Here is a 129162-nt window from a genome sequence, read left to right as displayed (position 1 = left end):
CTAGGCGCTGGGGTACTCTGTGATAGGCTAAGTACAGGTCTAGACTCTGGGTGGTTTACCGCTAGGCGCTGGGGCACTCTGTGATAGGCTAATTAGAGGTCTAGACTCTGGGTGGTTTACCGCTAGGCGCTGGGTCACTCTGTGGTAGTCTAATTACAGGTCTAGACTCTGGGTGGTTTACCACTAGGCGCTGGGTCACTCTGTGGTAGGCTAAGTACAGGTCTAGACTCTGGGTGGTTTACCGCTAGGCGCTGTCTCACTCTGTGGTAGGCTAAGTACAGGTCTAGACTCTGGGTGGTTTACCGCTAGGCACTGGGTCACTCTGTGATAGGCTAAGTACATGTCTAGACTCTGGGTGGTTTACCGCTAGGCGCTGGGGCACTCTGTGATAGGCTAAGTACAGGTCTAGACTCTGGGTGGTTTACCGCTAGGCGCTGGGTCACTCTGTGATAGGCTAAGTACAGGTCTAGACTCTGGGTGGTTTACCGCTAGGCGCTGGGTCACTCTGTGGTAGGCTAAGTACAGGTCTAGACTCTGGGTGGTTTACCGCTAGGCGCTGGGTCACTCTGTGGTAGGCTAAGTACAAGTCTAGACTCTGGGTGGTTTACCGCTAGGCGCTGTGTCACTCTGTGATAGGCTAAGTACAGGTCTAGACTCTGGGTGGTTTACCGCTAGGCGCTGGGTCACTCTGTGGTAGGCTAAGTACAGGTCTAGACTCTGGGTGGTTTACCGCTAGGCACTGTGTCACTCTGTGATAGGCTAAGTACAGGTCTAGACTCTGGGTGGTTTACCGCTAGGCGCTGGGTCACTCCGTGATAGGCTAAGTACAGGTCTAGACTCTGGGTGGTTTACCGCTAGGCGCTGGGTCACTCTGTGGTAGGCTAAGTACAGGTCTAGACTCTGAGTGGTTTACCGCTAGGCGCTGTGTCACTCTGTGATAGGCTAAGTACAGGTCTAGACTCTGAGTGGTTTACCGCTAGGCACTGTGTCACTCTGTGGTAGGCTAAGTACAGGTCTAGACTCTGAGTGGTTTACCGCTAGGCGCTGGGTCACTCTGTGGTAGGCTAAGTACAGGTCTAGACTCTGAGTGGTTTTCCGCTAGGCGCTGTGTCACTCTGTGATAGGCTAAGTACAGATCTAGACTCTGGGTGGTTTACCGCTAGGCGCTGGGTCACTCTGTGGTAGGCTAAGTACAGGTCTAGACTCTGGGTGGTTTACCGCTAGGCACTGTGTCACTCTGTGATAGGCTAAGTACAGGTCTAGACTCTGGGTGGTTTACCGCTAGGCGCTGGGTCACTCCGTGATAGGCTAAGTACAGGTCTAGACTCTGGGTGGTTTACCGCTAGGCGCTGGGTCACTCTGTGGTAGGCTAAGTACAGGTCTAGACTCTGGGTGGTTTACCGCTAGGCGCTGTGTCACTCTGTGATAGGCTAAGTACAGGTCTAGACTCTGGGTGGTTTACCGCTAGGCGCTGGGTCACTCTGTGGTAGGCTAAGTACAGGTCTAGACTCTGAGTGGTTTACCGCTAGGCGCTGGGTCACTCTGTGGTAGGCTAAGTACAGGTCTAGACTCTGAGTGGTTTTCCGCTAGGCGCTGTGTCACTCTGTGATAGGCTAAGTACAGATCTAGACTCTGGGTGGTTTACCGCTAGGCGCTGGGTCACTCTGTGGTAGGCTAAGTACAGGTCTAGACTCTGGGTGGTTTACCGCTAGGCGCTGGGTCACATGATGATAGGCTAAGTACAGGTCTAGACTCTGGGTGGTTTACCGCTAGGCGCTGGGGTACTCTGTGATAGGCTAAGTACAGGTCTAGACTCTGGGTGGTTTACCGCTAGGCGCTGGGGCACTCTGTGATAGGCTAATTAGAGGTCTAGACTCTGGGTGGTTTACCGCTAGGCGCTGGGTCACTCTGTGGTAGTCTAATTACAGGTCTAGACTCTGGGTGGTTTACCGCTAGGCGCTGGGTCACTCTGTGGTAGGCTAAGTACAGGTCTAGACTCTGGGTGGTTTACCGCTAGGCGCTGTCTCACTCTGTGGTAGGCTAAGTACAGGTCTAGACTCTGGGTGGTTTACCGCTAGGCACTGGGTCACTCTGTGATAGGCTAAGTACATGTCTAGACTCTGGGTGGTTTACCGCTAGGCGCTGGGGCACTCTGTGATAGGCTAAGTACAGGTCTAGACTCTGGGTGGTTTACCGCTAGGCGCTGGGTCACTCTGTGATAGGCTAAGTACAGGTCTAGACTCTGGGTGGTTTACCGTTAGGCGCTGGGTCACTCTGTGGTAGGCTAAGTACAGGTCTAGACTCTGGATGGTTTACCGCTAGGCACTGTGTCACTCTGTGGTAGGCTAAGTACAGGTCTAGACTCTGGGTGGTTTACCGCTAGGCGCTGGGTCACTCTGTGGTAGGCTAAGTACAAGTCTAGACTCTGGGTGGTTTACCGCTAGGCGCTGTGTCACTCTGTGATAGGCTAAGTACAGGTCTAGACTCTGGGTGGTTTACCGCTAGGCGCTGGGTCACTCTGTGGTAGGCTAAGTACAGGTCTAGACTCTGGGTGGTTTACCGCTAGGCACTGTGTCACTCTGTGATAGGCTAAGTACAGGTCTAGACTCTGGGTGGTTTACCGCTAGGCGCTGGGTCACTCCGTGATAGGCTAAGTACAGGTCTAGACTCTGGGTGGTTTACCGCTAGGCGCTGGGTCACTCTGTGGTAGGCTAAGTACAGGTCTAGACTCTGAGTGGTTTACCGCTAGGCGCTGTGTCACTCTGTGATAGGCTAAGTACAGGTCTAGACTCTGAGTGGTTTACCGCTAGGCACTGTGTCACTCTGTGGTAGGCTAAGTACAGGTCTAGACTCTGAGTGGTTTACCGCTAGGCGCTGGGTCACTCTGTGGTAGGCTAAGTACAGGTCTAGACTCTGAGTGGTTTTCCGCTAGGCGCTGTGTCACTCTGTGATAGGCTAAGTACAGATCTAGACTCTGGGTGGTTTACCGCTAGGCGCTGGGTCACTCTGTGGTAGGCTAAGTACAGGTCTAGACTCTGGGTGGTTTACCGCTAGGCACTGTGTCACTCTGTGATAGGCTAAGTACAGGTCTAGACTCTGGGTGGTTTACCGCTAGGCGCTGGGTCACTCCGTGATAGGCTAAGTACAGGTCTAGACTCTGGGTGGTTTACCGCTAGGCGCTGGGTCACTCTGTGGTAGGCTAAGTACAGGTCTAGACTCTGGGTGGTTTACCGCTAGGCGCTGTGTCACTCTGTGATAGGCTAAGTACAGGTCTAGACTCTGGGTGGTTTACCGCTAGGCGCTGGGTCACTCTGTGGTAGGCTAAGTACAGGTCTAGACTCTGAGTGGTTTACCGCTAGGCGCTGGGTCACTCTGTGGTAGGCTAAGTACAGGTCTAGACTCTGAGTGGTTTTCCGCTAGGCGCTGTGTCACTCTGTGATAGGCTAAGTACAGATCTAGACTCTGGGTGGTTTACCGCTAGGCGCTGGGTCACTCTGTGGTAGGCTAAGTACAGGTCTAGACTCTGGGTGGTTTACCGCTAGGCGCTGGGTCACATGATGATAGGCTAAGTACAGGTCTAGACTCTGGGTGGTTTACCGCTAGGCGCTGGGGTACTCTGTGATAGGCTAAGTACAGGTCTAGACTCTGGGTGGTTTACCGCTAGGCGCTGGGGCACTCTGTGATAGGCTAATTAGAGGTCTAGACTCTGGGTGGTTTACCGCTAGGCGCTGGGTCACTCTGTGGTAGTCTAATTACAGGTCTAGACTCTGGGTGGTTTACCGCTAGGCGCTGGGTCACTCTGTGGTAGGCTAAGTACAGGTCTAGACTCTGGGTGGTTTACCGCTAGGCGCTGTCTCACTCTGTGGTAGGCTAAGTACAGGTCTAGACTCTGGGTGGTTTACCGCTAGGCACTGGGTCACTCTGTGATAGGCTAAGTACATGTCTAGACTCTGGGTGGTTTACCGCTAGGCGCTGGGGCACTCTGTGATAGGCTAAGTACAGGTCTAGACTCTGGGTGGTTTACCGCTAGGCGCTGTGTCACTCTGTGATAGGCTAAGTACAGGTCTAGACTCTGGGTGGTTTACCGCTAGGCGCTGGGTCACTCTGTGGTAGGCTAAGTACAGGTCTAGACTCTGGGTGGTTTACCGCTAGGCGCTGGGTCACATGATGATAGGCTAAGTACAGGTCTAGACTCTGGGTGGTTTACCGCTAGGCGCTGGGGTACTCTGTGATAGGCTAAGTACAGGTCTAGACTCTGGGTGGTTTACCGCTAGGCGCTGGGGCACTCTGTGATATGCTAAGTACAGGTCTAGACTCTGGGTGGTTTACCGCTAGGCGCTGTCTCACTCTGTGATAGGCTAAGTACAGGTCTAGACTCTGGGTGGTTTACCGCTAGGCGCTGGGTCACTCTGTGGTAGGCTAAGTACAGGTCTAGACTCTGGGTGGTTTACCGCTAGGCGCTGTCTCACTCTGTGGTAGGCTAAGTACAGGTCTAGACTCTGGGTGGTTTACCGCTAGGCACTGGGTCACTCTGTGATAGGCTAAGTACATGTCTAGACTCTGGGTGGTTTACCGCTAGGCGCTGGGGCACTCTGTGATAGGCTAAGTACAGGTCTAGACTCTGGGTGGTTTACCGCTAGGCGCTGTGTCACTCTGTGATAGGCTAAGTACAGGTCTAGACTCTGGGTGGTTTACCGCTAGGCGCTGGGTCACTCTGTAGTAGGCTAAGTACAGGTCTAGACTCTGGGTGGTTTACCGCTAGGCGCTGGGTCACATGATGATAGGCTAAGTACAGGTCTAGACTCTGGGTGGTTTACCGCTAGGCGCTGGGGTACTCTGTGATAGGCTAAGTACAGGTCTAGACTCTGGGTGGTTTACCGCTAGGCGCTGGGGCACTCTGTGATATGCTAAGTACAGGTCTAGACTCTGGGTGGTTTACCGCTAGGCGCTGTCTCACTCTGTGATAGGCTAAGTACAGGTCTAGACTCTGGGTGGTTTACCGCTAGGCGCTGGGTCACTCTGTGGTAGGCTAAGTACAGGTCTAGACTCTGGGTGGTTTACCGCTAGGCGCTGGGTCACTCTGTGATAGGCTAAGTACATGTCTAGACTCTGGGTGGTTTACCGCTAGGCGCTGGGTCACTCTGTGGTAGGCTAAGTACAGGTCTAGACTCTGGGTGGTTTACTGCTAGGCGCTGGGTCACTCTGTGATAGGCTAAGTACAGGTCTAGACTCTGGGTGGTTTACCGCTAGGCGCTGTGTCACTCTATGATAGGCTAATTAGAGGTCTAGACTCTGGGTGGTTTACTGCTAGGCGCTGGGTCACTCTGTGGTAGGCTAAGTACAGGTCTAGACTCTGGGTGGTTTACCGCTAGGCGCTGGGTCACTCTGATAGGCTAAGTACAGGTCTAGACTCTGAGTGGTTTACCGCTAGGCGCTGTGTCACTTTGTGATAGGCTAAGTACAGGTCTAGACTCTGGGTGGTTTTCCGCTAGGCGCTGTGTCACTCTGTGATAGGCTAAGTACAGGTCTAGACTCTGGGTGGTTTACCGCTAGGCGCTGGGTCACTCTGTGATAGGCTAAGTACAGGTCTAGACTCTGGGTGGTTTACCGCTAGGCGCTGGGTAACTCGGTGATCCTTACCTGGTAAAACAAAAAATGAGTTGAGTAGTTTAGTTTAGATAGACGCGAACACACCTATTTTTTTTTTCCACTGGCTACATCCGTGCCAGCACGGTGCCCTCACGGCACGGGGCGAGTTTTTGTTGTCATTGCTCCACTGGGGGTGTCAGCCGTGCCTGGAACCGGAACCGAACCGTGAGACGTTGCCGGTCACGCAGGCTCGCAGCCCCACCCGCGTCACCATGACGACGCCGGGGCGGTGGCTCTGTGACGTCACGCGGCTCTCCCGGGGGGTTTCCCCGTGAGCCGGGCTCGGCTCGGCACGGCACGGCACGGGATCCCCCGGGGCACGGTTCGGTTTGCGCAGTGGGAATTTAAAAAAAAAGAGGGAGCTGCAGGTGTCCTTAGTGATGGGCGAATGGGGCAGCGTGCATGGCTGTTTAGACACGCCTGACGAATCGTCGGGCAGTGAAGTGACTTAAGTACTCGACACTGAGCTGCGTGGGACTCGACACGGAGTTGAAAGCCTGTTAGATGCAGCGTGAGGTAGCAATAGCCATGGTCACACAGTGCTCAGCGTATGGCGGTGAGTTTAACACGTAGCAGGCTTTGGCGACCAATATCATCCATAATAGAGGTGTTTTTTTTGTGGGGGGTTAGGTTGCGTAAATATATAAATGTTGTGTCGTTAACCTACCGAACACCCGACGCAGCCGATTCGTAAGGTTTGTCACGTAAACAGAACATGCCAATTCGTTACTAGTACAGCAGCACCGGTGTGTTGCAGAACATTGAGTACAACGTTTCGTCGTACTCAGATTTGGTCTGGCTGCCGCCTGATGATGCCGGGTGTAATCACTGGCGAAACGTGCAGGACATTACCAGACATTGGGTGACTTAACGCTAGACATGGGGTGACTTAGTGCTAGACATTTGGCATGGTGTTACAGTGCTGAGCATGGGGTGGGATAGCTTTGGCAATGTTTTTAGGTTTAGGGTCAGGTCAACCACTTTGCGTGTGTGTGTGTGCGGGTCTATCCCACTGTGTGTGTGTGTGTGTAGGTCTATCCCATTGTGTGTGTGTGTGGGTCTGTCCCACTGTGTGTGTGCGGGTCTATCCCACTGTGTGTGTGTGTGTCTATCCCACTGTGTGTGTGTGTGGGTCTGTCCCACTGTGTGTGTGTGTGGGTCTGTCCGACTGTGTGTGTGCGGGTCTATCCCACTGTGTGTGGGTCTATCCCACTGTGTGTGTGTGTGGGTCTGTCCCACTGTGTGTGTGTGTGGGTCTGTCCCACTGTGTGTGGGAGTCTATCCCACTGTGTGTGTGTGTGGGTCTGTCACACTGTGTGTGTGTGTGGGTCTGTCCGACTGTGTGTGTGGGTCTGTCCCACTGTGTGTGTGTGTGGGTCTATCCCACTGTGTGTTTGTGTGTGGGTCTGTCCCACTGTGTGTGTGTGTGGGTCTGTCCCACTGTGTGTTTGTGTGTGGGTCTGTCCCACTGTGTGTGTGTGGGTGTCTGTCCCACTGTGTGTGTGTGTGTGTGGGTCTATCCCACTGTGTGTGTGTGTGGGTCTGTCCCACTGTGTGTGTGTGGGGGTCTGTCCCATTGTGTGTGGGAGTCTATCCCACTGTGTGTGTGTGGGTCTATCCCACTGTGTGTGTGTGTGGGTCTGTCCCACTGTGTGTGTGTGGGGGTCTGTCCCATTGTGTGTGGGAGTCTATCCCACTGTGTGTGTGTGGGTCTATCCCACTGTGTGTGTGTGTGTGTGGGTCTGTCCCACTGTGTGTGTGTGTGGGTCTGTCTCACTGTGTGTGGGAGTCTATCCCACTGTGTGTGTGTGTGGGTCTATTCCACTGTGTGTGTGTGTGGGTCTGTCCCACTGTGTGTGTGTGTGGGTCTGTCCGACTGTGTGTGTGGGTCTGTCCCACTGTGTGTGTGTGTGGATCTGTCCCACTGTGTGTGTGTGTGGGTCTGTCCCACGGTGTGTGTGTGTGGGTCTGTCCCACTCTGTGTGTGGGAGTCTATCCCACTGTGTGTGTGTGGGTCTATCCCACTGTGTGTGTGTGTGGGTCTGTCCCACTGTGTGTGTGCGGGTCTGTCCGACTGTGTGTGTGGGTCTGTCCCACTGTGTGTGTGTGTGTGGGTCTGTCCCACTGTGTGTGTGTGTGGGTCTGTCCCACTCTGTGTGTGTGTGTGGGTCTGTCCCACTGTGTGTGTGTGTGGGTCTGTCCCACTGTGTGTGTGTGTGGGTCTGTCCCACTGTGTGTGTGTGTGGGTCTGTCCCACTGTGTGTGTGTGGGTCTGTCCCACTGTGTGTGTATGTGTGGGTCTATCCCACTGTGTGTGTGTGTGTGGGTCTGTCCCACTGTGTGTGTGTGTGGGTCTGTCCCACTGTATGTGTGTGTGTGGGTCTGTCCCACTGTGTGTGTGTGGGGGTCTGTCCCACTGTGTGTGTGTGGGTCTGTCCCACTGTGTGTGTGTGTGGGTCTATCCCACTCTTGTGTGTGTGTGGGTCTATCCCACTGTGTGTGTATGTGTGTGGGTCTGTCCCACTGTGTGTGTGTGCGTGGGTCTGTCCCACTGTGTGTGTGTGGGGGTCTGTCCCACTGTGTGTGGGAGTCTATCCCACTGTGTGTGTGTGTGGGTCTGTCCCACTGTGTGTGTGTGGGTCTATTCCACTGTGTGTGTGTGGGTCTGTCCCACTGTGTGTGTGTGTGGGTCTATCCCACTGTGTGTGTGTGGGTCTGTCCCACTGTGTGTGTCGGTGTCTGTCCCGTGACAAGCGAACCTTCACGACACTTCACGTGGCCCTCTCGAAGTGCACCTAGCCTGGCACAAGCGCCGTAGTGACGCCACCGCCACTCAGTGGTGAACTCCGTCTGTTGTGGCAAGAGGGCAGTTTGAATATCACGTGCAAGCAAAATTAACGTGTTGTACTGTATTTGTATGCTACTACGTCCATGCTCCCCACGACCACCAACCCTGCGCTGATCATTGCGATGAGATCTGGTCGAATAACCCCCCACGGTGACCTGAATACCGCGGAAATCGGCCGTCATCCAAGCATTGGCAGTGACAAGAGAGTTGCGCGCACGTGGATTGTACTAACCTTGCTTCATCTTTGTTGTCAAAACACAGTGGGGTCTCTCTCCCTCTCTGCTTAGCAGCTGAGATTACAATAATTAGACCGTATTCTGGATTATAAGACGCACAATCCCCCCACCACTCACACCACCGCGTATTTTAAAATGTGAAAGTCGAGGGTGCAGTGGTTCGTATAATGCGCAGAATACGGTAAACGTTTGCGAAACAAAATTACCGAGCCAAAACAACACAACGACGTCTCATTAACTCAAAGCACTGATTAGACTAATGGACGAGTTGTGGTCTTAATTGCATTGCATATTCATTTAGCGGTAATCAGCCACCGGGTTTGATAATTAAACAAAAAACTGCTATTGGAGGTAATGAATGGCATCGGTGCGCTGAGTCACTGGGGCATTTTGTGATGAACGAGTGAATGGAAATCAGTCGGTCACGTCTCAGAGGCCGAGCGGGGATGAGTCTGGACAATTCTTGGATGGGGTAACGACATCAACAACAGCAACTTCCAGGTCGCGATAGGTGGCTACGGGTCTGTGGTGCGTTGCGGAACATTCACGGGGCGGATAGAGATTGGGGGGGGGGGGGGGGTGTTTAATAATTATTATTTTCAACCCCTTTTAAATATTATATTTGGTATAAAACTAACTCTGCGTCGCTTCTGTTCGTATGTGTGTTTGTACGTGTATGTGTGTGTTTGTACGTGTGTGTGTGTGTTTGTACGTGTGTGTGTGTATTTGTACGTGTGCGTGTGTATTTGTACGTGTGCACAGAGTAGCGACGCTCACAACAATGAGCGGAGCGCCGGGTGGCTAAAACACAGCAAGTAGGCACAGTCGGGGGCACAGGTGGTGCATCGGCCAGTCATCTCAGTCAGTCCACCCATGGCACCTGGGTCCGTCCCGTGACCTCTTGCCAGCGGGCGGTCGACACTTCACGTGGCATTAACGTGCACATAGCCTGGCACAAGCGTCGTGGTGACGTCACCGCCACTTAGTGGCGAATGGCGGTTGTTGTTAGTGGGGGGTGGGGTAGTGCAACGGTTAGCGCGCTGCGCTACGAACCCAGTGAGTTCGATTCCCGCTCACGGCCAACACCAGTGACGATTATCTGAACTGGTCCTGGGCCTCCCTTAGGTCGACTCAGCCTCAAATGAGTATCTGGTGCGATGTGTAAACATCGCCACTGGGGAGACAAAGGCGGCCGGGCGTGGTGTGGGCCACCCACCCCCTCGTGTGCCGTGGCGGCCTTCAAAGGTGCTCGCTAACAGCACTTACCCCAAGAGTCTGTTAAGGCTATACGGGGGATCTTTGTCTTTGCTTTTTGTATATATCACAGCTGCAGTGATTAATACATTAGCTGTCGGGTTGTTAAAGTCTCACATTGCCATATTACACTCATACAAACGGGTTCGTGTTCATAATAATAACATAATAATAATGATCATAAGACAAGGCGAGATGGATGACATTCAGCACTGGTTAGATTCCTGCCGAGCAGTTCTAGGTTGCTGCTATTGTGGCTTTGCTTCTGCTGCTATTGTCTTTTCCACTGGCACATCCGAGCTGAGCCGGCGTGGGGCCATCACGGCACGGGTGTTGTTTTTTTTCTTCTTCTATTGGGGCTGTTTGCCGAGCCGGAGACATCTCATGCTGGCTCGGGGCCAAATCAGGGCCAGGGGATGACTCGTCCAGTTGCTTAATTTAATATGGAATAGTCCGGATCACTGTTCCCAGAAAGTTATTATTATTTTTACTGCCACACCACATCCATCCACGCCACATCAAATGTTATCAACATGAGTCTGTTTATCGGTCACAGTAATATAGGAGTATTATTCATAAGAATACTAGCGTGCTTTTTAGTGGTAGTGCCTTAACCCAATAATTCCTACTTCAAGCGCAGACATGCTAAAAGGCAGCGTTCCAGAGGTGGGGGTTAGGGGGGTGGGTGAAATCTTGAGCAAGAAATTACGCTCCGGTCACGATCGCTTCGCGAAGCAATATTTTTTTGGTTAAACATCGTGCTATATACAGCGGCGACTAGTGGCCGAGTCACACGCGGGTTTAATGACATCATCCGGTCGGATGAGCGGGGCCTAAGTTCGCTTGGGCAGGACACGTGGCTGGAAAGGACGATGGATAACAACAACAACAACAATAATCAACAACAATAATAACAACGGGGTGACAGCCAAGGGATGGAACGCATCGTGGGAGGACGTCCCAGCGCGGAGGAGATGGAGCGATGGAATCGGCTCGTTGTCCAGCCGCTGGATGGATCGTCGTATCGCAAGAGGATCGTGCGACGTGGCGGCGATGGCGGCGGCGGCGGCGGCTTGGGGTTGGCCATCATCCAGCAGTAGATTGACCATGGCTGATGACGATACATGAGTGATGAATAGGTAAAACAAAACAAAAAACACCTTGTGATGTTTACTGACCCATGAGCTTAAAAAAAATCGATTGTAATCGACGTCAACCGATGCGTCGTTACAATCCCTCGTTGTGAAGTCGCCTCCACACATCACCCACCGAGGTGAGAGACCAACTCGATCGCCTGCAGCAAAAAAACAACAACAAAAAACCACGGCTTTTTGGTCATCCCCCGAGCGAGTAGTCGTGCAGCAAATGCAAATTGCACAGCGGGCATTCCGGGGGGTCGTGATGGCCAATCGCAGTTCGATTGCGTGCAACCGTGTTGTGCGACTGTTCGCAAGCAGTTGCAGAGGCGCCCGCGTATGAGAGATTCATTTGCATGCAACCGGGTTGAATGCAACCGATTGCATGCAACCAGTCGCACAGAGGCGTCCACACGTAAGCAGTGCAATTGCATGCAACCGTGTTGCGCGACTGAATGCTCGGCAGGGCGCGGACGCGGCTTGCGTGGATTAATCGATTGGCTATCATTGCGCTGTCCGCCACGATGTGAACGACACGATAATGAATACATCGTTGCTAGGCCGGTGTGTGGGTGGCATGTGAGAGGTGATAATGAATACATCGTTGCTAGGCCGGTGTGTGGGTGGCATGTGAGAGGTATACTCGATGTGGTGTGTCGGATGTGGGAAAAACAAAACATTGTTTCGGGAGGTCGCCGACTCGCCTACTCACGGGACGGACAGCCGTGGCTGGCATTAAGCCCTGGCATCGTGGGAGGGAGCTAAACAAAATTTTGTATTTTAAAGTTCGCGATCAATAGGGTTCAGAGCAATGGACAGCCGCCAGTTGAATCCCAGGCGTGTCACGCACGGGCGCCTATTTGTGGCGTTCCCGCAGCGGTGTTGCGCCGGACTCGCTTCAATCAGTGATCATGGGCACGGCAGGAACATTGTCGTCGTCTCTCCCACTGCCGCGAGTGTTCGCGAGGGGCAATGGCTCCGGTTTGCATCCCGCCCGACGCCGAACTCTCATTTCACGAGATTGGCCGGACTTTCTCTCCGCCGCAAACAAATCTCGAGACTCGGCCACGTCTTTTGCTCGGAGAGAGATAGAGGCGCTGCCCTGCAATTTCTCGCTCACGCCATCGCTGGTGGCAAGGGGCCTCCACCATAGCGAACCCAAGTATGGTGGGGTGGGGGGCGAGGTGGGGTGGGGTGGGGGGGTGGAATTTGGTCTACCAGACAGGTTGCAAGAGGTGAGGAGTTCCCACTCTCTACCCAACCACATACGCGACCTGCCAATCGACTGTGATGTTACCCACCTGACACTGCTGGGTGGGCAGAGGTGGCGGTGCTGGGTGGGCGGATGAGCGGGCGGGCACGGTTGAGAAATTGACGTGATTGTTTCAACTGCAGCGCACGGGAGATTGCATCGAACCGGCGACCTCTGGATTTCAAATCCACAACACCCTGGCAGGATCCGCCGCTACATACTCAGGGCACGTTGAGGACAACACTTTGCTGGCAATTGCCACTGGCTACACTCTTTTTGTTTTTTTTTACTACGAGGCAACTGTTGCTGAGCAACCCACACGCGGGTCCTTCAGTGGACCACGGAGCGATGGAGTCACGTCCGGCGTCACCGAACCCGCACCGACCAGTTTGGTGAAGTATGGTCAAACAGCCCCCCCCCCTCCCGCCTCCGCCACCCCTGCGGTGTGCTAACCGTTACGCGGCGGGGAAAACGATCCCCGGGCAAAATTATTTGACGGTGAAATTGGCGTGGAGGGTGTGCGAAAGATGCACCGTGGGGGAGGGGCAGGGCCGGATCAAGATTTTGTAGGCCCCTGGGCTACAGGTACTGTGAGGCCCCCAGTAGTATTTTCAAAAGGAAAACAAAGTTAAAGAAAAATAAAATTGTATTTTTACACGACTAACAACAAATAAAATTCAGCATTCACGAGTGAAATAACTTTCCACTTAATCTCTGGAGGCCCTCCAGCCGGCGGAGGCCCCCTGGGCTGCAGCCCCTAAAGCCCCCGTGCCTTAATCCGGCCATGGGGAGGAGAGAAGATGTGGAACCGGGTTCAGAGGAACCGCTGGGACTGGAGTTGAGTTGGAGCCGAGAGGTCCGGGATTTGGATTTCTGTGGTGTTTGGGGTGGCGGGAATTAATTTCTACCGAGATCTGGCAGCGGCGCCGTGTCGAACTTGTCTGCGGTACACTGGGGCGGATTTGATGATCGACATCGGGCTGACTGAGAAATATTGTCCGGGTTTGGACTGTGGGAAAAGGTGGAATTCTTGCCACTCACCCACACATGAGAATAGGGTTTCCTCTTTTTTCTGGCAACAAAACAGGTGTTAAGATGTTAAAACCCCAAACTGAAACCTTTCACATGGAATCATGTCTGCATTAACCACAATACTTGTGGTCAGAATGCAAACAAAAAAATACTCTGATAGCATTTGCATTGTCTTTGAAACTGATTGGTCCACACCAGAAACAGCTTTGTTTCGAGCCTCGTCTCAAACGGTGTTAGACCAGAAGACGCCAAAACCTATTATCATATTTTGGTACTGGCAAAGGCGATCCCATGATGTAGCTACTCACCCACCCACTTACTCATTCACTCACTCACTTACCCACTCAGCCATTCGCTCACCCACTCAGCCCTTCACTCACCCACTCATTCACTCACCCACCCACTCATCCACTCACTCACTTACCCACTCAGCCATTCACTCACCCATCATTCACTCAACCACTCTTTCACTCACCCACTCATTCACTCACCCACCCACTCACTCACTTACCCACTCAGCCATTCACTCACCCATTATTCACTCACCCACCCATTCACTCACCCACTCATTCACTCATCCACCCACCCACTCACTTACCCACTCGCCAACTCACTCACCCACCCACCTAATAGGGTTACCACCCGTCCACGAATTGGCATCAGCGTTCGGATGCCAATAATTGATGTTGTTTTGCATTTCGTTGAACTTGATAACGGACCAAGGTGGGTGTTGACTGTGGAATAGGTGGAGCGAAAACCTCCCGATATAAGATGTGGGGCCATGTTGGCAGCTATACCTTCACTGTTTGTCACGATGGGTTAGTTAGTTGTATTCGTTTAACGTACGCATACATATAAACAAATGAGCTGTATTTCTCTAGCTATATTTAATTGTTGGGGTTTTTTATATTCAAATATATAAATGAGAAGAAAAAAACGTTCAAATGTGAATGAATGGAGAGGCTAGCTTATATAACTTGCAGTATCAATATTTATGTGTACACAGTCGTTTTAAAAATTAAAGCAAAAGTTAGCGTTTGCTATATTAAGTCGGTACGCACCGTGTTTTAATAAAGTAGCTTAATCGATTTCCGACTTTACCCGCGAGTTCATTATTAACTGGAATGAAAACGTCAATAGGTTTTGAAGTAAAAAAAAAATAATCGATCTTATCATCGTCGTCGAGTTATGAGTTGTCCTCTTTGGTATTTTTAGTTTGTCGTTGCTCTGTCTGACTGCCCCGGTGAATGTGCGACGTTCGGGCGACGTTGGGTCAACGGTTCCGACCGTGTTTACTGGGAGTGCGATATTACAATTGCTGCTGCTCTATCCTTTGGGTAATGAGACGTGCCGGAAAGTAAGACGCACCTCCCCCCCCCCCCCCCCAATAAACAACGCGTGTCCGGTGTCAATCAAGTTACATGCAAACCTGGTCAAAAAGACAAAGGTCCCCCGTATAGCCTTAACAGACTGCTGGGGCAAGTGCTGTAAGCGAGAAACCTATGGAGGCCGGCACCGTGGCACGCACGGAAGGGGTGGGTGGCCAGCATTACGCCCGGCCGCCTTTGTCTCCCCGGTGGCGATGTTCACACAATGCACGAGGTAATAATTTGAGGCCGAATCGACCTAGGGGAGGCCCAGGACCGTTTCAGATAATCGTCGTTGGCGGTGGCCGTGAGCGCACTAACCGCTAAACCCACCGCTCCCCCTGATAAACTCGTGTCACGCAGATGTGGGTTTGATGCGTATTGACACGTGGTGAGTGAGTGGTTGAGTGAGTTGAGTCACGTTTACTTTGTTGAACCAGGTGAGAACTCACGATACCGGGATGCAGTCTCATTTGAAAGTGTGAGAGAATGAGGAAGAGTGAATGAATGAGTGGGAGGGGGGGATTGAGATAGCTATCGAGATTGTGAGTGAGTGAATGAAGTCAAGTTAATGTTGTTGAAACAGGTGGGAACGCGAGAGACCAAGATAATCTCCCTTGCAAGAGTGAGTAAGTGTGAGTGAATGAGTCGGGGGAAGTGAGATGGTCATCGAGATTGTGAGTGAGTGAATGAAGTCAAGTTCATGTTGTTGAAACAGGTGGGAACGCGAGAGACCAAGATAATCTCCCTTGCAAGAGTGAGTAAGTGAATGAGTCGGGGGAAGTGAGATGGTCATCGAGATTGTGAGTGAGTGAATGAAGTCAAGTTAATGTTGTTGAAACAGGTGGGAACGCGAGAGACCAAGATAATCTCATTTGCAAGAGTATGAGTGAGTAAATGAGTGGGGAGAGTGAGTGAGATGGCGATCGTGATCATCAGTGAGTTGGTCAAGTCAGGTGTAATTTGTTGAACCAGGTGGGAACTCTAGATGGCGCGGAGATTACTGACGCATATAATCCCAACCGAGCAACCTGCGGGAGATTATGAAATTGCATGAGCAATTATTTATTTAAATAACTACCCTGACGCCTGCTGCTGTATATTTTGAGTTTGCATGTCTCTCTCTCCCCGTGGTCGCGTGGATTTTTCTCCTCGTCCTCCGAGGCTTTTCCCTCCATTCTTTGAATCAACGACATCGCGCGTTTAGAGTATTTGGCTGCTATGAATGTCCACGTGATGATAAAAAAGCCACTTCGTTGGGCGTTCATTTGCGATGGCCAGGTCGCTTTTGGGAAAGGAGCTCTACAGGTCAGTGGGCCTTACCTGGTGAAATAAAAACTAAATAGTTCATAGTTTCGCCGCGGTCACGGCTAATCAGAATTTATATTTAGACGGAGAAAGTTACAACAAACGACACCAAACAAGACGATAGGAGTACAAAGTGCAGTCACTAAATATAAATCAATAAAGTCTACGAGTACAAATTAACGGAGCGGCAGCCGAGGAATGGAGCGCGTCCGATTGTACGTCCAGCCGAGGAGATGGAGTCACGAAAGGAGACTCTGTGTGTGGGTGGATTACCACCATCGCAGGATCGTGAGAGGTGGCGGTGGTCGGCGGCTTGGAGAACCCTTCGTTCAGCAGTGGATTGATCATGGCTGATTCGGCCTTCGTTTGGGTAATAAATACTGGTTCGTCAACCGTTGTAACCTGTGTACCCCTCACCATGCCCTTACTTATTACAGACCAATTCAGACCTTATTGGTCACCCCGTGGCCCTTATAAATCTCAACGTGCATCCTGCAAAGTCCCCATCGCAAGTGAGAAGAAACACAAACACAGATAGACAAAACAAATTTGCCCGCGTTGAAAACGGCCGTACGCCGTATGGACTTGAAAACTCAATTTCCCTGTACCTACGTGACTTTACCGAAAGAACCAAACAGTATGGATTCCTGCAGGTCACGAAAGCTTCAAATCAAGAATACGGGGTTATAAACCGTGTGGGTTTGACGGCTCTGTGTACGGTGCTGTTTCGGCTATGCATGCGCGCCCTCTGTTGTTGACTGAGTCATGTGGCCCTCGCACGCCCAAGCAGCTTAAACGGGCGGCGGGCACTGGCGGGACGGGAGGCACAGGAGGTGGAGGATGTGGAGGAGCTGGGTAGACTTGCCCCATGGATGGTTATGACCGGCGGCGTCAATATAATCGGCCTCTCTCTGTTGGGGGAGGAGGGGAGGAGGCTCGTAAAGGACGCTGATACTCGGAGGTTGGAGGCAGTCGCCCTCCGGCAACGACGGAGGACGGAGAAGCGACGCTCACAACAAATGTGCGGAGCGCCGGGCGGATAAAATAGTGAGTTGGCACAGTTGGGGGGAGGGGGGCATCGGTGGTGCAGTCAACCCATGGCACCACCTGGGTATGCCCCGTGACCTCCTGCTGCACATAGCCTGGCACAGTAGTCAACCAATGGCACCACCTGGAGTCTGTCCCGTGACCTCCTGCTGCATATAGCCTGGCACAGCAGTCAACCAATGGCACCACCTGGGTCTGCCCCGTGACCTCCTCCTCCTGCACCTAGCCTGGCACAGCAGTCAACCCATGGCACCACCTGGGTATGCCCCGTGACCTCCTCCTGCACCTAGCCTGGCACAGCAGTCAACCCATGGCACCACCTGGGGTCTGTCCCGTGACCTCCTGCTGCACCTAGCCTGGCACAGCAGTCAACCAATGGCACCACCTGGGTCTGCCCCGTGACCTCCTCCTCCTGCACCTAGCCTGGCACAGCAGTCAACCCATGGCACTACCTGGGTATGCCCCGTGACCTCCTCCTCCTGCACCTAGCCTGGCACAGCAGTCAACCCATGGCACCACCTGGGGTCTGTCCCGTGACCTCCTGCTGCACCTAGCCTGGCACAGCAGTCAACCAATGGCACCACCTGGGTCTGCCCCGTGACCTCCTCCTCCTCCTGCACCTAGCCTGGCACAGCAGTCAACCCATGGCACCACCTGGGTATGCCCCGTGACCTCCTCCTCCTGCACCTAGCCTGGCACAGCAGTCAACCCATGGCACCACCTGGGGTCTGTCCCGTGACCTCCTGCTGCACCTAGCCTGGCACAGCAGTCAACCAATGCACCACCTGGGTCTGCCCCGTGACCTCCTCCTCCTGCACCTAGCCTGGCACAGCAGTCAACCCATGGCACCACCTGGGTATGCCCCGTGACCTCCTCCTCCTGCACCTAGCCTGGCACAGCAGTCAACCCATGGCACCACCTGGGGTCTGTCCCGTGACCTCCTGCTGCACCTAGCCTGGCACAGCAGTCAACCAATGGCACCACCTGGGTCTGCCCCGTGACCTCCTCCTCCTGCACCTAGCCTGGCACAGCAGTCAACCCATGGCACCACCTGGGTATGCCCCGTGACCTCCTCCTCCTGCACCTAGCCTGGCACAGCAGTCAACCCATGGCACCACCTGGGTATGCCCCGTGACCTCCTCCTCCTGCACCTAGCCTGGCACAGCAGTCAACCCATGGCACCACCTGGAGTCTGTCCCGTGACCTCCTGCTGCAACTAGCCTGGCACAGCAGTTAACCAATGGCACCACCTGGGTCTGCCCCGTGACCTCCTCCTCCTGCACCTAGCCTGGCACAGCAGTCAACCCATGGCACCACCTGGGGTCTGTCCAGTAACCTCCTCCTCCTGCACCTAGCCTGGCACAGCAGTGAACCCATGGCACCACCTGGGTATGCCCCGTGACCTCCTCCTCCTGCACCTAGCCTGGCACAGCAGTCAACCCATGGCACCACCTGGGGTCTGTCCCGTGACCTCCTGCTGCACATAGCCTGGCACAGCAGTTAACCCATGGCACCACCTGGGGTCTGTCCAGTGACCTCCTCCTCCTGCACCTAGCCTGGCACAGCAGTCAACCAATGGCACCACCTGGGTCTGCCCCGTGACCTCCTCCTCCTGCACATAGCCTGGCACAGCAGTCAACCCATGGCACCACCTGGGTATGCCCCGTGACCTCCTCCTCCTGCACCTAGCCTGGCACAGCAGTCAACCCATGGCACCACCTGGGGTCTGTCCCGTGACCTCCTGCTGCACCTAGCCTGGCACAGCAGTTAACCCATGGCACCACCTGGAGTCTGTCCAGTGACCTCCTCCTCCTGCACCTAGCCTGGCACAGCAGTCAACCAATGGCACCACCTGGGTCTGCCCCGTGACCTCCTCCTCCTGCACCTAGCCTGGCACAGCAGTCAACCCATGGCACCACCTGGGGTCTGTCCAGTGACCTCCTCCTCCTGCACCTAGCCTGGCACAGCAGTCAACCCATGGCACCACCTGGGTCTGCGCCGTGACCTTCTACCAGCAGCGCGTCTTCGACACTTCACGTGACGGCCTCAAAGTGAACCTAGCCTGGCACAAGCGCCGTGATCACCATCACTTAGCGGCGAATGTGGCCTTAAGCGAGCAGTGTAGTATATGGTGCATGAGTGTGTAAACATCAGCACCGGGGAGACAAAGGTAGCTACCCAGTAAACACCGAACGTTGATTCAACGTTGGCCGAGGCGGGGTGCTCCAGGGGTAGGGGGAGGTGGGGGTGAGGGAGGCGTCGCTAAGCAACGGGTCCTTCCACTCCTAGTAAACTAATTATTCGATGCTGCTGCTGCTGCAACGTTGCCATTGGTGCACAGAAGCAATAATATATAACAACAAACTCTACACACCCGTCAGACACGCTGCGTGACCTTAAACAATAAATGAATATGAAAGGCAACTTTTCTTGTGATTTCCCTTGTTAAACAGAACGTAAACATTTAACGTGCTCGCGTCCGTGCTGTTATTTAAAAACAAAAACATCCTTTGAAGGCCACGGTGCTGTTATCGAGGAACAGAGTTAGGGGCCGTCCATAAATGACGTCACAAAGCTCTGCCCCCCCCCCCAAAAAAATGCTTAAAGTCGCTTTAAACTATTGTCATTGTAGTGCGTATTTAATGTGGCGCTGCACTCTGATGTTGTAGGAGAAAACATTTATTAAAAAGTCTATTTAATTAAGTTAGAACGTGTTGTCTGTATTTATTAAAAGTTGCGCATTTTGATGTGACGTCACATTTCTCAAACCCCCCCTCCCTCTCCTCGTCACACATCGTCACAAATGTCTGACCCCCCCCACCCAGGTGCGTGACGTCATTTATGGACGGCCCCTTATCGATGAACAGAGTTGGCCACTTGTTGATTGTGCTTCTGCATGGCTGCCCAAACACAGCCCCCGCCCTCTCACAACTTAACCCCGCCTACTTTCTATTTAGCTCCGCCCTTTAATCGCTTAGCCCCGCCTATTCTGCCCTTAACCCCGTCCTCTCGCGCATAACCCCGCCTACTCTGCCATTAGCTCCGCCCTATAATCGGTCCGCCCCGCTTCCCCTCCCCATAGCCCCGCCCTCTCACGTGTAGCCCCGCCTACTCTCCCCTTAGTTCCGCCCTCTAATCGATTATACTGTGTAACAAAAAAATATAAAATAAATTCCTGGGTAGTAAGTGTTATTTCCTAATTGCTAATGCCTCTAAAGTATTAGAAAATGGCTATTATTGCCCACAAACGTTGCTTTTGTGACCAGGACAGTGATAGTTTAACACGTAGGCTTTCGCGACCAATATTATTCATAATAAAGGTTTTTGGGTTGGATCGCGTTTATTTATAAATGTGTCGTAACCCTCCACCACCCGACACGGCCAATCAGCAAAAAAAGTGTCACGTTGACAAAAAGACAAATAGTTCACTACTTTAGCCCACCGGTGTGTTGAAGAGTGAATCCACATTTACAGTTTGAGTACGACGTTTCGCTGGTAAATACATCCAGCATCATCGGGCAATTCGCCAGAATGGTAAAGCCCTCACAGCAGCAGGGTGACGTCATCACTTAACTCATATCAGGTGCAGTGATTAGAGGCGGAGGGGGGGGTATTGTAATTATATAATCGATTAGTAATCAGTCATTGGTTATGATTAGTAATGAGTTGTAGATTAGTAATTCTTTAAATCAAAATGTAATGTGTATTATTTAATAATACTGGCAAAGACTAATTAGAGAATCCATTGAAATTGAGAGGAACAAGAATAACTTTAATCGCTCTGACAGCTACAGGCTTAGTGCGGCCTGGAAGCGTCATGATTTTTTGTTATTTTATTTTCACCTACGTGACTTTACCCAATAGAATTAAATAAAAAATAGTTTACATTTTGATTTAAAGCTTTCGTGACTGCAGTAATTCATATTCTTAGCTCTTTCGGTAAAGTCACGTTGAAGGGAAACAATAAAATAATAAACTATAAAAGGGAAACAATAAAATAATACAATATATGTTATATTTCTTATATATTTTATAACTTTATTATTTTATTATTTTATTGTTTCCCTTCAACGTGACTTTATTGTTTCCCTTCAACGTGACTTTACCGAAAGAACTAAGGATGCAATGACAATAGTTTAAAGCCATTTGAAGCATGTAAAAAAAAATTGGGGGGGGGGGGGCAGAGCTTTGTGACGTCATATTTGAGGGGGGTCTGAGTTTTTGTGACGCCGTGTGACGAAAGGGGGGGGTCAAAAAATCGTCCAAAATCGCGTGACATCATTTATGGACGGCCCCTTACGTGGACGCTTGTGTCGAGGTTGCTTCTGAAAAAAATAAAGTTAATACCTCGGTGGGCTTTGTCTGCGTTAGGATGGCGATGGTTCAGTTTCATTTGTATGTTTGTTGTTGTAACGTTCTTACCCGCCCCGACTGGACGTCTGTGAAAAAGAGCTTCATAGCTCATCGGATTCCTCCAGCAGTAAAACATTTAACGATGAAATCTACATTTAATTATTCTGGTTCTAAATAGGCTCGTAGCCCCCGCCCCCCTCTCGTCACTTAACCCCGCCTTATCTACGTTAACCGCGCCCTCTTTCACTAGCCCCGCCCTTTATTATAATGTAGCCCCGCCCACCGGCCCTCTTCGAACGTCCCCCAGCTTGGCCGCGCCTCGGCCCCCGACCGCTCCCCGAGTCTCCCCAAGGCCGCGCGGTTTGCGGCTCCCTCGGCTCCCTCCGCTTCCACCACCACCACCACCCCAGCCCGCCCGGGGTCTCCCGCAACCACCACCCCCCCCAGCCTCCACCGCCCTCAGTGCGGGTGCCAGATGCGAAGAGGCGGCGGCGGAGGAGGAGGAGGCGGCTCTCGAGTCCTCGGGAGAAGCAGCGCGGCGGCCAGGTGAGCGCCCACACCGGGATGCGGATGAGGAGCGAGGCCTCCTTCCCCGCAGGGCTCGGCCTGACGAGGTGGAGACTCCACTCTCAGTCTTCACTCCTCGATTCACCTCATCTCCTTGTACTTCTCCACCCGTGAGCTGGGCGCTCACGACGACGACTACTAACTACTACTGTGTTACTTACTGTACTTGCCCTCCACCAACCACGCTCGCTTTACCTCGCCGCAAGCTCCTCCGTGCCGCGTGTTTTATCGATCCTTACGAGGTGAGGAGAATCTTCCCTCCCCCCTCCCTCCCTTCTTCGTCTTCCTCTCATACCTCCACTCTTCTCTCCACCTCTTTCACGACCTCTCCCGTCAGGGGCTGCTCGGCCTGACGAGGTCGTGGGTCCCCCAACTCTCCCCGCACGCTTTTCCGCGTGAGCTGGGGGCACTCGCGAGGCGGGAGGCTGCGATCTCTCCTCCTCTTTACCTCTCTTCAAACCCTCCTCATTCGTCATCTCCACCCGCTCTCCTCACGTGAATCTCGTCTGACGATGTGTCCCTGACGAGGTTAAAGTTATCCACGCTCCTTCCTATATCTTCCCCCCTCCTGGCCACCGTTCTCCGCCCTCCTATTCCACGTGGACCGTACCCTGACGACGTGAAGTCTACAACACCTCACCTCGTCTCCCCTCACCTCCCCTCACCTCGTTTTCCCTCACCTCGCCTCCCCTCGTCTTCCCCTCACCTCGCCTTCCCTCACCTCCCCTCACCTCGCCTTCCCTCACCTCCCCTCACCTCGCCTCCCCTCACCTCGCCTTCCCTCACCTCGTCTTCCATCACCTCGCCTTCCCTCGTCTTCCCTCACCTCGCCTCCCCTCACCTCGTCTTCCCCTCACCTCGCCTTCCCTCACCTCCCCTCACCTCGTTTTCCCTCACCTCGCCTTCCCTCACCTCCCCTTCCCTCACCTCCCCTCACCTCGTCTTCCCCTCACCTCGCCTTCCCTCACCTCCCCTCACCTCGTTTTCCCTCACCTCGCCTTCCCTCGCCTCGCCTTCCCTCACCTCGCCTTCCCTCGCCTCCCCTCACCTCGTCTTCCCTCACCTCGCCTTCCCTCACCTCGCCTTCCCTCGCCTCGTCTTCCCTCACCTCGTCTTCTCCCGTTACCCCTGTAACCTCATCCCTAGTTCTGACTGGAGCTACTACTACAAGCGAGGGTGTTCGAGGCGGTGTTTGCGTGGTGTTGGCCACCCACCCCCTCGTGTGCCACAGTGCCGGTAGCCTTCATAGGTGCTACTCGCAAACAGCACTTGCCCCAACAGTCTGTTACAGGCTACACGGGGGATCTTTATCTTTGGTGCAGTGTGGGCGGTTGTGATGTAGTGGAGGTGGTTGTGGTGTTATAGTGGAGGTGGTTGTGGTGTTGTAGTGGAGGTGGTTGTGGTGTTGTAGTGGAGGTGGTTGTGGAGGTGGTTGTGGAGGTGGTTGTGGAGGTGGTTGTGGAGGTGGTTGTGGTGTTATAGTGGAGGTGGTGTTGTAGTGGAGGTGGTTGTGGTGTTGTGGTGGAGGTGGTTGTGGAGGTGGTTGTGGTGTTATAGTGGAGGTGGTTGTGGTGTTGTAGTGGAGGTGGTTGTGGAGGTGGTTGTGGTGTAGTGGAGGTGGTTGTGGTGTAGTGGATGTGGTTGTACTGTGTAGTGTATAGTCGATGATGGTGGTGTTGTGGTGATTGTGCTTCGTAGTCTCGGTGTTGGGAGTGCGTGTGACGGTGCAGGAGATGGCTGTGGTAAATGCTGTGGGTTCGTAGTTCGTTTCCAGCGTGTGGGATGTTTGTTTGTAGTTTTGCACATGTTTATAATCATGTTGATTCTATGTTTAAGACGGAGCTTGTGTGTGGCCTGTGTGATGCTCTTGTGGTATTGATTCAGTTGATTGTTTTTCACATGCACATTACATACCTTGGGTCAATAATATGATAAACCTTCGTCAATTGTAGGAAAATCTTCGTAAGGTGGATTATAATATGCATATGTCAACTCACACGGTTTGCCCCTATTCTTGTGCAGGGAAGTTGGGTTTTTAGGTCCATTCGGCGTTCAGCCGTTTCACAAAACGGGCAACAAACAATTGTGTTTGTCCCTTGTGATGGGACTTTGTAGGATGAACGTTGAGATGTATAAGTGGCACGGGGTGATCAATAAGGTCTCAACTGGTCTGTAATAAGGTAGGGCACTGATAAGGGGTTAACAGGTATGAATATACGTATATTTTTTAACGTTTTGATTGCTTAACGCGTTTAAAATGTTTAGCGCGCGACTGGTTCTGTCTTGCAACCCTTGTATTTTACTCCCTTGTACAAAAAAAAAGAAGGGCTTTATGATCGCGGTTATGTGATTGTGGTTGTTACTGTGGTGGTGAGTTAATCATGGCTCTGAGACGAGAGTGCCGAGTGACTGGTACCGTCTGGGTTCTAGGTGTAAAGTACCGCGCCTACGCTTTGGGCGTGGCGGTAGTTGCACACTTTGTCTGCTACTGGTTGCAATGGGTGGTTATTTTGGACCTGGTAGTTATGCATCTTTGCAACGAATTTCATGACCAAGGGGCAGGGAAAGACGTACGAGCAGAATGTTTGGTCAAGGCAGTTCTATGGGTCGCTGTGCTGGGTCAGTGGGTCGCTGTGCTGGGTCTGTGGGTCGCTGTGCTGGGTCTGTGGGTCGCTGTGCGGGTCTGTGGGTCGCTGTGCGGATCTGTGGGTGGCTGTGCTGGGTCTGTGGGTCGCTGTGCTGGGTCTGTGGGTCGCTGTGCTGGGTCTGTGGGTCGCTGTGCGGGTCTGTGGGTCGCTGTGCGGATCTGTGGGTCGCTGTGCTGGGTCTGTGGGTCGCTGTGCGGGTCTGTGGGTCGCTGTGCGGGTCTGTGGGTCGCTGTGCGGGTCTGTGGGTCGCTGTGCGGATCTGTGGGTCGCTGTGCTGGGTCTGTGGGTCGCTGTGCTGGGTCTGTGGGTCGCTGTGCCTGGGTCTGTGGGTCGCTGTGCGGATCTGTGGGTCGCTGTGCGGATCTGTGGGTCGCTGTGCGGATCTGTGGGTCGCTGTGCGCATCTGTGGGTCGCTGTGCGGATCTATGGTTCGGTGTTGCAGGTCTATGGGTGGCTGTGCTGGTCTTTGGGAGTTTTGGCAGTGTGAGTTTCACGACCTCAGTGCGAGTCTACCCGAAGACCAAGTCACGGGAGACCGTCAGATCTTGGAGGTCTCATCTTTCCACTGTGCAGGGGCATCTTTCGGATCTGGCGGAGGGTAGAGCTCTTTGGCATTGAGTAGTGGTGGCGGCGGCGGGTTGTGTGTGATAGCCATGACGTCTTCATCCTTGATCTTTAAAATAAAAACCGACCAGGTATCTCATGGGAAGGTTGCGAGTTCAAATATCCTGGTCGTGATGATGTCTTCAGTGGTTACAGGTTATGATACATTCATTTCGTGTCAGTCTTGCCAACTTGTATGTTGAACGTCCTTCGCACCGTGCTAATCGGAGGTGCGCGGGATGGACTACAAGCTAAACAACAAAAATGGCAGTTCTAAAGAAATTAGTTTTCCACCATTTGTGGGGGTTACAAGCACCCCCCCCCCCACCGCGCCTAAATCATCATCATCATCAGCAGTGCATAGCTCCTCGAGCAGGCGCCACTGATGAGCGAGGGGAGGCATCGCGCGCTCTTCACCTGTGACGCGGCTCGCGTCCTATGTCCCGGTCGAGATGGCTCCCACTCGCTGAAGGGCCTGGCCTACAGTTGGGGCCGGCACCTGTACAGAGGCGGGTTGGGGCATCGGCCGTATCAGCCCTGCGCTTCTTCGTTCGTTTTGCAATCCGCTTGTCCTGGTGAGGGTCGCGCCAACCCCCCCTCCGCCCCCAACCTGCGCTTCTGTTGATACTTTTTAGAGCTTTCACTTGTGGCCAGTTTGCTTCCGAAAATGAGGTTAATACCTCGGTGGGCTTTGCCTAGTAGGATGGGGATGGTTTTATTTCTATTTACATGTTTTTTTGGGTGATGTGTTCGCCTTTTCCTGTACTTTGCACTACTACCGTGTGTTTGTACTGTTGTCGTAACGTTCTTACCCGCCCCTGCTGGACATAAGTGAAAAAGAGCTTCATAGCTCATCGGATTCGTCCAGTATATATAAAAAAAAATCTGATTCTGATACTATGCTGGTAAGTGCCAGGTGATGAATGCTTAATTAGACCCAGGACCAGTGCAGTTGTTCAGAAATTACCGTAGTTCGCCACTGATGTCAGCTCCACGTTGTAGGACTGCAAAACGTTCAGCGTTGACTTAGGACCGCCAGTGGATATTCACATCGATTCTGATATGAGCAGCTCACGATGCTGCTCGCAGTCGTGCGTTCCACAGTTGGAACCACGTGCTCTCCGGAGAGGTCACGTGGTGGCGGCGGCGGCAGCGGTGGCGTGACGAAGGAAACATTAGACGGTGGGGATGGACACGACGAGCTCCATTGCAAGATGGAACGTAGTAATAACGTGGCCTCTGCCGGTATGACATCGGCCCGCGAAGGAAGGGCAAAGGTGGAGGGAGTTGACAGCTGAGACATCGGTGGTGCCCTCAAGACCATGTGGTCAATGGATAGATAATGATGAGCGTTGTGGTTGTTAGTGGATTTTGTCCTCAAGCTGCTGGGTGTACCACCTGTCAGGCTGGGTAGGTGAGTAGCTAGGTGCACCGTCTGGGCGGGTAGATATGGGTTGGCTGTGCTCGTTGCTGGTGGTTAATGTTTGCTATCTTTGTTTAGTTAAACATTTATTTACATTCTTTACGTCACTTACGGCTGCAAGTTTAACCCCCCCTCCCTTACGCGTATGTGTGTGTGTCCTGTATAGGGGGAGCGGTAGTGTAGCGGTTAGCGCGCTGCGCTACGAACCTGGCGACCCGAGTTCGATTTCTGCTCATGGTCACCATCAGTGACGATTAACTGCACTGGTCCTGGGCCTCCCTTAGGTCGACTCAGCCTCAAATGAGTACCTGGTGTGGTGCGTGATAACATTGCCGCTAGAGAAACAAAGGCGCCTGGGCGTGGTCTTGGCCACCCATCCCCTCGTGTGCCATTCTGGCCTTCAAAGGTGCTCGCTAACAGCACTTGCCCCAACATTCTGGTAAGGCTATACGGGGGATCTTTGTCCTGTATACTTCACGTGGCCTTAAAGTACACCTTGTCTGGCACAGGCGCCGTGATGACGTCACCATCACTTAGTGGCGAAATGGCGGTATTGGTATTGGTCCTGTATACGTACTTCAACATCATAATGAATTATATTCTTGGTTCTTTCGGTAAAGTCACGTAGAAGGGAAACAATAAAATAATGAAAATATAAAACAGTAAAAATATAAAACAATATTTGTATTATTTTATTGTTTCCCTTCTACGTGACTTTACCGAAAGAACCAAGAATATAATTAATTATGATGTTGAAACAATAAAACAATAAAAATATAAAACAATATTTTTGTTATTTTATTGTTTCCCTTCTACGTGGTGACTTTACCGAAGGACAGCGCTGTCCTACCAGACAGTCTCGCTCCCTTCACCTGATGAACGCCGCTTGTGTTGTGGCCGAAACGTCGTGAGAATATTATTGTGTTATTTTATTTTATCAATTTATTATTTTATTCTCATTCTACGTGACTTTACCGAAAGAACCAAAGAAGATGAATCATTGCAGTCACGAAAGCTTTAAATCGAAATCATAATGAATTGTTCTTATCCACTGCTGGATGAAGACATTCCCCGTCCCTGTTGCCGTTATACACGGCCCCACAATGTTGCAAGCTATGAACTCTATTCTCCACTCGTACTCATCTCACCCGCTGGCGTTTCCCCGCGGCCCGTTGTTTCTTTGGACACGTTCTCTCCTTCGGGCTGCCGTTCCATCGAAGAAAGCGGCCGCCTTCCCATCCACCAGGACCTTGATAACGTCCCCTCGCCCATCGGTTGAAGTCACGCCAAGCCCCTTTATTTGGACCCACGCGCTTAACCTTCAACGATACGGGTTCAACAGCAATTAAGCTTGGAGAGCTGAATGGAGTTCAAAATAACTCCCAAAACAAACATCTTGTGAAAGACCCAACGCACAAGATCGCTGGGTTTGATCTCCCATGAAGCTCGTGGTCCACCCTAAACCGCATCCACTGCACAAACCATGGCAGTAGATGCGGGATACCTGATGCACAAATGGAAACTTAAAAACTCCACAGGAGTGTGCGGCTGTGGTCATCCAGAACAAACTGTACAACATATGATGACACAATTCCCGATCCACAGATACGAAGGAGACATCACAGCGATAACGCTCCGCTACTCCTGACGCAGTTATCTGGCTTGACCACCTAGATGTGAAATTGTAGTTGCTGCTCTGCATCCACATCAGCCGTACGAAAGAAGAAGTACCATTCCATTGCTAGTCTTGTCCTCTGGCCATAATCATCATCTCCATCTCGTGATGTGTCCTGCCCCCGAGTGCCCTGATTTTCACCAACAATACGATACCTGATTTGGGTAATGTTTACCCGATCCGCGGGTTCATCATTCTGTCTCTCAGCGTTCGTATTCAACTGTTGTTGGGTTAGAGATCTCGTAAATGTAAATGCGTTGTAAAACCACCTCCAGCCGACGACACAGCCAATGATTAAGGTTTGTCACGTGAACAAAACGTGCCGATAAGTTACTACTTCAGCACCCCGACCACTGTTATTGAAGAGCAAACCCACAAGAGCAACATTTGAGTTAACGACGATTCGCTGGTAATTACAACAACCAGCATCATCAGGCGATTGTCAGAATTGTGAAGTCTCTCAGTAGTGTGACATAAAGCAAGCAGAACCCCTCCCTTGCTTTGCCTTTTCGTATGCTTTTACAGCATTTGTCTCGCTTTGTTCGTCAAGAAGAACACCCATTCATCCGCAAGCTGAGAAAAAGTCTGCTTTGGCAGGCCACGTCGCTACACGTCGAGACTAACGAGGGAGTGACTGGCAAAGGAGGGAACACGCCCCGAGGAAGATGTTTCGGGCTCAGAATCTTTATTTGAACTGGAGGAGGAATCTATAAAGCTCTTTTTTTCACAGATGTCCAGTAGGGGCACGGGGTCAGAACGTTGCAACAGTACAAAAGCACGGCAGGAGTGCAAAGTATAGGAAAGGTAAGCAAATCACAAAAATAACTATTTAATGCTATGTGAACCCCACTGAGCTATTAGCTTAATTTTCAGAAGGGACCTGGCCACAACTTATAGCTCAGCAAAGTGGCTTAAAGGTCGCTTCTGAAAAAGAGCTATATCGCTCAGTGGGCCTTACCTGGTAAAATAAAAATAGATTTTAGTTTAACTGCGCTCACTGGTTGCACCATAGTGACCGTTTACGCTCATTTCGATATTAGGAAGCCACTGAAGCTTTGTACTTTTAAATCAAGATTGACAACTCATTTCTCACGAACTGCTTTTTGTATTCCGGTGTCCTTACCCCCGCACCTCCGATTGGCACGGTTGGCTACGTGCGGTGCGAAAGAAGTTCAACAAACATACATTTCACTACCACATGCTGTATTTACACATGAAAGCACTGTTTATGCATTCTGTACATTCCAAGATACGATGCGATTGCCTGGGAGAGCTCACAGGCAGCCACTGGGCACCGTGAGTGTGAAGTACACGTACGGCCGTTTTTTTTTATCCACTGCTGGATGAGGGCCTCCCCGCACCGTGCCGGTCATGCGGGATTTGTTTGACCATACTTCACCATTCTGGTCAGTAGGAGTCGGTGACGTGGGAAACCCCAAGGCTCTGTTCAGATATTACCCAGCACTGGTTTTTGGCCGTGCCCAGGAATCGAACCTCCGGATGCTGGGTCCGTAAGCACAGCGCGCGAACCACTGCACCGTCACTCCGTCCCAAAAAAGTTTGTCGTACTAACTTTGTCAAAATTACATTACACCGCACTGCATATGATCAACAAATAATGTCTCCTTTACATATTTGTCTTTTTTACTTTGTGGGAGTGCATCTTATCAGCGTTTGACCTTTGGTCAGTGCCGATTGGTCAAGGTGGCTAGCAGAGACGCGGCAGCAGCATTGAAGCACAGCACAACGATCATTGCAAAGACAAAGATCCCACCCCCCCCCCCCCCCCCCCCATAGCCTTGACAGACTCTTGGGCTCGTGCTGTTAGCGAGTCGCATCTATGAAGGCCGGCACGGCACACGAAGGGGGTGGGTGGCCAACACCACGCCCGGCCGCCTTTGTCTCCCCAGTGGCGATGTTTACACATCATTACCAGGCACTGATTTGAGACTGAGTCGACCTTAGGGGAGGCCCACAACAAATTCCGATAATCGTCACTGGTGTTGGCCGTAAGCGGGTATCGAAATTGGGTCGCCGGGTTCGGAGCGTAGCGTTGCTAACCGTAGCACAACCGTTCCCCGGTTATTGCTCCACTGCCCCCACAGCCACCTTATGACAACATGTTAGGGGCCATCTATTTAGTACGTACGCAAAAATCTGTCAAAACTTGATCCCTCCTCCCCTCCCTGTACGCACTGCGTTCTTTTTACCCCCCCCGCCTGCGTACGTACGCCTGACGCACCCCCCCCCCCGCCCCCCAATATTTCATCCATGCAGAAACGATCAAGGATTCATAATATTAACGTGTTTAAGCAAACAGATAGTCCACCGCCGGACTATCTAACTCATTTGAAGGCCAATGTAGACAAATTATTATCGAGGCTTCACCCCCCCCCCCCGTTTCCTATGCGTACGTACTAAATGGATGGCCCCTTAGTGCACACACCACTCACCCATCCCAAGCACTATCCAGGCTCGGCCCTGCTTAGCTTCCGAGATCTGATGACGCGGGGTGCGCCTTCCAGCTGGTTTGGTCGTAGGCACGGGGTGAGTGTGGGTCGTTCATGCAGGGTGTTCCCATGGTTATCATCCATTTTTAATTGAATGTAATTTCGATGGATCTTTGAGCTCGGGTTGACACGACCATGTCGAATGAAGATATTTTATCGCACTAGTGCCATTGGTGTGACGGGCACGTCCGCGGATTCTCTCGGGCCGTCGTTAGCTGGGCTGCCAGTCACAGATCTCATCAGAATGGGGTGGGGTTTTGGTCCCCCCCGCCACCCCCACCCCCCCATTTTGTGTCCGCACACAACACGACAGAGAAATCTCTGTGCATGATTGAAATGATGGTGCAGTTTATTCCTGGTTAGGCCTGTAGAGTCTCGGCGGCTTCCCTGTCACCATGTAAACCTGTACGTGCGTGTGGTACGTACGTAAGCTGCCACTTCCCGACATTGGGACACTTTGGATTACGCTTCGCAAAAAATTGCCGTAAAAAACAAAAATATCGGCATCTTCCGTCGCCGCGCGCGTTCCCCATTGTAAAGCCAGCGACGCAACCGGTGGATCAAACGTTGAACTCCTCCTCCTCGGATTATCTTCATCCTCGCCGACTCACCGCGGTGAATCGGCGCGTGTGATGTAACCGTCGCGCGTAGAGCGTGCCCAATCCCCGTACAGTGCACCGAAAAAACCACCACCGTGCAAGTCGGTCGTCGGCTTTTGTGGAGCTGCCCCCCCCCACGCCTGCCCCCCCCCGCCCACTTCTCTGCCCCCCCCCCACCCCCCGAGGCTCACTCGCGCGCTCGGTTGTTTGCGGTCAAAAAAAATCTCGACTGCATTTTCTGGAAATCCCAGATTTGTTTGACCGACGTGATTCCGTCAGCAACTGAATGATTTACGTACACACCGTGATGGACGGCGTTTGGGAATACGATGCCAGTTTTATATAAACGAATGCGTGTGTGTTTATACGTGGATATAGTTTACCAAAATTAGGAAGGAAGATAATGCATGCTTTCCAACGAAACACATTTGCGCACTCCCCAACGGTAAGCTCGAGTGGATCAAAATGCGTTTTGAATGTTCGCAAATCGTCCTTGGCGCTCTCGTTTGTGTCTCCCAAGCGTCGGGCTGCAGCGCTTCGTTCAAACGTGGCCGCTTTTCTCCAGGGCGAGTCCCTAACAGCGACGCAGCGCCGCTATAAAGTTTTGCTCGTATTGGATCGTGTGATTTACAAGAGTTTGAGTGACACCCCTCCCCCCCCATCCGGTTACGGACGGACAGAGCTAACGCATGAAACCCTTTGGGTCAGTGCGTGTCCGGTTTTCTTTCTAGGGCGAGGAGTCCCCCGAATAGCAACGCAACCTTTTACTGCGGCTTCGCTGATATTGGACGCGATCTTTACCGTGCGTTACAGTGCCGCCCCCCCCCCCCCCCCCCGTCGTCCCGTTCCCCTCCCCCCTCCTTCCCTCCACCACCATCCACCACCCCCCATTCAACCTTACAGGCGGACTGACAGAGATAACAAATAAACGCCTGAAGTTGGAAAGTGTAACAAAAAAAAATAACACTTAAATGCGCTGAAGGTCCATACAAGCTGAGAGCTCACGCTGTGAGTATGTCCGTAAATTATAAGGGCACCGCTGTGCAAAAATAATCCGTGCCCCGCAACGTTGGTCGGGATAATTCGGTCCTAGCCTTCTGTCACTCTGCTGCTGCTTTCGTTTTTCCGACCACGGTCTCTTGAGCAAGGCGGGCTGTTGTACACTCATTGTGTGACTTGGCGGGATGATGCCCTGCAGCCCGACCTGGGCCCCAAACCATCTTCGGGACACAAGCACGCGGGGGGCCCCCCCCCCCCCGAAGGCTGGTGGCGTTAAAGGGCACGCGACATAGACGCTCGACCCTGGGGGCGCTCGTCGCACCGGCCAGACACGCGCACGGACTCCTCGTGTCAACGTGCGGGAAGCTATAAAAAAAAAACAGAATTGAAGCTCACGATAGTTTGAACACTCATCCGTCGAAGCGACGGGGAGCCTCCAAGATCCTGGGTAATTTAATATAATGGCTACACTTTCCCCACAGTGCCTTGCACAAACTCGCAGTCATTTACAACATTTCTCAATTTGCATGTGAATGCAACAATCTTCTGTGTCACGTCTCCTGTCCAACCTATATGTTTCCCCCCCCCCCCCCAATATTCTGCACAGTTCACCGCTTCTGTTTTGTTCTAACAGGGTAAGTAAGTAAAGAGTGTATTGAACAGTGGGAGTGAAGGGAAGGAACCATAGTCCAGGATCCTGGCGTTAGAGTTCTGCAGACGCGACTCTCCATTCGGCGAGCGGGGCTGCGATGGCGTAACCGTTATAGCGCGTCGGGGTCTTTGAGCAGCGCTCGAACGTGTGTTTTGTCCGCCGCAGGTTTTCCCGGGAGGAGTGGTGAGGAGCTGCCCGCCAGCGATCCCCGTCACGATGATGCGACTGAAGCTCAAGCGGCCGGGTCACGACCCCCATCGTGAGAAGCTGAAGCAGGAGCTCTTTGCCTTCAACAAGGTAACGACGGCGTGGCCTGGCCGTGGGCCCCCCCCCCCGCCACCCGCGATTCGGTCGTCGCCGTGAACTCTCGGTCGTGCCCCCATCGTGCCGAATTGGAATTTTTGCGGATTTTCTGTTCCTCCCCACCGCCCTTCCAAAGTTCATCGGTGTATTGTACCGATCTCGCCTTTTGTCGCAATCAACAAAAAAAAATCTGTCGTGCCCTCTGCTGACCACCACTACCACCACGTAGAAATTTTCCCTCGCAGCCCACCTATCACAACCTGGCATGCACGGTGGCCATCTGCCGGAGCAATCCGGTAACCTTATCAATCCGGTAACCTTATCAACCGTCCGTGTTGCGGATTGCCTGTGTTGCGGATTAACCGCGCTCGCGAATTAAAAGGAATATCACGATTAGGATTTGTTTCTGGTAGGAAGCGCCCATCTCATCTCGTCCCGAACATTTCAAAGGACAGCCGCTGCCCGTTCGTCGGCTGTCCCTGTGCGCCACAAGGTGACACAGCACCGGCCTAGTAGTGGATGGGGGGGGGTGGGGGCGCTGGTTGGGGGTGGTTGACGTGGCTGTGTATATTAATCCTAATTGAGTAACGTGCCTCTCTGGGGTGTGACACCTTGGAGTAAGGACGGTGCCACCTCTATGTGTGTGTGTGTCGGGGGGGAGGGAAATGGGGCCGGCAACGGTTTTACGTTGACGGTTCAGTGGCTGCCGCCGCGGAAGTGAGCGCGGCCGTCCGTGAAGGTGTCTGTGATTGAGGGAGCTGCCCCTCCGTGTGACGGCATAGCGCGCTGGCGCTACGAGCCCGGCGATCTTCTGCTCACGGCCAACATCGGTGACGAATATCTGAACCGTTTCTGGGGCCTCTCCTAGGTCGACTCAACCTCAAAAATGAGTACCTGGTGCGGTGTGTAAACATCGCCACGAGCGAGAAAAAGGTGGCCGGGCGTGATGCTGGCCACCCACCTCCTTGTGTGCCATGCCAAACTCGATGGGTGCTCCCTAACAGCACTTGCCCCAACAGTTAAGGCTATACGGGGGATCTTTGTTTTTTGCCCTCCATATATTGCAAGCCTCCGGATCAACTGTTGCGAAGCGCCGTTGCACCGCCGGGTGGTGATGCATCCTCGCCGGTAGCGCGTCCGCCGCTCGCTGTAGAGGCTAGCGGTTCGGGTCCAGCGGCCGCCCTGGTTATTACCGCGCGTGTGTGCAATCGCCATCAAAAGGCCGCGTACCGTCTGCTTCGCAGTAAAAGTTTAAAGAGTCCCGTGACGTCGTCTACTTGTGGTTGAAGGACGTCGTGCGTGCCGTTCGCTTTTTGGCGTTCTCTGGTCTTACTCCGGTGAAAAACTAGGCCATAATGAAGGCTGTCTCTGATGCAGGCCAATGAGTTTCAAAGACAATGCATATATTATCAGAGCATGTTTGTTTGTATGCATGTTCACCACAAGTACGTGTGGTCAATGCAGACTTGATTACTTTCAAAAGGTTTCTATTTGGTGTTGGAAAATCTTAACACCTCCCGTTTTACTGCCAGAAAGAGTGAAAACATATTCTTATTTAGATTTTAAGTTTTTGTGACTGCAGGGATCCATACTCTTTGGTTCTTTCGGTAAAGTCGCGTGGGTATAAAATAAAATAAATTAAATCACGACGTTTCGATTGCAACACAAGAAATACTCATCAGGTGGGAAAACCACAGCAAGAAAAATGTTTTTTGCTGCAGTGCGAGAGATGCCGTAGTAAGAGGTTGTTATAGTTAAGAGGGGGGAGGGGCAAGGGGAGCGTTGTGTGGACGCTCTTAGAGTCCACTACCCCCCCCCCCTCTTTCCCCCCTTGCCCCTCCCCCCTCTCTTACCTTTAACAACCTCTTACTACGGCATCTCTCTCCCACTTCAGCAAAAAACATTTTTCTTGCTGTGGTTTTCCCACCTGATGATGATTGCTTGTGTTGCAATCGAAACGTCGTGATTTATTTTATTTTATACCCACGTGACTTTACCGAAAGAACCAAAGAGTATATTCTTCGTCGTGAGAATTTTATTGTGTTATTTTATTATTTTATTCTCATTCTACGTGACTTTACCGAAAGAACCAAAGAAGTATATTCTTATTTGTCCTCAAAATACTGGGCTTAATCGTGGATCAATTATTTGTCGATGATGCTGCGTTTGCAGTGGCACGTAATTAAATTAAATCGATGCGCTCGTCAGTAACACCGGTTTAAGAAAAAAAATAATTACACAGTGGGCAACGTTTTGGGGCAATGTGTCCCATCTTCACAGCACGCAGAGAGGCCGAAGAGGTGCGGTGTTCATTGTGCCCGTGCACCACTGCCAACGCGGTCTGAAGAAAACAAAAAAAAACCACACCCCCCCCCCCCGCCCACATCTCCGTGTCATTTGCGGCACACGGCGCATCCACCGACCTCGATCCCCGCGACGCACTGCCCTAACGTGCGGCGCATCGCCGGAGGGATCGTGAGAGAGGTGTGGCACGGCAGCTCGAGGAGGCCCGTCATCCAGCAGTGGATCGACCGCGGCCAATCCTGTCGAGGGCTGGTGCGGGAAGGGGAGGGGTTAGGTGGCGTACGCGCCGCCGCGGGGACGTACCCGCGGTTTGCGACGTGGCGTGGGGCAGCACGGGGCAGTAGGCGGCCGAGCCGTTTTGATTGGAGGTGGTGAAGGTTCTTGTCGCGTGCCTGTGTGTGTGGGTTTCCCCTCCGGGGCGCTACGATTCCCTCTTCGACGCGCGCGCGCGGAAAAAGGTCTGCGAGCAGAGTTGAGCTCAATTGGCTAAGCGAAAAATTATTTGGGGTCGGCGAAATAATCTTGAGAGTTGCGGCACACGGGGGGGTGGGAGGACATTGGAAACGCTGCGGGCTCAGGGCCATTTTTTTTTTTGCCAGAGCACATGAATGAAGAAGGGACATTGCCTGAAACGTCGTCCATTTTATATATATTTTTTTTCTCTTAAGGCCATACGCTGTTATCATTGACGAAAGAGTCACGTGGGTTTTTTTTGTTGTTTATGAGAGTTGTCTGATCATAAGACGTTCAGACTGTGAACAAATAGCCCGTGTAAGTCACGTAGCGTACCGGCCAAATCTGTCTTGAAATTACCTTTTATTTTTAGACTCTGACTGTCCCCCGTGGCTGTGACGGATGTATACCTCGGCACCTCCGATTAGCACGGTTGGCTACGTACGGCGCGAAAGAAGTTCAACACACATGCATACGTACGTACGGTGCGAAAGACGTTAAATATACGTATCAATTCACTCTCCCGGCGATTAACAAAATTATCGCGATTTAAATATCAATTTACACCTGCTGCCAACCCCCCCGTTGTGTTATTAGCACTTCGTTGGTATTGTTACGCGTGGTGCGCGTCTCGTTCGTACAGACCTTGTCCCCCGTCCCATTAGCCTGAGCTTTAACATTCGCGTGTCATTTGTCTCACAAGCGTGCGCGAATCGATAAGAGCCTTCGTTTTATTTAATTGTACGGTTTCTATGAGCGTATTGCACAACGATTAAAGAGTCCGTATCGTTGGAACGACGACCGACCCTTATGCGTCAAGACCCTATTGGCCAGCGCTGCATATGGCACTCGTTACTGGTTCAACGATGTCACTGATGACTGCCCAATATAACGCGCATGTGCTGGCGGAACAAGTGAACTACTCCACTCAGCTACCCCAATACAGCCACACGTACTTTGGTGAAACAAAGCGGACTACTCCACTCAGCTACCCCAACACAACCATGCATACTCTGGTGAAACAAGCGGACTACTCCACTCAGCTACCCCAATACAGCCACGCATACTCCGGTGAAACAAGTGGACTACTCCACTCAGCTACCCCGACACAACCACGCATACTCTGGTGGAACAAGCGGACTACTGCACTCGGCTGCCACCCCCGAAAGAAGATGAAAATCTCACTGGGTCTCAATAATGTTTTTGTACGTGGGGTGGAGGGAGGCCCTGCTCCGTTTTTACAGTAGATGGGGGGGAGGGCTGTGTTGCTACCTGTAATCCCAACTGAGTCATTTGTAGGTTATCTTTCACCATTTGAATTTGTTTTGGGTTAGGGTTGTCAATGACATAGTATTTGTTTCTTTATTTATCTCTGGTTGGAAACCGGAGAACCCAGTAGGAAACCCATCCCGAACAGGGGGAGAATATTACAATCTTGCCGGGGGGCACGAGTGTTACCGCTGTGCAACCCTGGCTGCCACTCCGTATATGTGCGTGCGTGTGCGTGCACGTCAGGCAACCCATAGCACCTGGGTCTGTCCCGTGACCTCCTGCCAGCGGGCGTTCGACACTTGACGTGGCCTTAACGTGCGCATAGCCTGGCACAAGCACCGTGGTGACGTCAACGCCAACTTAGTGGCGAATGGCGGTTGTTGTTTTGTGTGCGTGTAATCTCTCTCGGCTTTCCTCTGACCGCCAACATCCTGAGTGTATCCCGAGGATGCCCGGCGCTTGTTGAAACGTTACAAAAAATGTTCTCGCGCGAACCTCGAGCTTATCGACGGGGGCCCCCCTTTCCCCATCGCCGAAACTCAATCGGCACACTCGTGTCTCCCGTATCGTCCCTGCGTGGCGAACACGTAGAGTGAGGGGCACGCGCAGATAGTGTTACCGCGTGGGTCTGCGGCCCCCCCCCCCCCCATGTGCTTTTGGGGCGGCGTCCTGCTTGGGAGCTTCATTCAGGGACCGATGAATGTGCGCACGTAACGCTCAAAGATCCGCCCCTCCAACAACCAATCCCGGAGGCCCGGGATTGGTTCAGATAATCACCACTGGTGTTGGCCGTGAGTGAGAATCGAACTCTGATCGTCAGGTTCGCAGAAGCGCAGCGCGCCGACCACTGCCACCGCTCCCCACATAAAACACAAACGTTAAAGTCGCACACATAAACGTGTTCGGGCACAACCCGCAAAACGCCATCGGAGACGCATACGACACAGCATCCCACTTAGCAGTCGCATCATTTCTGTGGTCCCCACCGCCTTGTGCACACGAATGGGCAATGGGAGCGAAACGTCGGCCATCGTACCAACGATGCACTGTACAACCCGTAAACACATGGGAAGGCTACGATTAGACGGTGCGGTCGTTAATAGCGGATTGCCTTGACGCTGTTCACTTACCCGACCGTGTTCAGTTATCCGACCCTGTTAAGTTAGCCGACATTGCGCACTTGTCCGACCACGTTCACTTATCCGACCATGCGCACTTGTCCAGCATTTTTTAAGTGGCATGTAAGGAACAGTTTGTATAGATGATGTCATAGTTGAACGTTTCGGTCCTTCAACCAATCCAAGGCGGCAGTATACGCTGTACGGATTGCAGCGATACCGCCAGGGCGTGCGTGGCTTGCGCACTCGTCGTTGATGTCTTTGATGGTTTGGGCTTTACCACAGTTGCAGATTGACGAATCTTTTATTTTCCACTTATGGGACAACGTGTACGCACATCTCCCGTGCTGGTGCACGGCCATCGTAAGGGAGGGAGAATCGCGGCACTTTCACGGTCCGGTCCTCAACGATGTTTTTGTTTTCCACATTCGTAGCCGCCCCACCAACCTTTCAGACCGTCGAGTGGCCGGTGTCTTTTCTTCAGCTGCCACAGCGGTAGAGGCGCATATCCAGAAAGGTTTCTTGGATTTAAGCCTTGGGCGTGGGAGGGGAGGGGAGGGGTGTTCCTTTATGTCTTGGTGGAGCGGCAGGGCAAAGTTTTCCACGATGTTGTTGTACTCCCGGATCGTCGCGGAATCACGTCGGATGTTCGCTGGAGGCGACGTTCGCCAGTACGGGAAGCCACGGGGGGTGGAAGTGGACTTTGAAGGGTGCCGCTGACGATACGAAGTGCGGTGTTGATTTGAACGTCGCCGAGGTTTGTGCAAGAAGGGCTGGTACTCCACACTGGAGCACCAGTAGGACTCCGCTGTAGAGCGGACCAAGGCCTGCGTTGAACATGCGGGCGGGTGTCGCTTCCCCCACTTTGTTCCTGGATAGCGTTCACTCGTGCTTTTGTTATTAATTTTGGCTTGTTCGAGGTGTTGGTGCCGGGAGTTAAGCGCCCGGTCTATGGTCACACCTCGGTACCGAGGGTGCTGGTCGTGTGTTGGCGGTGTTGCCTGTTGTTCAGGTGGAAGATGGAGAGACGATGCTCTTGGAAGTGTTTGGTTTTAGGCACCAATTTGTAAACTCTTCAAAACATTTTTTTAGACTTTCCCAGTGTCCGACCACGTTCACTTATCTGACCACTTTCACTTATCTGACCCTTTTCACCTATCCAACCATATTCACCTATCCAACACTCTTCACTTATCCCAACCTGTTCACTTTATCCGACCACATTGACTTATCTGACCATGTTCACTTATCCATCCATGAATGCATCGTCTTACATATTCAGATGCCGGGTAAGCCCTTGACAAACCGGATTTTGAGGTAGCCAGGTGTTGGTACCTGTGGTCACAGCGCATAGCCGGAGCCACTGATATCCTGGGTTCGCAAGGAATCCGGTTTTCAGCCATGCGTGATTTCAGCCGTACAAACGTTTCTCAGTCCGCGTGTCTTGGTGAGGGTCACGGCGGCAGCGTATTGAGTAGGGCAATCCAGACCTCCCTTTCTCTGGCGACGGACTCTCGCTCTTCCTGGGAAATTCCCAGGCGTTCGCAGGCCAGCCGTGGCACACGTGTATGTGGCATGTGGCACACGTGTGTGTGTGCTATGAAGAAGGGTCATTGCCTGAAACGTCACCTGTCATTTAACACGCAACAAAGTTTACTCATTGGCAGTGTCCGAGTAGAGGTGGGGTGCACGACACTTTTACATTTACACCGCCTAACTCAACAAAAACGTTATCATCGTCGCCAGTTGTATATATTTTTTTTCCTTTCAAAGCTACGGTATTATTGACGAATGCGGGTTTTTTTTTCGTCGTAGTTAAGCGTGCTTGTGCGCGCGCCACTGCCAAACAACCACCACGTAATTTGTCTCGCGAAACTAGGGGCTGCGTGGCTCCGAGATAGCGCCAGTAAAAATAGGCACGGGGGCCCCCCGCTGTTCCAGAGCGCAGACGCTTCGGGAGAACTGGGTTTCGCTGCGGGCAGGTCCATCCTGATGGACGGGGGAACGTGGGAGGAGGGGGGAACGCTTCACCACATTGCAGTTTGCGCCGCTCGTTTGTATATTTGCCGTTAAATCAACAGGCGTGGGGCGAAGCGCTGCGGTGACGGCTCGTATTTCCAGGTGTACACACTGGGTGTGAGTGTGTGCGCGCAGTGTGTGCGTTTGGGGAGCGGTAGTGCAGTGGTTAGCGCTCTGCGTTACGATTCCCGCTCACGGCCAACGCCAGTGACGATTATCTTTAACCGGTCCTTGGCCTCCCCTAGGTCGACTCAGCCTCAAAATGTGTACCTGGTGCGGTGTGTAAAAACATTTCCAAAGGCGGCCGGGCGTGGTGCTGGCCACCCACCCCCTCGTGTACCGTTCCGGCCGTCATATGTGCTACTCGCTAACAGGATTTGCCCCAACAGTGTTTAAGGCTGTACGTGATATTTGTTTTTGATCTTTGTGTGCGTTGTGTGTCTGCGTGCGTGACAAAGAGCTAAATGAGCTCATGCTGTCATGTTTCCGTCAGCACTTGAGAAGTTGGTGGCTTTGCCCTTCTTTTCGCCCCTTGCGCCCACACGTTTGTCATTGTCTTTTTAGCGTGTGTGTGTGTGGTTGTGTCACTGGAGCGGTAGTGTATCGGTTAGCTCACTACGCTACGAACCCTGCGATCTGAGTTCGATTCTCGCTCACGGCCAACGCCAGCGGTGATTTTCTGAACCAATCCTGGGCCTCCCTCAGGTCGACTCGGTCTCAAATGAGTATCTAGTGCGGTGCGTAAAAACATCGCCACTGGGGAGACAAAGGCGGTCGGGTGTGGTGCTGGCCACCCCACCCCCTCGTGTACCGTGCCGGCCTTCGTAGGCGCTGCTCGCTTTACAGCACTTGCCCCTACAGTCTGTTAAGGCTATACGAGGGGGTCTTTGTCACTGTGAGACTCAACTGGAGATCTTGCTTGCACCTAACTTTCAATATCGCACTTGCACCGTGTTTTCTTTCTCCTATCCACGTGTGTTTCGATTGCAACCGTGAAACAACCTCCGTGTTGTTCATCCTGCGATATTCCTCAGGGGGACCCCTGTCTCCTCATTCTCTGCAGTGTTGACGTTCTCGCCGTTCGCTTCGTTTGCCGCCGAGCCGAAGAGCGGGGGCGCGGGTCTCTCGCCGGCGCGGCGTTGTTCACGAAATTTAGTTGGGTTCCTTTTTTAATTTTTATCGAGGCAGTGTGCGGGGCGGCCCGATGGGGTCCATCGCGCTGTGACGCAAGGTGATCATCGCACGCCAAGTCGGCGTATACCAAACCGGTTGTGGGAAAAAATTCAGGGGTGAATATAGGAGGAGGGCGAATGGGCTCGCTGCCCACAAACCATACGGGGCGGGGGAAGGGGTCTCACCGAAAGGGGAAAGGATGACTTTTTTTGAAGGGGGGAGAGAGAAAGAGAGATATAACCCAAACACAGCTGACATAAAGTAAATAAATTGCAATGTTTGGCTGATTACCTTCCAGCCCCCCGGCTTTCTGTCGCCCCCCCCACTCCCCCCCCCCCCCAACTACGACCAGGCCTATCCCCACCCCTCTTTATCAGTCCAAATTGCTTTATTTGCATCAAAACTACACCACGTACAATAACCCAATTCTTTATTTCAAATAATGGTCACGCTATGTCAAATTTTATAATTGCTCCTACAGCACCTTGGTTAAGTCGTTAGGTAGATCTCTTTAATATTCAGATAAGAGGCGGCCAGAATGAGCATTGGTTTTTTTTCCCACCCCTCCGATTCCGGCTCCCGTCTGATCCCCGCGGTGGTTATGCCCCTCATCCGCAGTCCCTGTCTCGCGACCCCTCCACGCTGCGAACTTATTTCGGGTGTTGTACGAGGAGGTGGTGGGGGGGGGGACCATCTGGCCTCGAATTCCCCCTCCTTTGTGTTGTTGAGTTCCTTTTCATCGTCGGCACTTGTGCAACCACTGCCAACGTGGAATCGGCGGCATCGCACAAAATAACAATCGCGATGACTTCCACTACGTAGCCCTCACTGTAGAGCTGTGTACACAGGGCACAATATAAACATTTACATTTCCTTGTGTCCTGGGGCACAAACGGCACTTGTGTGTACATCCGCAGATGTGCTGACACAACACCACCTCACCGGCACCGAATAGGAGTAAGCAACGCGATAAACGAGAATTGAGTGGAGCGGGCAGAGCGCAGTGGTGCGGCGGTTAGCTCGCTGCGACAATGAACACCGACCGCCTGAGTTCAGTTCCCGGTCACAGTTAGCGGCCACGGCGAGGGACAAGCGACGTCCGAACCGTTCTTGGAGTGTGCGCCCACCCACCCACTCCCGACCCCCCCCCCCCATGCCAGACCCCATGACCCCCGCCCCCCTCTTGACCCGCAGGACCTGACGGGCGTGGGCCCCATCCCACGTGAGGCAGCGTCGCTGTCGGGCAGCGTCTTAATCAAACTGCGCGGGGGGGCACGGAGACGGCACCACGCCCTAACGGAGGCGTGGAAGAGACCCCCCCCCCCCTCCCGGGGCTACACGACGGCCCCGGTCCCCCCCCTCCCTATTGTTGCCGTTGGGTCACGACGTCGAGAGGAAATTCCTCCGTACCCCCCAGGCAACAAGCCCGGACATCCTCCGCCATCCACCCAGCCGGCGCACAAAAATGGACGAGCACAAACAATGGTGCCGGTTTCCCAAGTCCACCCGGCAGGGGTTAAATGATTACATCTATGATCGGCAGATCACGCGTGTTGTTGGTGGTGGTGGTGGTAGGGTAAAGTGTGGGCACTCCTCACCGCTTCCAAGCACGTCTGCTCAGCGTGCATAAGCAGGCCGGAAATATAGAGGGGGCTGTCCTCGAGCTGCCTCTGGTGCGGAAAGCCCTTCTGTTGGCAGTGGCGCGAGCGAGCAATTGCAGGGTTGCGCCTTTGCCCTCGATGACAAACTGTCTGCCGCGGGCTTGCGGAGTTTGGTGTGCGCGTGGGCGTCTCTCCGGCCGTAATCGAGTTTCAGACCCCCGTGGGGGGAGGAGGATGACGAGGGGACGTCACCGCCTTGAGTTTTGCGTGGCTTGCGGAGCTGCACAGTGACCTTTGGCATTGCCTCTCCGTTGGGTCCCGGATTAGCAATTTACACCCAGGTGTACGACGTTGTGCTGCGCTCCCACGGTCACTCAATGGTAGGATGGCACCGATGTGAGAATTGGGCAAGGTGGGCTGAGCCTGCATTCCCACGGTAGTCTTAAACTCATAACTGAAACTAAAGTTTATTTTACCAGGTAAGGCCCACTGAGCTATAGAGCTCTTTTTTCAGAAGCGACCTAGCCACCACAAATAATAGGTCAACGAAGGGGCTTCTATCGTGGAAATTTATGGGAGCCTAATCCTCTCAACGCACGTTGATTCTAAATGTGGAAGGAAAACCGGAGGAACCGGAGAAGCATCCACGCGACCACGGGGGAGAAAGACGTCCAAACTCCAAATATAAAGGCGTCAGGGTCGGGGTAGAACCCACGACCTCCTGCATACCAGGTGAGGCAGTTAACATCTCGCCAACGCGGCGCCCCTCAGCCCGGGTCCACGCCTTTCACTCTGCACTGAATACAATGAGTGGGTAGCCAAAGGTTTGTTCCTTGCCTCATGTGAAAGGTCTCCGGTCAGAGTGATATCCTGCTGCTCAATTGAGCATTGAGGCCTTGGGTCTCGTCTCCTGTTCACAGCCCTGAGCCAGTGGTGGAAATTCCACATTCCTATGGCAGGGGTAAGTCTTCACAGGACAACCATTCTTGGGCATCTCCACTTAGTGGTACTCATTTTATCACCCACCCCCCCCGAGCGGATGGTGGATTGAATCCGTCGCACGCAATCGAGTTGCGATATTCAGTTGCGTGCAACCGAGTTGCATCCAGCGTGCAATTGAATTGCTCCGACGTACGCCCGGAATTTCGAGGGCAAGCGGCGATCGTTCAACCGGTTGCACGGGGAGCAAAGCCGTCAGGACGCGGGCCCACCGGACGACGGCGCCCCTACCAGCAATGTTGCGTACGCCCGCGATGATGCGCGCGCATGCACCGGGGGGTCACCATGGGTAAACCGACGCGGGAATTGGGTGCGCGGAGGAGGAGGAGTAGGAGGAGGAGTGGTGAGAAGCCGTTTTGCATGTGGCAGAGACTTCTCATAGCTGCTGATGTCAAAGGCGCTATTTTTGCCTTTTCAAGTGACAGCAGATAAAAAAAATGTCTTCCGCCCCCACCGCTAACAGCAGCTCGCTTGACTCGGGAGCTCTCGCAGTGTTGTCCTCAAAATACCGCGGCTCGTTCCTAGGTCACGACACTTTAGTTTTACTTGCTTAACCCCCATTATTTCCACGAGGACCGAATGCTTATCTGTTTTGAAGGGCGGCTCGGCGATTAGAGCGAGCGAGTGGCTCGCAATCGGAAGGCTGCGAGTTCAAACCCTGGCTGGGGCTGTTGACTCGGCCCATCATCCCTCCATGGTCGATAAATTAAGTACCACTTTCTGTGGGGTTGTCGGCACAGTCTTGTGGAGGGGGGGCTGGTGGCAGACATTGAGGGGTGGGGGCGGCAGTGGTGGAAGGTAGGGGGGCGGTAGTGGGGGGGGGTGGCAGTGGGGAGGGGGTGGAAGAGGAGAAGGGGAGGGAAAAGGTAGGGGGCAGTGGGGGAGGGGGGGCTACAGTAGGGAACGGGGGGGGGGGTAGGAGTGGCAGTAATAGAGGAGGGGGGGGCATCTGCATCTTTGGCCTTCTCCCCTGGGTGTGCCTGTGGTTACGGCAATGGGTAGCTGCCAAATGCAATGACTCGTGTGACTCATCTACTGCGTGGGCTGTCTTTGCGTTAACTCGCCCAGCCCTTGGCTGCCTGATAAAAAACACACGCAGGTACCGCTAGGCCTGTGATGATTCACGCCGCCGCCCGCGATCCCATTCGTCGTCTCTGATCCGTCAAATGAACTACCCAATTTTTCGTCTCATTCCACGCGTGTGATAATGACAACAATATCTCGACCCATTTAAAAAGGGCACAAGGTCAGTTGGGCAAAAGCGGCCTCTTCTGCAAGGACGACCACAGCCTTAGACCGTGCGAGTCTCTTTGGATGGCAGTGCTATTGATGAATGCGTTGAGATTTCAACTCGGAGCTCTGTTAACAGCCCTTGAGGGGTGCAGCGTTCCAGCACTCGGGAGGCCCCTGTGTGGGTTGTGTCATGTGGGATTCTTGCCACCCCCCCCCCCCCCCCCCCCCCCGATGCCACTTGATTTACGCGTCGCGATGCCTTCCTGTTCGTGTTGCAAGGGAAAGCATTCTCTGCCTTTCCGCGCAGGGCCGATGATGCATGTGCGGCCCCGAGGCCTCGGGCTTTGTTCAGAAACGCAACACCGAAGCGCTAAAACCCTTAAAGGAGACGACAAACTGAAGCGCCGCTCCCCGTCGGCACGCTGAAGTTGGGCAAGCGCAGATGCGTTGTGCGGGTCTTGTTTTTTGCCACCCCCAGCGTTTTGTCAATGAATGGGACGCTCCCTCCACCACCCCCGGGTGTGACGGTCAGCGCGCCACGACTTGCAAGCCAGAGGTCGCCACTTCGACTCCATCCCCCGGAGCGGCGGCTCAAAACGATGGCGCAAGATTCTTAAACAGGGGCGTCACGGTGGCGAGATGTTAACTCCCTCGCCTGGTATACTGGAGGTCGTGGGGTCGAACCCGGCCCCGATGCTTGCGTATTTGGAGTTTGAGCGTCTCTCTCCCTCCCGGTGGTCACGTGGATTTTTCTCCGGGTCCTCAGGTTTTTCCCTTCACAATTATAATCAATGTGCGTTTAGAGTATTTGGCTGCTATACATGTCCACGTGATAAACCGCTTCGTTAAGCTATCATTTGTGGCCAGGTTGCTTCTGAAAATGAGCCATATAGCTCAGGGGGCCTTACCTGGTAAAATAAAATATAGTTTAGCCATAGATTTGCAATGTCCCCCCCACCACCACCACCTCCGTCCACCCAGCAGTGTCAGCGGGTTCAACACAGTGCAGTTGATCGGCAGGTTGTACACAGTGGGCAGCTCACGTGTCTTTCAAGACGTCTGTGCAACGTGGAAGAGTAGACCAAATACCTCTACGAACTCTGCCCCATAGAGCTCCCTCTACTGGCAGGCTCTTCTGCCGGCGGTGAAGTGAGGGAAGCGGTTGCATGACTGCACTTTGAACCAACGCGCTTTGTCAGTGAACTTCTCCTGCAGACGACATTGTGATGTAGCAGGACCAGCTACGGATGGTGATGCTGTGGGGAAGCCTCCATCCAGCAGTGGATAGATCATAGCTCTTGATGATGAAGATCTGCTTTTGAAATGGCCTTGTGGAAATGCTGGCCAGTAGCCAACACATCGACACTTCCTATAGATAATTGCTTTCGTGTGGAAAACGTGTTATTCCTGTTGGCTCATTAATATTAACGATCATTAATTTTGGGTTTTGACCCTAAGTCTATTGGCAGCACAATTATGGTTTGGCCACACATGCATAGTGCATGAGTAGACGCGTTGTTAGAGATGGTTAGCGGTGTGCCGATGCATTAATCCATTGATATCAATTCCCAAGCCTAACCACACACTCGTTGAATCGCGTATGTCAGGGTGATCGTTTTTAGTGGGTGGGTGAGGGAGGGAAGGGTGGGTGGGTAAGGGTGTGTGTGTGTGTGTGGGCAAGTGCTTATGGATCAAGTGTTGGTGGCAGAGCGGGCAGCGGTGGTGCAGTGGTTTTTCGCGCTGCGCAACAAACCCTGCGTGGGGCGAAGCGCGTGGCGACGGCTTGCATTTCCAGGTGTACACACTGTGTGTGCGTGTGTGCATTTGGGGAGCGGTAGTACAGCGGTTAGCACGCTGCGCTACGAACCTGGTGACCTGAGCTCGATTTTCGCTCACGGCCACAAGCACCAGTGTCGATTATCTGAACTGGTCCAAGACCTCCTCGAGATCGACTCCGCTTGAAATGAGTACCTGGTGTTGTGATGTGTAAACATCGTCACTGGGGAGACAAAAATAGATGGACGTGGTGCTGGCCACCCACCTCCTCTTGTGCCATGCTGGCCTTCGTAGGCGCTACTCGCTAACAGCACTTGCCCCAACAGTCTGTTAAGGATATACGGGGGATCTTTGTCTTTGGGTGGGTGGATTGCAAACTCTCAGACGAGGAAATGGATTGGCTGAAGCACAACCGATTCTTTCATCGTTGCTCTGTCTGCACGAGTCAAACGAAAGAAGATGTTTGGAAAAGCGTGGAAAACCTTGCTCTAGACCCCCTCAATAGCTTTACCTACAGCCGGTCTCTTAAGTACGTCTTCAAACAGACGTCTTAAAAGCGTGGCCATAACGTTACCCATTGCTGGTCTGTGTGTTTTTTCACGCACACAATGTGATTACGCTAGCAATATCTCCGGTTCCAGCTCGCTGAACGGATTGTGTGGTGAGCACTTCCGCTTTGTTGACCAAGGGTCCAAATGTGGTGTTTGTGAGTTAATCCCCTGGGCTTGTTGTACAGTCCCAGAGCCCAGAGATTTCACATTGTTGGGTCTAAGAATCAAAATCTTCTTTTACACTGGAGGAGGAATCTGATGAGCTATGAAGATTTTTTTTCACAGATGTCCAGTAGGGGCACGGGCTAAGAACGTTACAACAACAAACAATACGAAAAACACGATAGGAGTGCAAAGTATAGGAAAGCTTAAGCAAATCGCAAAAAAACTTTTATTTTATTTTACACGGGACCGTCGTCTGAAAAACACATCAACGCTAAAACTAGATTTAAAATTTCTCCATAATAAAGGGATTTATTTTTGTGTAGATCGCGTAAATAAAAATGTGTCGTTAAACCCACCACCACCACCCGACACGGCCTATTACTAAGGTTTGTTACGTAAAACAAAACGTGCCAATTAGTTACTACTTCAGCACGCCCGGTGCGTTGGGAGAGTAAAAACCCACGACGTTTACAATTCCAGTACCGTGACTTTTCGCCGGTGATTACAACGACCGGCTTCACCGGGCGATTAGCCAGCGTCGTAGTTTTCAGTCACGCGTTCAATTCAAGTTTTTAGACCAGGGTTCGGTAACCTTTTTGGCTGAGAGAGTCATGAAAGCCACATATTTTAAAATAAATTTCCATGAGAGCCATATAATATTTTTTAACACTGAATACAACTAAATGCGTGTATTTTTAACTAAGACCACCAATTTTAGAATATAATAAGTCTCTGAATGTATCCTTTTGAATAACGTTGTTATACCAACAACCAATAATAAATAAAATACTTCTTACCATTAATGCGACTTCTGGTGTTGCATGGTTTTGCTGGTGGCTTTGTAGTCTGGTTGATACGTGGTGAGGTTAAGCTTCATGCAGGCGTTGAGGCTTTCATCCGTTAAACGGGATCGTAGGTTGGTCTTGATGTTTTTTAGATGTGAGAACGACTGCTCACATGAATACGTAGAACCAAACATGGTCAATACAGAAATACTCACACGCTGCATTGTGTGGTATGTGACAGGAAGCGCGTTCCATGTTTTGACAATCAGCTGGTCTGCGGGTTGAAGTTTATTCATTTCTGTCCACTTGTGTTTGCTCGCCAGTTCTGCTTGCTGTCGTTCAAGTCTTTCCAAATCTTCATTCATTGACTTGAACTTATTCACCCACATGTCTGAAGCCTTCAGGTCAGCAACTTCCAGCTCAAAATCTCTGATGGAGACACCAGGGATGTAACTCAGGTCGGCTTTGTCCACTGCACACTCGTGTGGATGAGTGATGAACTTGAAAAGACGAGTGTGCTCACGAAATTATCCAAAGCGTGCTTTGAATGACTGCTGGAGATCAGATGTGAAGCCAGCTAGCTGCTGGAGATCAAAATGTTGAATGGGGTCACTTGCTGTGCACGCATCTTTAAATTATCTCAGTTTTTCAAAGTGCAGTAAGCGACCTGTTTCAATATCCACGATGAAGAGTTCCAGCTTGTTTTCAAATGCAAACACTGCTTGTTGAAGGGATAAGACTATTTCCAATGCCTTGCATTTTCACATTGAGCTGGTTCAGATGTCCACAAGATAGTAAAACTTCAGGAGCCACTCAGTGTTAGCTAGCTCAGGATGCTCGACATCTTTCATTTCAAGAAAAGTCCGGATTTCGCTCAGGCAAGCCGCAAAACGGCTGAGCACCTTCCCTCTTGACAACCAACGCACATTGCTGTGCAAAAGCAGACCGGGATAATGATTCCCAACTTCATCCAGCAGTGTCTTAAACTGGCGATCATTTAAAGCTCGGGCAACAATAAAGTAGACCACCCGAATGACCAGTGACATCACCTCACCAAGCTGCTCGCCACATTTGAGCACAAAGCACCTCCTGATGTAGAATGCAGTGAAGACTTAGGATTGGTCTTTTTTCATGTTGACGAAGAAGCGCTACAAATCCTCTGTTTTTTCCCACCATACACGGAGCACCATCAGTACACACCGAAATAAGCTTATCCATCGGTAGATTTTTTTCTTTACCGAACGCAATGACATACTTGAATAAATCCTCCCCTCTTGTTGACCCTTTCATTGGCAAAACAGCAAGACTTTCCTCACGCAGTGTGTCACCGGCAGCATACCTTGCAATCACACTGAACTGGGATAAATGACTTGCGTCTGTTGACTCATCCAAAGCGAGGGAAAAGTATGGCGCTGCATTTATGTCCTTCACTTGTGTTTCCTCCACTTGATTTGCCATCATTATGGTACGATCGTGAACAGTTTTTGCTGACAGAGGCATGTCTTTTATTCGTTTGATTATCTTGTCTTTATCCGAAAAGTCGTCAAAAAGTTCGTTGGCCACATCAAGCTTGAATGTTTAGGCATAACTCGCCATCTGTGAATGGCTTTCCGTTCCTCGCAATTGCTAAAGGACCAGTAAAGCTATCCGCTATGTGAATGGCTTTCCCGTCACCTTGTCTGGTCCTTACACGGAGTTGCTGCTGACTAGCTTGCACTCTGGACAGTAGCTCTTGGCATGCCTTCTTTCTGCTGTCCCCCGCTGGATATTTCGATGGAAATGTAGCATGGCGTGTGTCGAAGTGCCGCTTTATATTTGACCGTTCCATCGATGAAATTGTATCACTGCATATTAGACACACCGCAGAACCTGCTCTCTCCACAAAGGCGAATTCGTCTGTCCATTCGTGCTGAAATGTGCGGTACCCCTCATCTTTTTTTCTTTTCGCCATCTTCTTCATCAAAAGGGTTTGCTCTGCATAAATTAGCTAGCTGACTATTTGATTAAAAGGATGGAAGTTTACTTCTTGACCTCACAACGACCGCATTATCCAATAAAAATAGAGTTTTGGTGTCGGACAGCTGGGATTGGCTGAGCCACCTGCAACCCTGAGCCGGAGCGGTAGAAAATGGATTGATGGATTAAAATGCATGAGACTGTTTTATATTTTAAACGTTATTTTTAACACTCTGATTTCTGTAATGTTTTACTGTAATGTCAGCGGAATTATTCATTACTTATCATGTTAAGAAATGTCAGCTAAGATTTATTTGCGAGCCAGATGCAGTCATCAAAAGAGCCACATCTGGCTCGCGAGCCATAGGTTGCCGACCCCTGTTTTAGACCCTCGCGTGGAATGTTACGCGTGCAGCTGAAATAAAAAACGGTCTCTCGCCATCGGCTGCATCGACCAACGACTTGCGAATCAACCGTCGATTTTGCGTCGCGCGTTATGCAGGTAGTCCCCGACTTACGACACAGGTAGTCCCCGACTTACGATGGTCCGACTTACGATATTAAGATCTTACGATGGCGATAGCGATATGACAAAATTGTAAAATATTTTTAATTTCGCGCGGCAGGCAAACGCAACAGCGTACGACGAGGTACGATACTGTAACTTTATCATCGCCATCCTCCTCTTCCGACAACTAAGTTAATGTAGCCATCAACAACCTGACATCGTTCAAGTATGCAGACAACGGACAGAATATTGTGGTGAGTACAGTAGAATATGATACGTTACGATACGTTCAATGCATGTATGAAACATAGCTTTAACAATTTCATTTTAGGGTTACCATGATACGATACATACGTTCAATGCATGTTAAAAGTTTTTTTTTTAATAGCAGATAGGATTGTTTCCTGAAAAAAGCTTTCTATGAAATTGCAGTTCATATAGGTAGGCTAAGAATTGACCTTGTTTTTTACTTTAAATTTTACTGTGCAATACAGTATTGTAATTAATAAATGCATACGGTATATAGTTTATACAGTACGGTACTGTAAATTGCTCTGTTTTGCTCAATTATCACCATTCTTTAAGACTCCTGGGTAGGCTAGGCCATTTTCGACTTACGATATTTTTGACTTACGATGGGGTCGTTGTAACGCATCTCCATCGTAAGTCGGGGACTACCTGTATAGTTTTGCATCAAGCTATGACAGAGTGGAGGAGGGGGGGGGGTTCTTTGCCTATAAACGTCTGGCAGTTCACCACCATCGATTTAAGCAATCCTGATTATCCGATGAGACACTGAAGGTCGAAAACCCGTTCCAGAGTTTGCTTGCGTTTTATTAAAGCATTGCCGCTCCTCAAATGAAGTATTCCCAGAGGGCCGTGTGGCCGATGGGGTGCGCTTTTTTACACGCTTTTATTTAACTCGCCATGTCTGCTGTCGTGTCCTCAAATCTTGTAACAATTTTTTTTTTTATAGACGTCTTGTTTTCGTTTTTTTTATTATTATTACCTGGAGGGAGACGGACGCGTGCAGGGAGGCGTATTGTCCGCCGATTGATTTCACTCAACAATTCGAGACGCCGTATGGATACGGGAAGCTAAATAGATCACGTCCGTATGTGTGGGTATTTTTCCAAACCGGGGGGGGGGAACATTTTCACAGCGAACAGAGGTAGGAGGTAGCCTGGGTCCCGTGCCAACGAAACTTGTGTCGCGCGCGCATACACACACGCGCGGCACAGCCACCCCCCCCCCCTCCCCCCCGTGGCACATCCGTCCTTACGACGCGAATGAAGGTGACTCATTCCACACCGCCGTCACAAAGACACCCGTCCCCGTGTAGGAGCAATGTGCTGGCGTGGCCTGCTCATCACTCACCTTACTGGTATACAGGAGGAAGCTTGTGAAGGACGCTGTAGGTCAGTTGGAGGCAGACGCCCTCCTAACAACAACGGAGGGCAGAGGAGCGATGCTCGCAACAACTAGCGGAGCGCCGGGCGGCTAAAATGCAGCGAGTTGGCACCGTAGAGGGCACAGGTGGTGCATCTGCCAGTCATCTCCGTCGGTCAACTCACGGCACCTGGGTCTGTCCCGTGACCTCTTGTCGGTGAGCCTTTGACACTTCACGTGGCCTCAAAGTGCACCTGGCCTGGCAGAGGCGCCGTGGTGACATCACCATCACTTAGTGACGTATTGGTATACAGAAGGTTATGGTTTCGATCCCGATCCTTGATGCCTGTTCTATATTTGGAGTTTGCGTGTTCTCTCTCCCTGTGGTGGTGTGGATTTTTTTCCACGTCCTCCGGTGTTTCCCTCCACATTTAAAAACATGTGTTTAGATTATATTCTTAGTTTTTTCGGTAAAGTCACGTTGAAGAGAAACAACAAAATAATAAAATATATATAAAACAATAAAAAAATTATCACGACGTTTCGACCATAACTCAAACGGTCGTCTTCATTTTATTATTTTGTTGTTTCTCTTCAACGTGACTTTACCGAAAAAACTAAGAATATGAATTACTGCAGTCACGAAAGCTTTAAATCAAAATTCATGTGTTTAGATTATTTTGCTACTATAAATTTCCACGTGATAAGCCACTTCGTTGAGCCACCATTTGTGACCAGGTCGTTTCTGAAAAATAGCTATAAAGCTCAGTGGGCCTTACGTGGTAAAATAAAAACACTAGTTTAGTTTCTTGTAAGCTCTCTAACCAAGCTTCGGTTTGCATTCCCAGTTTCTGCCTTCCGCACGATGATACAGTGGTCAGCTCTACATTTCTGTAGAACAAGGGCATGACAGATGTGGTCACATCCTTCATCAATGGAGAAATGGACGTATCGGCGGTACACCGGTGCAACATAGCACACCGGTCCTCGTAAAACAGTCTTGGCGATGTCGCTCTTGCCCTTGAACGAGCTGCAGACTATCCGTCAGAAGTTGCTTTCCCGTTGGAACGTGTAAAGTGAGTCGTAATCTTTTGAAGCCACCGTTCCGGAAATTGGTAGGGCGGGGGGGGGGCGGGAATTTGGAGCTGGCTCTCCCCCGCACACCTCTGAGTTCATCATCTCTCTTTTTGAGTGAATACCAGGTGCGATGGAGCAGCAAGTAAAAATTATTGTTATATTATTATTAAAAAGATGGATACGCCTCGACGAATGCCTAAGGTTGGGAACCACGACAACCAGCCACGCGCAAGAGGATCCAGGCCGACTGTCGCGCCTCCGTCCAGCGGGGTACCGATCGTCGAGCCGTTAGCTCCGCTCGCGCAGCAGCCGCCGCCTCTTTGACCGACGGTTTGGAATTGTCCCCTCCGCCCCCCGTTCGCGTCGCCGCCGAGAACCGACGCTTCAGCTTCTGCTCTCCCGTCGCTTCTGTCCGCGCAGACCGTGGAGCATGGCTTCCCGCATCAGCCCAGCGCGCTGGCCTACGACCCCGACCTGCGGCTCATGGCCATCGGTACCAAGTCCGGCGCCGTCAAAATGTATCCTTTCTGCCCGCGTGGCGCCGCCGCCGGTGACGCGCGAGATTAAAGAGGAACCGCGCACGGCGCGAAGCTAAGTACGGCGCGTTTGTCGCGCATCGTGCTTGCGGTAAGTGCTGTCGCGACGATGGGTGAGCGTCAAGTAAGAACTTTTTTTTAATTTTAACCGGGTAAGGCCCCAACTGAGTGGCTTATTCTCATGTGGACATTTTATAGCGGCCAAATACTCTGAACGCAAGTTGATACTAAATGCGGAGGGGGAAAAAAAAAACGGAGGATCTGGAGAAAAATTCACACGGCCACGGGGGAGAGACATGCAAACTCCAAATATACAAGGGTCAGGATAGAACCTACGACCTCCCGTATACCAGGCGAGGTGAGTGTCTGGCTGCTTGTGAACATAACTGACACGGCTGGGGAGGTGGTGGGGGGTAGATAACATCATGCAGCAGTGGAGTGACAAAGGCCTGTTTATTTGCTCATTCGGATTTGGCGTCAGCTAAATATCGCCCACACGTGTTCCGGTTGCTCTAATTGTGACTGCAAGGGTTGGTTGGGCGAGTGGTCAGGTGAGTGGCGAGTAGTAACGTCTGCTGAGGTGTGAACGTGGATGATTGGGGCCGAACGGTGAAGCTACCAAAACTGTCCTCCTGGCTTGGCCCGGACAGTCCCCGGTGGTTTCATAACGGCTTGTCCCTGTGACCCGAAGCTTTTGCGAAAAATTCTGGATTCTGTCCCAGGTTTCCAAAGGAGGACAAATTGCCCAAAACGTCACCTATTTTATAAATATATTTCCTTTTAAGGCCGCAGTGTTTTCGACGAACGCGAGTTTTTTTTTTGTTTCATCATCATGGGAACGGGCCGGGGGCCCTTCATTTTACAATGGCCGCTAATGGTTACCGTCAACATTCGCCGTCTTGTTTAATCAGACTTGCTTGCGATCAGGATCCGGAGGAGTGATTGTGAGTGGATCCATCGATTCGATAGCATTCCGGTTGTGCGTGGCTCTGAGTGAAATTTAGCAATGTCAGGAATGCAACTGATGAAATCGCATTCATTTACTTCACCACTGGCAAGCTTAAAGCCCCGGTGTGTTAATTCAACTACCATCTTACCATATTTTAATCCTCACCGCCTCGTTAACACTCTCTCTCAGCAGTGAAGCTTGTGCTACGCCACACCTTGAGGTTTAATGTAAGCTCACAGCGTAAAGCTTGTTATGGCAGGCAATGGTGTCAACTGGAAGTAGTAGGTGATGTTTGCCCCCACTACGTTAACAGCCACTGCAGTAACCTTGAAAGGGAATTCCGTGTTTTTTTTGTATTTGGTGTCGGCTTTTACTGTATTCTCTGGATCATGAGACGCTCCGGAAAGTAACTGACTACAAAAACCCGTGCCCAATGTTAAAAAGGTCATACAAATATGACAAGCAAAAAAGCCAACAGCCGCCATTCACCACTTCAGCGGCGGTGACGTCACCAGAGCACTTGCGTGCCAGGCTAGGTGCACTTTGAGGCCGTCACGTGAAGTGCGCGAGTCTCGCTGTTGACAGCAGAGCACGGGACAGACTCAGGGTTGTTGTGGGTTAACCGAGGGTTATTGGCACAAATTTGATTTCTCACAAAGAAAAAGATCTCCCGTGTAGCCTGTAACAGACTTGGAGCAAGTTCTGTTTGCGAGCATTTACGAAGGCCGGCACGGCACACGAGGGGGGGGGGAGGGGCTGTGGCCAACATCAATGTCTTTGTCTCAAGAGGTCGCGGTGTTTACACACCACCAGGTACTCGTTTGAGGCTGGGTCGACATAGGGGAGGCTCATGATCGGTTCAGATGAAAGTCTGTCTCGTATTCACGTGCATTGCGGCTCTTGAAACATTGGTGTTTTTTTTTATACCGAATTCTAAAAAAATTGCTCTTCTTGTTATTTGGGGTTTCCCCGACCCCTGCGCTAGAGAGACCTCTCTCTCTCTCGAGAGAGAGAGAGAGCCCCTTTGAGAGAGGGGGTATTTTGTGGGGAGTACCCATACTTAACCCCACCACCACCACCACACGCCGCAACCTGTGCCGATTGACCAACTCCGGCCGTGCCCCTTGGTACCTGCTCTGAGTCGGCTCGTGCGCAGGAGCGTTGCGTCACGGCTGCGTTGCGTTACTTGGGCTTGGCAGCAGCTTACAGCAATGGCCTTCGTCCAGCAGTGGATTAAGCGTAGATAATGATGATTATGATGAATGATACGGTACTGCATGGACGGTCATTATGCTCCTGAGTGACTTCACGTGGCCCAAATGTCACCACCGTAGTTAGAAAATTAAAAAAATCTTCCCCGAGTTCACAAAGTAAAAGGGCGCGGTGGACAATGACCACACGCCTCCGATGCAGAAACAAAAACTCGTAAGCACCGTGGAAAATCCAGTCACTCGCCCGCGCTTCTTCTCGAGCGAGATGCAATTCCGACCTTTCTGATTGAAGTCCCGAGGATAATCTTCATTATGCTGGCCACCCGTGGGCAGCGAGATCGTGCTCACGGCACGCCGGCTTTTTAGGTTGAGAATTAATTTGTGCCCGGCCAGGCTTAGCGAGTGCTCAGAGTCGCGGCAATTGACCTCTCACCCCTGCCTGTGTGGTCTTTTACCCCCGATTCTTGGAGTGGGACACCTCCGCGCTTGTCTGTCAGGGGCAATCTCCAGTCACTCACGTGGGCAGGTGACTTGATGTCTCTTGTTTCGCTGGCTTTACGTAAAAATGCGTCGATTCGTCGTGGCCTCCCGATATCCGATGTGTGTTTTTTTTTGCGTTCCCAAACCCAGCTTCTTAGCCGTTTCTGGACAAGCCACTGTCGAGCTGTGTGTGCTGTGCACGCTCGTTGGTGATGGTGGGAAGAGAATTATAATGTGTTGTTAAATTACACAGGTTCGAACCGGAAGGTTGGGGGGGGGGTGGCAGGCCTCCTTGGATTGTGCATCCGCACACCTCCTTGTCGTCACGCGGGGGAAGTTAATCAAGTCAATGTGCGGCTCTCCCCCTCGCTTAATGCGGTAGTAGATGTGTTCCTAAAAATTAGGGGGGGGGGAGGGGGTCGCGCAAAGCGGGGTCGCGCAAAGCGAAATCGCGGAGCGGTGAGCGAACGGTCACCCAACCCACAATGCACCGCACGAGACAGCTGCCTGCTTAGTAGCGCTCACTTTACACAAGGCACAGACGGTACACACACAGTACATATACACAGTACACACGGTACACACACAGTACATATACACAGTACACATACACAGTACACACGGTACACACGGTACACACACAGTACATATACACGGTACACACGGTACACACACAGTACATATACACAGTACACACGGTACACACACAGTACATATACACAGTACACACGGTACACACACAGTACATATACACAGTACACATACACAGTACACACGGTACACACACGGTACACACACAGTACATATACACGGTACACACAGTACATATACACAGTACACACGGTACACACACAGTACATATACACGGTACACACACAGTACATATACACGGTACACATAGTACATATACACAGTACATATACACAGTACACACGGTACACACACACAGTACATATACACAGTACACACGGTACACATACACAGTACATATACACACGGCACACAGTATACACGGTACACACACAATACAGTACACACAGCGTTTGTGCCATGTCCGACCGCATAGCCGCATTTGGAGTGAATTCAAACCCGCATACTCTACAGCGAAATCTGTGGGTAGAAATGGGGTTAGTCGCGTGTACGTACGATGCGAAATCTCACAAAGAGAAAGCGCAGAGCAGCGATTTCCTGCTCAAACGGAGCATCGAGGCAGTGGTTCTCATCTCCTGTTTGCGGTCCACAAGCCAGTGGTGGAAATTCCACGTTTCTATGGCGGCCGGGGATAGCCGATTCGTAACGCTTTGCTCAGTGCTGTCCGCGATTCGGAGACAATGGATATGGCGGGGCGGGTGGTGCTTTAAACCTCCCCCTCTCACCACACCCACCTCTCTTAATTACTTTTTTTATATATTGCGTAGATTTTTTTTTTACGTTTTAGTTTTCTCCACTTGGCCAACGAATCGTTTGCACATTTTTGGATGTTCAACGCCTTTGAAGAGCTTTTAGGAAAGGCGCTTTAGGAATGCCATGTCACCGTATCGTTGTGCGCGTACACGCATAGCGCGCTGCGCTACGATCCCGTCGTCCCGAGTTTGATTCCCGCTCACGGCCCAACAGCAGTGTGAGGATTATCTGGACCGGTCCCGGGGCTTCCCCCTAGGCCGACTGAGCCTCAAACGAGTGCAAGGTGCGGCGTGTAAACATCGCCACTAGGGAGACAAAGGCGGCCGGCGGTGGTGTTGCTGGCCACCCCCCCCCCCCCCCCACCTCTCGTGTGCCGTGCCGGCCTTCATGGGTGCTCGCTTACAGCACTTGCCCCGATGGCTATACGGGGAAGATCTTTAGGAGGTTTTTTTTTGTACAGTACGCCACGTGCCTCCCTGGGGAGGGTGTGGGTACAGTAGGGGTACAGTGGTGTTGAGAAGCAGGTCCAGCCTAGTGCCTCGCCCAGTACACACCACCTACAATCAATCCCACAGCACGCCTCGCCTCGGCCGGCCCATGCACAGACAATGTGTGTCAACGCAGCCGCAAGCAGCAGCCGCAAGCAGCAGCAGCAGCAGGAGCATGGACTATTTTGTTATTTCTCCCTACCACCAACCCACCGTGTCTTGGGTTACAGGTTGTTGGTGACGTGCGGATAGCCAGATTGTCAGTGTCTCTGTTGCTTCCTGCAGCCCCTCCCGCTGCTGCTGGTGAACTCAACCATTGAAGTGAACTTGTGTGTCTTGTTGCAGCCTGCGGGAGCGGTGGGTGACGATTATCTGAACCGGTCCTGGACCTCCCTTAGGTCGACTCGGCCTCAAATGAGTATCTGGTGCGATGTGTAAACATGCGATGTGTAAACATCGCCACTAGGGAGACAAAGGCGACCGGGCGTGGTGCTGGCCACCCACCCCCCTCGTGTTCCGTTCCCGACCTTCATAGATGCTACTCGCTATAAGCACTTGCACCAACAATCTGTTTAGGCTATACGGGGGGATCTTTGTCTTTGTTGTATTCTTTGGGACGTTAAAATTGGGGTCCCTGTTTTTATTGGACAGTGCTCCACAACCCCCCCCCACCACCCACGCATTCTCTCTCATTTGCTTTGACAAGTGACTCAATAACAACCGCCCGTCAAATGTGGAGTCTCCAGCACGGAGCCAAATTGGCATTGGCTCCCGCAACGTCCCTGGGTCTGCCATGTCCAACGCGTGCCTCTTCGCGGCGCCTGCCGAACGTTTCACGTCTGTTGTGCACGAGTGTCGCCCTGCTCTCGTTTGGGCGCGCGTCGCAACGTTGCGTGTTTTACCTCTGGCTTTCGCGCTCGCCGTGAGGTCGTTCTGAACGCTCCTCGAATGCTATGGAGCAATCGTTCCGGTGGAATCGAGAGGGGGGGACCCGCCGCTGGAAAGATGACATTCTCGTTGATTTAAAGAAAGTGTTTAAGTTGGTTTAGCGCGAGCGTTTCCGCATTATGGCAATACTATGAAATAATCATTTGCAGCCCTTGAGTAGTGGTGGTGGATTGGGGAGACAATCATCCACGTGGGCACTTTAACCATGGCTGATCACGATGATGTGTGGTTGTGTGAAAGTAATTCTTTGTAATCTGTCCAAATGTTTGAGCGGACGCAATGCACCTCCCAGAGACAATTCTAATGCACTCATACCCCACGACAATTCACGGCCTCGGCTCGCCCTGTCAGTCATGATCAGGGGTCGGCAATCAAAAGAAATAAAACCCCTAAATATTTCAAGAGGCCGCAGTGCGCCGGTGGGTGAATACGAGACCACGGCGGCGGTGGTCCTTTAATAAATAACGCGCCACGAAGCGGTCCCCTAAAGAGCCACCGCGCGCCGGCTCCCGGAGCTCGCAGGTTTCCGACTCCCGGTCGTGTCCCATCTGCGTGTGGTCGGTGAAAGTTTGGTAAATCGACAATCGGTTATCGTCTTTATTTAGAATCGCAGCAACCCGCGTGCGTTTTAATTTTGCGGCCGACGCCGCAAAACCCACGGATGGCAAAAATAACCGCGGCTGGCGGCGTTGGAGACGATCGCCCGCGCCCATGTCCAGCTTTACGGCGACCGGTCCGTAAGGCAAAAAGCGTTGTCGCGGTTCGCGCCACCGCAGATCCCCCACCTCCGCCCTGTACTTTGGACCCCGTACCGGGGCGTGCTGCGGCCAATGCATTTGCGCGTGGAGACGGAGGCCAGACGACCTGCCGGCGCGGGTGGTGCGGACTGTTGACTCGCAAGGGTCGGCCGTGAGTAGCGGCTCCTCAATGTGCCGCGGTGGAGTTGCTACACCGCCGTGGCACTCGCAAGTGAACAAGCAAAGTTATAATCGGATGTGACCAGGTCACACTTGCGAATGTGGACCCCCTCCACTCCCTGTCCGTCTCAACCCAAGTTTCTCGGCTGGTCGAAGCGAAATGCAGCCTTGTTCGGTAATCCGGTCGTTGCCGCGTTCCCGAAAAGCACCGCGTTATGGCCAAAAATCGCGTTGTGACAAATAATATAGGGGGTAAAGCACATGTCGGCGATAACATGTCAGATGCGTACGCAGGCCGAACAAAGACTCGAAGCATCCAGCAGCATCCCGCCTTGTGTGATGCTATGCCGAAGCGTCTGTCCAACCGCTTATTCTTGCTCGCGTGACGTAGTTCTGTTCGCTCAGTCATGTTTTATCCTATGCGCATCCGCATCGTAAAAAATGTGTTCCCTTCTACATTAATCGCGCCATATCCAATTCGCGTTATGAAAACAATCGTTATAGGAGAACAGGCTGTACACACGAAAGCCAGTTAAGACGTTTGACTACGCCGATGACCGCCCAGAGAGAACGTCCGCTCGTGGAGATGGAGCGATGACAACCGTGCATGTGCAGCTCGCCGGATGGATTGTTGGATTCCAGGATCCGTGAGATGTAGCAACAGCAGCAGCTTCAGGAAGCCTTCAACTAGCAGTGGGTTGATAATGGCTCGCGATGGTTACGATGGCCACGTGGTTCAGCGGTTGAGCCAGAGTCTCGCAATTTAAAGGTCACATGGTCAAATTCCGGTTGGGGGTTGACTGGGCCAATCATCCTGCCGTGGTCGATAAAATGATCCCATTCAATTCACTGTAACGTATTGTTCATCTTCTTGGTTCTTTCGGTAAAGTCACGTAGAAGGGAAATAATACAAATAAAACAATAAAATGTTTTATTTTATTGTGAATCCCTGCAGTCACGAAAGCTTTAAATCGAAAAGTATTGTTCATCGTTATAATTATTATCATCTCCTGCAATTGAGATGCAGATCGTTCCCGGCCTTTGTTCCTCCCTGCAAGTGTTTGTGCTCGGGAAATTAAAAATAGAAAGGCGCGGCCCTGCAATTGCCTACTCGCACCACTGCTGGCAGAAGGGTGAACTGGAGGATATTATTTGAACTGCAGCAAACTCCAGGGGGATATTTGATCTGCTTTTCCACGCTGGCCACAATTTACCCCCCAGTGCACACGACATCTTGATCACGTGACGAAATCCATTTTGATTTGTACTGCTGAGTGCACAGAGAGAGAGAGAGAGCTTTGTTGATGGGGGGGGGGGGTCTGGGTGAGACTTAAGAAAGACTGCTGCTTGCATTGTTTCACCTGCCACGAGTCGTGTAACGCGGCGTTCGAAATGGGCCATTTCTGGATTGCAAATCCATTCGCGCTTACCATTACGCGATTGCGGCGGCTCCCTCCGAGACACGGTAGGTCTGCGTAAATCGTTGCCGCCTTTGCTCGCAGCCGTGCAACGCCCACACCACCACCTACCCCTCTCGGGCAGAGCTACCCACGTGGTGTGCTATGCCAACAGGATTCCGCGTGGCCTGTGACTCCTCCCCCCCCCTATCCTCCACCACCACCATGTAAAGGATGCTTATTTTTAGCGTTCCCGGTGGGTTTTGTCTGGGTAATGTGAGCCCTCTTGTTAATCCCGCGGGGGCTAAAGAGCTTGCCCACACGTGTCTCGGTTGCTCTAATTGTGACTGCAAGGGTTGGTTGGGCGAGTGGGTCAGGTGAGTGGCGAGTAGCAGCGTCTGCTGCGGTGTGAACGTGGCTGATGGGGGCCCAACGGTGACACTACACACCCGCCCCCCCCCAGCTTGTCTTGGACAGTCCCCGGGTGGTTTTATGACGTCTGTCCCGGTGTCCCGAAGCATTCGCAAAGAATCGGGATTTTGTCCCCGGTTTCAAATCTTACTCCCCGGGGGGGTGGGGCTGAAAGGGCAGACCTGCCAGAGCATTGGGCGGAGCTACCTGAGCAGTACCTGGGCAGTGGGTGGGGCTTCCTGGGCAGTGGGTGGGGCTTCCTGGGCAGTGGGTGGGGCTTCCTGGGCAGTGGGTGGGGCCAATGTTGCAGCACATAGGGCCACTCACTGTCTGGGTGGGGCTGACGGGCAGGGGCCCGCCCACTCGCCCGGTGTCCCGCCCACTCGCCCGGTGTCCCTCCCGCCCGCTCGCCATGAAGTGCAGTGAGTGCCTCCTGTGTATAAAAATAAGCGCTTACCCTTGTTAGAGCGCGATTGTAGGCGAGGTGACAGAAATGGTCACGGTGTGACATGACAGGGCTGGGACAAATCTACGTAGACCGCCAGACGAAGTGCGCGACCCTTTCATAAGTTTAAAATTAGTCCCGTATCCACATCACGTCGTGAGAGGGATCCGTTCATTCCGGATCTCTCGCAGGGCGACAGGGCCAGCCGGGCATCGCCCCCCCCCCCCCCCCTGCTAGAGAAGTGGCCCACAGAAGCGAGAGAGGCCGCGATATGAACCCACGACGCCACGGCGGTGTCAACGGCCTCGCCGCAGTTGCTCGCAGAGGACGGACATGGGGCAAAACGCGGCGAACTCTAAACCCCGTCGCCCCCCACCGCATCCGAGTGTCGCCCTTCTTGCCGAGTTGCCCGAGTGTCGCGGAGTCGTTGCCATGCGACGCGTTAGGAAGGGGAGTTTGTTTGTTTCATCCATGCAGCTGGCTCTTAGGGTCCACAAAAGGGGCTTCGGTGAGTGGGGTGGCGGCAGTGAAGCTGTCCGATGACGTTACAAAGATGTCATTTTAGGCTGGCAAGCCGGGGGAAAGCTGTGTGTTTGAACGTTTGGGCTGATGCGTCCTTGTATTGTTTAGCACGAGCGCAACTACTTTATGAGAATAAGCAGTCTCATTATTATTGTTATTATCTGAATACCGTAACGGATGTTGTTAATGTCACGGTAATTAGCTAGAGGTGGCGAGATGTTAACTACCTCGTCTGGTTTACAGGAGGTTCGTGGGTTTGAAATCCAACCCTGACGCCTGAATGTTTGGAGTTTTCCTGTTCTCTCTCCCCCGTGGTCACATGGGTTTTTATCCAGGTCCTCCGGTTTTTTCCCACCACATTTGGCTGCTATAAATTTCCACGTGGTAAGCCACTTCGTTGAGCATTTGTGTCCAAGTCTCTTCCTGAAAAATAGCTATATAGCTCAGTGGGCCTTACCTGGTCAATTAAAAATAGTTGATGGTTTTAGTTAGTTGAGTAATGATGCAGCACTGTCCTCCGTCCATTGCGGGGTGTTTTAATCGCCATGGTGAATGCAGCGTCTCTCGTGGCCGCAGGTGGGTGGCTGGCGCTCACCCACTCCTCGCAGTGGCGCTACCTGCTGTCACGTTGTGTCCGTCGTCAAGGGCGAAATGGACGTCGTTAATTCGTTTTCAGGTGCAATCGGCAGAGCCAAATGCCGACAAAAGGCCCCCTTTGTGGTCAGAAGCCGATCGGACGAGGTCTTCGAGTGAACCGGCTCAACATATTGGAATCTTTATTTATCCCAGATAAATCTCTTTTTTCAAAGTATAGGAAAGGTAAGGAAATCGCTATAAATAAACTTAAACAAAACCATTTTTTATCTTGCCAGGTAAAGCCCACTGAGCTATTCATTATTTTTCAGAAGCGCCTAACCAAAGACGACTCCAATTTGTTTTACCCGGGAAAGCCTCACCGAGTCTCGAGACTCTGTCAAGGAAGGGTCATGCCGAACTTTTACAATCGGGCGGCTGAAAAATTACCCGCAAATTTTACTGTCATGTGTAAATCCAAAGTTGAGAAATTGAAATGTCTGAGACGATTTTGAAGGTGCACCGAGTTGCTGAGGCATTGAAGCGGGCACCATACACGTGCAGAGATGGTTGTTGTTGTTATCGTTGTTGGCATTATTCCTTGATGGTCCCCCCGCCGCAGCTACGGTGCTCCGGGAGTGGAGTTCACCGGACTGCACCGCGACATCGCCATCGTCACGCAGCTCCACTTCCTGCCAGGACAGGTGCCTCTCCTCCCCTCCCTCCAATTACCTCCCCCCCACTCCCTCTCTCCACCTCCGCTCCCTCTGCTCCTTTCACCTCCCCTCCCCTCGCTTCCCATCTCCTCCCTCCCCATCTCATCCTATCCCTTCTCATCCATCCCCTCCCATCTCCTCCCCTCCCATCCATTCTCCTCCCTTCCCATCCATTCTCCTCCCTTCCCCTCCCATCTCCTCCCCTCCCATCCATTCTCCTCCCTTCCTCTCCCATCTTCTCTCCTCCCCCCTCCTTCCTTATCCCCTCTCCTCCCCTACTTCCCTCCCCCTCCCTTCCCTCCCTCCCCTTCCATCCTACAACATCTGTTCTGGGCTGTTGTAGGCGTGGGAGAAACATTGAAAAAGAGACCCATCACTCATGATTGAGATTACTGGGGGAAGTGCATGCAGATTTCTATAGCAATAAAATATCTATATATACCCTTGGAATCGGACCGCCTCTCAATGTATATCTTTTGCTCATCTCTCTAATGCATGTGGCACATGTCTATGTGTGTGTGTCTTTGTTTCAGGGGAGCGGTAGTGACCAGAGTTCGACTTACTGTTCACGACCAATAACAGCGGCCGGTCCTGGGCCTCTCATAGGTCGACTCAGCCATAAATGGGGTATCTTGTGCAAGTGTGTAAACATCGGGAAGACAAAGGCGGCCGGGAGGTGGTGTTGTCCACACCGCCCACCTCATGTGGCCTTCATCGGTGCTCGCCAACAGCACTTGCCCCAATGGTCTGTTCAGAGGCTTTACGGGGGATCTTTGTCTTGGGTCTCAGGCGCGCGTGGTCTCGCTGCTGGACGACGGCTCGTTGCACCTCTGGGAGATCGTGGAGAAGGACGGATACTCGACGCTCACCGAAGTCCAGGCTTTCACCATCCCGAGCCGGCCAGGGTCTGAACAACATCCAAAGTACAAAACCCCGTACCTTGTCCCACGGCGTGCCCCCCGTGCCTGCTCCACCGGGTTGTGCTCTCGAGCGCCATCTGCCCCCTCCGCCTTGAGGCAACCGCTGGCAGGGCACGGCTGGGAGGCGGCGGCGGCGGCACTGCCGCCACTGACGTCATCGTCACACGGAAGGGTCAAAGGTCATCGTCGTCATCATCATCGGGCCTAGCGGCCGCCACAGCTACACACCGCCACACTCCGTCTCCTCATTCATTATTGATCGGCGGAATTAATTACTTAAACCGCCAATGTGCAATGATTGATTGGGCCAAGATGAAAAATATATATAATTACTCACAAGGCTTCTCTAAAACTATAAATAAAAACTGCCAATTGTTTTAGTTTTTTTATTCGGTAAAGACGCTTTCTCATTCGATCAATTTTTTACGTAATCAAACCGCAATTTATTCACTAGCTCCCCCCCCCCCCCCCGCCGAGCCACGAAGTTGCATCTTGGGGGGAGTGAAAAAAAACAACAGCTAAATTTGAGCGACTCTGTAAACTAACGAACAAGCGCGAGCAAACTCGGACGTAACAATAATATCAACGCATCCAACGATAGCGTCGCTCCCGATGCAAGCAGGCGACGACGTTTTGGGGACCGGGGCCTCCGCCTTCGTATCAGGGAGCGACAAATTTGGTCTGTTACATCCGCAGCGCTGGCTTGCGGCGCGTTGAATCGATCGCCGTTTCCGCCAAATGGAATGTTTCCTCCCCCCCCCCCATCCTGGCTGCTCCGGGGGGGCTACGAGTCGTGCATGCTGTTCTCTGTTCTCACACACAGCTCGTGGCTCATTGGGTCGTAGCTCGTGAGTCCTGGGTCATCGAGTCGCGGCTCGTGGGTTCGTGGGTCGTCATCGCTGCTCTCGTGGTGGTGGTGGTGGTGGTGCCGCTTGCTTTGTTTAGCGCCGAGGAGCTCTCCTCAGCTGTCCCTGCCTGCCACCTTGCCTCAATGCTGGGAGCTGGGTCGCGCAATGGTGTTTCTGCATGCTTTCTCGTCGTTGTTATGATGGTGATGGCCACGATGATAACGACGGTGTGCTTCGTCTCACAGCGAAAGCTTCAGGTGTCTATGGGTGACGGTTCTAATGGCTGACGCGATTGCTGTTTGTAGAATTTTTTTTACTTGAATGCTCTTCTTCTTTTGTATGGCTGATGTAGATGCAGAGTGACAACTACAATTTCACATTCCCGTGCTTTTATTTTAATGCGAATTTGCCGACTGCGATCGTTTTGTGCAGCGATGTTCTCTGTGGAGGTAGCCCAGAGGTCTGAGACGCTGAGCCGGCAACGCTGAACTCCTGGGTTCGAATCCAGGTTTCGGCCACTGCCTGTGATTTAAACCGGGTTCTCAAGCCTAGCGAGTTGAAGTGTATTGAGTTGATGGTCTCAGCACGTACAAAAAAAGCACTTTTCTAAAAATGTGGTTCCTCGCTTGACGTGGCTAAATTTGCAGCCGTTAAAACGTGAGTTCTACTGTCGCGTGATGAACATTACTCGCGTGTGCAGAGAGGGCGGAAACGGTGCTTCCCTCGACTGCATGTGGGACCGCAAATCGATTGAAGAAGGGATCTCCGAGCTAGCTCTCCGACATCCGCTTCCGTGGGCCGTCCTCTTAACTCTAAATCAGGGTCGCGCTGCTCCCCGCGGTGGGGTCGCGCACGCGCGATGCAAGGGTTGGGGTCACGCACGCGTGGAAAAAAAATCACGGGGGTGTTACCTTCACGCGACCCTTCGCTGTCGAGCAAACGCATTCTGCGGTGGATGAGCTCTCTCTGTTCGGCCAGACGTCAAATTTTAAGAGCAAAAGGGAAGAAAAATAAAACGACGCCGATCCAGTTTTTTTTCCTCCCCCCCCCCGAGCTCAAAGGAAATCCTGAAGTAACTGATGCTCATTCTCCTTCCATGGTCATCACCAGCGGTGGAAATTCCACATTCCCGTAACGGGCGCCGGTCTCTCAGAGACGGTCACTGTTTGGCTTCCCGCAAAGTGGTACTTATTTTTTGGATCTCAAAGGGATGATGATGATGGATCAGAATTGACCACCCCCTTCTCCAATCAGGATTTAAACTCGTCACCGTTTGATGTTGAGTGTTGCGCTCTGCTGTAGCACCATCTGGTGTGCTGGGCTCAGTAGAAACGGCCAAAGGTGCAGCCCTACAATTGCTTGCTCACGCCACTGCTGCTAGAAGCCACCACCCCACCTCCTCACCCCCCCCCCCTCCCCCCCATAAAGCCGATTTGTCATTTCATTGCTGGATGAGGGCCTCCTCCCGTTCTATGATTTGTGGAGATTATCGGACCACATTTTTGCCTCACTGGTCATTGCGGGTTGGTGAACACAGTGCGTTATACAGGTGGGAGTATAGAAGTACAGTGCAGTATTTTGCCCACGCAACCCCGCAAAGGGGGCGCCCGTGATAATGTCGCTCGCTAGCGGCACATTTCCGGGTGTTTTTTGGGGTTCGCGACAGGCGCTTAATGTGCTCTATCCAGTTGGGTGACGCCCGGCACACCGCATCGGATATACATCTCGTTTGGGCTACTTGTCGTGTGCCACCCGTCCACTGCTCCAGTTGACCAGCAGGCCAGAAAAACAATTTCGACGAGAAGTGAAACCCCCTGGCTGCCGGCTATTGGCGCGGTGGGCGCGCGGCCTCGGAGCTCTGCGGCAACGTCACCGCCACGAGCGGCGTCAGCCTTTGGTTGACTCCAGCGTCCAGAGCGAGGCAAAAATTGCGGCCGGGCGTGGTGCTGGCCCCCACACTCAGTTGCCCCCTGGCCCCCCCCCCCCCCCCACGTGTGCCCTTGCCGGGTCTTAGAAGGTGCTCGCTAACAGCACTTTCCCCAACAGCCTGTGTCAGCTATATGGGCTGGGAGGGGGGGTTGGTGTCTATATATGTGTGTGTCTTTACGCTCGTGCGACTGTACATCAGTCCTAGTCTTGGTAGTTGAAGGAGAGACTTTGATCCTCGTGCGATTGGCAATCACTCATTCTAAATGCTGTCAGTTGGGAGTTGGGGCATTGTTTTACAGCAGGTTTATGTTGTCTCAACTGTAGCTGTGTGTGGCATGCGCGCCTACGTGTGTGTGTGTGTGTGGCAGTAGTGTAGTGGTTAGCGCGCATTTTGTTCCGAACCCGGGGACCCAAGGAGATTGATTCCCACTCACGGCCCTGACTGGTAACGATTATAATTACCTGAACTGGTTTTGGTTCTCCCCTAGGTTGACTCGGGCTTAAATGAGTACCTAGTGTGGTGTGTAAACATCACTGCTGGGGAGACGAAGGCGGCCGGGGCATGGTGGTGGCCACCCACCCACCCCCTCGTGTGCCGTGCCGGCCTTCATATGCGCTACTCACTAACAGCACTTGCCCCCAACAGGCTATCCGGCGGGTTCTTTGTCTTTTTTGTTTGTACGTGGATGTCGTGCGTGCGTTTCGCGTGCGTGTGTATCGTGTGTGTGTGTTGGCATCGTCTGTGTGTTCGCATGCGTGCGTATTGTATGCGTGTTGACGTGCGTGTCGTGCGTTGACGTGCGTGTCGTTGTGTCTGCGTGCGCGTCCGCGCGTTGTTTTTCTAGCGCTCCGCCCAGCCTGGCGCGCGTCACGGTGCTGTCGGCGAGCGTGGCCGGCGACCGCCTCTACGTGGGCACCGAGGGCGGCGTCGTGAGCCAGCTCGAGCTGCCCGCCATGCGCCTGCTCGACGACCTGACGCTCACGCAGGAGGACCTGCTGCACGGGTCAGCGTCGCGCTCGCGTTATCGGGAAATCGTCGTCGGCGTCTCCCGGTGTCATGTAGCGGCAGCAGCGGTAGCACCGGCAGTACCAATAGCACCAATAGCGCTCGCACTGGTGGCACCAGCTACACCAGCAGCAGCACTGGGAGTACCAGCAGCACCAGCTTTGGTAGCACCAGCTACACCAGCAGCAGCAGTGGGAGTACCAGCAGCAGCAGTAGCACCAGCAGCACCAGCACTGGTAGCACCTGCTACACCAGCAGCAGCACTGAGAGCATCAGTAGCACGATCAACACCAGCAGCAGGAGTAGCACCAGCAGCAGCAGCAGTGCCAGCTACAGTAGCACCAGCTGCATCAGCACTAGCAGCAGCGCCAGTAGCACCAGCTGCATCAGCAGTAGCAGCAGCGCTAGTAGCACCAGCTGCAGCAGCACCAGCTGCAGAAGCACTAGCAACAGCGCCAGTAGCACGAGCTGCACTAGCAGCAGTGCCAGTAGCACCTGCTGAAGCAGCACCAGCTGCAGTAGCACTAGCAACAGCGCCATTTGCACCAGCTGCATCAGCACTAGCAGCAGCGCCAGTTGCACCAGCTGCATCAGCACTAGCAGCAGCGCCAGTAGCACCAGCTGCAGCAGCACCAGCTGCATCAGCACTGGCAGCAGCGCCAGTAGCACCAGCTGCAGAAGTACTAGCAACAGCGCCAGTTGCACCAGCTGCATCAGCACTAGCAGCAGCGCCAGTAGCACCAGCTGCATCAGCACTGGCAGCAGCGCCAGTAGCACCAGCTGCAGAAACACTAGCAACAGCGCCAGTTGCACCAGCTGCATCAGCACTGGCAGCAGCGCCAGTTGCACCAGCTGCATCAGCACTAGCAGCAGCGCCAGTAGCACCAGCTGCAGCAGCACCAGCTGCAGAAGCGCCAGCAGCAGCAGAGCGCAGGTAACATTGGTGACCGCGCCTGTGCCGCAGAGTACCGGACGAGTACCGCGGCGGCAAGGCGCTGGGCCCCATCGAGGCGGTGCAGGAGCACCCGCGGGACCCCAACCGCCTCCTCGTGGGCTTCAGCCGCGGCCTCATGCTGCTGTGGGACCAGGCGACGCGCCGCATGCTCCGCTGCTTCCCCACGGCGCAGGCAAGGAGGGACGCCCGCTGTCACATCTTGGGGCGGGGGAGGGTGGCGAGGCGTTCAAGTCTGCGGGACGGTCGTGGGTTCGATCTCGAGTCTGCGGTCTCTCTCCCTCTCTCCCCGTGGTCATGTGGATTTTTTCTCCGGGTGCTCCGGTTTTTCCCTCTCTGCATCTGGAATCAACATCGTGCGTCCGTAGAGTTATTTGGCTGCTATAAATGTGCACGTGATAAGCCACTCGGTCATTTGTTGCCAGGTCTCACTTTTGAATGAGGGCTATGTAGCTCGCTGGGCCTTACCTGGTGAAATAAAAAAATAGTTTAGTTTTAAGAGTTAATATCAATAAAATACTAATTATTGGGTCTGAGGGGGTGATTGGCAGCCTAAATAAAATAATCTTTATTTAGGCTGTAAAATTCTGATCGCCCCCATCACACCCGCCCCCCTCCCTCTCGGATCCACCAATACTTGCAGAGGCCTTCATCCAGCAGTAGATTGACCGTGGGCAGATGAACTTGAGCAGTGAACGAGTCGTGTCGGGGGGGGGGGGTGGTGGAGACGGGGGGGGAGGTGTGGGGGGACTGTAATTCAAGCACCCCGCAGTAGGGCCCGCTGAGCTAAGACTTGTGTATCTGTGGGCCGCTTTGCAGTAAAAACAAAAACATTTGTTGCAGGCACACGGATGACGTTGGGGGGGGGGTGGGGGTTGAGACGCACCCGCGCCAAGCCCGTCCTGCGAAAGGCACACCGTTCCCTAATTAACGCTCGTTAGTGAGGGCTTTGTTTTTAGGCTTGCGGTGTGAGTGGAATGCGCTTTCCGCGCGAGGAATGCGAGCGTCCCTAATTGGCGCTGGAATCTGACGTTGTTTTCGAAAGCTCCAGAGGTGAGGAGAGAGGTGAGGGGGGGAGAGAGGCCGTAGATCTTTCGCTGGGGCCCAGGACAGCATTCGGTATGGGCTACGCGCTGCCCTCCCAGCTGGCCCTTGACTCGGAAACATCGACATCATCATCATCTATTAATAGGTTTTTACCCTTTTATCTGGCACCAAAACTGCCACCTTTATACAAGGGATCATGTTTGCAATAACCACAACACAAGCAGTCAAAATGCAAACAAAAAGAGACAACTCTGATAATGATATGCACTGTCCTTGAAATTGATTGGTCCACACCCGAGACGGCTTTTCTTAGAGCCTAGTCTCCACTGGTGTTGGACCAGATGACGCCAAAAGGCGTACAACTCAAAAACATCATCATTGTTGTAATCAGCCATGGTCAATCTACTGAAGGGCTTCACTGGAAAACAATCCCAAGTGGTTTAACCACCAACTGGTGAGAGGACACACATGTGTTGACCCCAGTTCGATTCCCGCTCACGGCCACCACCAGTGACGATTATCGGAACTGGTCCTGGGCCTCCCCGAGGTCGACTCGGGCTCAAATGAGTACCTGGTGCGGTGTGTAAACATCGCCACTGGGGGAGACAAAAGTGGCCGGGCGTGGTGCTGGTCACCCACCGCCATCGTGTGCCTTGCCGGCCTTCAAGAGTTGCTGCTCACTAACAGCACTTGTATACAAAAGTCTGTTAAGGCTACACGGGGGATCTTTGTCTTCGTGTGTGTGCGTGCGCGCCGGGCGGCGAGCAGCAGCTGGAGAGCGTGACCTGGCAGAGGAACGGAACGCAGTTCGTGAGCTCGCACAACGACGGCAGCTACCGCGTCTGGCACACAGGCAGCAGCAGCGCGGAGGAGGAGGACGGCGAGGGGGGGCACAAGATCCCCTACGGTAGGGCACACGCACGCGCTGCCGCGGAGGCGTAGCACACTGCACACACACACACACATGGGCGTAGCACACTGCACACACACACACATGGGCGTAGCACACTGCACACACACACACATGGGCGTAGCACACTGCACACACACACATGGGCGTAACACACTGCATACACTAGCATGCAGGCGTAGTACGCTACATACACACCCAGGCATAGCACGCTACATACACACGCAGGCATAGTACGCTACATACACACCCAGGCATAGCACGATACATATACACACAGGCATAGCATGCTATGTGCACTAGCATGCAGGCATAGTACATTAAAAAACTAAACAAGGATCCCCCATGGAGCCTTAACAGACTGTAAGGACAAGTGCTGTTAGCGAGCACCTATGAAGGCTGGCACAGCACACGAGGGAGTGGGTGGCCGGCACCACGCCTGTCCGTCTTTGTCTTCCCTGTGGCGATGTTTGCACCGCACTAGGTACTCATTTTAGGCTTAGTCGACCTAGGGGAGGCCCCGGACTGGTTCAGACATTTGCCACTGATGTTGGCCGTGAACGGGAATCGAATTCGGGTCTCCGGGTTCGTGACGCGCAGTGCGCTAACCACTAAACATGTAAATACACACAGGCATAGCACAGTACACACACAAGCATAGCATGCTACGTGCACTAGCATGCAGACATAGCACAACACAGGCGTAGCACTTGATCGTGTAATTAATGTTGCCGTGCGTGCTTGTGTGTTTTACGCGTCGGGGTACAAGTGAAACACGTGGCCGTTTGTTTTCCCTCTCCCTCGTGATTTCCATGCTGCCCCCTGTTGCTGTTCCCACCGTCAGGACCCTACCCCTGCAAAGCCATCAACAAGATCCAGTGGCTGCTAACGAGAGGGTGAGTGACCCCCCCCCCCTCACCACCACCCCCACTGCTATCACTCTTGAACAGAAAACAGACGCACAGGTCGTGTTGTAACAGCAGCGTGCTCGAGCGTCAAAGTAACATACAAAGACGGTAGCACAATGCTATTGGGATGAAAGTTCTGTTTTGTTTTTTATCTTATCCCAACCGTGTAGAGCGCACGGATTGTGAATCTGCCTGTTTGAGTGACCGATTGCCCCGCGGATTATAGGTTCAGGATGCTCGGCCGACCGGATTGCACGCAAATAGTTGCTGGTTGGACGCGGGGGAGGTGTGGTGTCTCACGGGGCTTTGACGATGTCATCGGCCACGCGATGCTTCCGCGTGGCTCATAGGGGATTTCCTGCCTTCATGTTGGGGCGGTCGCCGTGTTTAAAAGGGCCCCGAGGAATCGACCGCAACAAATGTAGTCAATCGTCGACTAATAATCCCAGCCGTAGTTCCATTCATTTCGAATAAAAGTTCCTTGGAAAACCAAGAGGGGTAGGCGAGAAACTGCATATACATCCCTGCTGGAATAATATCCTGCTCGCGAACATGTATCATGTATGTGTGCTTTCATCATCATTATCACTACGATCAATGGGCAGATAGCCCGAAGGTGTCCTCTACATATTTCGTCATTTGTTTCCACTTTCCTCTGTCCTGTGCCAAAATGCTCAAGTAGTGTCACATCTTTCTGGCACCGACCTCTTGTGATGTTGTCATCAAGCCACTCTCTGTTAGGGCTTCCTCTCTTTTCAGTTTCTTCCGTTTTTTCCAAACAACACACTTGGAATTTTCCTCTTGTCGTCCGTCCTACATGTGTGTGTCCAAATAGTGTCAGTATCCCTAAAAGAGAAAGAAATGTGTGTTTGCCTACAGTGAACACATTTAAAGTGGAAATCCGCAGCACTTGATAGCATTAGCCTCCTTGCAAAACGAGCGACGGCGTTCGCTCGTTTTGCAAGGAGGCTAATGTTAGTTTGCGAAAGAAAAACCCAAAAAAAACGAGCGACGTGATGATCGCAGATCACACGGCGCCACCGCTCGCCGTGTCGCGGCGGGCGACCTCGGCAACCCCCGAGGGGTGGGGGGAGCGGTGTCCCCCCTTGCAGCTCGACTCTCTGTCTCTCTGTCTCTCTCTCTCTCGGCAGGGATCCGTACATCGTGCTGAGCGGCGGAATGCCACGCGCCAGCTACGGCGACCGCCACAGCGTCACCGTGATCCACGGCACCAGGCACGTCGCCTTCGACTTCACGTCCCGCGTCATCGACTTCTTCACCGTCTGTAACGAGGCTCCCGACAGCGGTGAGTTGGGTGGGTGGCGGGTGGGGGGCTGTGGGGGGTGGGGTGAGGGAGGTGGCTAATCATAACCGGTTTATCAACGGCATTGAAAAAAAAAAACCAGGAGAGAAACTGGTTACGGGTTATGGGGGGGGGGGGGGGGGCATGTACAAAGTTCACACACTCATACAGTCGCGCTGATACACAGCAAACAAACAAAGATCCCCGTATAGCCTTGACAGACAGTAGGGGCAAGTGCTGTTCGCGAGCACCTATCAAAGCCGGCACGGGACACGAGGCGGTGGGGTTGCCAGGCTGAGCCGATCTAGGGTAGGCCCAGGGCCGGTTCAGATAATTGTCACTGGTGTTGGTGGTGGCCGTGAGCAGGAATCGAACTCCATGGGTCGCCGAGTTCGTAGTCCGGTGCTTCAACCACTATATTGCCGCCTACCGCTCCGCTGCCGCCTACCGATACCCTGCCACCTACCGATACACTTCAGCCTACCGCTACACTTCAGCCTACCGCTACCCTGCCGCCTACCGATACACTTCAGCCTACCGCTACACTTCAGCCTACCGCTACCCTGCCGCCTACCGATACACTTCAGCCTACCGCTACACTTCAGCCTACCGCTACACTTCAGCCTACCGCTCCGCTGCCGCCTACCGATACACTGCCGCCTACCGCTACCCTGCCGCCTACCGCTCCGCTGCCGCCTACCGATACACTGCCGCCTACCGCTGTACTACCGCACCCGTACACGTACATATGTTCACACACACTCTCACACAAACTCGCACACACGCTCATACTCTGCAGAACAGGGGGCGAACTTAGAAACTCCACGCGGGAAGGGCACCCGAGGTCACGAACCGGTGAGGCGCGAGTCTTTTTTTTTTTTTGTTACCACCAATCCGCCAAACGAAAACGAACAAAAGCCGCCGGACTAAGATGGGGCGCGCTGGCGCTCCTGTGCGCGCGCAGAGTACGACGCGCCGCAGGCCCTCATCGTGCTGGTGGAGGAGGAGCTGGTGGCCATCGACCTGCGCTCGGAATCCTGGGCCCCGATGCCGCCACCCTACCTGGCGTCGCTGCACTCGTCCGCCATCACCTGCTCGCACCACGTCTCCGCCGTGCCGCTCAAGATCTGGGAGCGCATCGCGCGCTGCGGCCGCAAGCAGGAGGACGAGAAGAACAAGTCGCACGCCGTGAGTCCGCCGGCCCCCCCGGCGCGACGAACGCGCCAGGCCCTCGCCCGTGCCCTCGCCGTGCTTTGACCTCCGCCCCTTTGCGCCGCTGGCACTTTGCTTTGCCGCGCCACCGCCGAGAGGGGAGGCTCCGGGGGATCTCTTCGGCTGCTCTTGCAAGCTCGAGCCTACCGTAAATCACGTGGCTTTTGCGTGGCCACCCCCACCCGCTCTGAATCTCCTCACATCTCGTCTACAAATCTCTATCCCTCTATATCAGCTCAAGCCCCCGTCTGTGTGTTAGTCTGTAGGTGTGTGCGAGTCTGTGAGTCTAGAGGTGTGTGTGAGTGGATGGGTTTCTATATGAGTGGATCGGTCTCGGAGTCTATGAGCATCTGCGCAGGACCCATAGGTTCACACGGAGCTGTAAGCTTCTGATTGCAAGCCGCTCACCGTACCGCTGAGCCACCTGACCAGTTCTACTTCACGAGACATAAAGAACTTGCGTCAGTATCGGGTGCCAAACCTGCCACTTAGGTTTTTGCATTGCCAGGAAATTAATGCGGATCATTGAGATAGTAGTTTAACACCAAGTAGGATTTCGTCGTTAAACCCGCCACCACCCGGCAGTCTATTAGTAAGGTTTGTCACGTAAACAAAACCCCACGACATTTATTATTCGAGTACGATGTTTCGCCAGTAATTAACAACCAGCACCATCAGGCGGACATGCAGATTTGTGGGGAAATCCTCCTGTTTCGTTCTTAAAGAGAGAAAGGATAAATGTGATGTTATCACTAGCGAGCCAGTCGAGTGCGAGGGGCGGGGGGGGGTTAATGTATGCATAGACATTACAATGGATATCCATTCCCCGTTGAGTAATTCATAGGGATATTAGCACTCTGAGCAAAGCACTTTTTCAGAGATTACTGTTTGCAATACACACAACACATGTACGTATATATGTTGAACTTTTTTTGCATACCGTACGTAGCCATCCGCGCGAATCGTAGGTGTGGGGGAAGGACAACAAACTAAACAACAACAAGCATTTCTAAAGAAAAAAAATATATCCTCCTCACTGAGAATGTTTTTGTAGAGCGGTTGAATGAAAATTAATAATCATGATAACAGTGATTCACAGCCCTTTGCCAAAGCTTCATGGTCGTTAATATGAATGAGCTGACAAGAATAACATGGAATCTAGATTTGAAGCTTTCGTGACTCAGGAATAACATGTGTTCCGCACTACAGCAATTATCTATCGGCAGCATCTCCGTGCTGGCAACTGGCCAGCACTTCTGCAAGGGTCGCTTCGAAAGCAGATATTCATCGTCGTCATCATCGGATGTGATCTATCTGCTGCTGGATAAAAGGCCTTCTGCAAGCCACCTGAAACTTTCTGACCCGGTGCCTCTTAGTGGACATGGGTGATAAAGAGCGTCATAGCTAATAAGATTCCTCCTCCAGTCTAAAAAAAAGATTCCGATTTCTGACCTTTTACGGTCTCGCGATCCAACGAAGCTTCTGGCTCTCGAGCGCACGATCCGATTTCATTGCTCCATCTCCACGGGGCGGTTCTTTTGGTTGCCGCTCCGGTCGTCAGCCTCGCTGAGGGAGAGAAAGAGAGAGAGAGAGAGGGGGAACGACCCAGAGGCGCGAGGAGGAACCGCGGACGTGCGGCAAAGGCGGCGGCGGCAACCACGAGGTGGTCAGCCGCCACCACAAACATTTTCCCAAGCTCTGCTGGTCCTCCATATATATATTGAGGTGTTAAATTTCTGGCAAAGGCGTAGGGCGCCGTCTAGGCATGCCGAGTCCACGGCCTGAGCCGAAGCCCTGGAACGGTTTAATCAATCCGCGGCGCTGCACCGACCGACTGTGCCGCTCGTTCCAATCGCTTTGACGTGCGCCCCCTTTCCCTCTTCCTGTCGTCGTCGCAGGAGTGGCCCGTCAACGGAGGCATCAACAGGAACACGGAGCCCGCGCTGAGAGACCTGCTGCTCACTGGGTACGGCGCCGGCGTGGGCGGCCGCATGCAACGTGCGCCTGATCGTCTTGCCGCCCCACGCCGTACAGCTTGTGGCGGAGGAATGGTGTGGTGGGAGGGAGAGGGGGGGATCGATTAACCGCGTTCCAACGCGCCGGCCGCCAGTGTAGACGTGGGAACGTGGAATTGCAGTACAACGATGGTTTTTGGGCTGCACTACCCTCCGCTGCTCGCATCGTTGCGTTGAATCGTGTCCTGTTGTTCGTGGCGCCCGCTCTGGTTATTGTTGTACACTTGGTGCCGCAGACCTGACGCTGCCGTTGCACCACATTGCTCTTGCTGCTGCTGTCGTGTGTGTGTGTGTGTGTTTGGTCTGCGTTAGTGCTGCTATGTCACCACGTAAATGAGTTGCGCCGTACGGCTCTCTCTCTCTCTCTCTGGGTTGTGCTGCGTGCGTTGTTTGGCGCGATGTCCCACGTTTCGCTTTCACGTGCTCGGCAAGCTCCCAGCGCATGGCCCGAAAACCTCGGACGCGGTGCCAAGCCACGTTACGGGGGGTACAACCGGAGAAAACGAGGGGTGGAGATGCTGGTGCTGCCCGGCCGTGCTCTGCCCGGCTAAGCCGTGCTCCCCTGTACCCGCCCCCCCCGTTGCCGTGCCCAGACACGAGGACGGCTCGGTGCGGTTCTGGGACGCGTCGGGGGTGGCGCTGAAGCAGCTCTACAAGCTGGGCACGGCCAACGTGTTCCTCACCGAGGCCGACCACGCCGCGGAGGGCGAGGACGAGGAGTGGCCGCCCTTCCGGAAGGTACGCCGAGCCAACCCACCACGGGCCCGGAGGTACGCCTAGCCGACCCGCAGGCCGAAGGCACGCCTAGCTCACCCACGGGCAGCCAGCTCAGTGATGCCGTCTACTTAAATGTGAGTGTGCGAGCGACGTAGATCCACTTTTCTACTAGGATCAAGGCGATTCACAATGCTCCGGATGTGTGTGTGTGTGTGTTTTGAACACAAATAACGTGAATACGGACCAGTGGGGGAGCGACTTGGCGACCCAAGGGGTCCAGTGATTCCGTCCGTAGGCAGCTGACGATTGTAATACGCTTGTGTGTGTGTGTGCACGTATTTTGTTGCGTGTGTTGGTACCAACAGGTGGGCTGCTTCGACCCCTATAGCGATGACCCACGGCTTGGCATTCAGAAGATCTCCCTGTGCAAGTTCAGTGGGCAGATGGCATTGGCTGGCTCGGCTGGACAGGTAATTACGCCACACCCGTGGTCTGCATCTCGGCCTTCACGGCACTTGCCCCAAACGTCTGTTCAGGCTGTACAGGCGGGGGGGGGGGCATCTTTATCTTCGAAGAGGTTTTCCAGCCCCGCTGTAAAAAAAAAAAAAGCCGACGCGGTGATTTATGGCAGCTCGCTGCGTCCGTACGTATGCATGTTGAACTTCTTTTGCACCGTACGTAGCCAACCGCTTTTTTATTATTACTATTAAGACAAAACCCGAGCCCGGTACAACACGCCGAAGAATTCCAGTAACGGGGTACAGAAAACGTAGCCAGACGTTTTAACCGCAGGCGCGGGGGAAGGACAACAAAAACTGAGCGCAAAAAGCGGCGATGAATATCTCCCCCCCCCCCCCCCCCCCCCCCCCCCCCGCTGGCCGAAGGCGCACCTAGCCGACCCGCAGGCCAAAGGTCCACGCCCCTACTACTACTCCTCCTCCTCATCCTCCTCATCCCCCTCGGCCGCAGGTGCTGGTGATGGAGCTGAACGACGACGAGGTGGAGCACGAGGTGGACGTTTACACGGTGGACCTGCTCGAGGAGAACGAGACGTTCCGCTGGAAGGGACACGAGCGGCTGACGCAGCGCGCCGGCCGCATCCGCTTCCCCGCCGGCTTCCAGCCGCAGCTGCTCGTGCAGTGCTCGCCCCCGGCGTCCGTCACGTCGCTGGCGCTGCACCCCGAGTGGCGCCTCGTGGCGTTCGGCACCAGCCACGGGCTGGCGCTGTTCGACCTCCAGCAGCGCCGGGCCGTTATGTCCAAGTGAGCGTGCGGGAGTTTTTATTCGTTTTTAGACGTTGATTGGCCTCTGTTCCGAGTCACGAGACTCGCCGAGTCGTAGGACTCGCACTGAGGCTTTGCTGGGTAAGCAAGCGTAATGAGGATAATGTGTGCGAGAGTGGCACGTGTAGCATTGCAACGGGTTGAGATTAAAGCTTTTTTGCATCGCGCGCTTTCAGGTGTGCTTCTGCGGCCGTCTGGAACGCTCTTCCTTCCAATGTTAGGAAGCGGACCGGGGACGCGCGTACTACGCATCGCCGCTCTATGGCGTTCCGTGTCCCTCCTCCCCCCCCCCCCCCCGTGCTAGGTGCACGCTGCACCCCAACGACGCGCTGGCGCTCGAGGGCCCCCTGTCGCGCGTCAAGTCGCTCAAGAAGTCCCTGCGCCAGTCGTTCCGCAGGATCCGCAAGAGCCGCACGTCGGGGCGCAAGCGGCCGCCCAGGGACGGCGCCAACAAGGTGCCCGCAGCAGCCACCGGCACGCGGCCAGCGTGCGGCCCCCGTGCGGCCGGCGTGAGCCGCGTCACAGCGATACGGCTAGAGCGGGCAGGGAGAGTGCCTGCCCTTGATATTTACTTTGCCGCTTTTCTCCGTGATCCCGATTTTCTAATATCGGCGTCGCATGGCCACGAGATGAAGTGCCGCCCCCTCGCACGAAGGGCGCACGCCTTCGTGCGAGGGGGCTGCACGCGGAATGCGGATACCGCAGAGTCGCTTCGGAAGTCCCTTCCTGGTGGTCTCCGGTATACACGGCAGATATCAGGAGCGTCCGTTATCCATTCCCTGATGCATACCTTGTCTCGTGTGCGGTCATCAAAACCCGGCACAGAGCACGTTGCTGGTGGTACTTGGAGCCAAACTATAATTCATTGTCATCTTTAAATCTATGTCCATAATCCCCCTGTGCATGGTCCGTGCCTGGGGTTTTTGTTTTGTGATTTAGCTATGCTCTGCAGTTAACATGCAGCATAGACAAAGCACAGTCGGATGCCCGAGCCCACTCGTGTGTGTGTGTGTCGTGTTTGGAACATGGATGCAACAAATGTGGGTGGTGGTGGTGGTGGTGGCGGCGCTGCGGTTAGCACGCCGCGCCACAAACCCGGCAACCCGGGTTAGCTTCCTGACCACCGCTACAATTTAGCGGCGAGTGATTCCTGAACCGGGACCTGGGCCTCCCCTAGGTGGACCCGATGCGGCGTGCAAATGCGTCGGCACTGGGGGGCGGAGCTGGCGCACCCACCCCCTTCGTACGCCGTGGCGGCCTTCGTAGGCGCTACTCGCCAACAGCACTTGCCCCAACAGTCTGTTAGAGGCTGCTCCACGGTGGGGGGGTTCTTTGTCTTTGTGGATGTAACTTGGTGAAATGCAAATTTGCCTACGTGTTGTGATTGTCGTTTTTTTTGTCAGTGTCTCAGTACTCAGGGCCGCCTGGATAAAGTAAGTGACGGGTTTTTACCCCTTTCACGAGAGCCAATGGGCACCCACTAACCCTGTGTCACGAGCTTCCACCCGTGAATGTCCACGACGATTTGCCGTCACTGCATGCCCACGAGTGCGGGGGGTAGCCTTACCACTGCTGTGGGTGTCTCGATGCGTGGGGTGCACTGCCCCCCCCCACCCCCCCCCCCCCCCCCAGATACGACGAGGTCTACCCTTACCCCCTCCTTAACCACCCGCGCCTGTTATCCTGTCACCGTAACTACACCACCACTCTTAATAACACCCCCCCAATATTTTATCCCAACCACTGTCACCTTACTTGCAATTTTACCATTGCTGTAAAGCGGCCTTGCGATAATGCGCTAGATAAATCAGTAAGGCTGCACGCAGGATCTTCGTGCCCGTTTCGTTCACTGTGGCATGTGCATCCCGTGTCCTGGCATGTGCATGCGCGTCCAACTGCGTGCACGGTCGGGTGTCCCTCGTTCTAAGTTTGTCCGTGCGTGCGTGTGCACGCCCGCCCGCCCGCCTGCCCATGCTGGCGAGTGTGGGGACCACTCATTTCTGTGGGTGCCCGGCGTACGCCAGTGTGCACGTGCGTGTGTGTCAGCGTGCGTGTGTCTACGTATATGCGTGTGTGTTTGGTGTGTGCGTGTGTTGTGCGCGCGCACGTGTAATGTAGCGGTTAGCATGCTGCGCTACGAACCCGGCGACCCAAGTTCGAATGCGGCCAACATCAGTGACGATTATCTAAACTGGTTCTGTGCCTCCCCTATGTCGACTCAGCATAAAAATGGGTACCCGGTGTGTAAACATCGCCACTGGGGAGACGAAGGCGACCGGGCGTGGTGCTGGCCGCCCGCCCCCTCGTGTGTCGTGTGCCGGCCTTCGTAGGCGCTGCTCGCGAACGGCACTTGCCCCTTACAGGCTGCTAAGGCTACACAGCATGGAGGGGGATCTTTGTCTTTGTGTGCAGGTGCAGGAGGCAGAGGGCGAGGTCGAGTTGGCGCCTGTGCAGCGCCGCATCGAGGCTCGCTCCGCCGACGACTCCCTCTCCGGCGTCGTCAAGTGCATTTACTTCGCCGACACGTTCCTGCGCGACGGTCCGCTCGCTCACCCGCTCACTCGCACACCCGCTCGCTCGCTCGCCCGCTCAACCACTCGCTCGCCCGCTCACCTGCTCGCTCATCCACTCGCTCACCTCTCCTGACCTGCAGCTCACTCCTCTCATTCGGTGGTGGGTGTGGGGGGTTTCCCTCGGGTTCCTTCCCTAAGCTAAAAAAATAAATGTGTGAACAAATATGTAAATGAATTCCCTGCACTTCGATATGTCCTTTTTTTGTTATGGGGAGCGCCGTGCGAATGCAACAAAAATTATAATTGTTGCTTGGCGGACGCAGCCAAGTGGTGTTTATTGAAAATCAGCGTTTGTGTCTTGTTGGTTTTACGGACCCAGGATCACACCACGGACCCAGCCTGTGGGCCGGCACCAACGCTGGCATCATCTTCGCCTACACCATCGACGTGCCGTCGTCCGAGCGCCGGTCGGAGACTCCGGTGGAAGCTCGGCTAGGTGCGTGCCAGGCGTGCGTGCCAGGCATGCCGCCGGGGGGTCGCCCCGATTGCCAGCCGGTGATATTCGTTAAGCGCTTCCCGACGAAGGGTGATAAGCGGTCCGTATGTCCGTACGTACTTATGCATCCGTCCGGTTGTCTTGTCCATTCATAATGGGGGGGGGGGGGGGGGGGGGGGCGGGTAGCGTGGGTAACATCCGTACAGATGATCCAGTCAAGTTGTGTTGCTGTTGAGGAAGTTAACCAAGCGAAAAACGGCCGCATTGATGTAAGAGCTCCTCAAAACTTAACACCGCTAAACTGAACCACCTTGGTTTCCCGGCCTTGCCTGCCAAGGCGTGCCCTCCCCTAGGTCAACTCAGCCCTCCGTGAGTACCTGGTGCGATATGTTAATCATAGCTGCGAGGGAGACCAAGCTGGCCGGGGGGTGACTGCTAACCACTCACCCCCTCCTGTACCATGCCGGCCTTTATAGTTGCTCTTTAACAGCACTTCCCCTAAAAACCGTATGTTGAGGCTCTACGGGGGGGGATCTTTGTGCTAGTGGACTGCGCTCTTGGCCAACAGTGCTGAAAATCTCAATCGATCCTGGGCCACCCCCAGGTCAACTCAGCTTCGAGTGTGTAAACATTTCTTCTAGGGAGACGAGTGTGGCCGTTCGTGGTGCTGGCCGCCCACCCACCCACCCCCCTCGTGCGCCGTGCCGGCCTTCGTTGGTGCTAGTCGCCAAACGACACTTGTCCCGACAGTCTGCTCTAAGTTTTACGCGGGGGTTGGGTGTCTTTGTCTTTCGCGGGCCCACGTGGACCCCGCGCGCAGCCAAGGAGATCCAGCTGATGCACCGTGCCCCCGTGGTGGGCCTCACCGTGCTGGACGGGAAGGGCAGCCCCCTGCCCGAGCCGCTGGAGGTGCTGCACGACCTGGCCAAGACGCCCGAGATGGGCTCAAGCCACTCGCTGCTGATCGTCTCCGAGGAGCAGTTCAAGGTTCGAACAGAGACGACGGGAGTGGTGCCAGCTGCTGCAGGGTTAGGGGCCTGGCCGGCTGCAAGGTGGCCAGGAGGAAGCGCAGCCATGAATTCTTGAATCTATCTGTGCGGAGGCTTTTGCGTGTCGCGCCCCCGCCACTCCGCATGTGTGTGTGTGATGGGTTTGCTCAGGGTTCTCCGGTTTTGTCCAGCAAGAAGCCAAACTCTCCATTATTGGCATTGGCCAAACAACCCAAATGTAGCAGGGCCCTGCTGAGGAAAGAGTCTTGAGACTCCGGTAAGACCTCGCTAGAGATCTTACTCCAACTCAAACGGTCATCCTCGCAGCAGCAGCGGCGCGGCTTTCGGCTCAGCCATCTAACAAAGACGGTGGTCACCGCATCGCACGGCGCTGTCAGATGCACTTCTGCAGTTATCGGAAACGCTCTTGCGATATTAGTTAGCCCACTGGAGCTGTGCACTTTTAAATAATCGAGATTGAAAACTACATTTTTGTAGGACTGATTTTTGTTTTTAGTTGCTTGTTCTTCCTCCGATTAGCGGTGTTGGCTACATACGGTCCGAAAGACGTTCAACTTAACAGACAGACAAGGTGTGCATGTTGCCTGCACGAAGGCCTCTTACTGTGTGGCACGGTAGAGGGGGGATGGGGTCGCTGTTCGCCAGAGGATTGTTCTGCTTCTTCTGCCGCTGCTTCTTCTTCGTGTGGACGTGGATCGAGTGAAACGTTCACGATGAATGCTCTCAAAGGCTGCTCCTGTGCGAGTATTTGGCTGCTATACATTTCCACGTGATGAGACACCTCATCGAGCTATCCATTTGTGGCTACGCCGATTCCGAGAAAAAAACTGCTAGGTAGCTCAGTGGGCCTTGCCTGGTAAACTAAAAATAACGGGGGCCACGTTCGTTCGGCTGACGTCTCACCGCGCCCGTGCCCGCCAGGTGTTTGCACTGCCACGCGTCGGCGCCAAGAACAAGTTCAAGCTGACGGCGACGGAGGGGTCGCGCGTGCGCAAGGTGGCGCTGGCCACGTTCGCCAGCGCGGCGCCGGCGGGGGAGGACTACAGCGAGAGCTGCCTCGTGTGCCTCACCAACCTGGGCGAGGTGCACGCCTACAGCGTGCCCGCACTGCGCCTGCAGGCGCGCCACAGCTGCATGCGCCGGGAGGACGTGGGCGGCATCGCCTCCTGCGTCTTCACCAAGTCGGGACAGGGTGAGGACTCGGGGCTACCGCGGACGCCCGCCCGCCCGCCCGCCCGTCCCTCCCCCCACCCCTCCTCCACGCCACCAACTCTCCCTCTGCTTCCACCCCAGGAGGGAGATAAAGGAGTGTGTGCTTGTGTGCGCGTGTCTGGACGTGCCCCAGGCTTCTATCTGATCTCCCCTTCGGAGTTTGAGCGCTTCTCCCTCTCCGCCAAGAGCATCACGGAGCCGCTGTGCGCCGTGCAGCCCAAGGCTCGTGACGTCCCCACCAGGTGACCACCACCCCCCCCCCCCACCCCACCTCAAGGCACCTGCCGTACAACCCCACCTCCTCTCTAGCATTCCAAGGGCACCCCCAGCGGCAGCTGTCCCTGCGCGGCACAAGACGCACCTGCCAGTAGGAGGCGGTGACTGCCGCTGTGCGGCCTGGCCTATGGGCGCCCCCAGCGGCAGCTGTCCACGAAGGGGCGATGATTGCCACAGTGTGGTCTAGCTTGGAGGAAGGTGGCAGCTCTCCCCACGCAGCACAGCGTCAATGCAGCCACCAGCCGGCTAATGGGCTTAAGTCCTCCAGTACGGGGCAGTAATGAGCGCTGCGTGTGTAATCCCAGTGCAGTTGAGTTTATCACAGTCGTGTTTAGTTTGTTCTCCTTCCCTCGCACCTCCGAATAGCGTGGTTGGCTACATACGGTGCGAAATAAGTTCTACATACATGCATGCATCACTTGCAGGAGGGGGGGGGGGGGTCCCAGTTACATCCAGCAAACATCGCTTCAAATAAGGTTACAGGCGAAGTTACGGGTTTAAAAAAAAAAAAAACAATGTCCCGGCGCAATAAAAAATAAACGTACGCGCCAACGACACAGATCAAGTGAAGCAAAACGTGGGAGTCTTGACTGACAACGCGTGGGGCAAAAACCATGAACGATCGTCGGACATATCGAGCGGCTCAAATTTTTAAGCCAAACGTTCACGGTGAGCGGCGGGGGGTGGGGGGGTGGGGACGGTTTAATTGCGCGGCGCGCCGGCAAAGAACGATGGCCCCCCCTCGCTGTGTTCTCGATTGCAACGTCGGGTTCTTTGCCGCGACGAAACCCCCTCTTGCAGGCATTCGGCCAAGGACAGGCAGAGGAACAGCACGAGGAGCAACGGGAGCAGCTCGTCTGTCGGAGAAGGTGATGTTCACACGCGCAGCCTCCCGTCGTACCGTCACATTGCGTTTGGGTTTGCGTCCTTGAGAAAAAGGCTGAATGTGAAAAGTGGATAAAATGGGTACCTCTCGATTTAAAGCTTTCGTGACTGCAGGTATTCATATTCTTGGTTCTTTCGGTAAAGTAGAAGGGAAACAAAAATATTTTTTTTATTATTTTATTGTTTCCCTTCTACGTGAAAAATGGGTACCGTTTCGCGAAGTCGCTTAAATATTATTTTTTATTTTTATTATTTTATTGTTTCCCTTCTACGTGAAAAATGGGTACCGTTTCGCGAAGTCGCTTAAATATTATTTTTTATTTTTATTATTTTATTGTTTCCCTTCTACGTGAAAAATGGGTACCGTTTCGCGAAGTCGCTTAAATATTATTTTTTATTTTTATTATTTTATTGTTTCCCTTCTACGTGAAAAATGGGTACCGTTTCGCTAAGTCGCTTAAATATTATTTTTTATTTTTATTATTTTATTGTTTCCCTTCTACGTGAAAAATGGGTACCGTTTCGCTAAGTCGCACTGCAACGCGTTTTGACGCACCGCGGGGGTAGCTTCCGCTGTAACGTGGGAACACGTGCCGTTGTCATGCCGTGGGGGGGGCAGTGGGGATCTCTGTCTCCGTGTGCTTTGTGGCTTCCTTGAACCGTCGATTTCTTCCAGCAGGCAAGAAAAAGGGAAAGATCATGGAGAACGCCCTGTTGACCGACTCGAGTGAGTACCATTCCTCCCTTGCGCCACAGCGTCTGTCTCTCCACGTGGGGGGGGGGGAGGAAAAAAAAAACATAGAAAATAAATAATTTAGCCACCTGGCTGTCCTCCTGGGAGCGCATCATTTCAGCAGTTTTGTTACTCATCATTCATACCACCAGCAGCAGCAGCGACTCCGATTAGCCAGCCGAGCGTGTTGTTTGCCACCCACCCCGTGGTTGCGGCCGACGCAGCACTCCCCCCCCCCCCACAGCCTGTAAGAGTCTGTACGGGTAAGAGGTGTGGGATCTTTGTCTTTGTGTCGCGCGGGGGCGCGCGTGTAACGCGGAGCGCCGATTGTCCCCCCCGCCCCCTCCCCATCCCAGCCGTGCTGGAGGAGATCCAGGAGACTCTGAGCTCGTCCAACGCGGCAGCGGCGGCGGCTGCTGCGGAGGCCAAGGCCGGTGGTCGCGTGGGAGCCAAGCCGGTGAGGGATGGGGTCGCACACTGCCCCACACTCTGCCCCCCCCCCCCTTTACTCGCCTGCTGCCCCGCACGCTGCCCCGGTTGTCCGGCGGTGAAATGCTGGCGACGCCGGCGACGCTGGCAAAACTAGCGCCCGTCCTTATGTAGCGCGGGGGAACGTGGTTGTGAGAACTGTCGCGTCTTCCCCCCCACTCTAGCTCACGAGCCAAAGCGTTAAAAATAATAATAATGATGATGGTGATTGGTAGCGTTGGATGTGCTTGTCAGCACGACAATCTCATCTTGTTTGGCTGTGTCGGGTGGTGGAGGGTCTTGCAATAAGAGGATGGCAAGGGGAGAATGTGAGAGGATGGGGAAGTCATGATGTGTGGATGAGCACGCTAACACCATCACTTCCACCCCCCTCACCCTTCCGCTCTGTAGGCGCCCTGACTCGAGAAGCAGGATGGAAACTCGTTTTGCGCGGAGATGTAAGTGCTCTCATTCGTTGCTAAACCGGCGCCTTCCTCGTCACGTTACGTTTCCGCCACCTTGTTGTCGGTAGATGGCAGCGCGGAGAGAGACAAAGAAATGATTTTAATTGACAGCGTTGCTCGAATTCTCTGGAGAGAGACAAACCAGGGCTCGTCGGCTTTGCGTGCCGTTACGTCGTCCACAACGGCAACCGCGCGTGTTGATTTCCCCCCCCCCCCAAACTTGTCGTTTGCGCGAATCCGATGTGGGGCCGCGCGCACCGTGGAGTGATTCTCCCGGGAACCCGCGAGTGGCGGAGAGTGGCACCACGGTGCGGAGGAGCGACCCACCGCTTCTGCGGGGTTCGGGTGTCGTCGGCGTGTAGCGTCGCGTCTATCGCGTCGAGCTGCTATTGCTGCTGCTGCTGCTGCTACTGCTGCTACTGCTGCTACCGCCCCTGCTGCCGCTACTGCTGCTACCACTGCTGCTACCACTGCTGCTACCGCTGCTGCTACCGCTGCTGCTGCCACTTCTGCTACTGCTGCCCCTACTACCCCTGCTGCTCCTGCTGCTGCTGCTGCTACTGCTGCTACTGCTGCCCCTACGACCCCTGCTTCTCCTGCTGCTGCAGCTGCTACTGCTGCTACCGCCCCTGCTGCTGCTACTGCTGCTACCCCTGATGCCGCCACTGCTGCTACCCCTGATGCTGCCACTGCTGCTACCCCTGATGCTGCCACTGCTGCTATATGCTCCGAAGAGCTCCCGTCGGTTTCGTCTCATCCCGAGTTGTCTCTTCCCCTCCCGCTTGTTCCGCAGAGTTAACCGACGGCTCCTGGAACCTACCTTCCCTCGCTCTCTCTCTCCCTCTCTCTCCCCCAAACCCGTCGCTCGCCAACGGAGACCCCAACGGATTCACACACCGCACGTAAAGACAAATATCCCCCCCACATAGCCTTCTTCAACACGCTGTTGTGGGGCAAGTGCTGTTAGCGTGTAGCAGCGCCTATGAAAGCCGCCACGGCGCACGAGGCGGTGGTGTGGCCAGCACGAAGACCGGGGCCGCCTTTGTCTCCCCCAGTGGTGATGTTTACACACCGCGTCAGGTACTCATTTAAGGTTCAGTCGACCCAAGGGGAGGCCCAGGGCCAGTTCAGATAAATCGCCACTGTTACTGGTCGTGAGCGGGAATCGAAGTCCGGTGCGCTTGCCCGCTACACTACCGCTCCCCCAACAAATACAACAACAACAACAACAGCCGTTATTCGCCGCACGCACTCTCGCACACACACACGACAACAACAACAACAACCGCCGTTCACCACTAAGTGGCGGCGACGTCACCGTGGCGCTTGTGCCGTGCGTAGACGCACATTGGGGCCACGTGAAGTGTCGAAGGCCAAACGCTGGCAGGAGGTCACGGAAGCGGTGCCCCCAGGTGCGACGCACACACGCACAATGCCTCTTCCCTTCAGCTAAACGTCGAGCCCGTTACCCCTCAGGCTCCCGCCAGTCCGTGCCTTTACGCCTCTGATAATCCAGACCTTGGGTGGGGGTGGGTGGGGGAGGGCGTCGCTTGCTCGGCTTCCGAGCCGGCGCTGCCGCGGCTCGGAGTGCGTGACGATGTTCTTGCCTTGGGCGGTGCGACCTCCCCCTGCCTCCCCCCCCCCCCCAAGTCTTGTCGCCAAGCACAACAAGGTCGGGGGGGGGGGGGGCTCCTTCGCCGGTGATCGCTCACGGCAGCGATACTTTTGTAGCAGCGCTAATCGTACCACGGATTCTCCCCCGCACCGATCTCAAATCGTAGGACACGGTGATGCCTTAAAGAAATGTTTTCGAGTAGTCGTCTCTCACGTATCACACCCCCCACCGCTTGATTGTTTTATACCCGCTGGCAAAGTCACCCGACGAGTCGTCGTCATCTCTCTTGGCCTTGTGTCTCGAGTTAAGATGACCCTGACTGGCTGCTGCTGCTGCTGTTGCTGTCAGGCAAGGTAACCCAGCCCACACCCCCACCGCCACAACCCCCCCACCCCCCCCCAGCAGACGTGGTACCGTTTACCATTTGAAAACGAATGCGGGCGGGAGCGGTTAAGACAAGTCGGCCGGATATACTGTATATTTATGGCGCGGGGGGTAACTCCTGGACCTTGGCAAACTCCTAGAGCCGGTCGTGGCATTGCCGCTGTCACGCCAGATTTATTTTTAATTTACGAGTTTGGCGTGGGGGGGGAGGGGGGCGTGGGAGGTTGGCGGCGGCGGCGGCGGCGGCGGTGTAGTGGCCACTTTAGATGAGCAGCAGCGGCGGCGGCAGGGGGTGGTTGCCTGGGTTTCTCAAATCCTTCCTCGAATCGGCCGCCTAAACAACGATTCGGCCACAGCACACTCGGCCTCCGCTGAGCTAGTGGTCTGGACAAGGCTGTGGGGGGGCGGGGGCAACGTAGCTAGGAGTTGATGGGGACCCCCCCCCCTCCCCCACCAGGGCCTCCTTCCTGCGGGTTGGTGTTAGCAGCGCACCGTTTGCGCGTCGCCGATTCTCACGGAACACGCCAGGAGGGAGGAGGAGGTTGGGGGTGGAGGGGTTGGTGTTAGGACCCAGCCATCGCTGCTGTGTTTCACCACCCACCCCCCCTGCTCCTCAGTGCTGCCTGCTGCCCCCCCCCCCCACTCCTCCAGCGGACACTCCATTATCGATAACACGCCCGCGTGGTTTGGAGTTGCTGGGGTGGTGGGGAGGTCTCTGGGAGTTGTTGGCAAATCTTTGTCGGTTCATCGTTGTCGGTTCATCGTTGGCCCATCCTTGGCTCGTCGTTGGTTCATCGTCGTTGGTTCATCGTCGTTGGTTCATCGTCGTTGGTTCATCGTCGTTGGTTCATCATTGGCTCGCCGTTTGTCGGTTCTCCCGATCGGCGTGCGAGCGTCGCGGGCCCTGCTGCCGCCGGGCGTGATCGTCCGCCTCTCCAGGAGTCCACGTGTCGGCCGGCAACATTGCGTTTGCGATGTTGCCGCCACCTCCACCGGAGATTTTTATTTTTACTTTTTCTAACCGGAATTCACAGCGGTCGCTCATTCTTGAAGCTTGCTTTTTTTTTGTTCGTGTTTCAACTGTTAACCGATCGACGTCGATAATGCAATGTCTGTATTTTAGATGAAATGAAATATATTTTAGTACAATGGGGTTAAAGTATTTTTAATCATGTAATGGTTAATTTTTAATCTAGGTGTATACATTTTTCAATATGGTGTAATTTTATAACGATTTCTTAAAGAGGCTGCGGTATGGTGTTTCTCTGTGGGTGTAATATTTAATTCCGAATTAACGATTTCCGTCGAGCTGTTTCGGTTTTTTTTTTGTTCCACCACCCACCCCCCACCCCCCCCTTTCCTTTTTTGGTAGCGTACCGATCGACGCGAAACGTAGCCGGGCGTCAGGGGATTCGTTTTGCAAAGCCTCCCTCTCTTAACCGCACGCACACACACGCGCGCGTGCGTGCCGTGCACTACACTTGACACCAATAAAACTTCTATCCCAGGAACGGTTTGCCGTCCATCGCCGATTTGCCGTCCCGTTGATTGAGCGTCACCCCCGTCCCCCCCCCCCCTCCTCAGGAAGCCTTCACAAACGACGTTACCCCAACCGCGCCGGGTCCTGCAAAACAACAGCCGGTCCGGGACTCCCGCAGAGCGGTGCCGAGAGGGGGGACCCCCTTCGCGTCCGGGGAACGAACGTTCCGCGGAAACGGGGCGGGCGGGGGGGGCGTTACCGCCAGAACTCCCACGGAGGATCGCTTCGCGGCTGACCTCCCCCGTGGGAAGGTCGAGGGATGACGGCACGTGCCCCGTCGCGCGACTCCTTCGAGCTTATTCGGTTTTGACAATCGGGTTTCGCGTGTCGCGAAAGCCTCTCCCCCCGCTCGACTTATTTGGTTTTGTTAGCTCTGGCCTGCGCGCTCGCTGGCTGGGAACCCAACGCAGCAGTCGCCAGGTGATTTCACCGTGGAACAACAACAAAAAATGTTCCTGGGTAGAGTAAAGTGTTGTTGTTTTTTTCTAATTGCTTTATGCCTCAAAGGTACAGAACGTGGCTATTATTATTCCCCACAAACTTTGCTTTTGTGACCAGGACACAAAGGCAAAGTTAGTAATCCACTCCATTAATAACACTGTGTAACAAATTATACATTTTTTGTTCCTGGGTAGTAAGTGTTTTTTCCAAATTGCCTATGCCTTAAAAGTGCAGAAAGTGGCTATTATTCCTCACAAACTTTGCTTTTCTGACCAGGGCAGTGAGATTTTGAAATGTAAACTAATTTTCAATGAGAAAACGTGGTGTGCATTTGCGTAATTCCTTCACATCATGTCCTGGTCACAAAAGCTAAGCTTGTGGGGAATAATAGCCATTTTCTATACTTTTGAGGCATAAGCAATTAGAAAATAACACTTACTACCCAGGAAAAAAAAATACCGTGTTGCATAGTGTTTGTGCTCGCAGAGTTTTCCGTTCCATCGAGTTGAACTGATGAACTCGTGGCAGCAGGTGGCGGTGGTGCAGCGCTGCACAATTGGCATTTGCTTGTTTCATTTCCGTATCGGATATCCAGTCGTGCCACACGGAGTCGTATACTGTATATATATTTTGTTTCGGAGGGTTCTCTTGTCGAATTTGTTTTTATTTCAGACGTTTTCTGAAAATGAATGAGTTTTATCAGAATATATATATTTTTTTTATGTACACTGGAGGAATCCGATGAGCTATTAAGCTCTTTTTTCACATATCCAGTAGGGGCACGAAGTGAGAACGTGACAACAACCATCGCTACCAAAACACGAGAGTAGTGGAAAGTAAAGGAAAGGTAAATAAATCGCCCGAACACAAATAAAACTCAACTATCCCCATGCTGCCAGGCGCAGCCCACTGAGGTGTTAACTTGTTTTTCAGAAGCGACCTGGCCACAAATGATAGCTCAACAAAGTGGCTTTATCATCCCCACCACTCCACCTCATCGTCTTTGCCATCACACCTTCACCGCCTCTGTAATATCACAAACTAAACCTCCACCGCTGTACCATCACCACCTCATCATCTGTGCCATCACACCTCGTCCAAGCTCTGCAGTCCTCTATATATTAAGGCGGCATCGGTCGGTGAACGCGTGTTTTACGTGTGGGAGTAAAACCGGAGCGCCCGAAGAAAACCGCGTGCGAGGGGGCCCAGCAACTCTATCCCCCGCACAGATACGCGTTGCTGTGCGCGAGTAATCACACACTCCTGCCACAGCCGGGGGGTTACGACAAACCTCGACACCCACGTGGGAAGGCGGTTTCACGTCCATCTGTGTGTGATCCACCAACCCCCTCGCTGCTGCATCCACAGCAGTGCTGGGTCACGGGCAACCACGTGCCGAAGCCATTGGCCAGTGCAGCCTCCCGGCTGGCAGTGGGTCCGAATACCGTTCGCGTGATTATATAAAGTTGAATTTCACATTCCTGAGGTATCATTGACTCGAGCACGGATAAGCGATCCAGCAGGTGCGTGTATGCGTGTTGCATATTCATAAAGACAAAGGTCCCCCGTGTAGCCTGCGTAGACTGTTGGGGGCAAGTATGTGCTGTGGCCTAGCACCTGCTGAGGTACGGAACGGCACACGAAGGGGGTGGCGTGGCCAGAACCACCCGCCCGGCCGCCTTTGTCTCCCCAGTGGCGATGTTTACACTCCGCACCGGGTACTCAAGGCTGAGTCGACCTAGGGGAGGGGGAGGCCAAGGACCGGTTCAGAGAATCGTCACTGGTGGTTGATGGGGGGATGTCAGCCACGAGGAGGAGGTGGTGGTGGTGCAAGGATGTTTGTGTCTCGAATGAGGAGATGTTTATTGTTCTGGAGGTCCGCGTTGTTCCACTCTGTTCGCATAGCAGCGGCGTTCATCTGGGTCTAGGACTCTAGGTAGTGAACTTCTGGGGTCGTGACAGCAGCAGCGGCGTTCATCTAGGTCTGGGTGGTGAACTTTTGGGGTAGTGACATCAGCAGCAGCGGCGTTCATCTGGGTCTGGGTGGTGAACTTCTGGGATAGTGACAGTAGCAGCAGCGGCGTTCATATAGGTCTGGGTGGTGAACTTCTGGGTTAGTGACATCAGCAGCAGCGGCGTTCATCTGGGTCTGGGTGGAGAACTTCTGGGGTCATGACAGCAGCAGCGGCGTTCATCTAGGTCTGGGTGGTGAACTTCTGGGGTAGTAACAGTTCCAGCAGCAGCAGCCTCAGCACGATCACAAAAGTTGGTCCGATTACGATTATAGCAATGACGATGATTGTGATGATGATGATGACCATGACCCTGATGACAATGCCGAATGATTCGCTTCGGATAATCGTCACTGGTGTTTGTGGTGGCCGCGAGCGGGGCATTCGAACTCGGATCGCCGGGTTCGTAGCGCAGCGCGCTCACCGCAACACCACCACTCCTTTACACATCGACATCAAGACGAAGATCCCCCGTGTATCCTTAAACACACTGATAGGGCAGCACCACGCGCGGCCGCCTTTGTCTCCCTCGTGGTGATGTTTACACACCGCACCAGGTACTCTGTTACACATTCAGTATACATCTATAGACAAAGATCCCCCATATAGCCTTAACATACTGTTGGGGCAAGTGCTGTTAGCGAGGAGCACCGATGAAGGCCGGCACGGCACGGCCACACGCGAGAGGGTGGATGAACGTGCAACCACGCCGGGCCGCCTTTGTCTCCCCAGTGGAAATATTTACACACCGCACCAGTTTTTTTTAATATATAAATATATATTTAAAAACCTATATTCACACACGCACGCACACACAGGGAAGGGAATGGTCTTCACGTTGAGAGCATCTCGCGTGCCGATGTGAATCCCCCGACCGCTTGCCGTGTCCCCTTACACGGTGAGCGAGCCCCAGACACCATTGTTACTCGGGGGACAATTTCATTCTTTCAGCCACTCAAGGTTGGGGGGAGGGGGGATGTGTACGTGTCGGTGTGTGTGTCTGTGTGTGTGTCTGTGTGTGTGTCTGTGCTCAGTTATCTTAGTCGACCCGTGGCACTTGGGTCTGCCCCGTGACCTCCTGCCCGCGGGCGTTCGACACTTCACGTGGCATCAGGGTGCACATGGCCTGGCACAAGCGTCGTGTGACGTCACCGCCACTTAGTGGCGAATGGCGGTTGTTGTTGTGTCTGTGCTCTAGTGGGGAGTGGTAGTGTAGCGGTTAGTGCGCTGCGCTACAAACCTGGCGACCCGGGTTCGATTCCCGCCCACGGCCAACACCGGTGCCGATTATCTGAACCGGCCTGGGGCTCCATGCAAGATCTCACCTCGTGGAGTTACAATGATCATGAGAACGGTGAGGAATCAGCCCAGAACTACACGGGAGGATCTTGTCAATGATCTCAAGGCAGCTGGGACCATAGTCACCAAGAAAACAATTGGTAACACACTACGCCGTGAAGGACTGAAATCCTGCAGCGCCCGCAAGGTCCCCCTGCTCAAGAAAGCACATATACATGCCCGTCTGAAGTTTGCCAATGAACATCTGAATGATTCAGAGGACAACTGGGTGAAAGTGTTGTGGTCAGATGAGACCAAAATGGAGATCTTTGGCATCTACTCAACTCGCCATGTTTAGAGGAGGAGGAATGCTGCCTCTGACCCCAAGAGCACCATCCCCACCGTCAAACAGGACGATGGACGGGGCCATGTACCGTCAAATCTTGGGTGAGAACCTCCTTCCCTCAGCCAGGGCATTGAATATGGGTCGTGGATGGGTATTCCAGCATGACAATGACCCAAAACACACGGCAAGGCAACAATGGAGTGGCTCAAGAAGAAGCACATTAAGGTCCTGGAGTGGCCTAGCCAGTCTCCAGACCTTAATCCCATGGAAAATCTGTGGAGGGAGCTGAAGGTTCGAGTTGCCAAACGTCAGCCTCGAAACCTGAATGACTTGGAGAATATCTGCAAAGAGGAGTGGGACAAAATCCCTCCAGAGATGTGTGCAAACCTGGTGGCCAACTACAAGAAACGTCTGACCTCTGTGATTGCCAACAAGGGTTTTGTCACCAAGTACTAAATCATGTTTTGCAGAGGGGTCAAATACTTATTTCCCTCATTAAAATGCAAATCAATTTGTAACATTTTTGACATGCGTTTTTCTGGATTTTTTGTTGTTTTTCTGTCTCTCACTGTTCAAATAAACTTACCATTAAAATTATAGACTGATCAAATATTTTTTTCCCTCACTGTATAAAGGCCGGCAGGGCACACGAGGGGGTAGGTGGCCGACACCATGCCCGGCCGCCTTTGTCTCCCTAGTGGCGATGTTTTTACATCACTGTAAGTGCTCGCTATAGCAGCACTTGCCCCAACAGTCTGTTAAGGCAACACGGGGGATCTTTGTCGTTTTGTGTGTGTGCGTTGGTCTTTGTGTGTGTGTGTGTCTCCGTGATGTGTGTGTGTGCGTTTGTCTTTGTGTGTGTCTTTGTCTTTGTGTGTGTATGTCTCCGTAATGTGTGTGTGTCTGTCTCCGTGATCTGCGTGTGAGTTTGTCTTTGTGTGTCTCCGTAATCTGCGTGTGTGTTTGTCTTTGTGTGTGTCTGTCTCCGGGATCTGCGTGTGTGTGTGTGTTTGTCTTTGTGTGTCTGTCTCCGTGATCTGCGTGTGTGTGTGTCTCCGTGATCTGCGTGTGTGTGTTTGTGTGTGTCTGTCTCCGTGATCTGCGTGTGTGTGTGTGTTTGTCTTTGTGTGTGTGTTTATCTTTGTGTGTGTCTGTCTCCGTGATCTGCGTGTGTGTGTTTGTCTTTGTGTGTCTGTCTCCGTGATCTGCGTGTGTGCGCGTGTGTGTTTGTCTTTGTGTGTGTCTGTCTCCGTGATCTGCGTGTGTGTGTGTGTTTGTCTTTGTGTGTGTGTGTTTGTCTTTGTGTGTGTCTCCGTGATCTGCGTGTGTGTGTGTTTGTCTTTGTGTGTGTGTCTCCGTGATCTGCGTGTGTGCGCGTGTGTTTGTCTTTGTGTGTGTCTGTCTCCGTGATCTGCGTGTGTGTGTGTGTTTGTCTTTGTGTGTGTGTGTTTGTCTTTGTGTGTGTCTCCGTGATCTGCGTGTGTGTGTGTTTGTCTTTGTGTGTGTGTCTCCGTGATCTGCGTGTGTGCGCGTGTGTTTGTCTTTGTGTGTTTACGCAGCGAGTTTGGGCCTGCCGGTCAGCTTACAGGTGGTGGGGCGGTGGCAGATGTTCAGGCTGGGCTATTGGGAGGAATTTTCGTGGCATCCAGCAGCGAGCGTGGTGCGTTACCGTGCATTGTGCGTGCGGGGAGCGGTAGCGTAGTGGTCAGCGCACTGCCTGCGCTACGAATCTTGGAGGCGGGGGGGGGGTGGTTCGTGCTACGAACCCGGCCACCCGAGTTCGATTCCCGCTCACGGCCGCCAACACCGGCGACGGTTCTCTGAATCGTTCCTGGGCCTCCCCTAGGTCGACTCAGCCTCAAATGAGCACCTGGTGCGGTGTGTAAACGTCGCAACTGGGGAAGACAAAGGCGGCCTGGCGTGGTGCTGGCAACCCCACCCCCATCGTGTGCCGTGCCAGACTTTCACAGGTGCAGCACTTGCCCCAACAGTCTGTTAAGGCTATACGCGGGGAAGCTTTGTCTTTGTTTTTTTTTACATGTGTGTTCGCAAATGCGTGTGTGCACGTTACTACATGTGTGTGCACGCTACTACATGTGTGTGTGTGCGCGATGGGAGTGGTGGCGCAGTGGTGAAGCGCACCGTGCTCCGGACCGGGCGACAGGAGTAGATCGATTCCCGCTCGCTGCCAACATCGGTTCCGAATATTTGAACCGCTGTCAACATCGGCATTGTGGGACAAAACCGGGGGGGGGAGGAGGTTCATAGCGCACTGCGCTAACCGCTGCGCCACCGCTCCCCACCTCGGCCCTGACCTTAAAGGCGACGTTTAATCTCTGAGCGCTGTGCTGGGATTTAGAGACCCTCTCGTGTCCGTGTTTTGACAGTGAGCAGATGATGCCGGTTAAGATTCCCCCCTCCATTCATTCCTCCTGCTGCTGCTGCTCCCACCTCATTCTCTCGCTCCTCCTGCCCCCCTCCATCCCACCACGTGGGTCAGATCTATTGTCTTGAAGGGTGCTGATGGCGAGGAGGTGAGACTAGGAGAGTCACTTTTTTGTATTTTATTTCTTATACCGGGTAAGGCCCCACTCGCGCTTGCTATTTCAGAGCTCTCGATGTCTTTTTTTCCAGAAACGGCCTGGCCATCAGATGATGATGAGCCAGGACGAAGTGGGCCCTATCGTCACGTGGGGAATGTACGGCAACCAAACACTCTAAAAGGCGTATTTCGAAGTGTCGGAGCGATGATCCCGCTGCGGTGTAAGCGTTTTAAGAGCCCCCGATACTAGTTGTGGAAATGTCCACGTTGCTATGGCGGGGTCCGAGTCCACAACTAAACTAAACCAATTTTACTACACCACTGATAGTGTAGTTACTACACCACTGATAATGTAGTCACAACGCCACTGAGAATGCAGTTACTACGCGACTGATAATGTAGTTACTACACCACTGATAATGTAGTTACTACACCACTGATAATGTAGTTACTACACCACTGATAATGTAGTTACTACACCACTGATAATGTAGTTACTACGCCACTGATAATGTAGTTACTACACCACTGATAATGTAGTTACTACGCCACTGATAATGTAGTCACAACGCCACTGATAATGTAGTTACTACACCACTGATAATGTAGTTACTACACCACTGATAATGTAGTTACTACACCACTGGTAATGTAGTTACTACACCACTGGTAATGTAGTCACTACGCCACTGATAATGTAGTCAACTACACCACTGATAATGTAGTTACTACACCACTGATAATGTAGTTACTACACCACTGATAATGTAGTTACTACACCACTGATAATGTAGTCACTACGCCACTGATAATATAGTCTCTATACCACTGATAATGTAGTTACTACGCCACTGATAATGTAGTCACTACACCACTGATAATGTAGTCACTACGCCACTGATAATGTAATCACTACACCACTGATAATGTAGTTACTACACCACTGATAATGTAGTCACTACGCCACTGATAATGTAGTCACTACGCCACTGATAATGTAATTACTACACCACTGATAATGTAGTTACTACACCACTGATAATGTAGTTACTACGCCACTGATAATGTAGTCACTACGCCACTGATAATGTAGTTACTACGCCACTGATAATGTAGTCACTACACCACTGATAATGTAGTTACTACGCCACTGATAATGTAGTCACTACACCACTTATAGTGTAGTTACTACACCACTGATAATGTAGTCACTACGCCACTGATAATGTAGTTACTACGCCACTGATAATGTAGTTACTACACCACTGATAATGTAGTTACTACACCACTGATAATGTAGTCACTACGCCACTGATAATATAGTCTCTATACCACTGATAATGTAGTTACTACGCCACTGATAATGTAGTCACTACGCCACTGATAATGTAATCACTACACCACTGATAATGTAGTTACTACACCACTGATAATGTAGTCACTACGCCACTGATAATGTAGTCACTACGCCACTGATAATGTAATTACTACACCACTGATAATGTAGTTACTACACCACTGATAATGTAGTTACTACACCACTGATAATGTAGTCACTACGCCACTGATAATGTAGTTACTACGCCACTGATAATGTAGTCACTACACCACTGATAATGTAGTTACTACGCCACTTATAGTGTAGTTACTACACCACTGATAATGTAGTCACTACGCCACTGATAATGTAGTTACTACGCCACTGATAATTTAGTCACTACGTCACTGATGAGTAGACACTACGTCACTGATGATGTAATTACTATGTGGTATAGCGGACAGTGCCATGCAGTGCGTGATGTAGTTACCAGACAGAGAGAGAGAGACAAACCACGCTTGCGTTTGTCGTCTGTATGCATGTTGAACTTCATTCGTAGCCAATCGGAGGTGCGGGGGAAGGACGACAAACTCAACACACAAAGCAGTTCTGCAGAAATATTATTGAGACGTGCGTAGCGCCAGTGGCTTCTGAACTTCGGAAAGGAAGGGTGCGTTCCAGACGGCCGCAGAAGCGCCGCATCTGAAAGAGCCGCGCTATGATGCGGTGACCGCGAGGGTGATCGGAGTTCGCGTAATGGTTCGTGGTGTGGTTCGTGGTGTGGTTCGTGGTGTGGTTCGTGGTGTGGTTAATGGTGTGGTTCGTGGTGTGGTTCGTGGTGTGGTTCGTGGTGTGGTTCATGGTGTGGTTAATGGTGTGGTTCGTGGTGTGATTCGTGGTGTGGTTCGTGGTGTGGTTCGTGGTGTGGTTCGTGATGTGGTTCATGGTGTGGTTCGTGGTGTGGTTCGTGGTGTGGTTCGTGGTGTGGTTCATGGTGTGGTTCGCGGTGTGGTTCGTGGTGTGGTTCGTGGTGTGGTTCATGGTGTGGTTCATGGTGTGGTTCATGGTGTGCTTCATGGTGTGGTTCATGGTGTGTTTTATGGTGTGCTTCATGGTGTGCTTCATGGTGTGGTTCATAGTGTGGTTCATGGTGTGCTTCATGGTGTGCTTCATGGTGTGCTTTATGGTGTGCTTCATGGTGTGGTGAGTGTCCAATCGATCGGCTACAGGGCACCGAACATTTGAACCTCATGGCGGGCTCCCGGGGTCCCGAATAAACGGAAGTCAAAATCGTAATGAATTTATTTTTTGGCGACTCCGTCTCACCGCGCACATGAACGCCGCGACCCGCCTGGCGCGGACCGTCCTGTTGCCGTGTCATGTCCAAGCGCAGCAGCAGCGAGGACGACAGCGCAGAAGAAACAAAACTTTTAAACTTTGTTTAGCGCCTCGTGTAGAGCTCGTCGAGAGGAATAGATCGCCGTGTCGTTCGCCTTCAACAGACATAAAACGACGTCGCAACGCAGTTTACGCGAGAGCCGGGGGCTTATGGGAACCCCCGTGTCCCGCCATAAGGTTCGTTTAACGACTGCTGGTTCTGTACTGGGGCGATGAGTCCTTAAGTGAGCGAAAAAAAATATCTCGCTGCAGCCTTAAATAAGTATCCGGTGCGGTGTGCTCAACGTCAGCATTGGAGAGACAAAGGCGGTCGGGGCGAAGCGCTAGTCACACCGACCGCCCTCCACGTGAGTCGTTTCCCACCGCCGACTTAATAGGCGCTCGCTAACAGCCCTTGCCCCGAGAGTCTGCGAGAGACCACGCGGGGTTCTTAGTACGCGTCCCTTGCGCGTGTCTCTGATCTTGTGTCTTGTGTTCGTTCACAGCAGTGACTTTTAACCTGGCCAGATTTTTTTTTAGTTTTGTTTAGAAGGCAAATCGACGAAAATACTAAAAAAAAACTGAACCACGGACACGTAAGTACACAACTGCTCCGTTTCATCAAACCCCGTGTCGTCATGAACGTGATACGTTCGTTTAATGATTTAGAGCCAGAGTGTGTGTTTTTTTTTTCGCGAGGCTGCGGTAAACGTTTGAGAAAGCGGCGTGTTTAAAAACAAAAACGCCAAACGCGGGGTAATGTTTTCGCGTCAAAGTCGCTCGCTCCTAATTCTCGCGCTCTCATCCTGGCCACACGAATGTGGAATTTCCAGCACTACTCCCGGCGGATTCAGGCACGGGGGCTTTAGGGGCTGCAGCCCCAGGGGCCTCTGCCAGCTGGAGGGCCTCCAGAGATGAAGTGAAAAGTTACTTCACTCGTGAATGCTGAATTTTATTTGTTGTCAGCCTTGTAAGAAAATATTTTTTTATTTAACTTTGTTTTCCTTTTGCAAATACTACTGGGGGGGGGGGGGGGGTCACGGTACATGTAGCCCAGGGGCCTACAGAATCTTAATCCGGCCCTGGTGGTGGGGCTGAGGTGGGAGTCGGGGGTGGGGGAACCAACGCAGACAAGTTCCAGAACGCCCGGCCGGTAACCGTGCAACGACAGACACCATCGCTACAATGTGCGGACTTCATTTCCGGCTGAGTTCACCTAGACGGGGATCGAAGCCGGCTTTTAGATTGCAATTGACCATCGGCGACGACCGTCAGCCCATCGCCAGGATCCGAACCGTCACCCTCCTGCGTGGCGTGCGGATCGCTCGCAGCGCGCGCAGACCGCACGTGCGAAGGTGCTGTTTGCGAGCACCTATTAGGGTCCTGACGGTGGGTACAACGCCCACGCCCGGCCGCCTTTGTCTCCCCGGCGCTCGTCGTTACGTGCCGCGTCGGGCGCTGTTTATTTGAAGGTGATATGCATAGGCGGGGGGGGGGGGGGAGTGGGGGGGAATGAGGGCGGCTTCAGATATTTGTCACAGATGTTCAGTCGGCTAACCGCTGACGCACACACACACACGCACACACGCACACACACACGCACACACGCACACACGCACACACACACACAGGCACACACACACGCACACACACACGCACACACACAGGCACACACACACAGGCACACACACACGCGCGCACACACACGCACACACACACACAGGCACACACACGCACACACACATACACACACGCACACACACGCACGCACACACACGAAGACAAAGATGCCTCACATAGTCTCAACGGACCGTCGGGGCCAAGTGCTGAACGAGCACGGCACACGACGAGGCGGTGGGCGGCCAACACCGCGCCCGTCCGCCTTTGTCTCCCCCAGTGGCGATGTATGCTACACACCGCGCCAAGGTACTCATTCGAGGCTGAGTCGACCGCGGAGAGGCCCGGAACCGGTTCAGGACTCCCTCACTGTTGTTCGTCTTGAACAGGGGACTCGAACCGTTGGACTCCAAAGACGCGTGAACGTCCGTGGCAATGCGCTCGCAACACGTGCGCGTGGACCCTGATGTGGAAAAAGTGATTTGGCTTGGAACCATCAGCAACAGAAATTCTAAGGGGGTCTGGTATCGGCACAGAGCGCAGGAATTGTGTGTATCTGGTATCAGTGGCATCTGGAAAGATTGGTCATGCGTTTACCCACGGGTGAGCTCAGACAGAGACGAAGATCTCCCCGTGGAGCTCACGTCCGGCCGCCTTTGTCTCCACAGTGCCGATGTTTTTTTTTGTGTTTTATGTTGTTGTACACCGCACCGGGTAGGCATTTATATATCGCACAAAGACAAAGGTTCATCCCCAATCTCAAGACCACCCCCACCACCACCAGTATAGCCAGAACAAAATTGTTAGGGCAAGTTCTGTTAGCGAGCACCTGTGGAGGCCGGCACGGTGCTCGCGAGACGGAGGTGACTGGACAACGCCTCGACTGCCGATGGTTTACTATTTACGATGTATATAGTTTACTATAAATAGTTTACTATTTACCATAGTTTACTATTTACATTTAGTATATATTTTACTATTTACGATGTAAATATTTTACTATTTACTATTTACGATGTAAATATTTTACTATTTACGATGTAAATATTTTACTATTTACATCGTAAATATTGTACTATTTACGATGTAAATATTTTACTATTTACGATGTAAATATTTTACTATTTACATCGTAAATAGTACAATATTTACGATGTAAATATTTTACTATTTACGATGTATAGATTTTACTATTTACGATGTAAATATTTTACTATTTACATCGTAAATATTGTACTATTTACGATGTAAATATTTTACTATTTACGATGTATAGATTTTACTATTTACGATGTAAATATTTTACTATTTACGATGTAAATATTTTACTATTTACGATGTATATATATTTTACTATTTACGATGTAAATATTTTACTATTTACGATGTAAATATTTTACTATTTACGATGTAAATATTTTACTATTTACGATGTATATATTTTACTATTTACGATGTATGTATTTTACTATTTACGATGTATAGATTTTACTATTTAGGATGTATATATTTTACTATTTACGATGTAAATAGTTTACTATTTACGATGTATATATTTTACTATTTACGATGTAAATATTTTACTATTTACGATGTAAATAGTTTACTATTTACGATGTATATGTTTTACTATTTACGATGTAAATATTTTACTATTTGCGATGTAAATATTTTACTATTTACGATGTAAATAGTTTACTATTTACGATGTATGTATTTTAATATTTATGATGTATGTATTTTACTATTTACGATGTAAATAGTTTACTATTTACGATGTATGTATTTTACTATTTACGATGTATATATTTTACTATTTACGATGTAAATATTGTACTATTTACGATGTATATATTTTACTATTTACAATGTATATATTTTATTTTAGCAGGTAAGGCCGACTGAGCCATGCGGCTCTTTTTCCAGAAGCGACCCTGGCGATCACAAATGAGAGCTCAAGGAATTGGTTTATCATCACGCGGGAATTTAAAGCAGCCAAACGCGTTGTTTCTCAATGGGGTTGAATTGTTCGCTCTCACTGATATTGACCGTGAGCGGGAATCGAACTAGCCGCCACCGCTCCCAAAGACAAAGATCCCCCGTATAGCCTGTAACAGACTGTAGGGGCAAGTGCTGTTAGCGAGCGCCTATAAAGGCCGGCACGGCACACGAGGGGGTGGGTGGCCAACACCACGCCCGGCCGCCTTTGTCTCCCTAGTGGCGATGTTTACACACCGCACCAGGTGCTCATTTACGGCTGAGTCGACCCAGGGGAGGCCCAGAACCGGTTCAGATCGTCACCGGTGTTGGCCGTGAGCGGGAATCGAACCTGGGTCGCCAGGTTCTAAGCGCAGCGCGCTAACCACTACACTACCGCTCCCCACACACACAAACATTACGCACACAGACACACACACAGACACAAAAAGACAAAGCCACCCTCCCCTTATAGATGCCTAAAATCACCCAACTACCTATGGGGATCTACGGTAGCGCTACAGTGTATGCGTGTCGTAAGCCAGTATAACGATTTTGTGTATATAATAGGCAAACACTGGAGCTAAATGCACTTTTAAATCTGGATTGAAATCTCATTTCTTTAGAGCTGCTTTTGTGTTTAGTTTGTTGTCCTTCCCCCGCATCTCCGATTAGCGCGGCTGGCTACGTACGGTGCGAAAGAAGTTTAACATACACACTTACGTAGCGTATGGTGGCCAAATGTTAACTACCTCGCCTGGTATACAGGAGGTCGTGCGCCTGCTGTATACTTGGAGTTTGCGTGGTCCCCACGTGGATGTTTTATTCTAGTCCGCCGGTGTTTCCCTCCACGTTTAGAACCAACACCTCCGCGCGTTTAGAGTTGTTTGGCTGCAATAAAAAAATAAAATGTCCACGTGATAAGCCCACTTCGTTGAGCTTACCATTGGCGTGGCCAGTTTGCTTAGCTGAGTGGGGCCTTACTTGGTAACATTCTTTTTTTTTTTAAGAATAGTTAAGAATTGGTTTATTATCGTGGTTGGGGTTGGTGGGGAGTTAAAGACTCGGCAGCAGCCTCACGGCACACCGCATCCAGTGGACCAGGGTCCCGTTTCTCCGCACTAGTTCTCGTGGCCACAGCTCCGCGTGCCGGGGCTATATCGGGACACGATGACGGCTGGAGACATCTCTATGGGCTGCGCAAGGTCTCGGGTTACAGGCATCAGAGCAACATTCGCTTTGCCGCTCTTCCCGAAACCCCCACAACCCCCGTCAATCACGGAATTCGCTAGGGGGCAAACGGGTCAGGTCACGGATTAATACGTAAAAATATATTTATATATGTATAAGTTTACAAAAAATATATAAATGTATATGTATTCTTGGTTCTTTCGGTAAAGTCACGTAGAACGTAAAAATGAAAAATAAATGTAAAATAAAATAAAAAATTAAAGCATTTTTTTGTTATTTTATTTCCTATCTACGTGACTTTACCGAAAGAACCAAGAATATCAATCCCTGCAGTCACGAAAGTTTTAAGTCAAAATGTATATGTGTTATACATCACGTGATATGTCTTCATTATAATTCTTTAACAACAATAGCAACAACGATAATGACGCGCTGAGTCTCGAGGCGCGCTTTCTGGGTGTGCCTGGACCTTTGGTTCGATCAGTTTTGTCTGGCTGGCACTGCCTTCTAAGTCGTCTTTCAGTCATTGTTTTAGATCGTGCACATAATGCCGTCCGTGTGTCTGTCTCTGTGTTATGGTTTGTCGATCAGTATTCATGTCATTATGGGCGTCGGTCTGTCTTCACTTTTCTCTTTCGGTTTTTGTCATCATCATCATCATCTCTGTCTTGTCTCTCTTCCAAATTGTCTTTATTTACGTATGTTTCTTGTGTCTGTCTGTCTGTCTTGCGGTGTGTCAGTATCTGTGTCTGCCTCATAATGTCTATCAGCATTCATGCCACCGCGTTCGTCTTACGCACGTCTTGTGACTCCCTCGTGATTGTCTCTCTGTGAGTTTTTCGACATCTCTCTCTGCCTGTGATTCTTTCTGTCAAGGCGATCGTGTCCGTCTTTGTCTCCGTCTCCTTGTCTCTGAGTATGTCTCTCGTTCTCTCTCCCTCTCTGCCTCTCTCGCTCTCTCTCTCCCCCTCCCTCCCCCCCCCCCCCAGGTCCCCGCTCTCTCCCTGCTCCCTGCTCTGGACATCGTCAGCATCTGACACGGTGGGCTCTGGAGAACATCCACTGCGTGACCTCGATGTCAACGGAGCACGGGAAATGTGTAGAGAAACCTCACTCACCACGATCATCATCATCATCATCACCACCACCATCATCACCACCACCACGCGCTACTGGAGCAGTTTCATCACCACCACCATCACCACCATCATCATCAGCACTATCATCACCATCATCACCACCATGCGCTACTAGGACAGTTTCATCACTGCCATCATCACCCTCATCATCACTTCACGCTACTCGGGCAATTGCATCACCACCATCATCATCATCACTACCATGTGCTACTGGGGCAGTTTTATCACCGTCATTACCATCATCATTATCACGCGCTACCGGAGCAGTTTCATCAGCACCATCCTCAGCATCACCACCATCATCATCATCTAGTAGTGGGTAGACGCGTTGCTTTCAATTATACTATTTTAGAAAAAAAAAGTTTGGAGGGAGGGAGAGAGGGGAGGGAGGGAGGGTGGGAGGGGAGGGAGGGGAGGGGGGAGGGAGGAAGGGAGGGAGGGAGGGAGGGAGGGGGGAGGGAGGGCAGGGGAGGAGGGGAGGGAGGGAGGGAGGGAGGGAGGAAGGGAGGGGAGGGGAGGGAGGGAGGGAGGGGAGGAGCGGGGGAGGAGGGAGGGAGAGAGGGAGGGGAGGGAGGGAGGGGGAAGGAGGGCAGGGGAGGAAGGGAGAAAGGGAGGGGGGGAGGGAGGGAGGGGAGAGGAGGGAGGGAGGGGAGGGGGGAGGGAGGGAGGGGAGAGGAGGGAGGGAGGGAGGGAGGGAGGGAGGGAGGGAGGGAGGGAGGGAGGGGGGGAGGGAGGGCCACGTCCAAAGTCCGTGTGGGCTGACACTTGACATCTCAAGTCATGTCCAACTCCACGACAGGTGAAGCATTTGATACGAGTTGCGATCTTACTGTTGCTGCTGCTGATGATGATATAATAGCTGGCAGGATGATGATATTCAATAGTTTAATGACGATGATTGTACATTTATGGTGATAATGATGGTGTAAACATGATGTTGATGATGATAAAATGATGATGACAATTATGATATACTAAGTGACAACATCATACAATGATAACATTTGAAAAAATACGTAGCTAATAATGGTCGTAATATTATTATGGTAATAATGATCACGATGCTTATTTAGTAAATTAACAAATTATAGCAATCATGGTAACGATGGTAAAATGATGATGACGACGGTGAATAATTGGTAATACACTCTATTTAAAAACTACAACTCTGATCATGATTTTCAAATTATTATCACAATACTCAATCCCAGTGGTGTTGGTGTTGATCGTTGCTTCTGTGTGCATCAGAGCACAGTTCTGGAAGAACTTTTGTCCTTCGGCGGATGGAGACCCATCGCGATCGTGATGTGCGTCACTCGACGATCTGACCCCTGCGTCCCACGAATTTCGGCGATAATGATGATGATGATGAGTAAATGATTTGAGATTTATTTTGATTCTTTTGCCGCTATACATTTCCAAGTGATGAGCCACTTTTGTTGAGCTGCCATCTGTGGCCAGGTCGCTTCTGAGAAATAAGTTGATGCCTTAGTAGTGGGCCTTGCCTGGTAGGATGGGGATGGTTTAGCGTTGTATTTGTTTGTGTTTGGGTGATTTATTTAACTTCCTTGTACTCTCTACTACTATCGTGTTTATGTACTCTTTGTTGTTGTTGTTGTTGTGACGTTCTTACCCGCCCCTACTGGACGTCTATGAACAAGAGCTTTATAGCTCATCGAATTCCTCCAGTGTAAATTAAGATTCTCATTCTGTGTGACCCTATTAATCCTCGACGATTCCCCATAGACCCACGATCCTATTGTGGCCTCATTGGCACTAACGGGGACTCTGTGTGTGTGTGTGTGTCCCTCCTCTGGGCCTCGATGATTGTCCACAGAGCCACGTCGATGCAGTCGTCTGAATCATCAACCACCTCGAAGTAACATCACAGCTGCTGCTGCTGCTGCTCCTTCTCCACGTAGACATCGGCCGTGCGGAGACTAACGTACAACCACAGCAACAACTTCTGAATGAGTCGTGGCAAACAGACAACCATAAAGTATAAAAAATAATAATAGGTTTGACCCCTTGCTGGCAATAACACGGGACGGGAGGGGGGGGTATTAAGATGTTCAAATACCAAATAGAGACCTTTGACAAGGAATCAAGTTACTGCATGCACCACACGCAGCCACTCCCGTGACAAACCCGACTACTCCACTACCGCTGCACACAAGACAAAGATCCCCCGTGCAGCCTTAACAGACTGTTGGGGCAAGTGCTGTTAGCGAGCAGCAGCTTTGAAGGCCGGAAAGGCACGCGAGGGGCGGGGGGGGCAGGTGGCCAGCACCACGCCTGGCCGCCTTTGTCTCCCTCGTGAAGATCGCACGTGCGGTGGGGGCGGGGCGGGGGACCCGTGGCTATCAGATACCTCCCAATAATATCGATGCATTCTAATCGATGCCTCCTATTAGATCAAACATTGAAGACGGGGAGCGGAGGGTGGGTGGGATGCAGGCGGGCGGGCGGGGCGTGGGGGGAGGGGGGAAGAGAAAAACAACCCAACAATATTAATTCCTGCAGTCACGAAAGTTATAAGTCAAGATTCAACGTTCTCTCTTGTTGACTTTATTCGCCACCTCACTTCTCGTACGCGCCTCATCGCAACGCGGCCGCCACTTTGCCGTGCTTCTTCTCATTCTCCCTCGGCGGAGTTCGCCCCACTCCCACGTGATGCTCCACTCCCACGTGGTGCCCCACTCCCACGTGGTGCCCCCACTCGCACGTGATGCCCCCACTCCCACGTGATGCCCCCACTCCCACGTGGTGCCCCACTCCCACGTGGTGCCCCACTCGCACGTGATGCCCCACTCGCACGTGATGCCCCCACTCCCACGTGGTGCCCCCACTCCCACGTGGTGCCCCACTCCCACGTGGTGCCCCCACTCCCACGTGGTGCCCCCACTCCCACGTGGTGCCCCACTCCCACGTGGTGCCCCCACTCCCACGTGGTGCCCCCACTCGCACGTGATGCCCCACTCGCACGTGATGCCCCCACTCCCACGTGGTGCCCCCACTCCCACGTGGTGCCCCACTCCCACGTGGTGCCCCCACTCCCACGTGGTGCCCCCACTCGCACGTGATGCCCCACTCGCACGTGATGCCCCACTCGCACGTGATGCCCCCACTCCCACGTGGTGCCCCACTCCCACGTGGTGCCCCCACTCCCACGTGGTGCCCCCACTCGCACGTGGTGCCCCACTCGCACGTGGTGCCCCACTCCCACGTGATGCCCCACTCCCACGTGATGCCCCACTCCCACGTGGTGCCCCCACTCGCACGTGGTGCCCCACTCCCACGTGGTGCCCCACTCCCACGTGATGCCCCACTCCCACGTGATGCCCCACTCCCACGTGATGCCCCACTCCCACGTGGTGCCCCACTCGCACACTGTGCCCCACTCGCACGTGGTGTTCCACTCCCACGTGATGCCCCACTCCCACGTGATGCCCCCTCTCTCTTTCCGATCCTTGGGCCACCGCGGTCCGATCGCCCACCACCACCCCCCACCCACCCCACTGCATCCAGTGCCGGACGAAGCTAGTGCCGGGGCCTGTAGCATATGTTGTTGTTATTATAAAGGGTCCTTAAATAAAACAAACACGTACATATTAAAACACAACAATTTGAACTTCGCACAGTAAAGTAATTGTATTTTTTCATTTGCTATACAGCCAGATAATACGACAAATCGCTAACCTGAAACACCCAGTCGTCGTTCATAAAAGTTGAAGGCGGTATAGTACTATAGTAATAGAGCAAGTGTGGAATCACTGAACCGGAATTGATAGCTTGAAAGCATTTAGCGCGGGGCCCTTGAAAGTGCGGGGCCCGTAGCTACTACTACACGTGTAGCTACTTTTGCTACTAGGCACTGGTGAAAGTGGTGATGATACCGGTGATGGTAGTCAGGGGCGGAGCCAGGATTTCAGGCCGGGGTGACATTCAACAAATTTTAATTTCAAGAATGATTTAGAGAGAGTCAGGCTGTTGAACTAGACGCCATCGGTTGGCGACACACTCTGACAATGCAGTTGCACCGAGCCCGCCAGACCAAGTGTCGTACACTTACACGCAGAATGTCACCCCTGTCACCCCCCCTGCTCCGCCCCTTGATGGTAGTGATGATGATGGTAGTGATCTACCTCCTCTGTCTCCTCATTACATCTTCACTCTCCTGCCAAGTTCGATGGAACAACAACTCAAAACGATCCCTGATACGTCGTGGAAGAACGGGGAACATCTCGGTTCACCCATAGACCGACAAAACCTCGACCTGGGAATGCAGAGAGAAGTTCTGCATCCCCCACATCTTAGGGGCCTTCAGGGGGGCGTATGGGTGCAGCATATCAATGATGCAAGCTGGGGCAAGATGGTCCAATGCTTTGTAAGTTAACAATAGGATTTTAAACTGCATTCTATGTGAAACTGCAAGCCAGCGCAGGGAGGCCAACTCGGGCATACTATGATGCGAAGGTGTTCTGGTTAACACCATAGCAGCCACATTCTGAACATGATTGAGTTTGCCTGCATGGCTGGCTGCTGGCTGGGCTCCTGTTTACCACAGCGCTCCACAACCACGTGATAGAGCCCTGTAACGTCACAGCAGCTAAGCCGGAAGCACGTGGTACGCCGCCACGGTGCTGATTTGCAGGCAACCACGTGCTTCGATAGCCAGCCACCGCCTGCCCGGCTTAATGGGTAAACGTCACAGCCTGTGATCGGCAGGTGACTACACCTTTACGTTTGCTACCTTATTAAAAATGACTTATATATATTCATTAACATAGGGCGTAGAGGCGAATTATCATGTAATTAGCTAGATGGAGGGTCATATTAGGAGCCATAATCATCGTGAATACGAAGGCCGGGACACGACGGGGTGATGTGACCAGAATCCACGCACGGCCACACCACACCAAATTACCTTTGTCGGCTGAGTCGACCTGCGGGAGGCACAGAACTAGTTCTGATAGTTATCACTGATGCTGACCGTAAACGATGAATGTCGGAATCGTAGAGCAGTGTGCTTAACCGCTGTGCCACGGCTCCCCACTACAAACAAAGACAAAGATGCCCCGTGTAGCCTTGACAGACTTTTAGGGGGGAGAGTGACCAGCATCACGCTCGGCCACCTTTGTCTCCTCCACCGCTGATGTTTTACACAGCGTACCGTGCAGCTCGTTTGAGGCCGAGTCGACCTAGCGGTGGGCCCAGGGCCGGTTCGACTCTGCGCCACCCTCATTGCTCGCGGAGCGGAACTCGAACCGGGGGCCACCGCCGGTTTCGTGTTTGTGCGCAATGCGCTAACCGCCTCGCCACCGCTCCCCGGCACAACCCCCCCCCCCCCGCCCCCCCCCCCACGTGTTTCACGATCACGCTTTGAACGAGACATGGGGCGACGACGACGATGAAGACGATGACGACGACGACGACGATGATATTCTTAAGAATAATTATTATTATTATTCATGAATAGACTCGCGGGCGTGCACGCGCTCAGGCACAGGGCCAGGGTGGCTCACAACGTGCGTGGCCCCTCGCAGAGTAAATAGCGGCGTAATTGCCCCTCCGATGATGTTCCTACACGCGGCTCGGATGTTTATACCCCGAGTCTGGTTCTCAGGCTGCCTTCTGTGTGTGTGCGCGCGCGTGTGTGTGTGTTCGTCTTGTCTGTGTGTGTGTCTGTCTGTGCGCGCATCTCTATGCACGTGTCTGTATGTGTGTGTCTGTGCGCGTGTCTCTATGCACGTGTCTGTGTGTGTGTCTCCACTATGAGTGTGTGTGTCTGTGTGTCTGTCTGTGTGCGCGTCTCTATACACGTGTCTGTGTGTGTGTGTGTCCACTATGAGTGTGTGTGTCTGTGCGCGTGTCTCTATGCACGTGGCTGTGTGTGTGTCTCCACTATGAGGGTGTGTGTCTGTGTGTATGTGTCTGTGCGCGTGTCTCTATGCACGTGTCTGTGTGTGTGTCGACCACTATGAGTGTGTGTCTGTACGCGCGTCTCTATGCACGTGTCTGTGTGTGTGTCTGTCTGTGCGCGTGTCTCTATGCACGTGCCTGTGTGTGTGTGTCTCTACTATGAGTGTGTGTCTGTGTGTGCGTCTCTATGTACGTGTCTGTGTGTGTATGTGTCCGTCTGTGCGCGTGTCTCTATGCACGTATCTGTGTGTGTGTCTCCACTATGAGTGTGTGTGTGCGTCTCTATGCACGTGTCTGTGTGTGTGTCTGTCCGTGCGCGTGTCTCTATGCACGTGTCTGTGTGTGTGTGTCTCCACTATGAGCGTGTGTCTGTGTGTGCGTCTCTATGCACGTGTCTGTGTGTGTATGTGTCCGTCTGTGCGCGTCTCTGCACGTGTCTGTGTGTGTGTGTGTCTCCACTATGAGTGTGTGTCTGTGTGTGCGTCTCTATGCACGTGTCTCTATGCACGTGTCTGTGTGTGTCTCTCCACTATGATTGTGTGTCTGTGCGTGCGTCTCTATGCACGTGTCTGTGTGTGTGTGTGTCTCCACTATGAGTGTGCGTCTGTGTGTGCGTCTCTATGCACGTGTCTGTGTGTGTATGTGTCCGTCTGTGCGCGTGTCTCTATGCACGTGTCTGTGTGTGTGTGTGTCTCCACTATGAGTGTGTGTCTGTGTGTGCGTCTCTATGCACGTGTCTGTGTGTGTATGTGTCCGTCTGTGCGCATCTCTGCACGTGTCTGTGTGTGTCTCCACTATGAGTGTGTGTCTGTGTGTGCGTCTCTATGCACGTGTCTCTATGCACGTGTCTGTGTGTGTCTCTCCACTATGATTGTGTGTCTGTGCGCGCGTCTCTATGCACGTGTCTGTGTGTGTGTGAGTCTCCACTATGAGTGTGTGTCTGTTTGTGCGTCTCTATACATTTGTCTTTGTGTGTGTGAGTCTGCACTATGAGTATGTGTCTGTGTGTGCGTCTCTGTGCATGTGTCAGTGTGTGCGTGAATGTGTCTCTGTGTGTGCATGCGTGCATGTGTGTTTGTGTGTCCCCTGTATGGGTGTGTGTCTGCGCGCGTGTCTCTGTGCACGTGTCAGTGTGCGTGTGTCCACATGCCAACGTGGTTCATTTGTGTGTCCATGTGTGTGTGTCCATGTGTGTGTGTGTGTCCATATGTGTGTGTGTGTTTCCGGTGCTACGAACCCGGCGGCCCGAGTTGATTCCCGCTCACGGCCAACACGCAGTGACGATTATCTGAACCGGTCGTGGGCTCCCCCTAGGTCGACTCAGCCTCAAATTAGTACCTAATGCGGTGTGAAAAAAAAAATCGCCATTGGGGAGACAAAGGCGGCCGAGCGTGGTGCTGGCCAACAGCACTTGCCCCAACAGCCTGTTAAGGCTATACGGGGAATCTTTGTCTTCGTATGTGTCCGTGTGTGTGTGTCTCTGTGCACATGTGACACAATCGTGTGTGGTTTTAATGTTGTTTTTTTTGCTGGGGATTGTGGAATTTCGATTTTTAAAAAATGTTGTTTAAATCTTCTTTAAAACGAAACAACTCGCGGCTTCTCGAAGCTTCCTCGAGATTTGCTTCAATATATCCCCAATCGCGTTCGCCATGCTTGCACTGACCAGCATGGTGAAGTATGGTCAAACAATCCCTTCCCCATTATTTTGCACGACGTGGGAAGGGAGACCCTCATCCAGCGATGGATTGACGACAGAGTTGTTCCATCGAACTTGGCAGGAGAATGAAGATGTAATGAGGAGGAGACAGGAGGTAGACCACCATTATCATCATTACCACCACTTCCATCACCGTTATCATCACTACTTTCACCAGTGCCCAGTAGCACAAGAACTACATATGTGTAGTAGCTCCTACACATGTAGTAGCTACTCCACATGTAGTAGCTACTACATGTGTAGAGATTAGGAGCACACTCTTAAAGGGAGTGCTCCTAATCTCAGCTTGTTACCTGTATAAAAGACACCTGTCCACAGAAGCAATCAATCAGATTCCAAACTCTCCACCATGGCCAAGACCAAAGAGCTCTTCAAGGATGTCAGGGACAAGATTGTAGACCTACACAAGGCTGGAATGGGCTACAAGACCATTGCCAAATAGCTTGGTGAGAAGGTGACAACAGCTGGTGCGATTATTCGCAAATGGAAGAAACACAAAAGAACTGTCAATCTCCCTCGGTCTGGGGCTCCATGCAAGATCTCACCTCGTGGAGTTGCAATGATCATGAGAACGATGAGGAATCAGCCCAGAACTACGCGGGAGGATCTTGTCAATGATCTCAAGGCAGCTGGGACCATAGTCACCAAGAAAACAATTGGTAGCACACTACGCCATGAAGGACTGAAATCCTGCAGCACCCGCAAGGTCCCCCTGCTCAAGAAAGCACATATACATGCCCGTCTGAAGTTTGCCAATGAACATCTGAATGATTCAGAGGACAACTTGGTGAAAGTATTGTGGTCAGATGAGACCAAAATGGAGATCTTTGGCATCAATTCAACTCGCCGTGTTTGGAGGAGGAGGAATGCTGCCTATGACCCCAAGAACACCATCCCCACCGTCAAGCATGGAGGTGGAAACATTATGCTTTGGGGGTGTTTTTCTGCGAAGGGGACAGGACAACTTCACCGCATCAAAGGGACGATGGACGGGGCCATGTACCGTCAAATCTTGGGTGAGAACCTCCTTCCCTCAACCAGGGCATTGAAAATGGGTCGTGGATGGGTATTCCAGCATGACAATGACCCAAAACACACGGCCAAGTCAACAAAGGAGTGGCTCAAGAAGAAGCACATTAAGGTCCTAGAGTGACCTAGCCAGTCTCCAGACCTTAATCCCATAGAAAACCTGTGGAGGGAGCTGAAGGTTCGAGTTGCCAAACGTCAGCCTCGAAACCTTAATGACTTGGAGAAGATCTGCAAAGAGGAGTGGGACAAAATCCCTCCTGAGATGTGTGCAAACCTGGTGGCTAACTACAAGAAACGTCTGACCTCTGTTATTGCCAACAATGGTTTTGCCACCAAGTACTAAGTCATGTTTTGCAGAGGGGTTAAATACTTATTTCCCTCATTAAAATGCTAATCAATTTATAACATTTTTGACGTGCGTTTTTCTGGATTTTGTTGTTGTTATTCTGTCTCTCACTGTTCAAATAAACCTATCATTAAAATTATAGACTGATCATTTCTTTGTCAGTGGGCAAACGTACAAAATCAGCAGGGGATCAAATACTTGTTTTCTCTCACTATACTACACATATGTAGTAGCTACTACACATGTAAACTACATATATGTAGTAGCTACTGCTACACATGTGTAGTAGCTACTTGTGCTACTGGGATCACCCGACCCTGCCCCCCCCCCCCCCGCGTGTCGATGTTTACACACAGCGGCGGCCGCTCACTCGAGGCTGAGTTTGTCTCGAGGGGGCTCGGCCCGGCACGGCTTGAGATATTCGTCACTGATGTATCGGACGTGAGCGGGTAATCGAACTCGGGGGGGTCATCGCGTTTTGCACTAGCCACACGTGATAAGGGGCCGTCCATAAATGACGTCACGCGATTTTGGACGATTTTTGACCCCCCCCCTTCTTCGTCACACGACGTCACAGAAAGTCAGACCCCCCCCTCAAATATGACGTCACAAAGCTCTGCCCCCCCAAAAATAAAACATGCTTCAAATCGCTTTAAACTATTGTCATTGTAGTGCGCGTATTTAATGTGGCGCTGCATTCTGATGTTGTAGGAGAAAACATTTATTTAAAAAAAAGTCTATTTAATTAAGTAGAACGTGTCGTCTATATTTATTTAAAGTTGTGCATTTTGATGTGACGTCACATTTCTCAACCCCCCCCCCCTCGTCACACATCGTCACAAATGTCTGACACCCCCCCCCCCCAGGTGCGTGACGTCATTTATGGACGGCCCCAAAGACAAATATCCCCCGTATAGCCTCGACATACCTTTTTTTGGGGGGGTGGGGGGGGGGGGCAAGTGCTGTTAGCGAGTATCACGTGATCACGTGATCACGTGTGAAGTCCAGCACGGCACACGAGGGGGTGGCCAGCATCACGCCAGGCCTCAGGGGCGATGTTTACTACACACCGCACCAGGTGCTCATTTGAGGCTGGGTCGACCTAGGGGAGGCCCAGGACCGGCTCAAATAATCGTCACCGGTGTTGATGGCCGTGATCGTGAATCGAACTCGGGTCACCGGTAGTGCTCTAACCACAGCGCCACCGCTCCTCATACAAACACATACACACTGAAACAAAGACAAAGATCCCCCGTGTAGCCTTCAACAGACTGTGGGAGCAAGTGCTGTTAGCGAGCACCTATGAAGGCTGGAACGCTACACGAGGGGGCGGGTGGCCAACACCACGTCCGGCCGCCTTTGTCTCCCCGAGTGGCGATGTTTACACATCACACCAGGTACTTATTTGAGACTGAGTCTACTTAGGTAAAAGCCCGTGACCGATTCAGAGAATCGTCGTTGGTGTTGGTGACCGTGAGCGGGAATCGAACTCGTGTCGACGGGTTTGTAGCGTAGTGCGCTAACCACTGCGCCACCGCTCCCCAGACACACACACACACGTGTACACACACTCACACACCGCATACCTGACGCAGTTTTCCAGGCATTCGTGAGCCTGCTCGTGACGGTGGCTCCATCTCTCACGTGCGAGCGATCACTCAGCGGCTCTCAGAGGGCCTCCCACCGCCACCGCCCCTCGCATTCCTCACAAATCACACGCGGTGAGCACACACGTGACAGCCGCAGAGTCACACATCACGGGGTTCCAAACGCCGCGTGTCATGTCATCATCATGAGCAGCAGCATCATCATCATCATCATGAGCAGCATCATCATCAGCAGTGTTCGTCTCACGCAGCCATATCCCACACATCACAGGGCCCCCACACCGCCTAGCATCATCATCGTGAGCAGTAGGATCATCACCAGCATCAGCAGTGTTCGTCTCGCATAGCCACATCCCACACATCACATTCTACAGCGTCCCGTGTATCATCCTGTCATCATCAGCATCATCATCATCATCAGTAGCAGCACAATTGGCATCAGCATTAGCACCAACATTGTCATCATCTTCTTGGTTCTTTCGGTAAAGTCACCGTAGAAGGGAAACAATAAAATAATAAAAATATAAAACAATTACATTCTCACGATGTTTCGACTGCAACACAAGCAATCATCATCAGGTGTGAAAACCACAGCAAGAAAAACCACAGCAAGAAAATGTTCTTGCTGTGGTTTTCACACCTGATGATGATTGCTTGTGTTGCAGTCGAAACGTCGTGATAATTGTATTGTTTTATATTTTTAATATTTTATTGTTTCCCTTCTACGTGACTTTACCGAAAGAGCCAAGAATATGAATCCCTGCAGTCACGAAAGCTTTAAATCAAGAATTGTCATCATCGTGACATTTCTTTATAACTGCGTTTTGTGTTTAATTTGTTGTCCTGCCACCCCCCCCCCCCCCCCGGCACTTTCGATGAGCTCAGCTGGCTACGTACGGTGCGACAGAAGTTCAACATACTGTACATACATCATAACAAACAATGGTCATCATCATCATCATCAGTAGCTGCAGTGTTCAAATTTGCGATTGTCCCCATGAGTAAAAGACGCAGCAGCAGAAGCAGGGGTGTCGTTATCATCATCATCAGTCAACCTTCACTGGCCAGCGGCCAACATATCAGATCATATCACATTGACCAGCTCCGACACCCCCCCCTCCGCCACTAAAAAAAGCCCTTGGTATCATCAGTCTAAAGTCAACAATGTTTTTTTTTTCTACCAGGTAAGACCCATTGAGCTGTCCAGATCTTTTTTTCAGAAGCGGACCTGGCCACAAATGATAGCTCAACAAAGTGTCTTATCGCCGTGTGGAAATGTAAAGCAGCCAAATACTCTGAAACGCGTGATGTCGATTCAAAATGTGGAGGGAATGGCATCGAACCCACGACCTCCTGTACACCAGGCGGGGTAGTTAACATCTCCTAGCCACCGTGGCACCCATCAGCATCAGCAGCAGCACCAGCATCAAACTTGTCATCAGCATCATCATCAGCATCAGAATTGTTATCATCATCAGCAGCAACAACAGCATAAGAATTGTCATCAGCATCATCATCAGCAGCAGCAAGTGGCATCCGAATTATCATCATCAGCAGCAGCAGCATCAGAATTGTTATTATTATCAGCAGCATCATCAGCATCATCAGCATCATCAGCAGCATCAGAATTGCTGTCATCACCATCATCATCGTGACGACCGGTAGGTTTAGCATAGATCACGAGCCGTGCGAGTCTGGATTATTTGGCGCAGCCCGCTGTGTGAGCTGCGAGGCAGCGGCACGCTCCACTGGACACCCGTGAAAAATTTCATTGTAGATCGTCGGATTCCTCCTCCTGCAGTATACATAAATATTCTAATGATGATGCTGATGCCCTCTCTCTTTCTTCCCTCTGCAAATGCTCCCTCCATCTCTCTTGCACTCCGTCTCTCTCTCTCTCTCTTCCCACTCTCAACTCTCTCACCTAATCTCCCCTCTCTGTGCCCCTCTCTCATTGCGTCTCTTTTTTACGATCAGAGGAAACAAGAAGATGCTCGGTGTATTCGGCACTTTGCTTCATTCATCATTTCGTATATTTTTTTTATGCATTGCTTTACGTAACCCCCCCCCCTTTTTTAATGAAATAATTGCCTCTCTCCCGTCTCCCCCCCCCCTCTCTCTCTCCCTACCTATGTCACTCCCTTTCTCTTTCCCTCTGTCTCCCATCTCTCTCTTTCTCTCTGCCTCTCCTCCCCCCTCTCTCTGCCCTCTTCACCCAACCACCTCCAACCTCTATCCCTCCTCTCTCTCTCTTCCTCTCTCCCTCCCTCCCCGTCCATCTCTCGCCCCCAGAGGGGACGTGTCCCGTATCGGAACCCCCTTTCCAAACGCGCCGCTAATCCCTGCAGATCATAAACACACGCAGCGCCCTGGGTGACGGCAGCAATGCTGAGATTCTCATTGAATCCACGGTGCCCCCTGGGGAAAAACAAATCCAGCACCGGCCGAGAGAACTTTCTCGCTCGGGGGTGAAACACACGGCACGGGCTACCAACTTGCCGGGCTTTGGAGCCCAGCGCGCTAACCACTGCGCCACCGCTCCCCCGCCCGTCGTTAGCGAGTAGCAGCACCGACGAAGGCCGGCACCGCACGCGAGGGAGGGTAGGCCAGCAACCACGCGTGCCGTGCCGGCCTTCGTCTGCCCCGGTCGAAAGCAACGGCCGTGAATCTCGTGTCGAACTCGGCGGTGTCGTCGCCGCGGCGCTCGTGCCAGGCTAGGTGCACCAGCCACTTTCACGCGTTCGCCCGCACGCACGCGCACGTACGCGCGCGCGCACACACACACACGCACACAAACACACGCGCGCACGCGCACACACGCACGCACAGACACGCACGTACACGCGCGCACACACACGTACACACACGCACGCATGCGCACACACACGCACACACACTCGCGCACACACACACGCACGCACGCACACACATGCAAACGCGCACACACGCGCACACACGCACGCACACACACACGGGCACACGCACACACACACACACGCGCACACACGCACGCACACACACGCACGCACACACACGAACACACACACGGGCACACGCACACACACACACACGCGTCGTCATCGTCGTATCGCTGTGGGAGCCGTTGGCACAACTTCAGTTGAATACGCGACATGCGGGGACTTAGTGGGGTCCATGTGATATATGGGGGCCCAGCGGGATACATGGGGGTCGGGGGGTATGGGCGGGGGGGGGGGGGGGTGAGGGAGTGGCGGGGGGGGTGAGGGAGTGGTGGGCGGGGGGGGTGAGGGAGTGGTGGGGGGGGTGAGGGAGTGGTGGGGGGGGGGTGAGGGAGTGGTGGGGGGGGGGTGCAGCCACAACAGAGGACGGTTCCCTGGAATCAGATCAATGAGTGTGGGGGGCGTGAGGTCAGAGCAGCAATCTTGCAGCTAATTATAAACGGTCCTCCAAAGTAAGGATGTCATTTGTGAATCTTTCATTTCTTGACTTAAAGCTTTCGTGACTGCATATTCCTGGGTCTTTCGGTAAAGCCAGGTCGATAAGTTCAAAGAAAATAATCAAAAATAACAGAAAACCACGACGTTTTGGTCGCAACACAAGCGGTCGTCTTCAGGAAATAAAAAGAGACGACCGCCTGCGTAGCGATCGAAACGTCGCAGGTTTCTGTTACTTTGTGTTATTTTCTTTGAACCAATCTACCTGACTTCATGGAAAGACCAAAGAATAAAATATTTCATTTGTTTGTATCGGCGCGTGCGTGTGAGCAGAGGTGCAGGGAATTCCAACAAGACCTACATCTCTGCTTAATTGACCTGGTCAAGGCCTATGATACCATCAGTAGGCCTGGGCTCTGGGTTGTTCTTCGTGCTTTTGGTGTACCTGACCCTCTGCTCACGATCATTAAGGACCTTCATGATGGTGAGCGGGCCCGGGTAAAACTACGTGGCCGGGAGTCAGAGCCATTCCCTGTACACCTTGGGGTGCGACAGGGATGTCCTCTGGCTCCCACATTATTTAACATCTATTTTGACCACGTAGTTCGTGAAACCTTCAATAGCTGTACCGCGGGAATCTCCATATGGTACAGATATAATGGGAGGCTGATCGATGCCCGGGTGCGGTCAAGGGATGGCTCCTATTGCTCAACCACGTTATGTATGCTGATTATTTGGTAATAGCTGTTCATTCAGAGAAGGAGTTGGAGACGCTGCTGCTGAGACTGGAGCGTGCCACTAAGAGATGGGGCCTTACCATCAGCCCCACCAAAACTAAGCACCTGCCTGGGTATTTTGTACCATAGGACACTCCACCCCACAACTCCCAATCGGTGATGGGGCAGTTGTGGAGAGAGTGGATAGTTTCCCATACCTGGGCAGTATGCTTATGACCGGCTCCAGTTTAACAGCAGAGGTCTCACTCCGAATCAGTCGAGCGGCAATATCATTTCATCGGTTGCGTAACGCTGTGTGGAAGCTACCTGGTCTGTCGCTCAGCCCTAAGCTTCAGGTCTTCTCGGCCACGGTCATTCCCTCCCTTCTCTACGCTTGCGAAACGTGGACCCCCCTAATGGAACATCTTCGTCGGTTAGAAACATTTAGGTTGGCCTGCCTACGATTCATCCTGGGTTTAACCAGGCTGGATTGTGTGAGGAGCTCACAAATCCTTGAAAGATCTGGGCACGGTCCCATCGGTGAGCTCCTCCGGCAGGCAAGGCTGCGTTGGCTGGGTCATGTAGCTCGCATGCCCAGCCACCGCATGCCGAAACAGCTTTTGTTCGGTCGGATCGAGGGGGCTAAACGGGCGCGACACGGGCTAGAGAAGAGATGGAGTGATGTGGTACAGGAGGACGTGGAGCTGAGTGGACTTGCCGATGACTGGTACCAGCGGTGTCAAGATCGGCCTCTGTGGAGGAGGCTCGTGAAGGACGCTACTGGGCAGTTGGAGGCAGTCGCCCTCCAACAACAACGGAGGGCGGAGGAGCGACGCTCACAACAACGAGCGGAGCGCCGGGTGGCTAAAGCACAGCAGGTTGGCACAGTAGGCGGCACAGGTGGTGCATCAGCCAGTCATCTCAGTCAGTCGACCCGTGGCGCCTTGGTCTGCCCCGTGACCTCCTGCCAGCGGGCGTTCGACACTTCACGTGGCCTCAAGGTGCACATAGCCTGGCACAAGCGTCGTGGTGACGTCACCGCCACTTAGTGGTGAATGGCGGTTGTTGTTGTTGTGTGTTAGTTTGTGTGTGTGTTTGTGTGTCTGTTTGTGTGTCTGTGTGTGTGTCTGTGTGTGTCTGTGTGTATCTGTGTGTTAGTGTGTGTGTGTTAGTGTGTGTGTGTTAGTGTGTGTGTGTCTGTGTGTGTTAGTGTGGGCGTGGTTGTTGCTCCCCCACCCCTCGCCCTCGTGTGCCGTGCCGGCCTTTATAGGTGCTCACTAACAGCACTTGCCCCTACAGTTTGTTCAATCTATATGGGGGAACTTTTGTCTTTGTGTGTGTATGTGTGGGGAGCGGTAGTGTAGTGCGCTACGAACCCGGCGAACCGGGTTCGATTCCCGCTAACGGCCAACACCGGTGACGAATATCTGAACCGGTCCTGGGCCTCCCCTAGGTCGACTCAGCCTCAAATGAGTACCTGGTGCGATATGTAAACATCGCCACTGGGGAGACAAAGGCGGTCGGGCGTGGTGCTGGCCACCCACCCCCTCGTCAGCCGTAACGTCTATACGGGTCATCTTTGTCTTTGTTATGTACCGTATATGTTTCATACCGGACTTAACTCAACGCAACCTCTGTGCACACACGGTTATCTGCGTACGGTGCGAAAGAAGTTCAACAGACATTACGACGTCATTCTGTCTAAACCGCCGAATACAAGCACAAGGGAGCATTCGTCACGGAGTCTCAAGACTCCTTTTCAAGACGGTCCTGTGGGTGCAACGGTGGCTATGAGATGTTAACTACCTCGCCTGGTATACAGAAGGTCGTGTGTTCGATCCCAACCCTGTGACGCCTGTTGTATATTTAGAGTTTGCGTGTCTCTCTCTGTCTCCCCCCCCCTCCCCCCCGTGGTAGCATGTATTTGTCTCCGAGTCCTCTGGTTTTTTCCCTCCGCATTTATTAGAATCAACATCACCACGCGTTTAGAGTTCTTTGGCTGCTATACATTTTCCACGCGATAAGCCACTTCGTTGAGCTATCATTTGTGGCCAGCCTCAATCAGTTTATGCATAATATAGGGTTTTTTTGGGGGGGGGGGGTTAAATCGCGTAAATATAAATGTGTCGTTAAATCCACCACCACCCGACGACTCAGCCAATTAAAAAGGTTTGTGACTACTTCAGCAACACCGGTGCGTTGGAGAGTAAACCCACTACGTTCACGATTCCAGTGCGACGTTTCGCTGGCAACTACAACCAGCTTCATCAGGCGATAAGCTGGAATTGTTCGCAAAAGCCGACTCAGTTGATGCATCTCACCAAGTCACCACGTGGAGCAATTGTCAGAGCATCCACCTCACAATGAGGAGACGAGTTCACATCCTGCATGGGTTGGTGGTTGACTCAGCCCATCATCACCATCATCATCATAATCTGCACGGGGTAGATAAAACAGAAGTACCATTTTGTGACCGCAACTGCTGAGATGACTGCTCTTCTTACAGTGGTGGGGTAGTGGGGGGTAGTGGGGTGGTGGGGGGGGAACCACCAGGTTTCCTCTTTCAAAATTAGAATTTAATTAGCGAGCCTATTTATTTGGGAGACGCATAATTAGAAAGTTACAAGTACAACCCCCTTGTGTAACCAGCGCAACATAATTTGCGTTGTAAGAGTCCGCAACGCTGTTGTTGGCTCAACGTTAATTGCACCACGAGGACATTACAAGCCGGCGACACCGGTCCGTTAAGGGAGCCTCGGTGCGTTTATGTTTTAAAAAAATTGAAACCACATGCGCGCCTCTCCTACACAGTCAAACGCCGTGGGGCTGACTGCACGCGTGCGTGTGTGTGTGTATTTCTTTTTTGAAGTTCATTAAAACATTCTGGAGGCGTGGCGATGGTAGACATATGGATATCCTGTATATATAATAGTTCAATATTATTATTTAAAAAAAAATCACGGGAAGAATGAAACGGAAAAGATAAACTTGTCAAGACAGTTCAGAGATGCATCTTTTTTTGTTTTAAAGTTAGCCGGTCACCCCGAGAGGGATGCGTTTTCATCCTTTCGCTGTCGCTCAACGGCACTTTAAAAGTTCCTGCCATCTGTCCCTACGCGTGAATCAGCCGCGACTCAACGCGCTCGTCAGTAGCCACCGCCTGCCCGTGGCCTCGAAAGGAAATATGTATTTATAATAGGGGACGTTTCGGGCAATGACCCTTATTCACAGCAGCGCATAATAAGCTATGAAGGAGGGCCATTGCTTGAAACGTCGTCTAGTATGTTTTTTCCCCCCTTTTAAGGCTATATACTTTGTTATTGATTAACGTGTTGAGTTGTTGTTGTTGTTGTTAATTGTGTTTGTGCACAACTACCAACGCAGCCGCAGCATTACTAAAATATTAATTGCAAGTATTTTGTTTCACATCGTATCAGCCACCACACGGCCTTCCTTCAGGGGAGAGCAGAGGATCAGCAGCATTGGGATTGAAACACAATCACACCTGCGGGCCGATTTCCACATTTCAGGGTCTCATCAGCGGAGTCAGGCTTGCTTGAAGCGATGCTGGTGATACTGCCCAGATGGGTCTAGGTCAGGACTGGTTTTGACATTCAGTGTCTCATCAGCAGCGCCAGGCTTGCTTGAAGCGATGCTGGTGATACTGCCCAGATGGGTCTAGGTCAGGACTAGTTTTGACATTCAGTGTCTCATCAGCAGCGCCAAGCTTGCTTGAAGCGATGCTGGTGATACTGCCCAGATGTGTCTAGGTCAGGACTGGTTTTGACATTCAGTGTCTCATCAGCAGTGCCAGGCTTGCTTGAAGCGATGCTGGTGATACTGCCCAGATGTGTCTAGGTCAGGACTGGTTTTGACATTCAGTGTCTCATCAGCAGTGCCAGGCTTGCTTGAAGCGATGCTGGTGATACTGCCCAGATGTGTCTAGGTCAGGACTGGTTTTGACATTCAGTGTCTCATCAGCAGCGCCAGGCTTGCTTGAAGCGACGCTGGTGATACTGCCCAGATGTGTCTAGGTCAGGGCTGGTTTTGACATTCAGTGTCTCATCAGCAGTGCCAGGCTTGCTTGAAGCGATGCTGGTGATACTGCACAGATGTGTATGGGCAAAGACCCTCGTCTGGACGCAAAACCCTACAACACACAACACAGCATCATCACTCGCCTAGTTGTGCACAACACAAGCAACACGATGTGTACACTGACAATCCACACTCCCTTCACACATCTATCCCTCTACATGCAGCAACAACAACAACAACAAAAAGATACACAAGTTGTTTATACGCATAAAAGTTGGAGGTTGGTTGGAGGTGGGGGGGGAGTTTCACTTCGGCGTTCTTCATTGCAAGGTCCGCGGGCTACTTGCGGGCCACTGAAGTTCGTTCACCAGTGACGGACCAAGCTGGTGCGGGGCCAGTGACATGCGTTAAATGAAGACACGTACATATTAAAACACGTACATTTTTAACGTGGGTAGTAAAGTAATTGTATTTTTTCATCTGCTATACAGCCAGATAATCCGACAAATCGCTAACCTTAAACACCCAGTCGTTCATAAAAGTTGAAGGCGGTATAGTACTATAGTAATAGAGCAGAATCACTGGACCGGAATTGATAGCTTGAAAGCATTTAGCGCGGGGCCCTTCATAGTCCAGGGCCCGTAGCTACTACATATGTAGCAGTAGCTACTAGTAGCTACTACATACGTAGTAGCTACTACTACACATGTAGTAGCTACGACTACTACACGTGTAGTAGTAGGTAGTAGGTACTACTACACGTGTAGTAGGTACTACTACACGTGTAGTAGTAGGTACTACTACACGTGTAGTAGTTACTACTAGGTACTACTACACGTGTAGTAGTAACTACTACTACACGTGTAGTAGGTAGTAGTTAGTAGTTACTACTACACGTGTAGTACACGTGTAGTAGTAGTAACTACTACTACTACACTCTCCCCGAACGCGACCCTCGAATCGCGTCGCTCGCGGCACCGCCGATTTTGGCCGGACGGGAGTGCCTCCGTGGCTGTCTGAGTCCTGGATGGGTCGAGGTCGAGCTGCCTGTGGGCTGCCACTTGGGGGCCGCCCTTGCTTGTTGAGTCTGCGGAGGTGCCAGACCGCGGTCGTCGTTTACTCATCGCCCGGTGCAACGCAGCAGGCATGCGTGTGATGAATACGCGAGTTTCCACGCGGGTGTGTGTGTGTCAATGTGAGTGTGTGTCAATGAGTGGGGAGCGGTGGTGTAGCGGTTAGCGCTACGCTGCGCTTTGAACCTGGCGACCCGGGTTCCATTACCGCTCACGGCCAACACCGGTGACGATTATCTGAACCGGTCCTGTGGAACTCCCCTAGGTCTACTCGGCCTTAAATGAGTACCTGGTGCGGTGTGTAAACATCGCCACTGGGGAGACAAAGGCGGCCGGGCGTGGTGCTGGCAACCCACCCGCTCCTGTGCTGTGCCGGCCTTTATAGGTGCTACTCGCTAACAGCACTTGCCACAACAGTCTGTTAAGGCTATTCGGGGGATCTTTATTTTGTGTGTGATTCCGTGTGCGTCTGGGGAGCGGTGCTGTACCGGTTATCGCGCTGTGCCGCGAACCCGGCGAGCCGAGTTCGATTCCCAATTATCTGAACCGGCCATGGGCCTCCTCTAGGTCGACTCGGCCTCAAATGAGTACCTGGTGCGGTGTGTAAACATTGCCACTGGGGAGACAAAGGTGGCCGGGCGTGGTGATGGCCACCCACCCCCTTGTGTACCGCACCGGCCAGCACGGGTGGTACTCCCGAACAGCACTTGCCCCAACAGCATGGTGTAGGCTATATGAGGGATCTTTGTCTGTGTGTCTGCGTGTGAGTCTCTCTCGTCCGCTTTGTTCCTCAATAAATGCCGCGTCCCGTGTACGGCCACAACAATGAGCGGCGCGGGAGATGCGAGTCGATTACAGATGCAGCTGCCTTGATAACGTCCTTAGAGCCTGAGAATGCGAGTGAGTGTTAGATGTGTGTGTGTGTTAGGTGTGTGTGTGTTACGTGTGTGTGTTACGTGTGTGTGTGTTACGTGTGTGTGTTAGGTGTGTGTGTTAGGTGTGTGTGTGTGTGTGTTAGGTGTGTGTGTGTGTTAGGTGTGTGTGTGTTAGGTGTGTGTGTGTGTTAGGTGTGTGTGTTAGGTGTGTGTGTGTTAGGTGAGTGTGTGTTAGGTGTGTGTGTTAGGTGTGTGTGTGTTACGTGTGTGTGTGTTACGTGTGTGTGTTACGTGTGTGTGTTAGGTGTGTGTGTGTTAGGTGTGTGTGTGTGTTAGGTGTGTGTGTGTGTGTTAGGTGTGTGTGTTAGGTGTGTGTGTGTGTGTTAGGTGTGTGTGTTAGGTGTGTGTGTGTTAGGTGAGTGTGTGTTAGGTGTGTGTGTTAGGTGTGTGTTAGTTGTGTGTGTGTGTGTTAGGTGAGTGTGTGTTAGGTGTGTGTGTGTTAGGTGAGTGTATGTTAGGTGTGTGTGGTAGGTGAGTGTGTGTTAGAGTCAGACTAAGGCAGCCTTAGTCTGACTCTACGAGCGTCTAGAACCACCACTGAACCCTAAGGCAGCCTTTTTTAGACTCTACGATCTTCTAGAACCAACACTGAACCCCTAAGGCAGCCTTAGTCTGACTCTACGAGCCTCTAGAACCAGCACTGAACCCCCTAAGGCAACCTTAGCCTGACTCTACGAGTCTCTAGAACCAAAACTGAACCCCTAAGGCGACCTTAGTCTGACTCTACGAGCCTCTAGAACCAACACTGAACCCCCTAAGGCAGCCTTAGTCTGACTCCACGATCCTCTAGAACCAGCACTGAACCCCCTAGGGCAACGCTCGCTCACCGCACCGCAGGAACGAGCAAACTTCGACGGCATGAAACGGCGCCTGTGGCCGGGAATTCGAACCCCGACGCCTCTGGCCACGACGCCACTAGCGCCGTGCACCCACACACGCTGCCCGCGTGCACCGCCAACACTCGCGGGAGCCCCCGGGGCACGCGGCGGGGGTCTTGAGTCGCGCGTGCGGTTTGGCGCTGCGCTCCGCCCCCAAATGTGCAGCTCGTTCGGCCCCACGTGCTGTGCGGGTGTCGTTGAGCGCGCAGGGGGTGCAACTGCGCCCGAGTTGGTGCTCGTGGCGGTGGTGGTGGTGGTGGTGTGGCGAGCTCATTGGGAGCCCTAAGCATAAATTATTATCGTTGTTTTTTTGTTATTATTCTACTTGATGTGACTCAGTGTTAATTCAAAATGCTCGTAGAGTCAGACTAAGGCTGCCTTAGGGGGTTCAGTGTTGGTTCTAGAGGCTCATAGAGTCAGACTAAGGCTGCCTTAGAGGTTCAGTGTTGGTTCTAGAGGCTCGTAGAGTCAGACTAAGGCTGCCTTAGGGGGGTTCAGTGTTGGTTCTAGAGGCTCGTAGAGTCAGACTAAGGCTGCCTTAGGGGGTTCAGTGTTGGTTCTAGAGGCTCGTAGAGTCAGACTAAGGCTGCCTTAGGGGGTTCAGTGCTGGTTCTAGAGGCTCGTAGAGTCAGACTAAGGCTGCCTTAGGGGTTCAGTGTTGGTTCTAGAGGCTCGTAGAGTCAGACTAAGGCCGCCTTAGGGTTCAGTGTTAATTCTAGAGGCTCGTAGAGTCAGACTAAGGCTGCCTTAGGGGGTTCAGTGTT

General features: G+C 52.6%; 1 protein-coding gene across 4 annotated transcripts; it reads left to right on the top strand.

Moving 5' to 3' along the window:
* The first annotated feature begins 21735 nt into the window (after nt 1-21735).
* LOC116949652 (lethal(2) giant larvae protein homolog 1-like) lies at nt 21736-91468 on the top strand. 4 transcript variants are annotated; one of them, XM_032967200.2, is made up of 27 exons: nt 21736-22028; nt 33324-33455; nt 54261-54358; nt 64744-64825; nt 65627-65742; nt 69380-69538; nt 70505-70667; nt 72308-72446; nt 73294-73345; nt 74509-74663; nt 75625-75848; nt 77771-77838; nt 78481-78625; nt 78970-79074; nt 79574-79866; nt 80192-80342; nt 81291-81320; nt 82300-82426; nt 82780-82896; nt 83717-83883; nt 84828-85098; nt 85252-85360; nt 86196-86263; nt 86959-87006; nt 87369-87469; nt 87892-87938; nt 88738-91468. In XM_032967200.2, exons 2-26 carry the CDS (start codon nt 33375-33377, stop codon nt 87898-87900), a joined length of 3078 nt encoding a protein of 1025 aa, XP_032823091.1. In that variant the 5' UTR covers nt 21736-22028; nt 33324-33374; the 3' UTR covers nt 87901-87938; nt 88738-91468. The 4 variants fall into 4 exon arrangements, with proteins under 4 accessions (XP_032823091.1, XP_032823094.1, XP_032823089.1 ...); XM_032967198.2 differs by having other exon boundaries at nt 21737-22028; nt 65627-65760; XM_032967203.2 differs by lacking the exon at nt 81291-81320.
* Nucleotides 91469-129162: the final 37694 nt, after the last annotated feature.

This window comes from Petromyzon marinus, chromosome 37 (assembly GCF_048934315.1).
Source record: "Petromyzon marinus isolate PM22_M1 ecotype Great Lakes invasive population chromosome 37, UKy_Petmar_22M1.pri1.0, whole genome shotgun sequence".
Taxonomy (NCBI): domain Eukaryota; kingdom Metazoa; phylum Chordata; class Hyperoartia; order Petromyzontiformes; family Petromyzontidae; genus Petromyzon; species Petromyzon marinus.
The sequence above is the reverse complement of the archived record's forward strand: the minus strand, read 5'-3'. Positions and strand labels throughout refer to the sequence as shown.

What these genes read in the sequence shown, in the direction of transcription:
- LOC116949652 (XM_032967198.2), top strand. Translation starts at nt 33,375, where the DNA reads ATGATGCGACTGAAGCTCAAGCGGCCGGGTCACGACCCCCATCGTGAG. An exon ending in CAGCTCGTCTGTCGGAGAAG is followed by an intron (nt 86,264 to 86,958) that starts GTGATGTTCACA and finishes TTCTTCCAGCAG; the next exon opens with GCAAGAAAAAGGGAAAGATC. An exon ending in CGCCCTGTTGACCGACTCGA is followed by an intron (nt 87,007 to 87,368) that starts GTGAGTACCATT and finishes TCCCCATCCCAG; the next exon opens with CCGTGCTGGAGGAGATCCAG.